This window comes from Mytilus californianus, unplaced genomic scaffold (genome assembly GCF_021869535.1).
Source record: "Mytilus californianus isolate M0D057914Y unplaced genomic scaffold, xbMytCali1.0.p SCAF_2, whole genome shotgun sequence".
Lineage (NCBI taxonomy): Eukaryota > Metazoa > Mollusca > Bivalvia > Mytilida > Mytilidae > Mytilus > Mytilus californianus.
Window position 1 is genome coordinate 114,707,759 of NW_026262668.1, and position 110,873 is coordinate 114,818,631.

At 31.8% G+C, this 110,873-nt stretch overlaps 1 protein-coding gene across 1 annotated transcript; it reads left to right on the forward strand.

Moving 5' to 3' along the window:
• The first annotated feature begins 18,482 nt into the window (after window positions 1–18,482).
• Window positions 18,483–96,325, forward strand: LOC127730795 (reversion-inducing cysteine-rich protein with Kazal motifs-like). Its single transcript, XM_052239372.1, has 23 exons — window positions 18,483–18,665; window positions 19,037–19,092; window positions 34,168–34,242; window positions 43,823–43,859; window positions 64,085–64,167; window positions 69,607–69,688; window positions 69,973–70,167; window positions 71,643–71,773; window positions 72,629–72,760; window positions 77,038–77,149; window positions 77,442–77,618; window positions 78,271–78,367; window positions 79,793–79,929; window positions 81,627–81,767; window positions 82,189–82,395; window positions 82,868–83,063; window positions 83,648–83,737; window positions 87,176–87,240; window positions 87,587–87,714; window positions 88,128–88,257; window positions 90,212–90,316; window positions 91,340–91,548; window positions 92,188–96,325. The coding sequence occupies exons 1-23, from the start codon at window positions 18,593–18,595 to the stop codon at window positions 92,416–92,418; spliced, it is 2,889 nt and encodes a 962-aa protein (XP_052095332.1). The 5' UTR covers window positions 18,483–18,592; the 3' UTR covers window positions 92,419–96,325.
• Window positions 96,326–110,873: the final 14,548 nt, after the last annotated feature.

Here is a 110,873-nt window from a genome sequence, read left to right on the forward strand (position 1 = left end):
TACCGTTTCGATCCCTAACATCACTGAAGAGACATTAATTGTCGAAATCCGGATATGGTGTACAAATTTTTGCACCTCATGTTTGCGGTATACCATCTTCTCCGCAAGTTTATTGTTTTCTGTTTGGTATTAAATTATAATTAAGATCCATGTTACATCTCGTGATCAATTTATTTGGCAATCGTCAATGGCAGTCAGCAAGGTTTAAGAACATCAGTTGTTCGACCTGTTAGTCAAATGCGATTTGTTAAAATATACTTTTCACTCTTTTTGGTCTTTTGGAAAATGTTGTTTGTGCTGTATCTAGACCCCTTTACCAAGAAATTTGTTTTACATGCACACGTATAAAAATTGCGGCTTTTATCCAACGCAATCATAGGTTTGAACAAACATATATATACAAGTCTAAATTGAAAACAACGTTCAAACCTATGATTGCGTTGGATAAAAACCGCAATTTTTATATAAGTCTAAAGATTTACACAACGGTACTAATATAAGATGGTAATATACGAAGATGATGTTATAAAATCGTGTTGACAAATATTTCGGCTTAACAAATAGCCTTCGTCAATGTCAATAGTTTTTATAATACTAATTGTGTGTGTAAAAAAAGCTCAGTAATACAGGTAAGTTTTGGTCTATTGATTTAATCCCAAATCTTGAACATCATGATTTACAACAAAACTCGATACTCAAATATACGTGACTGTCTATATGTATACCCAAAATGAGTGTAAAATAAAACTGTAAGTATTTCTTATTGATGCCGTTTGGATGTTGTACATTTAGTTCCTTTATCCTAAAGCTCTCCCGAACCTGAGAGCATGGTTAAATAGCTTCCTTGTGGACAGCAACCCTCTATCAAGGAAATTATGATAGGAAATACAAGCTCTGGAATATCGTATCAACTGAGAGATATGTACTCCGTATGCAGGCGTTGCTTGAATGTTGCTACATAAAAATGATCACGCTGGTACTAAAAAACAACAACTTCACCTTTAATGGAGATCATTATCTGCAAGTTAATGGAACTGCTATGGGTACTAAAATGGCTCCATCATATGCCAACATATTTATGGGGAAATTAGAAAAACAACTCATTGAATCTTCAATCGAAATACCGCTTTCCTGGTTTAGATTTATAGATGATGTGGATATGAAATGGAATAAAAGTGACGGGGATTTAGATACATTCATCACTCATGCCAACAACATACATCAAAGTATCAAATTTACTCATGAGAAATCTAAATTCAAAATCACCTTCCTCGATACTTCCAGCTCCCTCACAGATGGCATTATATCCACAGACCTATACTCTAAGCCAACTGATACTCATCAATACCTGTCCCCTAAGAGTTGCCATCCTGTCCATTGTACTAAGAGCATCCCGTACAGTCAGGCACTCAGAGTCAAGCGAATATGTTCCAACACAGAAACAACTAAAAAACAACTACGTCAACTCGAAACCCGCCTGAAGAGAAGGGGCTACAAACACAGAACGATTCAAAAAAGTTTTCAGAAAGCGGAAACTATCACAAGGAGTAAACTATTAGAATACAAAGATAAAAAGAAAAATAAAAGGACTCCATGTGTTCTTACCTACCACCCATCTCTCAAAAACAGCTTCGGTGTCATTCGTGAGCATTGGAAAACAGTTGAAAAGAATTCCAAACTATCTTAGATTTCCCCCGAACCTCCCATGATAGCTTTTAGGTAACCCAATAGTCTGCGGCACCTTTTGGTGCGGGCTGAGGTGTCTGATCATAGAAGTACTTCTGGAAAATGTCGTTCGTGTGATGAAAAGCGCTGCAAATGCTGCCCACAGATGCATCACTCATCAACTTTTCACGGTAAGGCAACCGAAAATAACTATAAGATATTTTGCAATGTTACCTGCAAAAGTATGAATGTTATCTACATTCTAGAATGTTCGGTTGGTGGCCTCCAATATGTTGGTGAGTCAAAGCAGCCTTTCCTCAAACGCCTCAATGGCCATAGGAGTGATATCTCTAAGAAGCCACTTCTCCCAGTTTCTCAGCATTTCAGACAGTCGGCTCATAAATTTGATGACTTTAACCGCATGAAAATCCTAGTGATTGAATAGAACATTCTCTGGACTGAGGCCCAGCGACAGGTTCGGGAGAGCTTTTGGATAAAGGAACTAAATGTACATCATCCAAACGGCATCAATAAGAAATACTACTAGTAACAGTTTTATTTTACACTCATTTTGGGGTATACATATAGACAGTCACGTATATTTGAGTATCGAGTTTTGTTGTAAATTATGATGTTCAAGATTTGGGATTAAATCAATAGACCAAAACTTACCTGTATTACTGAGCTATTTTTACACATACAATTAGTATTGTAAAAACGTTTGACACTGACGAAGGCTATTTGTTAAACCGAAATATTTGTCAACACGATTTTATAACATCATCTTCGTATATTACCATCTTATATTAGTACCGTTGTGGAAATCTTTGGACTTATATAATTTGTTCCTTATCTGCGCAGTATCGTCTATTCTAGACGATCCGGTACATATTAAATTTGCTGGTTGGTCCTTTTTATAGATTTCTATATGTCTGCCTATGTATAGTGACAACTGTAAATGATACCTTGTCCATCGGATTTCTTATGATTAAGAAATACCAGGCTTTAGAATATGTATAAAGTGCCTAGAAAATCAACCTAACCATGTTAGAAAGTGCCTAGAAAATCAACCTAACCATGTTAGAGTAGATTTGATTCTTTACTTCCTCCCCGGCCGGGGCTGGAACCTGTACTTTTCACTTCATACTTCTACGACAACACCGCCTTGCATTGCACAGACGCCTTATCCCCTCCTCTAACTATAGCTGATCCAAATCAGCTTTCGTTTCGGGAGGTGTTACCTTCTCGTCGGAATTAAACAAGGACATCTAGACGCAATACACAAAGTATTTTAAAGTGATATATATATAATTCGTCTCAAATTTAGCCCAACAATGTTAGATCTGTGATTTTGCGTTTGCAAATTTTTGTTCTTCCCTCAGCGGGATTCCCACCCGTGCTTCTGTGACATCGTCGCAACACCGCCTGCACTGTGTTCAGTGCCCTAGACCACTTGACCAACTAGGCTGTATAAAAATATAGCTTTAAATAGTCGAGTCGGCTTTATCTTTGATTGTAACACAGTACATGATGTATATCACTACTTCATAAGTGCTGAATATCTCCGTCTATATATCGATAATGCAGTATACATGCCGACGTCTTCATGCTACATATCATAATTTTGTCAAGTATCTTGTCTTAGGGAGGGATAAATCGTACTTTGTAAAAACACTCCGATTCAAATAAAAAATGCTCTGTAACTGACATTATGAAGATGCTTGATTTTTTGATTGACAACATATTTGTTACATTTGGAGGACGTGTTTTTCAACAAACAATCGACATTCTTATGGGAACCAACTTCTTCTTACCGACTTTTTCCTTTATCTATATGAGGCTGACTTCATACAGAAACTTCTTTAGAAGAAAGAAAAGAAGATATCAGTATCCTTTAACTTCACTTTCCGCTATATAGATGATGTTCTCTCACTATATAATTCAAAATTTGGTGACTATGTGGAACGAATCTATCCCATCGAACTTGAGGTAAAGGATACAACAGATATAGTTAAGTCTGCCTCATATATTGACTTACATCTAGAAATTGACAATGAGGGTCGTTTGAAAACAAAACTTTACGACAAAAGAGATGAATTCAGCTTCCCAATTGTGAACTTTCCATTTTTATGTAGCAACATTCCAGCAGCGCCTGCATACGGAGTATATATCTCTCAGTTGATACGATATGCCAGAGCTTGTATTTCCTATCATGATTTCTTTGACAGAGGGTTGCTGCTCACAAGGAAGCTATTAACCCAAGAGTTCCAAGGTGTGAAGTTGAAATCATCACTTCGTAATTATACGGACGCCATCACGAGTTGATTGACCGTTATGGAATATCTATTTCACAGATGACGACGGATATGTTCCAATTGTCGTAACTACAATCCCATCCCTTTTTCCCCGAATGTGACTTGTCACGGGTTTGTACTTGCCTGAGAAACACGACGGTTGCCACATGTGGGCAGGATCTGCTTACCATTCCGGGGCACTTCAGATCACCCCCAGTTTTTGGTGTGATTCGTGTTGATCAGTCTTTAGTTTTCTATGTTGTGTTTTGTGTACTGTTGTTTGTCTGTTAGTCTTTTTCTTTTTTAGCCATGGGGTTGTCCGTTTATTTTCGACTTAGTTTGAATGTACTCTTGTGTATCTTTCGCCTATCTTTTAAAATCAATTATGGTCATATTCCAGTATTTCATGCTAAATTTAAAACTAAATATTTAGCTTCAGATAGTTCTGCATGTGTAAATTTTTTCCCCCTGGAAAAACTTAAGATTATTCAAGAAAAAGTAGGATTCTGTTAACTCTTAACCATGGTCAATCGTGAAAGATCAGGCAACGTATTAGTTTGATCGTGAAAGACAATAAATATCTGATTCAGACTAAATTATCAGAAACAATTTTGCCAATCGATATACATGTAATTAGTTTAAGCGTGAGTAAAAGAGAGTAAATGATTGATTTTTTTAGGGCTTTCATCATTTTATTTATATATTTTACCACATCATTTTCTACCCGAGCTACCAAAACAGCTTCATGCAAAATATTTGTTATATATATCCTGTCGACTTTTTCGTCCGTTTATTAACTCAGGATACTTCTTGTTTAAAAGTTCATTTATCCTATAAAATGACTTGAAGTTATCTTGCCAAGTCGGCAAATTGTCAAACATCAGAACAAATCGATAATGACCATGTATACATGTGTTTACTAACATTCTTAGTTGTGAGTAAAATTCATAGTGTTATTCGTGGTTATTTTATTAATTAGTCATGCAACACTTCTTACCATATGATTAAAAAAACTCAAAATTTGTATCTTTAAACACTCTTTTTGATGACAGCTCGAAAGTTTATACCTAGAGGTTTAACGTTTCAACGTTCATCGTCTTAATTACCCGGATTATATGAGTATATACCCATATGGTCATGGCCATATGCGTATGGTCCAAATACTCGTATGGTCCGGAAATTATATAAATAGTACTTTATTGGTTTCAAACAAAGAAGAAAAAGAAACAGCATGCATATATGCAAATATAATGGCTTCTTTTGTGTGCCAAATTAAGATCTGTTTTCATTGAAAAGGCAACGAAAAACAAATATTCAAGACAGTTAGACCACCGTGTCCCATTCCTATCGTTACAGTTTTGACTGAGCCTGGATTTGGATGTTGGTTGATGAATCCATAACATTGCCCTGTCGACACACCCGGTATTACTTTGTTTAGAGATTATGATTTTTCTCTCTGGTAGTATTTTCAAAATATATATACTCGAAAAGTGATAGCTTAATGAATATGAGCAAAATTTTGCTAGCTGCGAGTCAGAATAATATGTATGGGTACACATGTATGTCTCCTACGAACTGTTGAACTTCTTGAAATCGAAGGTGGTTGTCTTGTATACAATTAAGGCTGTACTCCAATCTTATCGAATCATTCAATGTTTCCACGGCCGCTATGTAGACATTGGACATTGTGTGGCATTGAGACGTTTACCTACGACATCTTTGGTTTACTATAGATACCTGAAGTGAAAAGATTCCTAACATATTCGGTTATAATACTTCATTGTATATCATATACTATAGATTATTTGTTTAAAGGTAAAGTCATAAAGAAGAACAGAAACTACGCATGTATTCCTAATATTTGTTTATGTCTTATTTGTTATGTGAAATTGCTCATTTCCCCATGCATATCGTTGTCTGCTTGTATAAAATTATTTCAGATTCATATTTTATCTAGATATGATCTAGGGTTAGACAAATGTACATACATGTTATCAATTGGTTGTCGTTTTTGTATAAATCAGGCCGTTGTGTTTGTCTTTTGCCTTGTTTCAAACTTTGTTATAGCTTATAATATGGGTTTTGCTCATTATGAAGGCCTCGTGGAGACCTGTAGTTGTTTAAATCTTTGTTCTTTTGGACTGTATGGATAGTTGTCTTATTGTCTGGATCTTCCACCACTGTATTGGATACGTAAACTACACAAGTGTCCTTACAAACAACGTTATATTGCTGGGTCTTCCAAGTGTTCCACGAAACCTCTTTCTAAATTATTAACACCAATTTTATCAGCAATCAAAGCCGGACTTCAAAGTTATTGCGAAACTACGTATTCTAGAGGTGGCATGAATCAGATGTGGATACTAAAAAATTCCAAAGATCTTTTAGAGTACATACAATCTTGCAATAGTATTAAAACATTTGACTTTTCTAAACTTTACACAATTATTCCCAATTCCAAACTAAAAGACTACTTGAGAGAGTTGGTTCTGCTTTGTTTCATAAAACGAATGGCCAACGTAGATACACGTATCTTAGGGAGGGATAAATCTTACTTTGTAAATAATCACTCTGATTCTAACAAAACATTCTCTGAAACCGACATTATCAAGATACTTGATTTCTTGTTTGACAACATATTTGTTACGTTTGGAGGACGTGTTTTTCAACAAACAATCGGTATTCCCATGGAAACCAACTGTGCTCCTCTTCTTGCCGATTTGTTCCTTTACTCATATGAGACTGACTTCATACAGGAACTTCTTAGGAAGAAAGAAAAGACGTTAGTAGTATCCTTTAACTTTACTTACCGCTATATAGATGATAATCTCTCACTAAATAATTTAAAATTTGGTGACTATGTTGAACGCATCTATCCTATCGAACTTGAGATAAAGGATACAACAGATACAGTTAAATCTGCCTCATATCTTGACTTACATCTAGAAATTGACAACGAGGGTCGTTTGAAAACAAAACTTTACGACAAAGGAGATGATTTCAGTTTCCCAATTGTGAACTTTCCATTTTTATGTAGCAACATTCCAGCAGCGCCTGCATACGGAGTACATATCTGTCAGTTGATACGATATTCCAGAGCTTGTATTTTCTATCATGATTTCCTTGATAGAGGGTTGCTGTCCACAAGGAAGCTATTAACCCAAGAGTTCCAAGGTGTGAAGTTGAAATCATCACTTCGTAATTTTACGGACGCCATCACGATTTGATTTACCGTTATGAAATATCCGTTTCACAGATGGCAGTGGATATGTTCCAATTGTCGTTACTACAATCCTGTCCCCTTTCCACGAATATGACCTACCGAATAAGACTTATTACTGGGTTTGTACTAACAAGAGCAACACGACGGGTGCCAAATGTGGAGTAGGATCTACTTATCCTTCCGGAGCACCTGAGATCACCCCCAGGTTTTGGTGGGGATCGTGTTGATCAGTCTTTAGTTTTCTATGTTGTGTTTTGTGTACTGTTGTTTGTCTAATTGTCTTTTTCTTTTTTAGCCAGGGCGTTGTCCGTTTATTTTCGACTTTTTGTTCGAGTTTGAATGTCCCTACTGCAAAACAATTTCAGGTATCATGGCAAAACTAATTTAAAACGTCATTGTCCAGAGAAAACGTTTAAACTTAGACATATATTCCCCTCAGATACTGATCATCATGTTAAACCATTTTGACAGACATCTTTTTTTCGAATATTTTTTCCTATAACTCACGAAACTGGATTAAGTACCGACCTTGCATGTGTCTTCTCAATAACATTTTATTTACTATCCGGTACTAGATCTTTTACGATCCGGTAGCGATACTGAACCACCGTGATCTTTCACGATAAACCGAGTGAAGGCCGTGATCGAAGCCTCTTCATGTTCACACTTTATATTGATTGTGAAAGCACAAATTAAATTGAAACTGCAAATCAAGTTTATACGAAAGCCTATAAGGGTCACAAAAATTTTTTTTTTTATCTCGTAATTACGAGAAAACTATTGCGTAATTACGCGATAATTATATCGTAATTACGCGATAATTATCGCGTAATTACGAGATAATCATTGTTTTATCTCGTAATTACGAGATAAGATTTTTATCTCGTAATTACGACAAAACTATCGCGTAATTACGAGATTAGAAGTTTTTTATCTCGTTATTACGAGATAAAAATCTGATCTCGTAATTACGCGATAATTATCTCGTAATTACGAGATAAAACAATGATTATCTCGAAATTACGCGATAATTATCGCGTAATTACGCGATAATAATCGCGTAATTACGAGACAATTATCGCGTAATTACGCAATAGTTTTCTCGTAATTACGAGATAATTTATTTTTTTTTGTGACCCTAATAGGCTTTCGTATAAAATAATTATCGCGTAATTATGAGAGAAAACTATCGCGTTATCACGAGATAAGAAGTTTTTTATCTCGTAATTACGAGATAATTATCTCGTAATTACGAGATAACTATCGCGTAATTACGAGATAATTATCGTGTTATTACGAGAAAACTATCTCGTCATTACGAGATAAAAATTCATTTGGCCAAGTAGATTAAAAGGAGAAAGAATTTTGTAAAAGATTAAAAAAAATTACTTAATTGCAGAAATGACTTTAAATGGCAATAACTCCTTAAGTGGTCAATTGACAGTTTTGGTCATTTGACTTATTTGTAGATCTTGCTTGGCTAAACATTTTTGCTCCTACAGTTTATATCTTTCTATTATAATATTCAAGATAATAACCAAAAACTGAAAAATAATCATTAAAATTACAAATTCAGGGGCAGCATCCCAACACAGGAAGTCTGATTCGTCTGAAAATTTTTACCCTGTCATATTTGCTCTAAATGCTTTAGTTTCAGAGATATTAACCATAAATTACATTTTACCCCCCCCCCCGCCCCATGTTCGATTTTTAGCCATGGTGGCTATCTTGGTTGGTGAGCGGGGTCTTTGGATACATTTTTTTAAACTAGAAACCCTAAGGATGATTAAGGCCAAGTTTGGTTCAATTTGGCCTAGTGGTTTCAGAGGAGAAGATTTTTGTTAAAGTTAACGGACGATGACGGACGACGGACGCCATGAGTATATATATATATGTATGTAATTTTATCTCGTAATTACGAGATAGTTTTCTCGTAATTACGAGATAGTTTAATCGTAATTACGAGATATTTTTCTCGTAATTACGCGATAGTTATCTCGTAATTACGCGATAATTATCTCGTAATTACGCGATAGTTTTCTCGTAATTACGAGATATTTATCTCGTAATTACGAGATAATTTTATTTTTTTTGTGACCCTAATAGGCTTTCGTAAGTTTAAGTTATTGAATAAATGATAATCGGATAAATGTCCAGAAGAACAAGAAGATATACAAAATATATTGAAAAGGTGCAAATCTTAGAATAACGACCCAAGTATGAAGGATTCACAGAGATGGCGGTTGGAGTTCTAAACACCATTAATGCCCACCATGCTAAAATAAGCAGTTAAAAAATCAAACATTAAAATAACGAAGAAACAAATTTCTGCATAGATAAAAGGCAGATAGATATAAGGTCTCGGAAGAAAGTACTGATTATAATTGTAAGTCATTTGCTGTACTATCAAGACTAAAATCACATTATATGTCTTATTCTGACCCTTCAATAATAGAAAGAAAAAAAAGACAGTAGACTGATTTGATGACATCTCAAATGGTGATGTCTGTTTTATTGGACTAATGATTTGTGATCGCCTCCGTATGTTCTCTCTCTTTTTCTATACCAATATGTGCAGCATTGAATCATTATATCAATAACGATTCACTTTTTAAGAACATGCATTAAAATACTTAATTTGAAACGCATCCTACACTGAGATCAAAATATATTCTTTGTACTTAAGAAGCTTTAATTTCATCTTTAAAGCTTTTATAGTGTTGTAAGATGAAACAACTTTATAAAAAAATTTGAATAATAATTTTTAGTCTTGAGAAAAGATTTCTGCTGTCTATGTGATAAAAAAGGATCATAAAAGATCAAAGATAGACAAAAAACAGCATTACTATCGGATTTTCATGAAAAAAATGTTGGTTTGAATCTTTTGTTGTCACAGTCAGTTAAAAAATCATTATTGTTTTCAATACTTGATAATAATAAGCGATTTATTTTTAACAACTATTCTCACATTGCAAATGTATCATCAATAGACTTAAAAGAAAAGATTCACAAACTTCTTTATAAGGTCTTCACGAAAGACCCTCGTTACTTAACCAATTTATCCGTCAGGAATATTCTAAATGAAATTGAAGCTATAAAAAAACCCACACACTCAATAAGTCTTCTACCACAGAGATTTTCGAGATCCTTAAATGTATGCTATCAACACAACAAATGTTAAAATATTACTACAATCGCTGAAAAAGTTATTGGAATATGCATGTGTGGCTGGCGTCTGTCAAACTTTCAAAGCGACCGTATCAGTAGCTTCCTTTATAAGCAGGTTAAATTTGTTAAAAAAGCAAAGGCGCTGAAATATTGTGTCAACTTTGAGAACTATACTCCGTATGTAGTTACTGCCTGAATGTTGATTCATCAAAACAGAAAGTTGCCAATGGATAACTTTCATGCGAAATTACATAATACATTCTTAATTCCAATCTTTACTCAAAATGAAAAAAGGTGAGGGCAATAACTCTCATTAAGAGTCGACCTACAATTTCGGCTATGTTGACCAGTTTTGCTGCTTGCAGTTTTTCTGCTTGTAGTTTTTCTTTTTCAACCAAAGTGTTCACTAAAAATTTTAAAACTATGATCAAAATTATCAATAAAGGGCAAGAACTCATTTAAATATTTGACTGGAAATTTCGGTCATTTGACGTATTAGTAGATCTTTTCCTGCTGATCATTTTGCTTGTTTAAGTTTTATCGATCTATTAATGTTTTCATGATAATTGTAATTTAATGGACACAACTCCTCTGACGATTTTGGCCATTCGACTTATTTGTAGATCTTGTCTTACTGATAATGTTTTCTATCTATCTTTTATAGTTTTCAAGATTATATGCAAAAACGCACAGTTGGTAAAAAATGTCTGGAATAACTTCTATAAAGAGTCGAACAAACTTATTTGTAGATCTTGTATTGTGGATATTTTTTGGCTACTTAAAGTTTCTCTCTATCTACCATAGTTTCAAAATGGTATGCAATAGCACAAAGAATTATAAAAAATATCGTCATTCAAGGGCAATAACTCATATAAGGAGTCATCTGAAGATTTTGGTAATATTATCTTGTTTTGTTGATTATTTTTTTGTTAAAGTTTCTCTGTATCAAGATAATATCAAGATAATAGACAAAAATGTAAAAATAAATGGTAAAAATTGCCGATTAAGGGCAATAACTCCTATAAGAAGTCGTCTGACAGTTTTGATGAACTCCAATAATCAGTCATCTGACTGTTTTGATGAAAATAGACAGTAGGTGATTTCATCATTCTGAACATTTCTTATTCTGCTAGATTTTCTATATCCATATCGATTTTAAGACGATCGACAAAACTTGCATTTTAGTTCTATGTTCTATATTCAGCCATGTCGGCCATATTGGTTGGCAGGCGGGGTCATCGGACACATTTTTTTAAACTAGGAACCTCAATGATGATTGTGTCCAGATTTTGTCATGCGAGCTAAAAATTACAATAACAGAAATGAAGGATTACAAATCCAACATGAAACGGAAATAACTGCATCCATTATTTCTATTTTAATGGGATAAACAAGATCAACAAAACTCTGAAATAAAAATAATCATGAGGTGAACAGGTATCATTTATATATCGGAACGGACAATTAAAGGTAATTTAAGATACCTTCTTTTAATTCTTAATAAGCTTGTACGAGGTCTGCCTCCTAAATAAAGGAAAAATTCGAGGATAAGAGGAGCGCAGTTATTTCCCCTTGTCGACTATGTGTTTTCAAGTTAATTGTTATTTCCTATTTATTTTTCAAATGGTATACATGATGTGATTTACATGCCAAAATGTTATTGTTTTTGGGCCATGCCGGCAAGTAGATATCACGAGACAAAAAAAAAACAAACGGAAATACTTAGGAGGATTTCAAAATCTAAATGAGGATCGTAAAACGCTGTAAAACATTACATAAACCACTGCAAAATCTCCTTTATGTAAAAACCCACACACTTCGCAACGGGTTTTTGGTTTTGAAAAAATAAGTCCCCGTTGATGAAAACATGCAACAGTAGTTGATATATAGACAGACACTCACCACTGTAATTCAACTATAGATATGAACATTCACTTGGGTAGTAAAGGGATTTTAAAGATATACTAAAAACATTGAAAATAGGCATCGTGGAATCTGTTTATAAACCTCTACTGATTCTATTCAATAATTCACTTCAAGCTGGTAAGTTCCCAACACAATGGAAACTTGCTAGAGTTATGGCTTCTTTTAAAAAAGAGGATAAATCAAATCCTTCAAATTATAGACCAATATCTTTATTGAGTTCTATAGGAAAGGTAATGGAAAGAGTAGTGTATAAACATATTTATAATTATATATTAGAGCACTCATTGTTATATGCATACCAGTCAGGGTTTCTTAGAGGCCATTCGACTATTTACCAACTCTTGGAAATCTATCATAGGGTTTGTCAAATCCTAGACAAAAAGTTATCTACCATTATAGTATTTTGTGATATATCAAAAGCCTTTGATAGAGTCTGGTATGCAGGCCTTATTCATAAAACTACTTTCGTATGGAATATCTGGTAAACTATTAGACTGGGTTAAGGACTATATCAGCAACAGACAGCAAGTTATTTTTATAAACAATGAAACTTCAAATCAGGGCGAAATCAAGACAGGAGTTCCGCAGGGATCTGTATTGGGTCCTCTACTATTTTTTTTATATATTAATGACATTACAGATAATCTCCATACCTAGCCCGTTTATTTGCAGACGACACCTCTCTCTCATATTCTGGTAGCAACTTTCAAACAATTGAAAGTGATATTAATAAAGACCTTTTTAGTTTAAATGAATGGGCCAAAAAATGGTTGGTAGATTTTAATCCAAAGAAAACCAAAGCATTGGTGATTGCAAATGTTAAACCACCAGTAATGAATATTTTATTTAATGGTGAAAACGTTGAAACTGTTAAATGTCACAAGCATTTAGGTGTCACACTTTCATCAGTTGGAAACTGGACCAGCCATATAGATAATATTACAAAGTCTGCATTAAAACAAGTAAATGTACTAAGGAAACTAAAATTTACACTTTCCAAAAAAGCTTATTTAATATCTATGTCACTTTTATAAGACCACTATTGGAATATGGATGCGAAGTATGGGATGGGTGTTTTGAATATGAATCTAATAAACTAGAAAAAATACAATTGGAAGCTGCAAGGATAGTAACAGGGCTTACACAATTTTCAAGTTTAGAATCCTTATATTTTGAAACGGGCTGGGAAAGGCGTAGACAACGAAAATTAACAATTTTCTATCAAATGCATAATAAATTTTGTCCCCAATATTTAATCGACTGTCTATCTCCAGTTACATCTGATGTCAGTGGATACAACCTAAGAAATAATGATAATTATATACCCTCTAGATGTAGACTACTAATAACTGAAAAGTCATTCGTACCATCTACTGTCAGAATATGGAATAATTTAAATCCAACAATTAGAAACGCACCAACTATCCCACAATTTAAACGAAAAATAAAGGGTTAACTATTTAGACCTCCAACATATTATGGTGAAGGTCCTAGAAAATTTAATATACTGCATACAAGACTAAGGCACCAGTGCAGTTCATTAAATGCAGACTTAAATAAGATAAATGTAGTGAATGATTCTAAATGCTCCTGCGGTTCTCCTGTTGAAGATGCCATCCATTACTTTCTAGAATGTCAATTATATTACAACCAAAGAATATCTCTGATTAATGATCTTACAAATATGAACATACACATTGATATTGAAACGCTATTGTTTGGAAAAGATGCATATAATTACGAAACTAACTCTAAAATTTTGTATAAAGTTCGTTATTTCATTAAACAGTCAAAACGATTTTAACGTTCTAAGTCAGCAGCTTTCTTTTTTCTTTCTGTCCTATTTGCTTTTTTGTTGCCATGCAAATGTGTGACTCCTTCCATTATTTTCTATAACTGTCGCTATATTATGTATGTGTTTGCTGTCATCATATATGTGTATTGTATATGTAAGGAGAGGACTTACTATAAGTTGTTATAACTTGTGTCCAATCCTTTTGCTTGATAAATGCAATAAAATATTATTAGATAAAAAAAGGGATTTTAAACGACATTATGCCTCAACCTTCCCTTCTTTCCAAGAAAGCAAAACAAACTCATATTATAAAAATAAGTAGATGTAGTATGATTGCAAATAAGAAAACAGCGGCCCCGAGGAGCAAGAGCAAAGAATGGTTAGCACGGAGAAAGAATATCAAAATAGGATGATATATAGATATAAGAAGATGTGGTATGTCTTCTTGCAGACCTTGTGAACAAGCGGGTTAAAATCCATGTGTCGGTCTTTTACATTGTATGATTCACATTGATATTATATATATTCATAAACATATTCTCGTTCTGACGGATATGCCTGTATTGATTGCCACTCAGCTGGGCGTTACTCAGCCTTCATCCATCCATATTATAGCATAACCAATGATAGTACGGTAAAACGTCAAAAGTTTGCATCTTTCATTACTAATTTGGATATTTCTGTTCAAGTTTCTAATTCCGAAATGTATTGCTTCAACTGTTAAATCGTTAATTCCACGATGTGTCGATAGTTAATATACATTGCATAAAGAAATCAGCTCCATAAATTTGTTGCATGTTGGTAGGAAATCTTAGAAAGTATTAAATATTGATAAACTGTGCGCTTATAACAAATGGTAATAAAGAATGAACTTAAATAGGCTTTTATGGTATGGGTTTTGTTCATTGATGAAGGTCTTACGGTGACCTATAGTTATTTACATTCTCGTCCTTTATAGTTTCTGGTGGATACTTGTCTCATTGGCAAACATATTTATATGTGAAAAGATACATGTCAGAGTCTTCCCCGAATGAGCTTGACCGATTTTTTTCAACTTTTGAAGCAGTTACTTTGTATGCAAAAAGGTTTGATACATATTTGGAAAGTTTTCAAACTTCTCTTCAAGGCGAAAATATTATAAAACTTTGAGGGGAGGGGGGGGGGGGGGGTGATCATTGGAAGACCCTTTACAAACAATCGTCATTTTATGTTGATTGTGTGGCAAAGTTTACATGAATGGTTGCACGTTCCATTGAAAACCTACGGAAAGTCGTATGTTCATCAGGTCGTCTTATCTTAAACAACTTAGCCAATTAAAACCAAAACGTACATAGAAAAGTTTATAGAAGGTTATGGGACGACCATTTGATAGTCTTGGAGGGGGAAGGGGACAGGAGGATTTTTCCCCATATTGAATATTTATTTTCATCTATTGCTACGCATGCTTATTTTTATTCCGCTTTGATTTCACTTTTTTTCACACATTTGTATCCTGCATTTTGTGATGCAGATTATTAATTTTTAGCGTGCAAAGTTATTTATTTTCAGTTCTTACCAGGCCAGATTAATTACAAAATCCCCCTCCCCCCAAAAATCAAAGGGTCATCCCCTTATTTATACATTGATCCTTATTTTGTTTTGATATGAGATAATATTGATCCCAATGCTGATTGGCCAATTTTCAACAATCTTCTCCTTTGAAACTACGAGGCGAAATGTTTTGAAACTTTAATTGGTGGTTTTATTTGATATGAGAATTAATTTTACTATAACAATATGTGTGTTTGCTATTGGCATATACACATTTGTTTACAAAAAATGATTCTGCTTAAGTTTATCTTTACTAAATGCATTAGCGACATAGTTCTCGTTAAGACTATTGAAATTTGCATCTTCTTCTTAGAATATTTATGTCCATTTTAAACAAAACTATATAGGAATGATTATGGGGGTTCCTCTGCAAGGATCTCACTTGGTTCCAATCTGGAGTAATTAAGGGTTATAACTATAAAGTGACAGATTGAGGCTCATTGGAGCATCTAATTTGAAATAGTGATAATTAGTGTTTAGACGTCAAATACTTTTTTTTCAAACAGTCTATTGACCTGTTTCTGTATTGCTGAAAAAAATGAACTAAATCGAAATTTTGACAACTAAAACACAGAAAATGTTAAAGATTTTACTTTCAGTAATTTCAGATACCAGACACTTCAAGACGCCTCGCCCCGTATGACAAAAGTCCTTTGTGGTGACGTTAACATCGCAAACCCTGACCTGACTGTTTTTACATGTTTTTTTTTTTAATTTGGTAATACTGAATATGGACAACAGCCTAATTTCCCCAACAACCTTCCGCAAAATACATGTCCATATATGTACATGCGGGATTATGTCAGCATGTATTGCATTAACCATATGTGTTTCTTCATAGTAGGGCTAGTAGTCGCCAACTAAATTCTCCTTTGTGACACAACTGCAGGGGCTGATCCAGAATTTTAAAAGAAGGGGAAGGCTGAAACCCACCAAAACATTTTGTCCAAATGACTGAAATGTGAAAAATTAGAAAAATGTAATGAACACACTATTGTTCGGACATAAAGGGGTCCAGGCCACCTCAGAACTCTACCACCCCTCCTGGATCCGCACCTGTAACTGTATCTGTATTGTTACACAGTGCAGGAGCCGTTCGCAGTTTTCGTCGCACTGGAAGCAGAGCAGCGGGACTTAGTCCAACTGTTGGAGGGCGGCTCTAAAGCCCTCTACTGTCTTTATGCACGTCATGCTATCTTCCAGGTGGTTCCAATCAATTATGGTTCGTGCAAAGAACGAGTGTTTCTTTGTTTCGGTGTTGCACTGGATAGTTTGATAAACCTTTGAGTTTTTTGTTTCTAGTATTTCTACAATGTTTGAGTTGATGTAATCTCCAAATGTTTTTGCTTTGATCTGTCTTTTATTGCTCCTGACTGGTTTTACGTAATCGGTTGGTTGTACGGCTGTCACCTGTCCCTCAACCAGACTAGGCATTGTTGCTTCCTTCGATCTTATCGGGCTTGCAGTTTAAGTTCTGAAAGCCTGTTTGTGACGCATCCTGCTTCTAGAGATATGTAGTCATGTTTGATAGATCTGGCAGCACGTTTTTTAATTTCTTCTATTTTCTCGATATCTTTAGAAGCGTACGGATCCCAGATTTCAACTCCGTATTCCAAGACTGTTCTTAGCATGGATATAAATAGGCTAGATTTTTGCACTCTATGGGGCATTTGAACAAGTTTCTTCTGATGATACTTATATAGTCTTACCGGCTTTAGGTAAGCGGAAGCCAATTTTGCCAGTAAAAAACGATTTTGTTTACAAATGTGCAATTCAAAGAACTGACTATTATTCCAAAAGCAAATTTAATTCAAACATTTTTGAATTTGAAGCTATGTGATTAATTTAATTAGATTGTGTAATGTTTTATTAAGTTATATGCAATGAGATTTTTTAACCTTTATTCTTTTATAACATACAGTTAAAAGATTTGAGAATTTATTCTTATGTATACATGTAGTATTAGACTGTGACTGATTTTAGAAGTAATTTCAACTACTAGCACATGTTTTGATATGATTTCATTGCAAAAAATGGATGCTCAATATTTTTATTTTTATTTCTTTTTACAAATCTATTTTCACTTTGACTGATAATTGTTTTTAAACGATTATATGTATCTCAAATATTGTTACTGTAATCTATTCAACTATAAAATATTAGTAATAATTTTATTCTTTTATACTGACTATGCACATTTTCGTACTACTTTAAAAAAAAAAAGGAATTGAACCGGCATAATAACAAATTCACTATATTACTGGCGCTGTTAAAATAGCCATTACTATAGAAATATGCCAATTTGCCGGCTTTAACCAAGATATTTTAATCAGAGCCGGCAAAATAGCATATCATTCTATTTTGCCAGCGCCGGCAAAATAGCCACTGCCAAATAATATTGGTCAAAATACCGTGGCGTGTCGTGTGGGATAAGTGTACAATATTTTGGAACTTTGTTGTAACCTTTCTTTCCAATACGTGTCAGATGCATGCAACAAACAAAAATCACTAATTAAGCAATCACCGAATCAAAGCTTTTCTCATGGTGCCTAATATTTATTTATTAAATGTACTTTATTTGATAGCGAAGTATTTTCAAAATGCATTATGAGAAGATAAACTCCAGCAAGATCTACTTTGTAAACACAATTTTCATATGCCAATAGCAACCACAAATATTTTTTTCAATAATATATTTCTCACATCCAATAAATCCACTAATTAAGACTAAATTTGTCAGCGATAGAAAATTTTAATATTGTTGAGCGACCTGTGCTATTGATTTCTGTGCTATTTTTACGTTTGACCTTTGACGCGGGAGTTGAACAGAACAGCCCATTGTTGTAGATTTTAACGTCGTCGGTAAATGCACACAACGTGCAAGTGGATTTAAGATATTTTCAGTTTAATCATGAATTACGTTGGGGAAAGATGTTCGGATTTACCAACATGATTTGGTTTTGTGTTTTTATATTTTCAGTCGTTCACAATTCACAGTCTCTGGGTAAGTAGTGTTAAATATCTTATGTTATGAATACAATACTGAATACACATAATTCTGTTGGCTCTAGTGTATTTAATCGAACTTGTATGTTTATAAATACGTTTTGAATGGACCTTTTGTCGTCTGTTTGTCGTTTATGTATTAATAATTCAGTCTTTTGATTAAATAATCTAATAAATAAACTGCAAATTCATTAAACTAGATTATTAGATGAATTACACACATTCTTCTTTGAAGTTGACATTTTCACGTGCAATACACTTTCATCTCACGGCGGTGTGAATTACAGTAGCTGAGCCGTCTGGCAAAGCTTAGAAAGATAATTCAATAACAGAATATATAAATTATTTCAACTTTATCTTTGTTTTCAGCATTTTCATGCTGTGATACAGTGAAAGAGGAGGGATGCAAACGCGCATGCAAGCAGGTAAATGTTTTGATGGATTCAGTATATATATATATCAAGAGGAACTTTTGTTTTCATAGTAGGGCATTCACACAGCTTGTATTAACTTTTTTTGTTTTTATGAAAACAGAAATGAACATTTTATAAATATATGTCTATAAATGTGTGTTATTGCACTTTGAATGGGAAGCCTTTAAAATTTTGTCACATATTTGGTGATGTTATCAGTTGTGTCAGAATATAAGAAAGAATAAATTTACACATAAATTTTACACTTTTGTGCATTTTTATTGATGTTTATATGCATATGCTAGACAATTTAAAAATATATTTAAATGGAGCATTTAAAATTTATTGTTGTTTTAAGATTTGCCAATTATAAAGAGCTGTAGTAAATCAATTTAAAATTTACATATATTGTTCAAACAATGTAAAAAAAATCAGAGTAAATTGTATATATATATCTTATGATATATGTGGTTTCTTGGATGTAGATTAAAATAAGAATAAATATAAATATCAATATAAATTTATCCTTTTTTGAGATTTAATATTCATAGTTTCACTACCATATCAAGTATTTTTTATCCAGTCTCTGTTTTACTGGTAATATACTTCACTTCTCACAATTGACGTAAACTAGTAGAGGTCATTGTTGTCAGAATTAAAATTATTATTTTTTTCAAGGTATCATACATTTCTGACTCCAGGTTGGCTCCTTACTCAATTTTTTATTTAGACAATTGTTAAAGGAAAGCTGTGCATGACAATTTGAGATATAAGATGAAAAAGGTTTGACGACTTTTGTGTTTTTTCTACTGTAAATTGTATACATAATGTGAAAAGAAATGAATTTAAAAATAAAATTAAAAAGAATTTTCTTTCTTACAAGTTGATAAAAACTATAGATTATACTTGACACTAGTAAGGCAATAGGATAATAGCTTGGCATTTTCATAATCTTTTGCATATGCACCTAAGGCATAATGCATTTTGTAATAGACTTTATCAAATCTTTAATGTACAACAGCTTATCGAAGACAGTAAAATGGTATGTCATAATTTGCCGAAAGCTTAACATAATAAAAGTAAAAAATGGGAGATATAAAAGACCATTTTAGATTGTGAAATTGATTCATTGCCAGAAATTCTTATTGTTTTATTAAATATGAATATAGCTTTTTCCATTAGCATGAGTTCTGATTTAATAATTTGTTTCCTTATCTGTTGATATGACAGAAAGATGAATTACAATTGGTTTTCATCCATGTGTTAATCAGTTCTACAATCTCACTTTGAAAATATTTCTATTTTCTTGATGTTTATAGTAGCAATTTGAAGATCAAATGTGCATCTAATTACGTTTTATGCTTGAATTTTGGTCTGACTTCTAGTTAATATATAAAACATCAACAGCAATAATGACAAAACAATATATATATATATATATATATATTAAGACAACTCACAAACATAAAAATGGGGTGGGGATAGAATGTTGAAAGTTCTAGAACAAAGAAAAACATTCAGTCTTTTAAGAGTTTGTAGCCAGCAAAAAATACATAATATATATACAATTATGGAAGAGAATTTTTTTGGACAAATAAAGCAATTGTGTAGGGCAGAAGATTTGCAGATTGCAAGTTGTTTTGTTCAGTGAAAATCTAATCTAAATATTTTATTAGATAAATTATTATGTTGGACTCTCTAAAAGAAAATGAAAATAAATCTCAATTTTCTCTACATTAAAAAACACCCAAGTATCAAATTCAACTATTACATATTCAGATACCATAAAATTTCACTAAATTTCAAAATCTCATAAATAATTTGATTCTGTACAGATATGGTTTAAAGCAGTTCCTATCATTTACCTTTTCGGTGATTTAATTTGAAATTCTATTTTGTAAAATTGTTTTAAGCCATTTATTCGTACACTGCCTTTTTCAGCTTCGGTGAATACTTAAGGCTATCTAAGTCAGCCCATCTTTACCTTTAGAGTCGAAAAGCCATCAAAAACTGATTTGTTGGGTTGAAAGTTGTGTTACTATTTTGTAATAAACACGCCCCTGAAATACCTCGATGATTGCTCCTTGTAAGTCATTTGCTTCATTTCCATACCTTTAGTTGTAGTGTGAGATCAACAATGGAAAAATCTTTCAACTGAGTTTTTCTTTGTGAGATTAAATTATTGTGTACAAACTAGGAGCATTTGTTACAGTGTTAGTTGTAAAAATCCTTCAAGCTGTCAGATCTTAGAAGAAAAGAATAGAAAAATCTGTAGTTGATCTAAATGTAAAAATGAGGAAAATTTTCTAATCAATATATTTAATTTATTTCACTCCAAAAAACATTTTCTAGTTTTAAAAAGATCTTGACAAAGTTACTGAGTTAGTAAGATAATTGCGTTTGTCAGTCTTTGCTGGTTATTCTGTTCTCAAATCCCACAAATTTTGTGATGTTGCAATGATTTTTCTAATAAGCATGTTTACTGTACCACCGTGATTTCCTGTGAACATGGTGTCAGAATGGTCAATTCTTTATATCTGGTGAACTTGATGTAGCCAGAATCTTCTATAATCAGAATAAAAAAATCTGTTCAATGTTTCTTTTGCAAGGTTGCTTTGCATTACAATGTATACCGGTACATGTATATGTAGTTTAGAAATATAATCCCAGTTTTGAAATTTTATACATGGCAATAATCTGATACTTTTACATATAACATTCCTTTTGAGGTAGTAACAGGTTTAGTTTGTAATTAGTTTTCCATGGAGTATTAAGCACATCAATGCCATTGATACTAAAGAGCTTGAAATATTTTCTGCTACATTCATGTATGTAGCTAAATACTTGGATAAAAGACTCATCTTTTGTTAGTTGACCTGCAAAGTAGTTACGTTTGTAAATTATTTCTTTAAAATGTGTTCCTGTTTTTTTTTTCTTTGCCCTAAATGATGACGATATCATGCAGTTAAAGGAGTAATACCACCATTGCTTTTCCCCTACCAGTCTTTGTTAAATTGGGACTTTTCAAAAAAAATTGTGCTGAATTTATCTTTGGTTAAAAAAAAGAAATGCTTGGCATGAGTAAAGTTTTAACCTGTCCAGTACTACAGACTAAATTTCACATAACATTTCATTGCACCATCACCAGATTTTAACCAATCAATTTTCCCCCTTTTTTTCCTGTTTAAAAGCTGTAGTAACCATGTCACCTCAAGTTTCCAAAATATTTAATAGAAACACCAAATAAAAAAGAATGGTGCTTTGAGACACCCAAGATATATGTTTATGGCTCACAATTTCTTTTCTGCAATGAAATGTTAAAACTGTTTGGTAGTTATTTAAGTTGTGTTTCTTTAAAAGATTAAATCTTGAATCAATTATAGCCTGAGGAATCTTGAAGTTAATTTCCATGTAAATTTATCAAGTACATAAATATGAAAACTTTTTAAGGTAGCACAGTAAATAAAAGCCTTATGACATTTTGATGTAGGCATTTGACATTATTAATGAGGAACTTGACATCATAATGTTGAAAACATATAAATATAAACCTTTATCTGAATCTGATTTATTAATTGTACTACTTGCGGACATTTTTATTAGGTAGAAATTATAGCAGAAAAATAAAATTCCTGATTGGTATGTGATTACACTATTGAAGCCAACAGTACTATTGGAACAATGAATACAGTATTGTTACATTTAAACATGGGGACTCTAAGGCAAAAAATGTCAATCTTTTCAATGAATGGACAAGCTAAGTCTTTCCTTGAATTCTTCAGGTTAGTATTTTGCCAAACTTTCCAATCATAAGGGTTAGGAATAAAATATGTATGTGGGTTCAGTTTAAAAACAAATTCATTGTGTTTTGAGGTAAACAAAAGCTTCAGACAAGGGACTGTTGTTCTACAGCATGTTGATACCAGGATCATGCAAATATTTTTTTTTTTATCACCAATCTTTGTATTGGTCTAATTGATTCAAGTTGAAAATACACACACACTCTTGTACAGATGGTATTATAAGAAAAATTATTTGTTTTCCCAGGAAAATATATTTCATTTCAGGATATCATTAATCATTTTTTCCCAATAGTTATTAAAAAATCCAATTGGGCTGAGAATGTTTTGACTTCTCATGACATTTCACTATTGACAGACCTAAAATAAAGCCTAGGATTAAATTGTCATAGTATTATAGAAAAATATTGCAAATTTATCATCCTATAATTGGTATTTTGTATTGATATAATGATGGGGGTACATAATCTTATTGCTGACAGGAATTTAGCCCATAGAATATATTGCATAAGTCAAAATCAATTCTGGTGAATTTATTGTGTTATCTGTTTGTTTGCAGAACAGCACTGTTTCAAATGATACTGTAAATTCACAAATTTTTGCAGTGTTTTTATAATTGAAAAAATCTCGAATTGTTGTCAATTCTTCAAAAATCTCAATGATATTATTGCTCCCAAAAATTTCTACATTTCTTTTAATTTTGTCATCTTGTTTGTCTTTTTTTTGTGTAGAAAGGAAATTTCACAAGACAAAATAACAACTTGTAAAAAGACTGGAATACACTGATTATTATATGACTGTATTTGTACCTTTACTGATGATAGTCTGAATACACTGATTACTATATGACTGTATTTGTACTTGACTGATGATAGTCTGAATACACTGATTATTATATGACTGTATTTGAACCTTGACTGATGATAGTCTGAATACACTGATTATTATATGACTGTATTTGAACCTTGACTGATGATAGTCTGAATACACTGATTATTATATGACTGTATTTGAACCTTGACTGATGATAGTCTGAATACACTGAATATTATATGACTGTATTTGTACCTTGACTGATGATAGTCTGAATACACTGATTATTATATGACTGTTTTTGTACCTTGACTTAGGCCACACTTAAAAATATTTTGGTTTGCCCAAACCCTACTCGAAGGTAGAGACAGTGGGTAGGTAGGCAGGCATTTTCTTTTTTTTTTGGCAAAGAGAAATTGAAGTGTCAGTTGTTTATTATATCATGCCTATCTGATTAAAAAAAAAACTTTTTCGCATCAGGACAATAAAAGATTTTGAGTAGGCAGTTATTTTCTGGGTAGGTAGGGTTAGGGCAAACAAACATATTCTTTTTTATGGCCTGATGATAGTCTGAATACACTGATTATTATATGACTGTATTTGTACATTGACTGATGATTGTCTGTCAATCCAACAGAAAATTTTCATATTGTTACCTTATCTAGACTTGAAGGCGTACTTTGACTTATATTTGTTAACTTTTTATACATTGTGACTTGGATGGAGAGTTGTCTCATTGGCACTCATACCACATCTTCTTATTTATATTTAGTTCTGTGGTTCAGTGGTTGTCGTTGGTTCATGTCGGTCATATTTGTTTTTTGGAAATTGTTTTGTTATAAATTAGGCTATTAGTTTTCTCAATTGAATTGTTTCCTATTTTTCATGTCGGGGCCTTTGATAGCCAACTATACGGTATGGGTTTTTCTCATTGTTGAAGGCCATACGGTTGTCTATAATTGCTCACATCCTCCTCATTTTAACTTTAGTGGATAGTTGTGTCATTGGCAATCATACCACATCTCCTTATTTTTATATTTAACAATGAGTGTTGGTTAAGACCTAAACTTTTTGACAATAAAGATTATTTTAACTTCGCCACTGCCAACTTTTTAATTTTTAATTAGCAACATCCTGCAGAACCTCCTTTTGGATTATATATTTCTCAGTCAACATGATGTTCCTGGGATTGTATTTCCTCTCATGATTCCATTGATAGAGAGTCCCTGATTACATTAAGGAAGCTATTTAAGTATTATTGAAACAAGTGTTCTTAATCTTAAAGTTATTTCATTTCTTTTAAAATTTTATGGATGCCATCATGATTGAATGGACTGTTATGGAATATTTGTATCCCAGATGACCAATGATATGTACTATTTCTCATAGCCACCAATGCAACCAACCCCTTTTTCTATGGTTACAACTCTGTGCCACTTATCAAGTTGTTTATTTGTCAGGAGCAACCTGAAGTTTGCCAAGAGTAAAGCTGCAGAACTGCTTACCCTTCCAGAGAACCTGTTGTCATAGTGTTATTGGTCTTTTTTCCACTTGTGTTTTTATTGCCCCTTTATATTCTGCTTGCTTACAAATTTTAATGAATATTAGATCATTTTCATAATACAAAATACTGAATTAATTTCTTGCACAATTATTAGGTTCCTGAACATGACATTATCAGAATGCAGTTGTAATTAGGAATATTTATGTTTCATGTCTGTATTAAAACAGAGTCATGTTTTTCTTGTAAGACATACTTGTTATACTATACAGCCATGATAGTACATGTACAAGTGTTGCCTTGTAAGACACACTTGTTATACTATACAGCCATGACAGTACATTTACAAGTGTTTCCTTGTAAGACACACTTGTTATACTATACAGCCATGACAGTACATTTACAAGTGTTTTTCTTGTAAGACATACTTGTTATACTATACAGCCATGACAGTACATTTACAAGTGTTGCCTTGTAAGACACACTTGTTATACTATACAGCCATGACAGTACATTTACAAGTGTTTCCTTGTAAGACACACTTGTTATACTATACAGCCATGACAGTACATTTACAAGTGTTTTTCTTGTAAGACATACTTGTTATACTATACAGCCATGACAGTACATTTACAAATGTTTCCTTGTAAGACACACTTGTTATACTATACAGCCATGACAGTACATTTACAAGTGTTTTTCTTGTAAGACACACTTGTTATACTATACAGCCATGACAGTACATGTACAAGTGTTGCCTTGTAAGACACACTTGTTATACTATACAGCCATGACAGTACATTTACAAGTGTTTTTCTTGTAAGACATACTTGTTATACTATACAGCCATGACAGTACATTTACAAGTGTTTCCTTGTAAGACACACTTGTTATACTATACAGCCATGACAGTACATTTACAAGTGTTTTTCTTGTAAGACATACTTGTTATACTATACAGCCATGACAGTACATTTACAAATGTTTCCTTGTAAGACACACTTGTTATACTATACAGCCATGACAGTACATTTACAAGTGTTTTTCTTGTAAGACACACTTGTTATACTATACAGCCATGACAGTACATTTACAAGTGTTTCCTTGTAAGACACACTTGTTATACTATACAGCCATGACAGTACATTTACAAGTGTTTTTCTTGTAAGACATACTTGTTATACTATACAGCCATGACAGTACATTTACAAATGTTTCCTTGTAAGACACACTTGTTATACTATACAGCCATGACAGTACATTTACAAGTGTTTTTCTTGTAAGACACACTTGTTATACTATACAGCCATGACAGTACATGTACAAGTGTTGCCTTGTAAGACACACTTGTTATACTATACAGCCATGACAGTACATTTACAAGTGTTTTTCTTGTAAGACATACTTGTTATACTATACAGCCATGACAGTACATTTACAAATGTTTCCTTGTAAGACACACTTGTTATACTATACAGCCATGACAGTACATTTACAAGTGTTTTTCTTGTAAGACACACTTGTTATACTATACAGCCATGACAGTACATGTACAAGTGTTGCCTTGTAAGACACACTTGTTATACTATACAGCCATGACAGTACATTTACAAGTGTTTTTCTTGTAAGACATACTTGTTATACTATACAGCCATGACAGTACATCTACAAATGTTTCCTTGTAAGACACACTTGTTATACTATACAGCCATGACAGTACATTTACAAATGTTTCCTTGTAAGACATACTTGTTATACTATACAGCCATGACAGTACATCTACAAATGTTTCCTTGTAAGACACACTTGTTATACTATACAGCCATGACAGTACATCTACAAATGTTTCCTTGTAAGACACACTTGTTATACTATACAGCCATGACAGTACATCTACAAATGTTTCCTTGTAAGACACTGACTCTTGCTGTACAGATGCTGCAATATATGAGTTTGGATTTTTTTGTATTTATCATGTTTATTTAAATTTCAGATGAAATAGTTCAAGAAAAGCATCTTTGTCCAAAACAGAATTGTCAAACCAAAATTGATCAATCTTCATAGAATTTATTTATAAGACATATTTAGGTGTTTGTCAAATCATATGGTTTTTCAACTTTCAGTATCATGTGGAATGATCTGTCACCTGATAGGTCGGATGAATTTTCATGAGGGTTTCCCTGTTCATACTGTCACCTGATAGGTCAGTTAAATTTTCACGAGGGTTTCCATGTTCATTAACTGTCACCTGATAGGTTGGTTGAATTTTCATGAGGATTTCCCTGTTCATACTGTCACCTGATAGGTCTGTTAAATTTTCATGGGGTTTACCTGTTCATACTGTCATCTGATAGGTCTGTTAAATTTTCATGGGGTTTACCTGTTCATAACCGTCACCTGATAGGTCAGTTAAATTTTCATTGGGGTTTACCTGTTCATAACCGTCACCTGATAGGTCAGTTAAATTTTCATGAGAGTTTCCCTGTTCATACTGTCGCCTGATAGGTCCGTTAAATTTTCATGAGGGTTTCCCTGTTCATACTGTCGCCTGATAGGTCAGTTAAATTTTTATGAGGGTTTTCCCTGTTTATACTGTCACCTGATAGGTCGGTTAAATTTTCATGAGGGTTTGCCTGTTAATACTGTCACCTGATAGATTGGTTTCTTTCCAATACTTGCACAGAAGAGAATTTAATGATGAGCACTTCTTTAAATTATCATTTCTTGTGAGCATATGAACCATTAGGGTGATATGGGAGGCAGTGAAACACCAATCCGAACAACAAAACAAAGACCAAGATCTTATGGATTTGAGCCTCTTTATTGTTATTTGTAGCTTGGTGCTGAGTGTTGTTTAATTGTCTCATTGAAAATTTCCCCATTTTCCTCTTCTTTCAGACAATAGACATATTGTTCGGAATTTTCTTATTACATTTTTGTCGAGCCTGCGACTTTTGTCGCAGAAAGCTCGACATAGGGATAGCGATCCGGCGGCGGCGGCGGCGTTAGCTAACTTCTTAAAAGCTTTATATTTTAGAAGGTGGAAGACCTGGATGCTTCATACTTTGTATATGGATGCCTCATGTTACGAAGTTTCCGTCAGTCACATGTCCAATTTCCTTGACCTCATTTTCATGGTTCAGTGACTACTTGAAAAAAAAAGTTCAGATTATTTGTAATGTTAAATTCTCTCTTATTATAAGTAATAGGATAACTATATTTAGTATGTGCGTACCTTGCAAGGTCCTCATGCCTGTCAGACAGTTTTCACTTGACCTCGACCTCATTTCATGGATCAGTGAACAAGGTTAAGTTTTGGTGGTCAAGTCCATATCTCAGATACTATAAGCAATAGGTCTAGTATATTTGGTGTATGGAAGGACTGTAAGGTGTACATGTCCAACTGGCAGGTGTCATCTGACCTTGACCTCATTTTCATGGTTCAGTGGTTATAGTTAAGTTTTTGTGTTTTGGTCTGTTTTTCTTATACTGTATGCAATAGGTCTATTATATTTGGTGTATGGAATGATTGTAAGGTGTACATGTCCAACTGGCAGGTGTCATCTGACCTTGACCTCATTTTCATGGTTCAGTGGTTATAGTTAAGTTTTTGTGTTTTGGTCTGTTTTTCTTATACTGTATGCAATAGGTCTATTATATTTGGTGTATGGAATGATTGTAAGGTGTACATGTCCAACTGGCAGGTTTCATCTGACCTTGACCTCATTTTCATGGTTCAGTGGTTATAGTTAAGTTTTTGTGTTTTGGTCCGTTTTTCTTATACTGTATGCAATAGGTCTATTATATTTGGTGTATGGAATGATTGTAAGGTGTACATGTCCAACTGGCAGGTGTCATCTGACCTTGACCTCATTTTCATGGTTCAGTGGTTATAGTTAAGTTTTTGTGTTTTGGTCCGTTTTTCTTATACTTTATCCAATAGGTCTACTATATTTGGTGTATGGAATGATTGTAAGGTGTACATGTCCAACTGCCAGGTGTCATCTGACTTTGACCTCATTTTCATGGTTCAGTGGTCAAAGTTAAGTTTTTGAGTTTTGGTCTTTTTTCTTATACTATTATGCAATAAGTCAACTATATTTGGTGTATGGAAATATTCTATGATGTACATGTCAGTCTCGCAGGTTTTATTTGACCTTGACCTCATTTTCACAGTTCATTGCTCAGTGTTAAGTTTATGTGTTTCAGTCTGTTTTTCTTAAACTATAAGCAATAGGTCAGCTATATTTGTTGTATGGAAGGATTGTAAGCTGTTCATGTCTGCCTGGCATGGTTCATCTGACTTTGACCTCATTTTCACGATTCATTGGTCAATGTTTAGTTTTCTTGGTTAAGTCTGTTTCTTAGAAACTATAAGCAATAGGTCAACTATATTTAGTGTATTGAATGATTGTAAGGTGTACATGTATTTCTTGTTTGGTTTATATGACCTTGACTTCATTTTCTTGGATCATGTTAAGTTTATGTAATAGTTGTAGTAAAGCTTTCATTTAGGACTATCAACATAATATCAATGGTTAGTAAAGAAGGCGAGACATTTCAGCGTGTCCACTCTTGTTATTTATAGTGATCTTGTAATACACATAAAGAACAAATTAACACTAGTGTTTTGGCATGTGTATAATATATATATATGTATATATATATATGTATATATATCTCAGAAACATTACCAGTAAAATTGGACATTCATTTGTTAATTACTGGGGAAATGTAAAAGCACTATTAAGAGATATATATTTTTGTTCTTTGGTATAATAAATTTAACTCAGCAAGCAGAAAGTTACCACTTCATGATAACATGTAATTTGACCACAGTAGATTATTAGGAGTATATATGCAGTGTAGGCTTTCATTCTGATAGGTCACAGATGGTTGGGAGAATATAGACTTGATAGCACCTGGATCATACTTACTACATAACCCAGGTGTTGCTTTAATACTGTAAAAATCAGTTGTGTCAGTTTGAGTGTGTGCCATATGGCCTGCCAGAAATCTGATGTTTATGTTGAAATGAATGATTGTCAGTTCAGTTATTTAATACTTTATATACAGTGAAATGTAGAATTTTGCGATTGGAGTGTCACAAATACTGCAGTATCTGTGAAAGAGGGAAGTTAGAAAGGAATAGACATAGAACAGGAAAATATGTTGTATAACGACAAAATTATTAACTAAGAAAAACCATATAATGTAACATATGTTAAAGAAGATTATGAAATATTTCAAACAATACATTTGAGATGATAAGCAATTTTCTTGAGAAAAATAACTCCCTACCACCTCATTAATAATGAGTATGGTATCAGGTGTGAATTTTCTGAAGTTAATATTTCAATAAATTGACAGTGTGTTCTGATATTACATCCCCTGAGTATTCAATAGTCTTAGACAGGACATCATATTTCAACATTATTGCCATAATCATTTTAGATAATATCGTAAATTCATAAGGTATACTTTCTATTTTGAAAATATGAAAAAAAATGTGTTGCAGAATTATTAGCATAGAAAATTTATGTTAAATGATTATGGATTAAATTACGATATTAATAAAATTTGCATTGAACCTAACTTTTGTGAGGTATGACTTCAGCTTCTTTTAGATTGTTTTGTTGGAGTTATCACATTACTTGATTTATGTTTTGAATTGGTTTATGGGGATGTGATCTTGCTTTTATGTCCCAGGTGTGAAAAATGGGTGTTTAGTAACAAAGGGACACACATGATATGTCTTACTAATCTGGTTTCCTAGGAGATAGAAACAAGGGACATAATTTACATAGCTGTTGTCTTAAGTATGGTCTATTAGTTGTTTTCACCACCAATCTGACTGTGGTCAAGAAGTGTATTGCTAATTTTTTTTATACTGTAAATTCAGAAATTATTGCGAGGTTTTTATTAATGCGAATAATGGGACTTCTTGAGTATCGCAATAATAAGAACTGGCATTCTGATATCAAATAAATACATTTGTATGTAGCTTTTCCTAAAATCGCAATAATTAAACTCGAATTTTTGTTAATTCTTTGAAAATCGCAATGATAAATGCACGCAATAATTTCTGAATTTAGAGTACATAAATGTATAGTACATAAATCAGGAATTTGGCTCTTAAATTACATTTTGATATAATTGCAAGATGCACTCTTTCTGAATAAATATTGCTGATACACTGCAATGCTGAGCTACTTTGAAATGCTGAACATGGCTATTTATTGTAGCAACCAGTGCCACTTGTTTTTGTACCATTTTCAAAGTCAAAAGTCAAAGATTTTATCGATATAAAATCCAAAATATGGATTACCTGGTTCTGTAACTTAATCTTAAAAATTTACAAAAATGCCTTTGGGAAAATAAGATTTCTTAATATAAAAAAATCAAATTAAGCCTTAGCATCAGCTTATGGCTGATCGATCAACCTATGAAGATGGCTTTTTACTAAGAAAACAGAATTTCTGTCCCCTGCAGACTCTGTAGAAATGAATAAGTTGAAGATAATGTGATCTTTTGATTACAATCTACCAATACAATTATTATCCTAGAAATAACTTTCATGATTTATATAATTGTTAAAAAAACAGCAGCTGAATAGCAAACTAAAAGATTGCAGTGCATTCATATTGTTTTTGTTAGATAATCTTGAATTTGGAAGATAAAATACATACATGTTGTTCATTATTTTGTATCATAATAAATCACTAAACTTCATTTTTGTAAGAATTTGACTTGAAAATAAAATTCCATGTTTTCCCCCCATATTTTATAATTTAAAAATGTTCTATTAAGTTATCTGCAGGCAGTTGTCTTTTAAAATGCACAACAGATGTACATTTTTATTTCTGTCTGCAGGGTCTTGAATAAACTTTAGAATTTTGAATTAATAGACTGCAGTTCAGTCATGTACTGGATACATTTTAAATGTGTCTGCTTAACTTTTTTTTTCATGAACTTTGAGTAATAAAAAATTAAAATTTTGTATGACAAACAGCCAACTAATATATGCTTATTATATGACATATGCAGGGGATTTGACGTTTTGTGTCATGAATGATCTTTCTCTTTAACAGTTCCTTAATAAATTTGTCAACAGAAACATTAACCAAATCAAACTAGGTATCCAACAGATAGTGTTTTTATTTGAGGACATCAGTAATGAGTGATTTGGTCAGTTTCCCATAGCCAAATATTGGTAATTCCATAGTTTGTTTCATAATGTATGAGTCTGCATAATCTTTTTATCATCTTTTCAAAACCTACATTAAAAAGTAATGGAAGTTTCCATGGGGACGTTCAAAACTCATAAGTCGAAGAGAAACGGACATTTAATGTCATGGCAGAAATGGGAAGGACAAACAATTCCAAAAACACTACGTAGAAAACTTTAGCAACGCAAACCCCACTAAAAACATAACATTTATTTAATTGTTCATTATCATTGGTAGGTTTCTCATAACCACTTTGTGGCTTTTGTATGAGGCAACATATCTTATCCTCAACCTTAATGTATAATTTTCACAAATTATAAGGATTAGGAGTAGAAGTAGTTCATTTTCTATTTAGTTTTGTTATCAAGTTATATTCCTTGCACAGAGGTGTTCCATTAAGAAATTCACTGTGGCAGGTGAAAATGTCATTTTGTAAAGACTTCTCATTTCTTAGTGAAGTATTTTGAATAAAACGTACCATAGAACTTGAAAAGAGGATTTAGCACTTCAATTCAGTTTTGTTTCACATATTTGGACATATTAAAAAAACATTTGCCGATGTCACCCTCTGACATCCAAATTTTGGGATGTGTGTTTTATGTTGCTAGTTTGCAATTTTCAACCATTACTGGTATTTGTTTAATGAATAAATTATGCCTTGACAGTAATCTGATTTATGTAAAGTTGACAATATCCCAAACAATGCCTATGAATGCCATGATTAAACTTAGAAAAATGGCATGTAATCGCGCAAAACATTACAAATGATTATGGTAGTTATGTATTAGATATTTTCACTCAGATTAATTCAAAATGTCAGTGTGAAGTAGGTTTAATACATGCAAGATCAAATGTGGTGGGATATGACAGGGGTATTCAGGGGTTATAAAAACATGCTGACCTAAACTATTATTCATGAATTATCACCTTCTTTGATCTCTGGAAAAATGATTCACCTTCTTTCAGTCATTGTTTCTTTATCTTATGTTATTCTTTGATTTTCCTGTCAGACCATTTGTCTGCTAAAATTTTTCTAAAACTCTCTTCAAAATATTGTAGTTAACAGAATAAAAATTTGATTTTAGAGTATTTTGAAGAAGTATTAAAATAAATTATGCAAACTGACATGACATATTAAATCTTTTTGATTTTCTCATGGTAGGATCTCTCTGTATTGAATATATATGGTTGGATTGCATGTGAAAAATATACAGAAACTTTCATTTTTTCTCTGAGAAAGTTTAGAACCTGCAACATTTTTTTACTAAAAAGATGTGTTGGTCAGATATTATAAGAATTATAGTTTTTATGTCTTTATACACTTGGATTACACATTATATTATATGTGCTTTTAACCAATGAAATATTTGAATTTGAAAGAAAAAAATATTTGAATTTATACAGTTTCGAAAAAAAACATTCTAGATAGAATGAAAATTTATTACTGAAAGCAATACATAAGTTTACCATACAAGTCATCTCTAGAAAAGTTCATTCACATGGACTTTGTTAAGATGACCACATGGTCCTCTTTTGTCTAGGGTTACATTAATTATTTTTTATATCATACCTGTCGTGGGCTACAATAGTCTAATTGTTTTAATATTCAGTATGTCTTAAATGTATTGTAATAATCTTATTTACCTACCACATATATATAACCAATTATGAGGTAAATACATAGTCTTTTACATGCTGTACATAGAGACATATTATTGACCAGTTGTTATAATTTCTATTTCAGATGGTAATAACAGGCAACCAGATTGAACAGATAGAGCAGATTATTAAGACATCTAAACAGTGTAGGTCAGATCAGGTAAGATATAGTATAGTCCTACTAGTCTAGCTTTATACTAACATGTATCATCTACATTATTGAAATCTTGTCCTTTTGGCCAGAACATTTTCAGTCTAAACAAAAACACAGGCACTGACAAATGAAAGATTCAAACTCAAGAATAGATTTGCCTGATGATATCAGAAGTATATATACACACACACCTTTAAGCATTCTGTCTTCCAAGTGCATGAAATTTATAGAATACACATTGGTTCAGGTCAGGTGGTTCAGGTCAGGCGGAACAATTTATTAAAAAAAGCACCAAATTGATATCTGTCACTCACTTGTATTTCCTCATTAAAGTAATTATATAAATCTTTTCCAAAAGCTTGTAGCTTGACTGAAGAATTATGATTTATCATTTTGATATGAGTTATTTCCCTTTTATGGGGAGTTGGTATGATTGGTTGCAGTCAACAATGAAGACTTATAACCTTTCTCAGAGACAGTTTTCTGACACCAATCCAACTAGTCTTAGCTTTGGCTTTAAAAATCTTTGGATTGACCCAGTCTGTGATTGCACCAACAACTTGCTGCACTAAGGGCTATCAAGCTACCACAAAACCACCAAGACAATTTGTTGCAGTAAGGAACAACTTTACTTGTATTGTTATTTTTGGTTATTATCTTTTTGTCTTATCCCCGATATCCTCTTTTATTCATATTTATATATTTACTTTTTATAATTGCTGTTCATTGCAGTAAACCAGATTTATTTGATGAGAGAAAAATACTGAATATATCAAATAATAACTTAAAATTTAGACTCACAGAAATCACTTTCTAGATAAGTTGAACATGGATAAGGTTCTGAGAACACAAAGGGTTCACCAAATACAATGTCTATTAAATCTGAATTTTGGTGATATGCAGTTAGTCAGATAAATCAAATAGAGTTAAGAGGACAAAACAGGAGAAGAACAGTAAATCTTAGGTTGACAGTTGTTTGCCATTGAAGAGAATTATTCTTTGCTATTTCAGAATAGCCACATATGGTGAAAGAATTTCTAGAAGATTAATTCTGTAGTGGTTGTTTGAATATGATAATAAACAATACATGCACTTATTTCATATAGTTACCTCTAATCTTGTAAAAAAAATCAGTAATTATTAAATCAATGATATTAGCATAAAATGTCAGAGAAAAATACAGGTCATATTTGTAACAACAATGTAAAGTTTCATTATGATTTAAACCAACTCTATTTCAAATTCATTCCTATTGACAAAGCCAAATGAGGCATTCTGCACTTAAAGGTACAACAAATTGAATTCAAGTGATTTGCAACCAAACTACCACAGCCTGGCTAATCAACAGATTATGTAAATGCACTGAGGTATTTGAAAGGGAGTTTCTTTTGTATGGGGTTCACTGCCGGGGACTTAAAAAGTAAAACGAGGTATTTAATACATGGAGATGAATTAATTTTATAGTACATTAATATAAATTTAAATTTAGGATGAGAGCAATTTACATTTTTGTAAATGCAACAATTCCATTTAAGAATGTAATTGAAAGCAATAGAAATAAAAAGATCCTTCTATAAGAACAACATAATTCATGAGTATAGAAAACTAAACTTTGGAGCCAACCATCATAAATCAGTCGACTCCTTATTAGAGTTATTGCCCTCTGATGACGATTTTTACCAATTTTTTTGCATTTTTGCCTTATAAACTTAAAAATTGTAATAGATAAATAGAAACTTAAATAAGCAAAAAAAATTTCTACAATTAAGACTATGTGGAGGAAATCATCCGACAACTACTTGTTGGAGTTATTGCCCTTTAATGATGATTTTCACCACTTTTTTTGCGTTTTGCCTCATATGTCAATATGATAAAAAATTATAAAATAGATAAATAGACACTTTTAATCACAAAAATGATCTGCAAGTCATGATCTTCTAACAAATCAAATTTTGCCGATATAGTAATAGACTGTCACTCTTTATAGGAGTGATTGCCCTTAAATGAGGATTTTTTTACCCTCTTTTGTGTTTTGAGCAAAGACTAAAGAAAATAGAGAGAAACTAAACAGACTAAATGATCAGCCAAACAAGATCAACAAAACAGAGATTTTTGTCATGAATTCTATTCTCGTCTACAATGTTGGAGAGTGTCCTTTGTTGAATATGCACATAGACCAAGGTGAGCGACACAGGCTCTTTATAGTCTCTAATTATATTTACACCAAGGTGAGCGACACAGGCTCTTTAGAGTCTCTAGTTATATTTACACCAAGGTGAGCGACACAGGCTCTTTAGAGTCTCTAGTTATATTTACACCAAGGTGTCGATAAATGAAGTTGGATACCCTGCATTTATTATGCTTTTCAATAACATGGTCAAATCGCTGAAATACACCCTCCTAAATTATTTAAAAACAATCATTCTGCATTGACAATAATATCTTGGTGTAAATTACATACACCCATTTGGTCTAATGCCCTCAAGGTGTATCTTATACTGGTAAAACACATTTGAAGTTGTACCAGAAATCATTCATGTGATAGCCAATTTCCTTCCAAATGGTGTGTTCTATTTAAATTTCATAGAGAGCTGTTTATTACTACTTGTTATGATCAAAACTATGGGTACCATTAGTGGATCAGGAATTTCAAACCTGGCTGTAATGCCTGACGTTTTATCAGGATTTCATTTGGGTTTGTTTTCTTTGTTATGTTATATGTGGATTATTTTTTGTCATCTAAATTTAAATCCTACTACTGCATTTCATTGGTGAAGACCCTCAAAATTAATATTTTCAGTGAACACATTATATTGTATTGTAATGGATCATAATTCTATAGTCTTAATGCACATTTAGGGTGACAAAAATGCAATTTCATGACAGTCTGTCACTGTTCAAGTGTATTCTGGGTATTATTTGCTCCTAAAAGTTGTATGAAATTGTATACAGATGTAAGTTACATTAAGAAATGAAGTAGTAATTACATAAAGTTATAATGAATACAATAAAACTATTATAATGTTATCTCATGTCAATTAAATGTTCAGCTGTTCATGAGAGGATTTTGGCAAACTTTTGTACATTTTGAAAATTGATAATTTTCTCCTGGATTTCTGATTCATTCATCATTTTTCTTAATTTTTTTTTCCTTTTTGAGAGTGAATCTGAGCTAAACTACATTTTTATACGCCCGTTTACGGGACATATTATGGTATACCGTTGTCTGTCTGTCCGTCCGTCCATCGTCAACATGTCGGACAATAACTCAAAAACACTTGAACCAATTCGCATGAAACTTTGGTGAATTGTTTATATCTATTGACGTGAGCTCCCTTTCGTTTTTTATAAATTTAAGATTTTAAGTTTCCGAGTGTTGGGTTTTTTTATCATTAAAAAAGGGGGATTTTCTAGTTTTCAGACAATAACTCAAAAACACTAACACCAATTTGCAAGAAACTTTGGTGAATTGTTTATATCTATTGCCATGAGCTCCCTTTGGATTTTTATAAATTTAAGGTTTTACGTTTCGGAGTTATGGGGTTTTATTCATTATAAAAAGGGGGGTTTTCCAGTTTTCAGACAATAACTCAAAAATGCTTTCAGCAGTTTTCATGAAACTTTGGTGAATTGTTTATATCTATTGACGTAAGCTCCATTTCGATTTTTTAAAATTTTAGATTTTACGTTTCGGAGTTATGTGATTGTATTCATAAAAAAAGGGGTATTTTCAGTTTTCGATCAATGCTTTGAGCAGTTATCATGAAACTTTGGTGACTGGTTTATATCTATTAAGATAACCTCCCTTTAGATTTTTTCATGAATTTCTGATATGACATTGAGAAGTTAATGAACTTTATTCTTTGAAAAAGTGACGGGTGTATCATGCGCTCATGGCGCAGCTGTTTATTTTATCTGTGAGGGACAGAAGGATCTTTTTCGGGATGTTAGTATCGAGTCATTTAATTCGCAGGAATTCTGGAATAGCCAGTTATATCATCGGGAATTCGGGATTGAATTATATCATGATGCGGGAATTGACACATTTAATTTCAGTGGGAATTCAGGATTTTTTTTCACTCTATTACCACTTAAAGCAAAAATTACCTACAAATAAACTCAGCATAGATACCAGGATTGAAATTTTGTATTTGCGCTAAATGCGAGTTTCATCTGCAAAAGACTCATCAGTGACGCTCAAATCAAAAAAAGTTTAAAAGGCCAAATAAAGTACAAAGTTGAAGAGCATTGAGGACCAAAAATTCCTAAAAGTTTTGCAAAATACAGCTAAGGTAATCTATTCCTGAGGTAGAAAAGCCTTAGTATTTCAAAAATGAAAAGTTTTGTAAACAAAACGGCAATACTGTCGAGATATCGGTACAATCTTCAGAGAAAGTGTAACAAAATTACATCATGGGCAACATATATATCATTATACTTCAGAGCCATCTTATTATACTGTCCCTGTGTGTAGTCTACGTTTAGACATGGTCCCTTCTTTTCCAAAGCCAAAGGGGTTATCTGTTGGGAAGGAAGACATTATGACCTTGATATAAGTGGGCGAACACGTTTGGAAAATGTGTTCATTAGCGTTCTGTTCGCCAGGAAATGCAGCATATAAGTATAGTACACTTCCACTTAATATGTACCAAGACACTGTTTGCAAAGCCTTCAAAGTGATATTTTGGTCAGAATCTGCAGTGTGTAGATCGAGGGTGTAGACACTGTGAACTCTTTTTTTTCTCCAAATATAAGATTTAGACGTTTGTTTTTACAAAAGGAAAAGATCACAAGAAGGTATATTACATTGAGTTTGCACAGGTACATAGAAAACAAAGTGAAAACTGGAACCATATTGACCCTTATTCTATTTCCACGGCTATTTTTGAATGTCTGTTGTTATGTATGGCGATTTAAGATAACATCCACTTTTAATTCCACTGGAATTCGGGATTGATTATTATTTTTACTGAAATTCAGGATTTGGCTTTTATTTTCTCGGGAATTTGGGATGAGACCCCTCCTACCCCCCTCATCTGTGATACAGGTTTCATAAGAAAAAGTGACATGCACCTCATTGTTAACTTAGTACTCAGTATAACAGTGTAATAACACTGTATTCAGAACTCTAATAACCATGTGTATACTTGATGTAGCATTTGGTTTCTTCTACTATTGAAAAACACTCATTCAGCCAGGCCTTTTATACAGGGCCTTTTATAGCTGACTATGATATATGGATTTTGCTCTTAGTTTAAGGCAGTACATTTGAAATGAATATCGTGACAAGGATTATGTATTTGTATGTCCATTAAAGATCAGTTTATACCTAGCTTTATCCATACTCCTGATTATGACAAATTTTCCTCAATAGAATTTGCTGCTGTCAGAACTTAAGATTCCATCAGGTTTATTAAGGGTAATCATTTTATTGTCTGTTAATATCCTGTCACGTAAAAATATTCATCAATTTCCATGGAAACAAAAAGCCTAACAAAATGATGGAACCATATTTGCAGAAAAAACTGAATGATGTCATACTAGAGAAGTTAAATCTTAGAATGGGTCCTCTGCAATATGTTATAAAATCAACAAATTGAGCCCTTGTAATGTTCAAAGTTTTATAATAGTTGTATGGTAGGAAAATTGCATCTCCCCTGTGCCAACAATTATCAACCACTGCATGCAGTTAATTAATGTTACTTCAATTAATTCATTAATTATAAATGTGGAAAAAATAAATAATTGAATAAGCCCCCCCCCCCCCCCCCCCCCCCCCGTTTAAAAGTTTCTTGGTACATGTATTAATATTTTTATTATGAACTGAATGCAGAATTACTCTAATTGTTAATATTAAGCATATGCATGTAGTTTATCTGTAGTGTTGTGTCATGTACTACCTGCTGAAATATATTGTATTTAATTAACCTTTGTGACTGTACCTCTGGCTAATGTTATACTGATATCTAGGAGTCTTTTTAACAGTAAGATTATTTCATGACATAAGATTTCCGGCATGTCTTTTTAATTGGAATAGAATAATATTGATTTGTAAACGAACTCACAATTGATAGCAAATTGATAAGATTTGTAAACTAACACACCTTTAAAAAAACAGGGTAAGAGCTTTTGGGCTCCTGATGTTCATTTTAATCAAAACATACTACCCTAGGTTTTTCAAATATTTTATTGGGAATTAGGATCAAAACTGACAGACTTTTTGATCTTTGAATGACAAATTATATTTCTGAGTAGGTTGAAAATTTGATTTGACAAAATCTTAAGTAAAGACGAAATATTTTTGAAGATATTGAGGGTTCTTTTAAATGACAAAAGAGATTAAGGAAAGATTGATACTAAATTAATGATATTTTGGTATGAGATTTTAAGGAAATAAAGAGGTTTTGTGTATGTATTACATGTCTAAGCATTTTCATTATTTTTGTAAAATTCTTCAAGTTGGTCCAACCGTTCATTACATATTGATTAAAAGTCCAGTTTGATATTGGGTAAATGTCAGTAAGACAGCAACCCAACAATTAAAGCCCTCAAAAATGAGCATGCCAGAGGTCATCATATGCCCTCAATGAAAATGCAGCCATTATATTATTGTTGTATATAATTATATGTGTAAAGAAGAATACAAGCCAAAGGACATTTTTCGGATAAAATGTTGAGAAAAAAGGAAAAAAAATTAAGATTTCTTGTAACCTGAATGGTTTCGTGGTGTCAAGTTTTCAGGGTCTCAACTAATAAAATTACCAATTTATCACAATTTAAACAAAATTTATAAAATTAGTTAGGTTATAGAAATGTACTGCCAACAACACTATTTTGTTGATAAATGGTTCACAAAGCTTTCAAGTTTTTATCTTTTCACCTGATTTACACAAGAGAAAAGAAAAAGTAAGATTGATTCTGATAATACAGTAATAGAAAATAGAACATTGAAAATTACCATTCTTCAAGGAGATACACACTTTTTCTGTTAATTTTCTTTTACAAATTAAAAAAAGAAAAATAGATGATTTTTGACATGTGAAATAATCAAGGCTTAGATTGCAGTTAACCCTGAAAACATTGAGCACTATCAAGACTTCCTGTTCTGCGATAGATTACCAGGGGAGATACAAGCCTTGTTAGAGGCTAGTTTTTTTGTTCCTATCTTGATAAATGAAGAAGTACATACATTTTCTTTGTTTTGATTAGATTTACATGTTATTTGTAGAAATTCTGTGAGGGAATCAAAGGAGTGGCTTTTAACATGAACATTTTAAAATCTCCAAATCAGGTTTAAACTGAATTTGCACATTTAAAAAAGCAAACTTATAGAAAATCCAAAAAATAATGAAAAACATGTATCTGGTTAAAGTGTGTAATATAATATTATGCCAGATCAGGAATGAGGGAAATTTCACTAGAGCGATCATTTATCTGTTTAGTTATATTTATGTCTGACAGTTTTAATTTTGAATTTGGATCATATTGTCATTTTGCTGAAAATCACAGAATTTCATCTAATAACTCTTGACTTTAATTATATATCTGGTTTGTCCCAGCAGTTCTACATTTTCTGATATAAGTGTCACAATACCCTACCAATGGATGTGTCATGTTCATTGGAGAAGGCACTCTCAATAATACATAGAAAGGAAAAAATATCAAACCGTACAAAATTCAAGACATTTTTTAATAACCACAGTGTGGATATATATATATATTGTTAATTTGACTTCTTGTATATTATATAATACAATTTGTATGATTTTATTTTCCAATGTCTGTTTCAATGATGGCTTTAAATAAGTTCCCAGTTATTGGTGCCCCAGATGATCAGAAATCAGACTTGTAGCTGAACAATTGAATTACTAGTATATATTAGTCATCTGCAATTTGACCAAAGCTAGAAATATAATGGAAACATGTCTTCCTAAATCATGTACAGTTGATACTGATAGCATCTAATATGGCACCAAAGACACAAAATACAAGGCAAATTGTTATTGTTTAAAGGATGCTTTTGAGGTTCCATAAGGGTAAATGATTGATTATACTGAGTTCTTATATTGGGAAATTCCAAATCTCTGGTATTTTACTGGTTGAAGAGATGAAAGGATTGAAGGAATGAACCATAACTAGAATTAAAGCCAGCTTAATGGTGATTACAAGATAACCTGAAAAATAAAGTTTGATTAGTGAAGTAATGTGTTAATGAATCCTACCAGATTTATACACAAAACTTAGGCTGCCTTTTTTCAATTTTCAAATTTGTCTTGCCATAGTTATTGGATTTAAATCATTTACACCTCATTTGCAATATTTTGATATTTCCAGATTTGATGTTCTTGAGTTATAGGAAGTGCATTGTTTAGATAAGTCAGACTGTTTTAAATGGGGTCACGCATTCATGTATCATGAAGTAGATGTTTGTCATTACTTCTTATATTCTTATTATGCAGTTATCAACTTCCTTTTGAATTACCTCACATAAACAACATACACACACAAATATATACACACTAACTAGATAAATTACACCTGTCAGTTCGGTATGCTCAAGGTACTTCAAAACATAACAAAAATTATTTTTAATTAAATCTGCATGTTGGTTGACAGGAAGATGAATTAGCTGAAGAGATATATGTACAGCAAGATTGTCTTGATGGCTTTTGTTTTAGGATCTGGAAGTAGAGTAATTCCTCATTAAGCTTAGCCGATCTGTTAATAATTTCTTATTCAGTCTGCTGTTGTGAGACATAGTCAAACTATTGTATCTTCATACATTGTATAGTTCACATTTTTCTTCAACTTTACCGACTGTCTACATTCTGCATGTACATACATAAAAGTATAAATTTCACCAAGTTATAGAGCCAGTCATTTGTCTTGGAGACAACATAAACAAAGACATGTAAACAGATAAATTGTCATTATGGCCATTAATCACTTAATGATTACAATTTGAAATGTTCAATTCCTTTTTTGCAAAAAAGAAAAAAAAGAAAAGAAAAATCACAATAAACAACTATTTTCACATAACTCATACTTTAACACTCAAGTTATCTGTTGGTGGCCAATCAATAAAGTATCATAAAGAATTCTTTAAAAATGCAAGTAAAAGGGAAAAGTTAAATTTTAATAAGTAATCCTGGACCCTTAATAAATTCATTATAACTTAGTGTAAAGGCCTTTTTATCTAATTTGTAAGAAGCTTATCACCGAACACAGTCAACCTAGGTTGAAACTATTCATTGAGACTTTATGCAATTTGACAACATGTCGGGTTTAATTTTTAAAATTGATTGTGGAAAGGATCAAATAGAGGCCATAGTTATAAAATTTTTGCTTCAAGGCCATGCTGAACAAAATTAGAAAAAAAACAAACAAAGCATCACTGATATTATCAGGTAGGAGACAGCAATGTACCCACCACCCCATACTTTTGGATAATATTCACTTGTTGTGAACAGTTGAATATAAACAAAACTTGTATCGCAATGCAGTGGGGAAAATGGTGTACTTTGCAAATTGCTGGATTGGTATTTGAAAGATCTTGTCCTAAAGTTTCTCAATTTTTCTGTTGCAGATTGAGTTTTGGCGTTGTGTGAATACATCTGTTCCAGGTAAGTCTGACAAGCTTTCAATATTAATTTATTTCACTTATGTAAAATAAAAGACATCTTTGTTCGAAAGTAGCTATCGCAGAAAAAAACATAGATCTCAGAGTAAACTAATAGACCTAGTCCTCTTACTGCAATTTCAAATTCAGATATTTATATTTCCAACATTGGCAAATATTAATATTGCTCCACATAAATTATAAAAAAACCACAAAAAAACTGTCACTGAAATTAGTAATTGAAATATTATATATCAGGAACTATGCAAGTTCACCTTTAAGTGCTTGTAGTATTTGAGAAAACATGACAGTTTATGGGAATTGAAAGGATGTATCTTCTAAGTGTCAAACAAATCCATCAACTAAAAAAACACAACTGAATTTCAGAGACTGGTTGGATATTCCCTGAAGGATATCAGAGAGTGTTTAATATTTACAAGGAAATTACTATATCACATTAACTTAATTTAATTAGCCCTCAAATGTCTTACATTTTAATAAATTAACTATAAAAAGTGATTTAATTAAACTAAAGAATGCATGAGTCATGTTTCTGATTAACTGTCCATAACTAAACAACAAAAATGACCTTTGTTGGTGTCTGTAGTTTTGACATAATTGGTGTCTGAAGGAAAGTCTGCTGTACTGTTTTGAAAGTCATCCTCCATATATGTAGAGATGATTAATTACTATTCAAATTTTAATCTTTATGATATATGATGATTATAATTACACTACCTTCTTACTAATTTGAACACCAATTTGCTATTTAGGATTTGTAAAAATCAGATAGACTGAAGTTTTTGTCTGGAGTATGATTTTTTGCATGTTCATGTACATAGAAAGAGATTTTTTGTTGAAAAAGTAAGGACAATGGCTGTGTTTGGACAGACATAGCCATCAGGGAAATGTCATTTTGATGTAGATGTTCAGTCATGTAAATTTTAAACATGCCCTATCTTTTCATCTGAAATGCTGAATTTTATATTTATTTTTTTATACACATTATATATATAAACAATTTGACAATAAGATGATTAAAAGAGGTATACCCCTTGGAAATATTAATATGTAGGACTCAAATCTATGGTGGGTTCCAGATCTATGGCAGATTCCTAATATATGGTAAATATGATGTCATGCCATCCCAAATCTATGGCAGATTTGTTAAAATCCTAATCTATGGCAAGTTTTGTAATTTCCTAATCTATGGCGGATTTTTGTTGTTTCCAAATCTATGGCAAATTTTGTGCAAATGTAGAGCAAGGCAGTACATATACAATCACTGACTTGTCTTAAATAAGTTGAAATGTACGACAACGGGAGCATGTCTATAAACATTTGTGAAATAAAAATCCATAATGGTCAACCAAATCGTGATGTCAACCATAAAAAAGTGTAGAAGTAATATACCATAATACAGAAATCGGGATTAAAATTATCTTCCCCGGAAAAATAAGTATTTCCTAATCTGTGCATGGTACCTGTTTAATCCATTAATTAAAACAACTAGAAAAATGGAAGTCCCTTAAACAAGAAAGCAGTTTTTTTATAAAAAACAATTTAAACAGTTTGACTTTTCACATGATATTTATTTCAGCGTTAATCAATCTTTTTTCAACTGGTGACGATTTAAGTCGAGGTGGTATCCTGTAATTTCATTTTCTCACTTTAAATACTTTGCCAGCCGTAGACGCTAAAATATTTACTATAACTCCATTCCCAAAATATCCACTACTAAAAACAGCTGTTCCTTTCTTGATTGCGGGATTCGGACGGTACAATAATGAGTGTCCCTCCTATGGATAAAAGATCACATCTTTATTTAAACCGTCGGCAAATTGTTCTAGAGGGAAAGCGGAAAGTGTTTTCCTGAGTATTTTAAACACAGGACTTCAGGAAAGTTTTGAGAGCCAACAACTTTACTGTCGGTGACGACTTATATGGAGTTATTTTATTGTGACGTTATATGTTACTCTTTTTCTCGGAAAATTACGTAATTCCTAAATCTGCCATAGATTTGATTTGTTTGGCGTTTGTAACGTCATATTTGCCATAGATTAGGAATCTGCCATAGATTGGGACCCGCCATAGATTTGAGTCCTACATATATATGAAAAATTACCTTTTGAAATATATGACACAGCACAGTATTTGGACTGAAGTGTGCACATATTTCTTATCAAACCATATGAAACTAATTTTCTTGCCAGTGTTACAGTTAATGCTTATAGTAGAAATATAAAAGGATTAATTTTTACAGAATTCTGTGAATGAGTGAGGTTTATTATTAAGTGATGAGCAAACATCATCAATTATTTACATTCAGTTTCCTGTAAATTGACATTGCATGGCATTTAGTCAGGAGTTATGACTCTTAATATAGCCTCTTATGACATGAATTATAGCATTATTTGCATCAATTTTCCATCACTAAGTATTTGTCTTGGTTGAAGACATATGTGTACTTCCTACAGGGAGGGAGGAATTATGGTTTATTTTTTGCAATGTCTTCAGCAGCATTAATTATTTACTGACATAAACAGGAAAAGATTATAATTGCTGAACAACAAAGAGACAAAAACACAAAAATGAGAGTAAAATTAAATGAACTCCACAAACATCTAAACCTGTTGAGAAACATTGGCTTTATAAAATCAAGGTATGTTGTGAAATCTTCTCATTACAAGTATACAGTAGGACAAAACCATTGGCAGTTATTTACATTTTTTATACAACCACAAAATTTTGTCGCCTGCATCGTCGTCGTCCGAAGACACATTTGGTTTCCGGACAATAACTTAGTTTAAGGGAATGGATCTCTATGAAATTTAACAAAAAGGTTCAATACCACAAAAGGAAGGTTGGGATTGATTTTGGGGGTTATGGTACCAACAATTTAGGAATTAGGGGCCAAAAAGAAGCATTTTTGTAGTTTACAGACAATAACTTGTGTGTAAGTGTATGGATCTCTCTGACATTGTACCACAAGGTTCCATATCACAAAGGGAAGGTTGGGATTGAGTTTGGGGGTAATTACACCAAACATGCAGAAATTAGGGGCAAAAAAGGGGCCAAAAACAAACATTTTTCTAGTTTTCAGACAATAACTTGTGTTTAAGTGTATGGAACTCTCTGAAATTGTACTACAAGGTACCATACTTCAAAGGGAAGGCTAAGATGGAGTTTGGGGGTAATTGCCCCAAAAGGGGGGGGGGGGGGGGCTTTCAAAAAGTTTGGGGGGGGATTTTTTTTCCAATTTTTTTTTAGGGGTTCATATTTTTTTTTTCAAAATTTTTCAAATTTCAAATTTTTGAAAAGTTTCAAGAAGAAATCTTCAATTGCACAGTATTGCGCAATAGATTTTTAAGATCTTTGACCACATTTATTTTGTGTCGGAAAACTATATTATGTAAAAAATTTGATCACAATCCAAATTCAGACAGTATCAAGCTTGAATATTGTGTCCAAATTTGCTCCAAATGTTCAGGGTTCGACCTCTGTGGTCGTATCAGGCTGTGCTCAGCGAAGCATTTTATCTCGATATGCATTATTATTATGGGTCTAATTGTACTTGTAATATCATATATAACATTAAAGTTAATTCATACAATGAGAATGGCTTGTACATGTTTTAAGTAACTCTTAGTCAAATTCTATTTCTGCAAAAATTACCAAGGAGGCCTAATTAGCAATGGGAATAATTCAACAATTATCTACTTGAAACTGACAAGTGACGCCTTTTATAATACATATTTTTGTCAATCTCTGTGTCAAACCAATAATGAAAGGCCTAATTGTGTTCAATTTAATTCCCTAAAAGCTCAAGAAGTATGTTGACTTTTCAGCAAATGAGAAGTGAAAGTTTGTCAATGGGCTTGAACAAACAGCCCAAGGAAGAGACATTGTACCAAACAAATGTTTAATACAGTAGCTAGATAGCTGTTTTAAATGGACGATTATTGTAACTTTGAAAAGATGGCAGTGAAAGCAAATAGTGTGTCCACTAATGTCAACAATGGTTACCTGGTCAGCTTTATTAAGCTACTTTAATTTAGCTGTGGAATGTATTTATTCAGTTTGTTAATACACTTTAGATTCATATTTGTTTTGCAAGTTTTGATGTTAAGCAGGTTTATTTTTTCATGTGATTAGAGGATGAACCTTTTTCAAAGATCTTTTGTTGGTTTATACTATTTATTCTTTTTTATTGAAAGTTTTCATCTGAGATTTAAAGAGTTAATTGTAGTCTTTAATCAGAGGTCAAGGTGTTTGCGTGTTGTTAACACATTATGTTTGAATGGAAGTGGTCAGTAACTCTCAACTACTTTTAAATTCTTTAGAGGGACGTTTGTGGTCTTCCTCAATATTTAGTTAAGAATTTGAGTAAAGTGCAGGCAAATTAAGTTCAATTCAAGTTGGAAGTTTGAAGGTTCATATTGCAAAAAGTTTGACAATTTTTATGCCTCCGCTGTAGCAGAGGGGCATTAAGTTTTACCCTTGTCCGTCTACGTCCCAAAGTTGGTTTCTGTTCTCTAACTTTAGTTTGCTTCAACCAAATGTTATTAAACTTATACAAAATGCTTATTACCACAAAACACAGATCAAGTTTGCATGTTGGTGGCATCAGGCCTAAATTAATATATTGTTTGTTTCCCCAATCCCGACCCTGCCAAGCCAGGTGTGGGTAGGTAGGTAGGGAAAGATATTATTTTTCCAAAAAGCTTGAACATTATCGGACGATCTGGCAAGCCTGAAAATCCAAAATGATTAAAATAATATTTGACTTAGTTTTGACAATAAAATTTTACGAGTTGCACCATTTTTGCAGGGTCGGTCGGGATTGGGGAAACAAACAATATTTTATTTTAGGCCTCACTTTAACCGTTCTAGAGTTATACCCTTTACAAATGGAAAAATTGCTGAATTTTTCGTTTCCTTTCTCTAACTTTAGTTTGCCTCAACCAAATGTTATGAAACTTATACACAATGCTTATTACCACAAAACACAGATAAGTTTTGAATTTTGGTGGTGTCACTTTAACCGTTCTAGAGTTATGCCCGTTTACAAATGGAACAATTGCTTAATTTTTCGTTTTCGTTCTCTAACTTAAGATAGCTTCTACCAAATATTATGAAACTTATACACAATGCTTATTACCACAAAATATAGATCAAGATTGAATTTTGGTGGTATCACTTTTACTGTTCTAGAGTTATGCCCTTTGCAAATGGAAAAATTGCTGAATTTATTGTTTCTGTTCTCTAACTTAAGTTGGCCTCAACCAAATATTATGAAACTTATACACAACACTTATTACCACAAAACTCAGATCAAGTACAAATTTGGGTAGCGTCACTTTTAATGTTCTTCAGTTATGTCCCTTTATAACTTTATATGCATCATCTGTGTCCCTTGAACACATTCCCCATTTATTCATTTTGTTTTCAACCATGCTATAAAAATCTATACAAAAATTAAAACATTTGGTTGGGTTTCATGATGTAAGATAGTTTTTTTCTAGTGTCTTTCAATGTAACAATATTAGAAATGTTTGTTGATTTTTTCTAGTGTCTTTCAAAGTTACAATATTAGAAATGTTTGTTGACACCAGCCTCATCCGTGGTTGTGGTCATAAGAGCAACAGGTGACATTTTGAAAATGACAAATGTCAGATTTCAGATTCTTTAATTGGTACCAGGGCAGATGTTACTTCTTGAACTTTGTATGACTTTCAAATTTAAACTCGGATAATTTGAATCATAATAGTTGTATTGAACCAATATTTCTGCAAAAATCAGATATGCATTGGTGTAGAACTGGGAAAAAATGTCTGAGCTTTGATTGTTTAGAATCTGAACTTTGGATACATTTTATTTTTTACTGTTATTTTTTATGGCCAAAAATAATTCAGTCCAAGTTCTAACAGTTTCAATTAAGGAGTGACTCACACATTTACACTATGATGTCATGCAATTTGAGATTCTGCATCTTTTGTGTTTTATCCTAAAATAAGGTCACATTAATGAAAGAACTCCCCCTTTTTCCTTCTTAATCATTAAAAGATTTTTGTGCCCCCGCTGTAGCAGAGGGGCATTAAGTTTTACCCTTGTCTGTCTGTACGTCCGTCTGTCCATCCGTCCGTACGTCCCAAAGTTGGTTTCCGTTCTCTAACTTTAGTTTGCCTCAACCAAATGTTATGAAACTTATGCACAATGCTTATTACCACAAAACACAGATCAAGTTTGAATTTTGGTGGCGTCACTTTAATCGTTCTAGAGTTATGTCCTTTTACAAATGGAAAAATTGCTGTATTTTTCGTTTCCATTCTCTAACTTTAGTTTGCCTCAACCAAATGTTATGAAACTTATACACAATACTTATTACTACAAAAGTCAGATAAACTACAAATTTGGGTAGCGTCACTTTTACCATTCTTCAGTTATGTCCCTTTATAAGTTTGTATGATATGTAAGCAGAGGCATCATCTGTGTCCCATGGACACATTCCCCATTTATTTCATTTTGCATTAACCAGAATGTCATACCATAGTTTTAATTAGATATACCCCATTGGGCTAAATGGCTTAGTAGATTTCATATTTAATACTAAAATTTCTTTTTAAAAAAAAATAAAGTCTAAACTATATTAGCCATTTCTCAAATTTTAGTTTAATTAAATTCCTGGAATCAGAACTATTTATACACAAATATAGCATGTTTTCTTATTACAGCATATTTGCTACTATGACTAACTGAATGCAATTTATTGTAATAAATATTTACAATTTGACACTGAGCTGTTTTTTTACATGACACTTTTTCAATTTAATAATTTTCATAGGTTTTGTATGAACATGTCCAATGTGACACTATTGTTCTTTAAATTAAATGTCCTGACAGAAATGATTCAATATTTAAGCAGGGGATCACATTTTTCTCATTACTGCAACAAATATTGAAGTTCTGTTTTAGTAACACCAATCTATTGAAAAAGCTGGTAGATTTAATAAGATAAACAGGCTAAAAATATTAGAAAATAGATTATTTAATTGGCAGGAAAGATAAATAACTCTAAAACTTGTATATTTACTGTTGAAATTAACCATATGGTTGAAATTAATAAAAAATATTTCATAGAGGGTTTAAAAGAGAGTGTTTTAAATGTTTTATTTGAAAGGTAATGTGGTACAAAGGGTAGCCACAGTACAAAAGGCTTGTCTTCATGAAATTTAGGAACCATACTTTTAATTTTTTTTGGTTGGAACATTCCTGATGAAGGTAAATCTAGAAAAGTCCTTTAGACACACAATATATATAACGTCACAGTACCCAAATTGCACCTAGTACCCAAATTGTACCTATTCAACAAAAAAGCAACGGAAATCTTACAAGTTTTCTTTGAGACGAAACAATTTGTATTTTTATGATTTGACATAATACACGTCTTTCAACATAGGTAAATATATTTAAATATATACAAAACGTTCACAGTATATATCCACAGATGAAGCATTTACTGGAAAAAGTAAAATCTACGGAAACGTCATCGCCATGCGACGTTCACAAAAAGTCATCTTTTAAAAATGAGCAAATAAAATATTTGACAAGCATCCATTTCTTAGGAAATGAATAGTAAGCATGGACTAATGTCAAATTGTTCTAAATATTTGAAGAAATAAAACAAAACATCTGTTATACGATTTTTAAGGATTTGAATTTAAGCGTGGATGCAGTTTGGGTACTCCTCATGACAGAATCATGGATTGTTTGGAGGTCAGTTCTAACCCATTTTTCTATGATTCAAAATTAAATTGGTGTAACTGTATAGTACATAAGGATACGCCTACAAAATAAACACAGAATGGAAACTTTTGTCTGGATCATAAAAAAATACGCAAGTAAAAAAACTGTCAAAATAGATGCAATTTGGGTACCCTCACGTTAGTGCTATTTTCATTTGATTGATGGAAACATTTTACCTATCTATTTGAAATCTGAAGAGGAAGCTTAGTTTATACCCTGTTTTGTTTTAAACTATGGCATCAAGGGCAAGGGTTTTAAAACTATAGAGTACCTGCTTAACTTTTAGGAAAGGCATCTTAGTATGATCTGAAATTTATTTTCATCATAGTTCTCAATCATTGTTGAATGTATATATTACTGAAAAAGCTTGGATTCCAGATAAATTTTAAGATTTTGAAAGCCCCTGAGCATCAACTATAGTATGCTGAGGTACTACCATCTTTATTGGTCTAAAATTGAAGCAAGAGCATCCTTTAGTTGTTTTTTTGTACTGTGGGATATTTTATCTTGTAAATGCTTCATGGTAGTCAAAAGTTAATACTGTGTGATGAAATAAACCTTAAATTTGAATGAAATAGGAATCAGATGTTGGCTAATTCTTACTACTGTTTTGTATGACACATAGTGGTATATATATATATATAGATCCATCCTGTACCAGGAGAAACCTGTACAGAACTTTAGTCATTCCTATAATAGTTGCTTTAGGTATCCCTTTAAGTCAGATACCCTAGATCAGAGTACTAGGTTTAATTGTGAAAGACAGTCACATTCTAAAAAAAAAACTGCTGTAAAAAAACAAACTAAACACAAACCCCAAGCAGGTTAATGGAATTTGCATGCTTACAATTAATTGTTTTTTTTTCCTTCCCTGTGCATACCTTTTTATATTCTTCAGATCTACTCCACATCTGGCCTTGTGTTTTCCTGAGTAAAACATGATCTAATTAGCTGTAATTAATTAACAAGATAAGATTATATGTTTATGACATCAATAAACAGTATAAAGAGACATACTGAGCCTATAGCTGATCTCTTTGAACCTTGAAGTCTTGAAGATGTAGCTATCAACATGTTCTATGAATGTTCTATGAATGCTATCCCTCCCACCACTTGATATCCTTTGCTACAGAGGTATTGAAAGGGATTGAGTCTATATAGTCTGCAGGTGATTGATTTAGTAGATACATATGATAATAGGACAAGTACTTGGGTTTTTACTTAACAGTCCCACCCAAATACAGTGGAGACATAGATATTAGATGATAGGTTTTGATATATCATAGAAGATTTAAAGCTTTTGACATGTCAAAACCCTAGGATGCAGTGCTTTGTTAAAGGTAGGCAATTGCTGTTAGGAAATTATTAAGTCCATGTATTCAAATTTGCACAAAAGAAGCTATAATGGACAAAAATAGGTACAAACCCTCCCTGCAATTCCTAAATACAAACCTCAATAACATTTTTATTTATGAATAAAATGGAAAATATCAGGAATAGCTCAATATAAAGTTGGATTTAATCAGAGATCTCAAAATCTTTTTTTCCCAGGTGGTCCTTGAAGAAAATCTGCTGGTCCCCTCTATTATTTCTATTGCAAAATGCAAAAATTCTGTTAGTCCTTTGCAAAATTTGGTGGTCAAAGGTCAAAACCTTCGGGCCACCATTTTTCAAGAACTCTGCCGGATTTGAATAAGTTAGTAAACTTCTTGTATATTGTTTGTATGAAACTAATTATACATGTAATTTACATGTGTTGCCTTTATTGATATTTATACATTATATCTAGACTGAGTTGGGATTTCTTTCCACACACACTTCAAGTACCCAAATTCGTCTAAATGATAATAGTTGTAAACAAGTCTACTAATATTGTTATGATAGGTTGTACTAGTGAAGTAAATTTAAGAAATACTCCAAAAACAATTTATAGTTGAAGGCTTACATGATTTAATAGTGTTTTCCAAAATTACTTTTCCAGGTGTTCATCATAAGCTGGTACAAAATGTTTCTTGTAAATTTTAATAACTCACTTCCAGTGAAGTTGCTTTAGGTTAACACTTCCAGTGAAGTTGCTGTAGGTTAACACTTCCAGTGAAGTTGCTGTAGGTTCACAGTTGAGTTGCGGTTAGTTGCTGTAGGTTAGCAGTGAAGTTGCTATAGGTTAGCAGTGAAGTTGCTGTAGGTTAACAGTGAAGTTGCTGTAGGTTAACACTTTCAGTGAAGTTGCTGTAACACTTCCAGTGAAGTTGCTGTAGGTTGATACTTCCAGTGAAGTTGCTGTAGGTTAACACTTCCAGTGAAGTTGCTGTAGGTTAACACTTCCAGTGAAGTTGCTGTAGGTTAACACTTTCAGTGAAGTTGCTGTAGGTTAACAGTGAAGTTGCTGTAGATTAACACTTCCAGTGAAGTTGCTGTAGGTTAATACTTCCATTGAAGTTGCTGTAGGTTAACACTTTCAGTGAAGTTGCTGTAGGTTAACACTTTCAGTGAAGTTGCTGTAGGTTAACACTTCCAGTAAAGTTGCTGTAGGTTAACACTTTCAGTGTAGTTGCTGTAGGTTAACAGTGAAGTAGCTGTAGATTAACACTTCCAGTGAAGTTGTTGTAGGTTAATACTTCCATTGAAGTTGCTGTAGGTTAACACTTCCAGTGAAGTTGCTGTAGGTTAACACTTCCAGTGAAGTTGCTGTAGGTTAACACTTTTAGTGAAGTTGCTGTAGGTTAACACTTCCAGTGAAGTTGCTGTAGGTCAACACTTTCAGTGAAGTTGCTGTAGGTAAACAGTGAAGTTGCTGTAGGTTAACACTTTCAGTGTAGTTGCTGTAGGTTAACACTTTCAGTGAAGTTGCTGTAGATTAACACTTCCAGTGAAGTTGCTTTAGGTTAGCAGTGAAGTTACTGTAGGTTGACACTTCCAGTGAAGTTGCTTTAGGTTGACACTTCCATTGAAGTTGCTTTAGGTTGTTGTAAATTTTAATTTCTCACTTCTTAAGTATCAGATGTTGCTTTTCAGTACCTCAGATTTACATGTAGTATTGAAATTGTGGTAAACACATTTTGTTTCTTGACAAGTTTCAGTTTTGTACTGCTGGAAGAATAACCTTGTAACAATCTTTAAAGTACACCCAATACACAAAATTCTTCACTAATTCTTGGAAATATAAAAAAATCACAGTCTACCAAAAAGTTCCGCTTTTTAGCTCACCTGACCCGAAGGGTCAAGTGAGCTTTTCTCATCACTTGGCGTCCGTCGTCGTCGTAAGCTTTTTACAAAAATCTTCTCCTCTGAAACCACTGGGCCAAATTTAACCAAACTTGGCCACAATCATCATTAGGGTATCTTGTTTAAAAAATGTGTCCGATGACCCCGCCAACCAACCAAGATGGCCGCCATGGCTAAAATAGAACATAGGGGTAAAATGTAGATTTTGGCTTATATCTCTGAAACCAAAGCATTTAGAGCAAATCTGACAATGGGTAAAATTGTTTTTCATGTCAAGATCTATCTGCCCTGAAATTTTCAGATGAATCGGACAACTCGTTGTTGGGTTGCTGCCCCTGAATTGGTAATTTTAAGGAAATTTTGCAGTTTTTATACGACCGCAAAAAAATTTTTGTGGTCGTATATTGGTATGACGTTGGCGTCGTCGTCGTCCGGCGTCGTCCGAAGACACATTGGTTTTCGCACTCTAACTTTAGTTAAAGTGAATGGATCTTTATGAAATTTTACCACAAGGTTCAATACCACAAAAGGAAGGTTGGGATTGATTTTGGGGGTTATGGTAATAACAGTAAAGGAATTAGGGGCCAAAAAGGGGCCAAAAATAAGCATTTTTGTAACTTCCAGACATAACTTGTGTGTTAGTGTATGGATCTCTCTGACATTGTACCACAAGGTTCCATATCACTAAAGGAATGCTGGGATTGATTTTGGGGGTAATTGCCTCCAAATTTTAGGAATTAGGGGCCAAAAAAGGGGCAAAAAACAAGCATTTTTCTAGTTTCATGACAATAACTTGTGTGTAAATGTATGGATCTTTCTGAAATTGTACTACAAGGTTCCATATCACAAAGGGAAAGCTGGGTTTGAGTTTGGGGGTAATTGCCCTAAACGTTTAGGAATTTGGGGCCAAAAAGGGGCCAAAAAACACATTTTTTTCTAGTTTCCAGACAATAACTTGTGTTCAAGTGTATGGATCTCTCTGAAATTGTACTGCAAGGTACCATACCACAAAGGGAAGGCTGGGATTGAGTTTGGGGGTGATGAATCATAATGGGGGTTCAAAAAATTTTGGGGGGGGATTTATTTTTTTTTCCTTTTTTTTCTTTTTTTCCTTTTTTGTTTCTTTTAAAATTTTCCATTTTAAGTTGGTTATTTCTGATTTATATTTAAAATCAAATAATAATGATATGGTAGGAGATACACACCAAACAGGATGTGTAAATTATTATATAATAAGTATTGTGCAATAGCAAGAAATTTTCAATTGCACAGTATTGCACAATAGCAAGAAATCTTCAATTGCACAGTATTGCGCAATAGCAAGAAATCTTCAATTGCACAGTATTGCGCAATAGCAAGAAATATCCAATAGCACAATATTGCGCAATAGCAAGAAATTGTCAATTGTACAGTATTGCGCAATAGCAAGAAATATTTAATAGCACAGGATTGTGCAAAAGAAGATACTTCCTATAAATTGCTTATTTCTTGACCAATTTCAATGGGGTTTTATTCTTGATTTCATGGGGTTCTTTAATATGCTGAATCTAACCGTGTATTTAGTTTTTGGATTTTGGGCCCCGTTTTTAAATTGGTCCACATTGAGGTCCAAAGGGTCCAAAATTAAACTTTGTTTGATTTCATCAAAAATTGAATTATTGGGGTTCTTTGATATGCCGAATCTAACTGTGTATTTAGATTCTTAAATTTTGGTTCCGTTTTCAAATTGGTCTACATTAAGGTCCAAAGGGTCCAAAATAAAACTTAGTTTGATTTTAACAAAAATTGAATTCTTAGGGTTCTTTGATATGCTGAATCTAAACATGTATTTAGATTTTTGATTATGGGCCCAGTTTTCAAGTTGGTCCAAATCGGGGTCCAAAATTAAACTTTGTTTGATTTCAACAAAAATTGAATATATGGGGTTCTTTGATATGCTGAATCTAACCATGTATTTAGATTTTTGATTTTTGGGCCCTGTTATCAACTTTGTCCACATTGAGGTCAAAAGGGTCCAAAATTAAACTTTGTTTGATTTCATCAAAAATTGAATTATTGGGGTTCTTTGATATGCCGAATCTAACCGTGTATTTAGATTCTTAATTTTTGGTTCCGTTTTCAAATTGGTCTACATTAAGGTCCAAAGGGTCCAAAATTAAACTAAGTCTGATTTTAACAAAAATTGAATTCTTAGGGTTCTTTGATATGCTGAATCTAAACATGTATTTAGATTTTTGATTATGGGCCCAGTTTTCAAGTGGGTCCAAATCGGGGTCCAAAATTAAACTTTGTTTGATTTCAACAAAAATTGAATATATGGGGTTCTTTGATATGCTGAATCTAACCATGTATTTTGATTTTTGATTTTTTGGGCCCCGTTATCAACTTTGTCCACATTGAGGTCAAAAGGGTCCAAAATTAAACTTTGTTTGATTTCATCAAAAATTGAATTCTTGGGGTTCTTTGATATGCTGAATCTAACCATGTATTAAGATTTTGGATATTGGACCATAATAGGTGAATGTCCAATTTAAAATTTTTAAGTTCTTAGACCACATTCAATCTGTGTTAGAAACCTATGCTGTGTCAAATATTTAATCACAATCCAAATCCAAAGCTGTATCAAGCTTGAATGTTATGTCCATACTTCCCCCAACTGTTCAGGGTTCGACCTCTGCGGTCGTATCAAGCTGCGCCCTGCGGAGAATTTTATTGGTTATTATCTTGAATATTATTATAGATAGAGATAAACTGTAAACAGCAATAATGTTCAGCAAAGTAAGATCTACAAATAAGTTGTCATGAACAAAATTGTCAGTCGACCCCTTTAGGAGTTATTGCCCTTAATAGTCAATTTTTAACAATTTTTCGTAAATTTTTGTAATCTTTTACAAAAATCTTCTTCTCTGAAACTACTGATACAAATGTAACCATACTTGGCCATAATCATTATTAGGGTATCTAGTTTAAAAAATTTGTCCGATGACCCCACCTTCCAACCATCATGGCCAACTTAGTTAAAAATAGAACATAGGGGTAAAATGCAGTTTTTGGTTTATATCTCTGAAACTAAAGCATTTAGAGCAAATCTGACAGGTGGCAAAAATGTTCATCAGATTTAGATTTATCTGCCCTGAAATTTTCAAACAAATCCGACGACCCTTGTTGGGTTGCTGCCCCTGAGTTAGTTATTTTACAAAAATTTTGCAGTTTTTTGTTATTATCTTAGATACCATTATAATATCTAATATCTAATACTATTAATTATGATTTTAACCTTTAATATTTTACATGATTTCCAAAGCATCAGTAAATACAGGTGAGCGACACAGGCTCTTGAGAGCCTCTAGTTTAATCTGTCCACTGAGTAACACATGGTACAACTCCAATAAGAAAAAATGCACCAACAGTTGTTAAAATTAAACTAGCATTTTAATTATGCTGTTGTTGATGCTTCCATTAAATCTTGGAAATAAAAAGTTTGACTGTGAAATATGTTTCTCTATTGTACACTTTTTTGACATTTAAGTTTTAAAAGACTCTTTTTCACCTCGGTCATAAACTCAATTTTAATATTAATAAAAAAGTATCATGATAGTCCCAAAAAATATTGTCTCAGTAACAATTTGAATGAAAGAAGAAGTAGTGTAGATGAATATAACAAAACTGTAAGGAGGTTACCCGCAAGGACTGTCAGTCAAAAGTATATCAGATACTAATGATCTGTTCCTGTGGTGTTTGGTGGTATTGTATTAAGCTGTGCCCTGAAGTCTACTAATACATCTTTGTCATATCACCAGAAAAAAATAATTCATTTAAGAGAAATAAATGTTTCAATTATCATATGTTAGTATGACAGCAAAACTTTTACAAGCAGATAAAGATATTAGAGGAATTTTCTCCTAAATAACAAAACTGAAAGCACTATCTGATACAAGTAAAGGAAAAAGGCTTAACATGGTGTATTGTCAGTTTTTCCAGAGAATATTAAACACTTTAATCTACAAATCTTTTATTTAACTATGAAAACCATGCAATAAATTTAGGATTTTTACAGCAGTTTTGTAAAAACAGAGTATTTGTTTTGTTAAGGGGGAGTGGAGACCACCTTTATAGGCTTATACACAAGCTTATACAGAATTCAGCCTTTACAATTTACCTGCATTGCAAGGGAAATAATAGAATAATTTATAAAGATTTACAACTATGGTATTGAAATTTTTGTCAAATTTTCATGGCTCAGTGGAGGACCATCAAAAACTAATATTGTATTTTCCTTCATGACACCTGTCAGTTACAACAAAGGTGGATTTTGTTAAAATATTGAGGTCACCAAGGGGAAGAAAGTTCTCAAAATAGAAACATCCTGAAGTGTTTTCTAGTCAGAAATAATTTTTGTCACATAAATTAGGATAATGTATTTGATTAAACACTCCAGCTAAACAGATTAAAGAAGAAAAATTGTTTTTATTGTATAAACTTTGCATTTTCCTTGAGGGCCATTCTACATCAGAGAAAGTGGATTGTCTTTTGGGTTAAAGGTGAATTTGTGTCATATAAACTTTCAAGTTATAGCATTGTTAAAACTTGTGAATTGGGAAAGATTTATGTTAAAATAATTGAAATATTGCATGAAAAATTAAATCTAAACTATTCCAAATTCACATCATGTGGTTTAACAATATTTGTTGAGTTAGGGTCTATACTACAAGAGACATGTATATGTCTCTGATGTACAGGCTAGATTAAGATTTTCTAGCTAATGTAGCTCACCTTTCCAATCTTCTCTTTCACTGGACATTTCGGTATTGATTTATTGAAACAAATATAAGAAAAAGAGATGGGGTATGATTGGAAATAAGAAAACTATCTACCAGAGTTCAAATTACGAGGATATAAGCAATTGCAGGTCACTGTGCGGCCTTCAACAATAAGAAATCAAAGTACTGAAGTACTGAACATCGGATGACCGCAAGTTTTGGTGGATAGTCACAGGCTCTTGTCTCAGAAAAAATAAAATATCTCTGTACCTGAAAATAAGGTTAAGGTACATAGATTTTTTTTTTCTGAGACAAGTTCCTGTGTGGACAATGAATAAATGACAGAATTCAATCTCACCATAATAATTATTATATTGTAGTGATATAATCATGGGACAATCATTTGTTATCAGTATAATCTGGTTTGTTGTTATATACTATATTAATATTTGTACAACAGTTACATATATAGCAGATCATCTTAATAACTCTACCGGCAAATTTTTATCTATTTATACCATCATTCTATTCTACTATTCTAATGATAGTGCAGTGCAAGTGCATGGTCGACACTCTTCTGTAATCATTCGTTTTTCTAATAGGTTTGATTTGAGTAGGCATTCATATTTCTCCCGCTAATGAATATGTATTGATGAAATAAATATATATAACAAGCGATAAGAGATATTCATCCGCAAACACAATTTTTCAGTACGTGTGCATAGATATTAATGATTTTTACTTATATATATATATTTCTCACAACAAAACATTTTCATATTATTTATTTATGGTCTTAAAAAATATTTTCATGAGTATTCATTAAAGAAATGGAATTTATAACAAGCGATATGGAATGTTATTTTGCACTCGATAATATCTGCGTATTTATACCAAATACATTCAGTTATCAGTCAAAAACACAAGTCACGTGGGTAGAAATGTCTGCGGCAACATAACACCGGCAACATAACACCGGAATGCCCTCAAGGTCATCTGCTGTAAAAAATCATACTGTATAGTCAGCTATAAAAGGACCTGACATGAAAAATGTGTAATGATTCAAAACAAAACTAAAAGCCAAATTTATAACAATAAAATTTACTTGAAATAAATATGACTGACATGAACCAACGACAAGACTGCGTAGTTACCTTTGCACATTTTAAACATTATTATGCTGAAGCGTATTTGCATTTTCCCCATTCGTTTTCTGGAATATGTTATTCTATCTCAGGTATCCTATTAACTTAAACAAAAAAGAAAGAAAAAGGTGAAAATCTGTACTTGGATCAACTAGTTTTAATTGTTTATATTACTTGACTTGAAGCAGGGTTTCAAATTTGAAAAGAATTGACCAAAAAAGTATAAATGTTTTCTTTTTAAAAACACAAATAAAATGAAAAGTTTGGTATTTATGTCAGTGATACAGCAACTCAACAACACAATAAAAAGCAGAAAACATCCATAGGTCAACATATGTGCTTAAACAGTAGACAAGGGTTTACACACTATAATGATCATCCTGAGTGTAAACAAAGTTTTAATGAATTAAAGGAGACTTCCAAACATCTGCATTCTGCACCAAATTTTTTAAAGGACATAAAACTATGATAAGAACAAATAAACTCACTGGTTGTGCTCCTGACAGATAGGCACATTGAAATATTAATGGTTTACCATGAAACAAACCATTCATAACCTTCCAAACAGATTGTCTTTATAGGAATGTAAACTTTTCTTGATGATATGGTCAGAAAAAACCAGTAATTCAATATCAAGGAAAAGGTTTCAGAATCTCAGGTGTTAAACCAGATACTGCCCTAGAATGTCGTTCAAAACTTCAAATACTTCAACCAATTTTTGGCAAGAGATACTTCATTATTTTATTTACCATTATACAATGATAAAACTTGGAGTTTCTCAAATGAACTGTTTGTGTGTGTTTCGTTGTTATGTATATCGGGTCACATGACATCTTTTAGTATTTATATTTTCAACATATTTAGATTTTGAGTAAAATTTTGCAGTTGGTATAAATTTTGATAACATTATGAATTTATTGGTTAACTCTTTCCTTTGAGAAACCTTTTCTATATAGTTGACTTTAACAAGTATTTTACTAATTTTCTACTGAATGCATGTATTGATTGGTACATTAGACGTAAATCATTATCACTTCAGTAAAAACTATTTTGTATTAATACAAGTATTAAAGAATTTACATTTAACACATAATAAATACACTATAAAACCATTATTGAGGAACTGACATCCCACTTTAATTTAGCTAAAGATTGGAGTCTAAAGAATATAAAATCAATGAGCCTCGAAAAAGTTAAAAATTTACTGTTAAATAATTTGTTTGCTTACTGCCACTATTAAATAAATTTTTTTTTTGCTTTGACATTCCATTTAAATTTTTGATTGACACATTTTATTGTCTAACTTTTTATTTTGTAAATTTAGATTTTTGATAAATATGGTTGGTACATTGTTCAATGTAATTATGTTTTGACAATTTCATGCATGGATGCAGTGAAGTAAATTCAACAGTGTGGTTTAAAATGATTAGGTGGTTTAAGCTGATAAACGATTTGGGGAGGAGTAGTGAACAGTCTTCTATTATTCTGCTACAACAAATAGGTAATAACAGCAATTCACTTTTGCTTCAATGTGGCGTTGGATAAGCATCAAAACTCTACAACGCTAATACAATATTCTTTGTAAGACTCTCAATGACTTACTCTTTTTAAACCGTTATCGTAAAATCTTGTCCTCTGGCTAAATATAGATTATGTCTAATATTTGATTGGCAGCGGAAATAAAAAGTTTATTGTTTGGCTATCTCAACATATCTAAGGAATACACAAACAAAAACAAGTTAGACTGCATACAAATTTCAAATTGAGGAAAAAATGCAATTTAATTTTTATTTGTTAAAAGGATTTTAAAGCTCTATAAGAGCTATTGACATGCTTTCAAAATCAATTTTCATGTATCATTTAAAAGAGTTAAAAATCAAATTTTTTAAGTGCATTTTATAAAATGCTAATGTATATGTTTATTGAATGTGAAAGGTTTGGCGTAAATGCCAAGTACAAATGATGTGTTTTTTGGTAGTAATAACCCTTGTGATTTGTTCAAAGAGGAAAATAAAAATGGTTGTAAATAATGTGTTGTGTAAAGATTAATGACCATGGACCCTTTTCTTTGGTTTGGTAGACAATTTGGAAAGAACTTCTAGGAACTGTTTAAGTTCAAAAAGTGATGAAAAATTGTTGATACTTGACAGTATTTATTGTGATTATAGTGATCCAAACCCATATTGAATCACAAGGTCACTAAGAATAGTTGATATCATTCACATGGTAGTCATAAAGTTACATAGCATGTGAAAAAATTCTTGTTTGCTGCAGAACTTTAGCTTTAAAGGCCACTCCAAGTATGTCAGTGTCATATATACTGGTATTATAGATGATTTCAATCAGGCTTTGGTTTCTCTCAAGATTGTTTAACTCCTAGATATGTTCCATTTATCTTAAAACAATTGAAATAAAATGCATTTTCTTCAGATATCATCTTTACAAACGGTTTGTTTATCTGTTTGACGATGAGATAGTAAGACATTTCCTATTTAAGGTATTGTTGAGCAGTTGTTCATTTAACTATTCTTGTTAAAAATTACAGCTCTTAACATTTTTTAAATGGATCCGACATGTCATAAATATTAAGTTTAATGATCTGTTGACGAAATTAACATATAGAAGGAGGAGAAATGGATATTTTTGTAAGGCCACCCGACACGACCTTTGTTTTAAATGGGAGAAATGATAAGATACACCAGATTTAAGTTTATGATATGCGACAATGGTGGTATCAGTTTAAAACACTGGGTATCAGTTGTCTTATTGTTGTGTAATTGTTATGGTTAAGGCAGACTGTTAAATCATTGAAGGTAAAGTTGTAGCAGGTAGTATAGGTTTTTTAAAACAACATTTTTTCTGACACAAAAGAAAGTTATCTGTCTCATTAGCTACATGATTTAAGACTGCAGTCTTCTGTAGTCAATGTCTTAAATCTAGTCCATTCCAATGCAGTGTTTGAAGAATGTCTTTGGTGTACATACTGTAAATTCACAATTTTTCCTTGCATTTATTGTTGAAATTTTTGAACAATTTAAAAAAAATTCAGATCAATTATTGTGTTTTCAAGAATGCAGCATTTTTATAATTCAATTAAAATGTAGAAATGGGATTTTCTGTCTCTTTTCAAAACATATACCATCACAATTTTTCACAATAATAAAAACTTCACAAAAATTTCTGAATTTACAGTATCTTTAAAAGAGGAATTTTTTAAGTCAGTGTTATATTATAGGTTAATTAATACTTTAAAACATACCATATTTAAACCTAGTTCTGATTTATCTTTGCAGTTGCCCATAGTATATCCCAGTGGAATGGGAGAGCTTGTTGTGATCTTGCTGTAAAAAGACAATGTAAAGAGGCATGCCAACAGGTAAATAATACAATATTGGAATACCTTCCTCTTGGGGTGAGGGGGGGGGGGGGAACTCAGCAAAAAAATAGGATTTTGATGAGTAACATTAAGTATCCCTTTCTATATTTTATCAAATATTTTACGATGAAATGGAAATCAGCATTTTTATCTGAGAGAAAAACTTAAAATGGATGGTAAAATCCAACAGTTACAAAATTGTAATTTTTTAAGTCTTAGAATGTCAAATATGAATACAACTAGAAATAAGTACTTGATAACCAATATAAAACTGAAGCATAAACAGTGCAGACTTGCATGTAACAAGGAGGCACAGTGCACCACAATTTATGTGCAGTTCTCTGATAAGACAAATTTTTAAAGTAATTTATCAAAGATGTTGAGACATTTAACAGTATTGACTGATATGATTAATCACCTAAACCAAGAATCCTTGTATTCATCTATATTAACTGTTTTTTCAAGCAAAATGTTTCCTAAACTTTTATCGACAATCTGATGTAGGACTTGACAGTGATGCATGTATCTATACAGACCTGACATTGTAGGACCTTTAACCTTTAGAAATCAGTCAAAAACAAAGGTACCAGTGTTCATCACTTATCTTATCAAGTTTTTAAACATCCTTGGCTTTCAAATCTTTTAGTTTGAGCATTCCTGATGAAGGAAAGTCATTTACCCTCAGTTAATTAAAACACATTGATTTTGAAGGCCCTGTTTCACAGTGGTGAATGTTGACCATCAGACACTGCTATTAAGTACTACATGCTGCTGTTAACCTAGAAACTTTGTTTATTTCATTTTTCCAAATTCAATATCACTTGATTCCATTTATTCATGGAAGTTGTAATTTATCTGTATTTTTTCCTTACCTTTGATAGAAGGAGGCCAAAGGTTGACTGTCTATGAGACAGTGTATGTTCATCCTCGCATCGTCCGTCCGTATCAGGTTGAATTTTTGGTATAAGGTAGTTTATCATGGAGTTGCAACCTAGCTCACACGATCTCTTAAAATTATATGCCTTAGAAGGGTTCTGACCCAGATTTAACAGTTTACTGAACATGGAAATGTAATAGTAGAGTACAGGGCTTAATGTCCAATTGTTACATATTTTTGTCTAAAAGTGTTGTTGTAAGTTTAGTATATGGGGACATGACACTCTCAGACAATGCAATATCTGAGTGTGCTTAACACAAGCAACACACTTTCATTCTGCTGTACAGGTTAGTTCATTGTGTTTATTTTGTTGACATAAATTATTGATTCATTTAAGAGAAATAAGCATTTAATATAACAGAAAGAATGACAATGTGCTTGATTCATTTGACAACTACTTTTTGTTCTTGCTACAAAAATAATGAAATGGGACTTTCAATATAAAAATAAGAAATGTGGTATGATTGCCAATGAGACAACTATCCTCCAAAGTTCAAATGAAGTGTATGTAAGCAATTAATTTCAAGTTTGTATTTAGTGAAAATTTAGTAGACAGATTCAAAAAATGACATTACTGATTCAAAAATATTACTTCACAATTGTAACACTAGTATGACTGTTTTTAAAGTATATTTCCAAACAAACTTATGCCAGACAGAATGGAGAAGATAAAGTTTTTTTTACCCCTTATGATATTGTCTTGACTTAAAAATACCTCCCTACTCTGTCAGTGGTTTCCAGAATAAAGTGAGGAATATTTAATTATTGTTAATCTTAATAATTCTCAAGGCAAAAGTGCTATCAGGAAAGTAAACATGTCATTTTTTTGACATGTGTTCTAAACAAATTAATCATGGAGAAGCATTTGGCAGATCAGACTCATCTGGCTCAGTTAAATGTTTTGATAAAACAGTGCTGGAATGGGTGGTCTGTTGTGGTCTGGTTGGACAAAAGTTTACACTTTTTCGCTGTTTCTCATTTACAGAACAACTTATTTTAACAAGTAAATTATTTCATGTGTAAATATTTAAGGCTCTGGTTACTCTGTTTTTGTTTCTTGGTAATGGTTGTATTTAAGTGAAATGCATGTTTAAATTGAGGCCAGTATACATCAGGCCTCAGTTTGATTTAGATTTTATTTGAAATTATTGACAGTCGAAGAAGGTTAAACTTGAACTATGAAGTAATTCTGACAGGGATTTGTAACTTTGTTTGCAAAATATCAAAAACTTTTCTGTAAGATGTTGGGATTTTCAAACTTATTTTAAGCGCTTGCTTATCCCAAGGGTTTTGGTACTGGTTAATTCGTGTAACATGCTGTTATATATATTTCAGGCTTTTTCAATCTTTTAAATGAAATAAGAACTGCATTGTTTAGTTGTTATAGGTCGCTGAAATACATACTCACTTTAAATCTTTCAGGACATAAAACATTCTATGGCATTTTTATGTGTTGTTTATTCAACATTAATTTTTCCTATATTGTGAATATGAATACTTGATATATATTGTGTTCAACATCATCCATTAAGGAAAACAACAGTTCCCCATTTTCCAAGCTAGTAAATAATTAAAATCATTTCTGTGTTTTAACCCAATCTTAATTTGTATTACATAACTTTATGATAATAATGAAAACCCGTTAATAAACTGTTTACTAGTTTAAAAGCGATACTTAAAATTATACCAGAAATGATTTATTTTAATGGTTTCTGTGTTATAAAACAGAGAACCTTGGGTAATTAGTTAAAATAGTCTGGGAGGGTCTTGCACCAATTTTATACAATAGAATGACTCACATTGAAGTGGAAATTTATTTCAGTATTATGAAAAGATAAGTTATTAAAGATAAAATAAAAAACTGAAAGATTGATATAAGAAAGGTTCATGGACCCTATATCATGCAGGTTCAAAATAATGTTTATTGATGATAATAGAGAAGAATAGAAAGGAATTTATACCTAAAAGATTTTAGATTTAGTCTCTCTTCATCTCAGAGGCCATGCATTAACAATTGTATGGAACGATTACAATATGCATATTCTGATTCATTATTAGATTTTATCAAACATTCTGTCGTGAAAACACATATTTAACATGCAGTGGTGCAATAATGCGGTTTTCATGTCTAATGACATAATAAAAAAAAAAAAGAATCAACTGCATGTGGAAGATTATAGGAAAATGTAGAAAGCTTATCTTAAATCTTTTAACGTATGCCGACTTGATGCCTGTTTAATTATGGTAATAGGTGGGTTACCAAATGATATAAATTGTCCTTTTGATATTTTGGAGTCACCTTACATATGTTGGAATAAGATTAAATACCAGAAAATTTAGAATAGTCGGGAAAATGGAATAAAGAAATTATTGAATTTAGAATACACATAATGCATTTTTATGCCCCGCCATATACAGTGGGGGTATCAAGTATAACTCTTGACCTTCTGTCTTTCTGTCTTACTGTCCGTTCTTTTGTCCATCCCATTTTTGTTTCTGCACTATTAACTTAAGTTTTCCTTGTTCAAATTTCATGAAACTCATACGCAATGCTGAGAACAACAACTCGAAGACAGAGTTCGAATTTGAGCAATATGTCATTTATTTTTCTAGAGTTATGCCCCTTAATAAATTGGAAAATTGCAAATATTTTCATTTCCTCACTTTTAACTTACCGGTAAGTTTGATTCATCCAAATATTGTGAAACTCATACACAATGCTGAGAACCACAACACAGTACAGGGTACATCAAGAGAAGCTTGGAATCTTTATGGTTTTTTGTAACAAGCAAGATTTGATGAATAAAAATATAATGTTGTTAAGAAAAAAAATAGAACCACAACACACGAAGGAGTTCGAATTTTGGAAGTGAATCATATACGATCAATGATGAAATATTGGTTTAGAATAAAAAATATGAAAGATGGTTTACTGTACGATACCTATATGTGTAACAAAAACATTTTTACTAATGATATTGAATGCTGGTATTCATCCATACATTACATTTTTAAAAAGCTGAATATTCATAATTTGGAGGTAAAGCTTAACTATTTTATCAAGCCAGTTAAGCAAAAACTTTGTAATAGTTTTGTAAAATTTTGGAACACAAAAAGAACAGATACAAAGAGTAGTAAATTAGATAACTTATTTCAAACTAAAAACTTGTTTTTCTAAAGAAATTTATCTATCTTTAAATAATTTTCAATTGAGAAGTGCCTTATGTAAAATCAGAATCAGTGCCCATGATCTCAAAATAGAAAGAGACAGGTATAAAACTTTATATATAGAAAGAGACCAAAGGCTTTGTAAGAAATGTACTCTAAATATGGTTGAAGATGAACAACATTTTATTACTAGTTGTCCAGCATACAAAGATGATAGGGAGATATTTTTTCAAGGAGATAAACAGTATTTGTCCTAATTTTTCATATCTCTCAAATGAGGCAAAATTTGTTTGGTTATTTACTAATGAAAATTTGTCTGTACTTAAATATTTAGGGAACTTATTGTTATTACATGTCTAGATGTTAGACGAAATGTAAATTAATGTATGTAATAACAATGATAATTGTAATGATTTTATGGTTCTGGTCCTGCCTGGAATTAAATGTATGTGACTTATATAGAATGGAGATAATAACATGTCTGAACTTTTTAATGTTTCATTTCAATGTATAAAAAAAAGTGTTTTTCTGTTACAAATCATGATGTATTGTTTTATGTGAACATGTCATGCTGCCCATCAATGGCCCTTGATCAGAATAATAAATATTCTTATTCTTATTCTTCTTATACCGTGCTAGAGTTATGCCCTTTTTAACTGGGGCATTCGTGTCCTCAGACACATTCTTCTATTATTTTTATGATCATTAGTTAAAGTAGAAGTGGCATTAACAACAGTAAGACAACTATCCAATAACACACAATCATTGCTGAAAAAGTGAGTATACAGTTATGAGAAGAACACTTTTAAACTATTTTATAAGGTGTCCTTGTCAAATATGTCTTCATGTTGTGGGTCTGTTAGTTTTGTCTTTGTATAACATTTAAGCATAAACAGTATACCGCAATGCTGACGTCACAATACCATAGAAATACAATAGATACATTCATTGAGGACAAGTTGTTTACTCAAAGTCTAAGTAATTTAATGTTCATGTTTTATTTTTATAACAATAAGAAAATTTCGCAAGCTTCTGTATTATAGAATCACTATTTGCCATGTTTCAGTCATTAATTTGTAAGAACCTTTAATTCTGGTAGACTACATTAAATAAAATTGTAAAAAAATCAAGTTATGGCGTCCATGGAACAGTAGGATTTCTTTCTCAGATGTTCTTTAAATTGTTTAAACTTTATTGTGTTAAGCAGCTAATTAGAACTAATATGTACCATGCTTTTTCTTTTACATATATTGAGAGGATTCCAACGGTGCAATTTAAATGTGTATACAATTTAAAACTTTTAAAATGCATAATAAATTGTTTTTGTTTTTCAGTCAACATCAATAGAAGAAGTGGAAGAAAAATGTAGTAAAAGTACAGAACATCGATTATTTAGCTGTCTGGACAAAGAGGAGGGTAAGATTTTAAACAAAAACATTTTACTCAGACTAAGTATTTGGGTCAATTTAAGATATAGGAATGAAAAACTTAAAATATTAATTCAAATCCTCAACATTACTTTACTATAGGTTGCGGTTTTGAAAAAATTTATGAAAGTTATATTTACTTTCTTTTGTACCTATTGGTCTAAATATAAAACTAAGGAAATGTTGTATGGACTTATCTACACATAAGTAGTTTCAAAACCAATATGCCAAATAACCTTGGATTATTACAAATTCCTCTATTATTACTTGTAGATGGTGCTAGATGTTGCAGATCTTCAAGCGATTATAGTTGTCAACTGGTCTGTCAAGGGATGTTTGCTATGGAGAGTATGACACGACAGGAACAAAGACAAACATTACGTGGACAGTGTCATAGTACAAGCAGGACTATTATGCAGTGTTTACAACATAAAGTCAAATCACCAAGAGATAGTAATCCTATAGATAGTAAGTCTTCACCAGTCATTTACAATCACCTAAATGTTGAATAAAAGACTTTGACAATGTCTCCAAAGAAGGAATAAAGTATAGCGCCAGAAAGATTAAGTTAAGATCACAATGTAAATATCCCTGAACACAAAGAAACCATTCTCTCAACATGTGGCAGCAAAGACATCCTTATCCTAGACTTCTATTTACATATTCATTTGTGCAATATTGTGACCATTTCTGTTTGAAAAATGTCCTCCATGTAATTTGTATCTTTAGAGTATATTCAATAAGCCTAATAAACAGTTATTTGTTTCTAAACTTCAATTCTCCTACTTTTCTGTTTATCTATTTAAAGTGTCTTTTCTTTATACTCACAGAAATTGATGAGTTTATGGTATGTTCTGTTTCAAAAACTAAACAAAAACTTGCTTTGGCATATGTAATCTTCATCTGTAGTTACTTCTCATGCACAATATGGAGATCAGGTTTCTGGTTTTTGTCCTGTTAAAAAAAAATTTGGCTCAGATACTAATGGAAAGAAACATATATCTGCATCGAATAAAGCTCTATCAGAAAAGTTTTTGTATTTTTACCCTAAAACATTTGTTTAAAAAACTTTCATGGCAAATTGCATCAATTCAGCACCTCTGCATGTGAGCGTTGTTGGAGAATTTGCCATAACAATATCAAAACAGTTCCGCTATTTACTTTTTTAGACATTCATTAGCTGCTAGTTACATTGTAACCTGTCGGTGTCAGTCAGAGCTAATTAGTACAGCAACTGCTGGAGATTTCCTCAAGCATGACCAATCATGGGTTGTTTGGTTCAACATATGGAAAATACTCTTAGTTTTTAATTTCAAAATGATAATTTAAGTGCAGTTTTGTCAGATTTTTATATTTTTATGAAACGATTAAAAAGATTGATGAGGATTTACAATTAAAGGGAAAACAAGGGATGATACAGACCGTATTAACCCTGATTTTGTGGAAAAGATGAGAAACAATCAGCTATAGAAGGACAAAAAATAAATTGTTTTTTGTATTAGATTTTGTAGACAGACATGATACCATGCCCAGCTTTTCAAAATGGAAAAATTGCAAAATAAAACATATAAGGAATAAAAGAATTTGAAGTTCAGAAATTTGTACTTTTTTTTTAGCAGAAATTGAGTATTCCAGTTTCTCTATTTAGTTTTTTTAAAATCTTCAAAGTCGAACTGTTACAGGTTGCATATTGAAATTTAATTGTTTAACATGAAATGAATAATTTCACAGGGGTCAGTGTTGGATGTTGGGGACATCAAAGATTAAATTAACTTGAATCAATTCACTATATAAGAAGACGAAGTAAGTCTTAAATCTGTAATATAGAGGTTATCCATTCAGTAATTTAAAAGTAGATATCTGTTAACTGTTAACACTACTAGCCACTGAGAATTGAACTTTGCCCTTTCAGCTGTAATCATGTTGACGTTTATTTTTTTCAGGTTTACCATGTTGTTCAGTGGCTTCTGATGAAGAATGTAGAAAGACGTGTGTAAAAACACTAATGACAATGAAAAATAATGAACAGATTGTAGCTGAACTAATTAAAACATGTGGACCTGCTTTACCTTATGTAAGTTAATGTAGAAACATTGAAAGAATAATTGAAAATACAACTCCCTTAGTGACATCACAAACTGACTCTTAACTCCCTTAGTGACATCACAAACTGACTCTTAACTCCCTTAGTGACATCACAAACTGACTCTTAACTCCCTTAGTGACATCACAAACTGACTCTTAACCCCCTTAGTGACATCACAAACTGACTCAACCCCCTTAGTGACATCACAAACTGACTCTCAACTCCTTTAGTGACATCACAAACTGACTCTCAACTCCTTTAGTGACATCACAAACTGACTCTCAACTCCCTTAGTGACATCACAAACTGACTCTCAACTCCCTTAGTGACATCACAAACTGACTCTCAACTCCCTTAGTGACATCACAAACTGACTCTGTGGATTCTCTATATTTCGTAGGGTACTAAATTTTCAATGATTGTGTGGGTTAATGTGAACCATAAATTTAAGTATTTAACAAACTACAAATTTCCTATAGGCTTCAAAACAGAACTGGTAAAAATGATAAATTTCAAGTATTCATGAAAAAACATGTTTTTCCTCAATCAACGAATTTAAATGAATCCACAGTACTACAAGCGTGGTGTATAAAAGTATTGAAGTTTTATTAAATGTTCAAAGATGATTTGTGGAAGGAAGTTCTTATTACCCATAACAAATGAGTGTAATTATTAGTAACTTTGTGATAGGGTGTTAGTAAAAAAAAAAATTATGTTTTAAGTTTAATAGTGCACAGAGAGATTGTGTTACATGATATAATAAACATAGGATCATGGAGTCCTGAAATAAATCAAATTGAGAGATGAGTGGAGACAAAATATGAATAATGTCATTTGTTACAGGTGCCTATCTGGGGATGTTTTCTATCTAACAACAGCCCTGACCCCCCAGTAGAACCTAAGATAATGGATGGATCTAGATTACATTGTTGCTCTAAAGCAGCTACAGAGAGATGTATGAACCTGTGTTCTAAGGTAACTATAGTTTGTCATCATTTATAGGGGCTTTTGGGGGAAATATATATAGTTGTTCATGTTAAGGATGTTTGCTACTTTGTTTCAAAATATCAAGCTTTTTAAAAGACTGTTATGAGTTGATAGTATTTAGATAAAGGAACTAAAAAAGCAGAAAAAAATGAAGATTCTGTGTGGTTGTTTTCGAAATAAAAGCCATTGAAAAATGGGCGGGAAATGATTCTCTCTAGATTTTTCATACATTTCACATTGACACCTTTTTTCTTTTAAAAACTATGAAAAAATAACAAGGATTTCATAGGATTTTCAAATGTGGCTTTTTCAACTAAATGTAATAAAATTATAAAAAGGAAAACGGGGGTTAGCGGGGAAAATTTGTAATGGTACTTCATGGATAAAACCAGAGGATTCTGAATATCTGGCAAAAATTCAAAAACAAGAGGAGCGAACATCCTTAATTAGAAATCAAAATAAACGAATTGCATCACAACAGAGTGCAAAAAATTGCAAGGTGTCTAGAACCTAAATGACAAGAGCATTTAAAAAATGTGTCAGAAAAATGAGCATTTTGGCACCTATCAGAACTGCATATTTTCTGAAAAAAATCATGGCAGAAATAAATTATAGTATTATTTGTATAGACCTACAAGCTATATATGCTGCCATTGAATAGATAAATCAACAAAAAGATGAGGTGCAGGTTAAATTAAAGGCTGAAGTAAATTTTCTAAAAGACCTAAATTGTGTTAGGTTTTAAATAAAAGATGTGAAGTAAATAAGACAACACACGAAAAAAGAAAAACGAGCATCTTAGATAACCTGTATGACAATAATGGCAATGAAATATTTACAATACCATCAGCCTTGTGAACTCAGTCATATAAAGACTGATCACATTTACCTTGTCAAATAAAGTCAGACTTATTGATATTATATCTCAGCTTCAAAGATTCCTATACATATTATACTACCATAAATAAACATACATAAATATTTTTCAGTAGTGAATTGTTTCTATGTATGGAATTATCTGATTACATAATGCATACTTATTGTACTAGTATGGATACAATAAAACTAGTGTTGAGGGTTAATGTTTAATAAAACTTCTACGCTATTGTAATAAATGTAGAGATTTTGTAAAATTAAATGTTTTATTACATCATCTGGGTGATAAGTTTAAAATTGAATTCATATTTCAATGTTTACACATACAAGCTAAGTTTGAGGGTCTACATGGACTTTAATTATTCAGATTTCTAATTAAAGCCAATGGGGATTTTTTTTCGTACAAAGCATGGATATGTGTAAGGGGGTTGGGAAAGCACACCAACTGAGCATTTAGAATATTGAATAAGTATGTGTAAAACTTTTCTACATAACCTAAGGTTAAGAACCACAAAGCAATTTCCCCCCTTGCTCTATTTTGCCAAACTATTTGAAAGTGAACTGCCCCTCCATCTTGAAAAGTTGAATAAATTCCATCAAGGACAACATCAACAGCAAAAAAAAAAGAAATTATAGAATAGAATGAAATCAATATGGAATAGAAAAATATCATAAACGTCATTACCAAAAAAAGTAAAATTGATTCAATAATGATAGAGAGGCTTGCTGATAAAATCTGTAATCACAGACAATATAGACAAAAATAGCCTGAATCATGGTAATGATGTAATATTTCATTAAATGTCAACTTGATTAGGTCATCCCAACTTAATGAAACATATTCGTATAAGATAGTTGGAAAGTAAAAGATAATCATTATAGATAAAAACAAAATGCTTCCAGGTTTAATGAGGATATACATATTTTTGTACTTATTGCAAGATGTTTAAGTATGAGAGATGTATTTTTTTGTGATGGAGAAATGGATATTGGAGTAAATGTGATGTAGTTCAATAATTGTCATTGTTATACTAACACATGTGGTATGTGGTGTAACAATCTTAATTGGTTGTATAATCAGTAGAAATGGAATGCACAGTATGTGGACAGTTGTGGGAAATTGTAAAACTTGTTTTACATTGTGTCAGGTTCAGTTATAACTTCTTGTCTAATTGGAGGTTTCAGTCTTTCTTCATTTACAAGCTATCTAAAGTCATTTTAGATTTGTCAATCTCATGTCAGTCTGCATTAAGAAGTAGCTGAACTTGCAAATTCAAGTAATTTCAGGCAAGTCAGTACCATAGTATAATCAAATTTATGTATGTATGATTGCACAATAGAGGGGAAGGGAGGTAAGCAGATGTAGAATGTGGGATTGAAGATATGGCAGGTATATAATGATTAGGGGAAGGTAGGCTATTTTTGCGACCAATTCCCTTTAAGGATGCACACCTCTTAGGAGCCAAAAATTTCTAGAATTAAACTTTTTTTCTTAACCTGATATTTGGGTTTATATGACTGTAAGAAAGTAATTGATGAAGAAAAAATCATATGGTGGTGAACTTCCTTTTTTGCTACGGCCATTTGAAAGTACCCCATTTTTAATGATTTTCCCATTTTGGGGCTATTTTCATGAAAAAAATTACGGTTTCACAATTAAACTTTTTTTCATACTTTCACTAAAGATGAAGTGGACCAATCTGAAAACATTTAACTAAAAAAAACTATAGGTTGGTTTTAATATTAGAAAGTTTTATAAAATTTTCTTGCTTTTTTGTGTCAAATTGACCATGCTGTCAATTTTGTGAATTTTGGATTTTTCTCTCTGTTTTTTTAACAGAAAGCATATTATTTCAACTCCATTGTTCTAAATGATTGAAAAAATACATATCTAAACATTTTGAAAAGAAAAAATTGATATGGAATGTACATATTTTGGTAAAATCATTTCTTTGTACCCCTCACCCATTTTCTCAATATTTTGGCTGATGACAGTGACCGGATTGGTTATAAAATTTGAAAATTTTATTTCTCAAAAATTACTCATTGTAAGTACACAATTTTTTCACAGAGTTTAGTTTGATTATAATTTTTTTTAAATTCATTAATATCTTCAACTTGTATCACATGTTTTAGAAATAATTCCAGAACGAGATTTCAACAAGACTGAAACATCAGAGGAATACATCCTTAATTTTTTTTTAAAAAGTATTATAACGTTAAAAATGTGCTAAATTCCATCACAAAAGTTTTAAACTAAGTCCCCTGCCCAAGTCTGGTAGCCCTTAGGTATATACTTTTGTCTGAAGACCAACTATTTAGTCTGGTAGCCCTTAGTAATATAATCATGTGCATTCATTGCACTGGAATTATTTTGCCTGAAGACCAACTATCTAATCTCTGTTGTAATCACCTGTATCCCTTGTTCTTTTCAAAACTTATCAAAATTGATTCTGAGGAAATACAAGTATATTGCTACATATTAACTTAAAGAACTCTCCTTTTTCTGGTCTTAGGAAATTGATTCTGGATTGTTATTAATATTTCAGTTATTGATAAACCAGTCTCAAATATAACTTATAGAAAGATGCAGATAGAGGATTATAACAGCCTCCTGTCAAAGGATGAGCACTCCAACCCAAATTAAATTATTATTTTATTTAAGTTTTTTAGTTCTACTCTCAGAATCTCTAGATTCAAACAACTTATTGTTAGTGTGCATCTACATGTAACAGAGCATTAAAGCTTCCAACCATTGATACTGCTTGTCTTATGGTAGTTTACTCATCAAATTAATGTGTCATGATCCTTTTGCCTTGTTAAAATTGGCTTGTAATAGTTGTTGCTTCATATTGAACATTAGTCCATTCATCTAATTGTTTACTAGAGTTTAGTTTTATGACTTAGTTCAGTTCTCTGAAGAAAAATAACACATTGTCATGATCAGAACAAGGAAACTAACTGACCTTCACTCAGTTCAATTACTGTATTGATGCATCCACACCACCATTAAAGTTCACTCTGGTCTACATTTATTGCTTTATTGACTTTGGGTTGAACTTAACATAATCTTAGAGTTTTGACCTTCAGCTCTGTGGAACCAAGTATGTAGATGCAATTTTTGGTTGATGATAGCTTCAATCCAATCAGCTATAGTCCATTCCTGTCCTTTAAGTATAAACTGATAGTGTTACATCCATATAAAGTTATATGACCATATAAGGTAGTGTTACATCCATATAAAGTTATATATGACCATATAAGGTATATAAAGTCTATAGTGAGAATAGAGAAAAGAATAATCATGGTTAAGTTTTTGTGGCTTGTGTATTATTGTTTATTTTTGTTATTTTTGATACTAGTTCCTAATTCTTTCCTTTATCATACAGACTTTTAACACAGAGTGGTACAGCACTTGGAGAGATTTTAACTCCAGATGCCAAGACTTGTCTCTACCAGTATCTATGACTGAAGCAGCCATGCTAAACTGTCTAGATGAAGGTAAGTTATAAGCTGTTTTTCACAGAATTAAAGACCATGAAAATTTAATAAAAATTATTATTGTCCTTATATTTTTTGGTTGTGGATCTAAATTGAAATAGTTGTACATTGGATAATTGCTGATGGAGATTGCATATTAATTATTATTTTGGTTGATTGTTTTATTGAGGACTCTCTTTGACTACAGTTTCTTAGTAAAATTCTGTAATGTAAGAAATAAAACTGATGATTTAACTCAATGGTTTACAAATTTCTTTTTATTTTATTTAAATTATCATCATTATTTTTTCAGTGGAAGAACCATGTAAGCTTGGTTGTAGCGGCCTTAAATTTTGTAAAAGTTTCAACTTCCGTCCAACCCAACCTTTCAGGAGTTGTAATGCCCAGGCTGACTCTGCAGCTGAGAAAGAAATCATAGAATGGGAAAAAGGCAATTTGAGACTTCCACAAATGATCATTCCAGTGAAAGGTACAAGAGTTCATAATGTGATACTTGTAGTTTTAAAGGAGCTTTGTATTAAGTTTTAGGACCATCATTTGAAGAACTAAATTGAAAATTGGGAAATAAACCACAGAATTTTCTTATGCCTACAATTTGAGATTTAATACTCTTAAACTGTGGGTTGCTAATGAAGCATACTGTGGGTTTATTTTATTACTAGCATTACTGTTTTTTATAATCTTTTGAGCAAGATTTTTTCTGTCTGAACCATAATACGATGCATGATTCCTTGGTTACCACTGTATCTGGAAACTTTTCTCTGAAGATGTGTTAGATATGTAAAATAATGTATTCTCAGAAAATGTATCAGCACCTTTATTGTAATTCAAACTAGGTTGACTGTATGATGGGGTTTGATATCTTTCTATATGTTTGTTATGGCAATTACTTTTTCTAATGAAGGCAACTTTGATGATATACCCTCTGTGAAAGGATGCTGGCCCAATGAAATACTGAGATGATAGACATCCATCATTATTGGAATTTAATATTTTCTTTAAATCTAACATTTCCTTTAGTAATACACATTATCATCAGATGTATACAACAAATGTTTTATATTTATCTCTGCCATAAGATGGTTTTTGTGATTTTAAACATAATTCTAATTATTTTTCAGACATTCGAGAATGTGAGCCAGAGATTTGGAAAGCTATAGCTTGTGCCCTCCATACTAAACCCTGTCACAAAAAGCCTTCACATCTTCCTCTATGCAGGTTCGTTCATTACAATGTTTGCTACAAGTCAGAGTCAGTTTGCAGAATAGTAATGAAAATAAATTGTCAAACTCTTATATGAACATACCAACAAAGTTAGAATATCACAAAAAATAAATTATGGCAAAGTCAGCTGAAGGGGATAAACATGAAACTATTCCCTGAAGCTGTAGGGGATAAACATGAAAACTCTTCCCTGAAGCTAATTTGGTATGTGTACAGTGTCTGGATAAATTAAAATTTTGAAATATGACAAATGAGAAAAGAGTGATTCATAACATTAAATTGGAATGGTTAATACCACCATCGTTTTTCCCTATTAGTCTTTGTTAAATTGCCATTTTTTTTTAAATTGTGCAAAATTTATCCTAGTTTCAAATGAATGAATATTTGGCATGAATAAAGTTTTATCCTGTCCAGTACTACAGTCAAAATTTCATTGCATATAAGAAAATAACCATCACCAGAAGTAAACCAAGCAACTTTTCACCCTTTTTTCCCTGTGTACAAGCTTAAGTAACCAAGCTTTAGTAACCAGTTATTTTATTGGAACACCAAGTAGAAAAAAGAAAAGTGCTTTGAATCGCCCAAGATATTTGTTAATGACTCCGAATTTCTTTTTCTGCAATTAAATGCAGGGTTAATTTCCTGAATCTGTCAAATTAAAGGAATATTTTTGTTTCTATCCTTTTTTAACAAGAGACCAGATGTTACATACTATGTTTTGGTGGTATTACACCTATACAGTAAATGGACATTTTAGTTTAAATATGACTCTATATACAAATATACATTTATAGTCTACATTTCCTGTAGAAATAAACATTTCAGGAGACAGCCTTCCATGGGATCACAATATTGGACAGCAACTGGAAATAAAAATCAGAACTATCATTATATTTTTTTAATTATACCAAATAGTTATACAAGATTATTAGCTAAGATTAATTTTATTTTATCTATGCTTTTCACACAGTTTCCAAGTAGACACATGTAAATGCTCATTTAAATAAAAAATACTTTGTTAATTATTTTTTTAACATTCAGAAAAAATGCTATAAAATCCTATTGAATTGGGTCTAAATAAATTTTATTTTAAATGCATATTTAAACCCTGGAGGGTTGGTTGGTTGTATATTATACTTCAACAAACAAAAATACAAAACAAATTAATTGAGATATGCAAATATTAGAACTATGTTAATTAAATATGGTGTTTTAACCTTTAAAGTTAACCAGTATGCATAAAACATGTGTTTGTTATCATCTACCTAAAACTGATATTCTAGGGAGAACACATGGGTTATTTCCCTTGTGATAAGTTTAAAGAGGGTAACACTAGGGTTTCCCTCAAAGTATATTGTAGAATAATGAAAGTCAATTCACTAAGAAAGTATACCGAAATATGATATATTATATTTGTAGAAATGAATGTATGTATATATTAAACAAATGTGTAGACCATAGCAGATTACAGAAAGGACAGACTGTCCAACATCTGTGTAACAAACTATCAGCTGATGAAACACCTGGATCATGTATATCACTCATGCCATATATAAGTAAGTTCATATTCAATAGATTTGTCTACACAGCGGCAAAATTGTGCAGTCCTTTATTGATAGGTTGCTGTTGTTAAACATAAATACTAAGTTACTTTGCAGCAATTTTGGAACTTTTACAGATCACAGAAAGACTTTGACACATTTTTTAACTATTAAAATGACATTTGTTTTTGAAGAATGGGATTGTAGACCCGTCAGCTGGTTTTTTTGCCCCACCTAGGATCATTATGTTTTTCGGTCTGTGCATCTGTTCGTTCGTCCGTCCATTCGTCCGTCTGTCCCTCTTCAGGTTAAAGTTTTTGGTCAAGGTAGTTTTTGATAAAGTTGAAGTCTGATCAACTTGAAACTTAGTACACATGTTCCCTTAGATATGATCTTTCTAATGTTAATGCCAAATTAGAGTTTTGACCCCAATTTCACGGTCCACTGAACATAGAAAATGATAGTGCGAGTGGGGCATCCATGTACTATGGACACATTCTTGTTTAATAGACAAATTAGAGACAGAGTTTTAAAAAATCACTATATGCAAGAATAGATCTGATCCAGCATTTTGTTCATAGCTAAACAGAAATTGCTTTGTTCAGTTCTTTGTGGTTGTTATTTGAGTTGAAATTTATCTTGGTTTCATTTATTTCATCATTTAAGTCAAGTATACCACCCAAAGAAGTGCATACATTTTGGTCTGTCATATTCCTGTGAATGTAGAATTTATGAAATTGTAATACACAAAAATGAATCAAGATATTTTGATAGAAAAAGATACAAAGGGGGCAATCTAAAACCATAAGTTAAAGAAAAAACAGACAACACCTTGGCAAAAAAAAAGAACAATTAGACAAATAACAGTCTACTAAACACTACAATGAGACTTAAAGATTTAGTGGTACTGACCAAACTAAACACTACAGTGAGACTTAAAGATTTAGTGGTACTGACCAAACAAAACACTACAGTGAGACTTAAAGATTTAGTGGTACTGACCAAACAAAACACTACAGTGAGACTTAAAGATTTAGTGGTACTGACCAAGCAAAAAAACCTAGACTAGTTGCATTAGAGAATTAAATTTAGCTTGAGTAAACAGATCTATCCTCACAGGCTTTTAATGCATAACTTTGTAACTTTGTCTGTACCATGCCATACTCATAGCTCTTTATTTAAACACATACTCTTTAATTTAATGCATTCTATTTTATTATGTTTTCGTGTATTAATTGTAGTTTCATGGATAATTTTCAAGTAAATTACAAAATTACAAAATGACTAGATACCCATGATAGATTTTATAACAAAGGTATTTAAAAAATATAAATTATTAGAAAAGGCTTATTGTAATGTGAATTCTAGTGAAACACTGATAGCAATCATTAAAATTATATTGAATTATTTTGCTATAAAATATTGTGGTAGGCAGATCATTTTGTATTATTAATATCTAATCAATACAATATGATTTGTAAAATTATGGTGATGAAATATTTATAAAATGGTGAATTTATAAAATTGAGAATGGAAATGGGGAATGTGTCAAAGAGACAACAACCCGACCGAAGAGCAGAAAACAGCCGAAGGCCACCAATGGGTCTTTCATAGCAATACATATTTGCTGTATTAAGCAGAATAAATGTAAAATTGAATGCAATATAGATATATGCAGACAAAATTAATGTCTAATATTATTTTGATTGTAGCAGATCCTGCTCCAAAGATTAATCTACAGGAAGTAACAACCCCGTGTAACCCTAACCCTTGTCCTGAAGAAGAAACCTGTTGGGTGAATAGGAGGAAATGTCGACATCCAGAAAGTTGTTCACCTTACGTCTGTCATAAAGGTCTGTGGTATAAATAGAAATTGTCTCACTATCAAATTTACAGAAGTAAAACTATCAAGTTAAATTGATTTTTTTTAATGCAGTTCAAAAATAGTCAACATGTTTATTTCTTAAATAAATATCACAACTATAGTATAGTATAAAATAAGATACAACCGTTTGAATATGAACATTAAATAAATAAATTGTGACAATTAGAATGACATATGTATATTTGACAACTGAAACAAAATTCTAGATTTAAAAAAAAATTTTTGTTGCTATTATATGCAGATGTATGAGAAAACTAAGCATAGCCCAGTTCAAAACAAATCTTGAGAAAAGTTATGGGGAGTCGCTGTATTTAAAAAATAATTAAAAACTGGAATATAAGAACTGCATATGACTTATACTATAAATGAATACTTGATTGCTATTTCAGCTTGTAGAATGGGAGATATATCAAGTGTACTGGTACCTCGTCATTCCTATGTCAGAATACCATTGTATGTTGAGGGACAGGCAAATGTTAGATGTTTTGAACATCAAGTTTGTGTTTGTGGTCAACAGAACTACCTACATAGATGTAAAACTATACCATGCTTCAGAAGAGAGAGCTGTGTCCTTGGTCAGACTTCTGTTATAAAAGGTAAGTTTCAGTGATACTTTGATAAACCCAGGATCTACATTGTTTGTCATTTACACAGGTATAAACCCAGGATCTACATTGTTTGTCATTTACACAGGTATAAACCCAGGATCTACATTGTTTGTCATTTACACAGGTATAAACCCAGGATCTACATTGTTTGTCATTTACACCGGTATAATTACAAATAATGAATGAATATTTAAAGAGAAAACTTTTCATATGATACAGATTTAAATCATTATAAGCAAATTATACATTTTTTCAGTACACATGACACCTGTTTCTGGAATAAACCATTAGATACATTCAAGACCAAAAGTTTGACAAACTCAACACATAAATCATTTAAGATGATGAAATACATTCCTAATCAAAACAGCCAAAACTAAAAATGTCTTAATCAACAATTCAAGAAAATGGACATTTAATACATATTTTGTTACATAGATATAAAATATTTATATTTCAGAGCATGGTTCACAATTTAAGCTTGATTGTAACCATTGTATTTGTAACGAAGGGGAGGTAATATGTACCAAGCATAAATGTCCATCCTCAGAAACAAATGTTCGATGGAGGGATCTGCCTTGTGAATGTTCTAGAGATTATCAACCTAGATGTGGACATAATGGCAAGACCTATCCTAATCCTTGTCTGGCTGAAAGGTGAATAAATGAAAAAAAAATCTTTTCAAAGAAGGACACCATAAATATCAATTTATATTTCCTGATTAATACATGATCTTCCAACTGGTGCTTTTTCCTGTAAAAAAGTTGTTATCACACAGCAGATACTTTTACGTCACAATGTCCTTTTATGCATTTTCCCTGAATTACCCCAGGTCAACTGAGGTAGTTCATTCATAAAATCGAAATTGAAGTCTGCTTACTGATGTTATAATTGTTTAAACTTATTTACAGATACAATGTTTATCTACAAACAGCAACATTCAGCTGCATCAATAACACATTCAAGTTACAAATCAAAAATCTCTAATTTTCTTAAATTTTGTTTATAATGAAAATATGATGCAAGTATTATTATTAATTTAGATTATAAAACTTTTTATACTGTATTCTGGCTTTCTTATAAATACACAAGTGAAAAAGAAAGTAAATTATAAAAAGCATTTATAAATGGAATGAATGTAGAGAGAAGAAAAGAAAAGAAATTTAAGTCACATGATTTTAGCTAATGAAAAATTGCTGTTTCTATTTATTAATTGTTCACATAACTATTTATTGACTAGATGTGGAAGATTGAAAAAGAATGAGTTAAGAGAAGGTTCTTGTTATTCCTTTGATGATTGTCAAGATAATCCATGTGGTGACAATTACAGGTAAGAGGAAAACAGATTTCATACTTTCAAATTCCCCTACAGGTATGAGTAAGACCAAATGATTTCATGGTTCCCCGGCCTGCCCATTAAATAAAGGAAGATTATGACTAAAAAAAGGAATTGGTATTGATAAAACTTTGTAAATTTATAAAGAATATCAACATTGGTATATGTGCTCCTGACTAAAATTGTATTTCCTATATTATATAAGCAATTTTTTGTTCTGTTTTATCATAAATATTGTACATAAATGTCTTCTCTTTACCTATGACAAGGGTCCTGACTTTTTTTAGTGCAATTTCGGTAATTATTTGGGGGGACTAGAAATCTTTTGATTTCAAACTGTTAAATTTCGTATCTTGTTTTTATACGACCGCAAAAAAATTTTGTGGTCGTATATTGGTATGACGTTGGCGTCGTCGTCGTCCGGCGTCGTCGTCCGAATACATATTGGTTTTCGCACTCTAACTTTAGTTTAAGTGAATGGATCTTTTTGAAATTTGACCATAAGGTTAAATACCACAAAAGGAAGGTTGGGATTGATTTTGGGGGTTATGGTACCAACAGTTAAGGAATTAGGGGCCAAAAAGGGGCCAAAAATGAGCATTTTCTAGTTTCCAGACAATAACTGTGGAACGGTGTATGGATCTCTCTGAAATTATACTACAAGTTTCCATACCACAAAGGGATGGTTAGGATTTGCTTTGGGGGGTTATGGCTCAAACTGTTTAGGAATTAGGGGCAAAAAAGGGGGAAAAACAAGGTTGTCCTGGTTAATGGACAAATACTTTAGTACAAAACATAATTTAAAGCAGTGTAAGGGAGATAAATCAAATACATCATTGAAATTATCTCCCTTACACTGCTTTTAAATTATGTATAAAGTAATGGTTAATGAACAATAAAGATAATCTAAAACAGTGTAAGGGAGGTAATCCAAATACAATGTTTTGGTTACTTCCCTTACACTGCTTTTAAATTATGTTTAAAGAAATGCATATTTATAAAGGAAGACCAGTAAAAATATCTGCAAATGTTTTCATCTTTTTTTTTTACAAAAAAATCCATATGAAAGATTTGACACTATATTTTTATTAATTCTATTATAAAATAGATTAAGTTAGCACTATGGTAAATTTAAATGGGTAATTATGGTTGCCAACTCCATTGGAAATTTGAATTGAGATTATGACCATTTCTTGAGGGAAAGAATTTTTTTGGGGGAAAAAGGGGGGGGGGATAAAAAGAAATTGTTGGGGGCCAATTTTTTCTCATTTCAGATTTCAGAAATTAAAAAGAATTATTCTTCAAATATTATTTTTTTTTCAAATTTCAAATATTGAAAAATTTCAAGAAGTAATCTTTGATTGCACAGTATGGCGCATTAGATTTGTAAAATCTTTGATCACATTTATTTATTTGTTATGCCGAATCTAACAGTGTATTTAGATTTTTAATTTTGGGTCCAGTTTTCAAATTGGTCTACATTAATGTCCAAAGGGTCCAAAATTAAACTTTGTTTGATTTTAGCAAAAATTGAATATCTTTGATATGCTGAATCTAAACATGTATTTAGATTTTTGATTTTTGGCCCAGTTTTCAAGTTGGTCCAAATTGGGGTCCAAAATTAAACTTTGTTTGATTTCAACAAAAATTGAATATATGGGGTTCTTTGATATGCTGAATCTAACCATGTATTTAGATTTTTTATTTGTGGACCCCGTTATCTAATTGGTTCATATTGAGGTCAAAAGGGTCCAAAATTAAACTTTGTTTGATTTCATCTAAAATTGAATTATTGGGGTTCTTTGATATTCCAAATCTAACCGTGTATTTAGGTTTTTAATTTTGGGTCCTGTTTTTTAAATTGGTCTACATTGAGGTCCAAAGGGTCCAAAATTAAACTTAGTTTGATTTTGACAAAAATTGAATTCTTGGGGTTCTTTGATTTGCTGAATCTAAACATGTGTTTAGATTTTTGATTATGGGCCCAGTTTTCAAGTTGGTCCAAGATAGGGTCCAGTATTTAAACTTTGTTTGATTTCAACAAAAATTGAATATATGGGGTTCTTTGATATGCTGAATCTAAACATGTATTTAGATTTTTGATTATGGACCCAGTTTTCAAGTTGGTCCAAATTGGGGTCCAAAATTAAACTTTGTTTGATTTCAACAAAAATTGAATATATGAGGTTCTTTGATATGCTGAATCTAACCATGTATTTAGATTTTTTATTTGTAGGCCCCGCTATCAAATTGGTTCATATTGAGGTCAAAAGGGTCCAAAATTAAACTTTGTTTGATTTCATCGAAAATTGAATTATTGGGGTTCTTTGATATGCCAAATCTAACCGTGTTTTTAGATTTTTAATTTGGGTCCCGTTTTTTAAATTGGTCTTCATTGAGGTCAAAAGGGTCCAAAATTAAACTTAGTTTGATTTTAACAAAAATTGAATTCTTGGGGTTCTTTGATATGCTGAATCTAAACATGTGTTTAGATTTTTGATTATGGGCCCAGTTTTCAAGTTGGTCCAAGTTGGGGTCCAAAATTAAACTTTTTTTGATTTCAACAAAAATTGAATATATGGTGTTCTTTGATATGCTGAATCTAACCATGAATTTAGATTTTTTATTTGTGGGCCCTGCTATCAAATTGGTTCATATTGAGGTCAAAAGGGTCCAAAATTAAACTTTGTTTGATTTCATCAAAAATTGAATTATTGGGGTTCTTTGATATTCCAAATCTAACCGTGTATTTAGATTTTTAAGTCCCGTTTTTTTAAATTGGTCTACATTAAGGTCCAAAGGGTCCAAAATTAAACTTAGTTTGATTTTAGCAAAAATTGAATTCTTGGGGTTCTTTGATATGCTGAATCTAAACATGTGTTTAGATTTTTGATTATGGACCCAGTTTTCAAGTTTGTCCAAGTTGGGGTCCAAAATTAAACTTTGTTTGATTTTAACAAAAATTGAATATATGGGGTTCTTTGATATGCTGAATCTAACCATGTATTTTGATTTTGGACATTGGACCATAATAGGTAAATTAAAAAAATTCAAGTTCTTAGACCACATTCTTTCTGTGTCAGAAACCTATGCTGTGTCAAATATTTAATAACAATCCAAATTCAGAGCTGTATCAAGCTTGAATGTTGTGTCCATACTTGCCCCAACTGTTCAGGGTTCGACCTCTGCGGTCGTATCAAGCTGCGCCCCAGCGAAGCATTTTATTGTAAAAGTGTTCAAGAATAATATGTGGAATGCAAGTTTGATACTGCAATGATTTTAATGACTTAAAGCTGCAAATTTCGTAGGAATTAAATATGCTAATTTCATTTTTGAGAAATAGAAAGTTTTCAATCTGATTATAAATTACAAATGAAATGGAATTTACGATACCGATTTTTGTGATTAACACTAGTTTACTGCTTTTTATAGGTGCTTACCCAAGAGACAAGTTTGTCTTAGTATTAATTATGAAAGCTGCCCCCAGTATGAATGTGGTAAGTTTATTTAAAAAGTACAAATTATACTGAGCATCAACAGAAGTACACACTAATTCTTCAAAGTTAAAGTTAAGATGCCAGAAATTTTAAAGTTGTGAACGAATTAGTAATTTTAACAGTGTTTTGACATCAAGAACACTAAAGTCTGTCAAATTGAACAGTGTTGCTTACAAAAATAGAAGAAAACAAGTTTTGTACTCTTAAAAAAAAATAAAATTGAAACATAAAGTTTTGGTTAGCTGTTCTAAACAGTAGAAGAGGGATCGGTTTTTCTCCCAGCTTCTTTTCTACACATTGTTACAATAAATATTCCTAATAATTTATATAAATGTTTTAATTACAGTTCCATTACATGAGAAATGTGACCATCATTACCATGACCCAGTATGTGATATTACAGGACAAGAATATACCAACCCTTGTCTACTGTTACAACATAAACGAACCCTCCATTACAGGGGACATTGTCAGGTAGTAATAACAGCAAAGTATTTTAGTTACAGTAAAGTTTTCAGTATATATGTAGTACAGGTATTTGTAGTTATTCAGATATCAACAAATACCATCTGAAAGTTAACCTAGTGACCTTTGACAATGAACATAAACATCCCAAGGAAAATCATTTATAATTATTACAATTGTATCAGTATGTTCAAGTTAGTTTATTTTTATATACCAAAGTTAAAAAAATATTTTATGGATTTTCCTGTATTTGCAAGCACTTATGCATTTGGTGAAATGTCAGATCTAAGCAGGTTTAAAATTAACTATAGTGAGTATGTCAGAACAATGTTGTATATTATAGTGGCTACTTCAGTGTTGGAAGTATCTAATATGGTTAAAACCTGATATCATAATCTGATTACCATTGACTGCTATTGTAGAGTGACTGTTCTACCTCAGAACCAGTATGTGGACACAACGGAGAAACTTACCCACATGAATGTGCAGCATTAGCCGCCAGAACTACTATTGATTATTATGGTGAATGTAGAGTCATTGGTCAATATATGGGTAAGTACTAATGCATAGTTGTAGGACATTGGAAACATTTTTATGCCCCAGCTGCCAGGCAAAGGGGGCATTAAGTGTTACCCTTGTCCGTCCATACGTCCTAAAATTGGTTTCTGTTCTATTAACTTTAGTTTGACTCAACCAAATGTTATGAAACTTGTACACAATGCTTATTACCATAAAAAACAGATCAAACTCGAATTTGGATGGTGTCTCTTTTTAACATTATATGCAAGTGGGGGCATCATCTGTGTCCCATGGACACATTCTCCATTTATTTTTAAAGCTTTAGAAATGAAATTAGTTTTACTCCATAGAATAAAAATATTGGATTCCAAATGTCCATTCCTGGATCTGTCTGTCATTTACAACAATTTTTGTTTCATTTATCTCAGTAAATACAAGGCATAACCTTGTGATATATAGTAATAAGCTTCATCTGGTTTTGCCATACAATGTGACATTTTTATGCCCCCGCTGTAGCGGAGGGGGCATTAAGTTTTACCCTTGTCCGTCTGTACGTACATACGTACGTACGTAGGTACGTCCCAAAATTGGTTTCTGTTCTCTAACTTTAGTTTGCCTCAACCAAATGTTATGAAACTTATACACAATGCTTATTACCACAAAACACAGATCAAGTTTGAATTTTGGTGGTGTCACTTTTACTGTTCTAGAGTTATGCCCCTTTACAAATGGAAAATTGCTGAATTTATCGTTTCCGTTCTCTAACTTTAGTTTGCCTCAACCAAATGTTATGAAACTTATACACAATGCTTATTACCACAAAACACAGATCAAGTTTGAATTTTGATGGCGTCACTTTTACTGTTCTAGAGTTATGCTCCTTTAAAAATGGAAAATTGCTGAATTTATTGTTTCCGTTCTCTAACTTTAGTTTGCCTCAACCAAATGTTATGAAACTTATACACAATGCTTATTACCACAAAACACAGATCAAGTTTGAATTTTGGTGGCATCACTTTAACCGTTCTAGAGTTATGCCCCTTTACAAATGGAAAAATTGCTGAATTTTTTGTTTCCGTTCTCGAATTTTATAGTTGAATCAACTACAATCAATGCTTTATACAATGCAATGTTTAATTTTGACTTCCACTGATAAAACACAGATCAAGTTGAATTTGGGTAGTGTCACTTTAATCATTATTGAGTTATGCCCCTTTATAAATTGAAAGATTGCCAAATTTTTAGTTTCCATTCTGTAACTTAAGTTTGCCCCAACCAAACATTATGAAACCTATACACAATATATATTCATTACCACAAAACTAAGATCAAGTACAAATTTTTTGTTTCCGTTTTCTAACTTTAGTTTGCCTCAACCAAATGTTATGAAACTTACAATGTATACACAATGCTTATTACTACATAATACAGATTAAGTACGAAATTTGGTGGCAACACTTTTACCATTCTTGAGTTAGTTCAGTTCCTTTTACATTCTTGTGTTTGATTTTAAAAACAAATATTCTGAAAAATATTTTGCACATATATGAGATTTGAATCACATTTTTCTACAACACAACATTCTTAATATATACATGGGTATAACATAGAAGAAATAGATCACAGTACATCATGGTTTACTTACATTGAATGTTTTATATGTATATGAGCCAAGGCTTTACCAGTTTCAAAGATGTTTTAGGGGTAATCAATTTTTTGATAAGGCCTTGGCTCAGGTCTAATTTTATTTAAAAAACAATGATTAAAATCCAAATTTAAGGTCAAATGTGACATATTTATGTCATCACAAGTGACTTTCTGCAATCCATTAACATAGTTTTGAAAGGCTTAAAGAAATTAGCAAAATTTATAATTCAGGAATCAAATTATGGTTCTTATCATACCTCCTACATTTATGATCGATATACAATTACATATTTCACAGTGTAAAGAAGAACAATGACAAGAGTATCATTTCTAATTAAAGGTAATGTTTCCAAGACAACAGATTGTTCAGATGTCAAGTGTGTACCTGTAAAACCAGCTAATTGTCGGCCAATAATCCCACCAGGGGGCTGTTGTTCTGTATGTGGTAAGTGTAATATAACTGATGTTATGGTTTCTCACAGGCAAAACACACACTTATCCTTACACACATATACCTATAAAACCTCAAACTGTTAGGTCCTTAATGGACTACTGCGGATTCATTTAATTTCGTGGTTTTGTCGGAAGTCTGCATACAAGCTTATATAAAATATGTCATTCGTTGAACTTTTAATTTCGTGGTTTTGTCGGAAGTCTGCATACAAGCTTATATAATATATATCATTCGTTGAACTTTTAATTTCGTGGTTTTGTCGGAAGTCTGCGTACAAGCTTATATAAAATATGTCATTCGTTGAACTTTTAATTTCGTGGTTTTGTCGGAAGTCTGCGTACAAGCTTATATAAGATATGTCATTCGTTGAACTTTTAATTTCGTGGTTTTGTCGGAAGTCTGCGTACAAGCTTATATAAGATATGTCATTCGTTGAACTTTTAATTTCGTGGTTTTGTCGGAAGTCTGCGTACAAGCTTATATAAAATATGTCATTCGTTGAACTTTTAATTTCGTGGTTTTGTCGGAAGTCTGCGTACAAGCTTATATAAAATATGTCATTCGTTGAACTTTTAATTTCGTGGTTTGTCGGAAGTCTGCGTACAAGCTTATATAAAATATGTCATTCGTTGAACTTTTAATTTCGTGGTTTTGTCGGAAGTCTGAGTACAAGCTTATATAAAATATGTCATTCGTTGAACATTTAATTTTGTGGTTTTGTCGGAAGTCTGAGTACAAGCATATATAAAATATGTCATTCATTGAACATTTAATTTAGTGGTTCACTTGTATTCACGTAATCCACGAAAATTGGTATTCAAGGAATAATAATGAATCCACAGTATTGTATTGTTTTTTTTTTGGTTACATGAGCATTATGAAATTATTGCATTTACAGAAGTATTCTAATTTTTATGCAAATAAAAAGAGTATTTACTAATTAGTTAAATTTACATTCTAAAATAAAATAAGAAAGTGAAGGAAAATGATAGATCTTGTATCCTTTCTTTGTAGCTGCTGAATTACGCATGTTGTACAGTGTAAATATGGTTGATGTTATGACAACATCAAGGCCCTCTGGACCAATCACCGTCAGCAGCATTTTAGACGTTCTCTCACAGCAGCTAATGGTGAGGGAATGTGATGTCTTTGGCTACCTCAATGTAGAAACAGACCTAGTGGTCTTAGTTAAACCTGTAACTGCCTCACCTACTCTATTACAGGTATAGTCTTACATTCTTTATTATTTTAACATTTGATAATTGTTGTATGCTTAATGTCCAGTGTCATATATTTTATGAGAAGTGCAGACACAATTTAGAAAATATTTAAATGACATTAAGATAACAGTTTATGTTATTAGCATCAGGATATTGATATACAAAGGATGACCTTTGATAATTTATAAATGTTTTTTACATCTTCAATACACATCTATCTGTCTTTGGTAAACAGACTATCATAGAATCATAGCGAACACTTTCTGCATATTTATTCAAATTAACTTATTTTATACTGTATTTGTCAATATTGAGTTAAAGTTACTAAATGTACCTTTTTAACTTTATTATTGATATGTTTGAGATTGTCTGTATACTGTGGATTCATTGTTTTTCATGGAGTACTTATTTTCATGAATTTTAATGGGAATGTATGTGTACAACAAAAAACAAATTCCCTATAGGCTTGTATGCAGAATTAACAAAAGCCATAAAAACAAGTATCCACATTTTCCGAAATCCATGAATGTTATTACCCACAAAAATTAAATAAATCCACATTATTTATTTACTTTAGTATTTTGAATCAGTGTTGTTTGATATTGTTTTATTAATTTTCTTAATATCTTCAATTATTTTCAGCTTGAAGCTTGCATTAAAGAGACAGAAAGAATAGAATACCTCATTCAAAATGACAGTCCATTGTTAAAATCACATGTAACAATGACACCATTGCTATTAGCAACACTACGAACTCCTGGAACAGCCCTTTCTAGGGCAGGTGCTCTGTCAGGAGGAGCTGGTGCTCCATATCAATCTGTTTTACTAACAGCATTACTTGTGATAGCATTAGTCAGACTGACGTTTTTGTGATAAATACTTAATTATAAGCATTAAAATTACAAAGAATCTCATATGAGGCTTGTGGTAGCCATAATGAAGTTACAAAAGTTATAAATAGTTGTGACTTGTTTCAGAAGATTTAAGAGATTGGAATAACGTACCATTTTTAAAGGACTGAATGACTAGACCATAATTTTCAGTAATTTTAGCCATCGCTTTCAAAATTTGTACAAAAATAAAAGTCAACTGGTCAGCATTGCTTTATACCAACTGAAGATCCTGCCACCTTATTGGTATGTGTTTTGGAACCAGTTTGAAGCTACTGTTTTTATCACTGCTTTATGGCTGAATTTTAGTTATTTTATGTTGTTGTTGGTTCGAAGAAGCTGGTATTTCTATTTAAGATTTTATGAAGTATTGTTGTTACGTAAAGTTTCTACAATTTTCTGTTTTTTTTTTGCTTTTATTTTGTTAAATATTGTTATTATTAAACATATACTTAAAGTCAGGTGCTACAATGATAACGGTTACAATTCTATAAACTATGACTGATACATTGATATACAAAATAAATATACTTATGTAATGAAAATATGCATTGATTTTGCAAGTTAGTCCTTTGAAATTAAATTAAGGCACCTAAAGTTAGATTAAAATATGAAGACCTCTATACTGACAAGCATTCAAACAGTATTTATATTGAAAGTCATAGATTTCAGGGAAATTGTCAAAATAGAAGTTAAAGCTGTTCTGAGTGGGGAAAACTTTCTGGTTCAAGTACATGCACTTAGTCAATATTTGGTAAATTTGAGACAAACTTGCATTCACTGTAAAACTATATTACTTTGTTATTTACTCCATGTATCATATATTGAAATTGTCATAAAAGTGTGTCATAAGCATCTACTCTATGTCTCGTTTAAATAGAAATATCGGAATTTATAAGGATATTAAATCTGTTAGATAGGTTGTTTCATATTAGTCCTACAAATCAAATAGAATCCTATTTATTAATGTAAAACATCTTTTCTAAAAATAAAACAATTTAACTTCACAAGTTTTCCATGATATAGATATCTTTTTTGTTTGATACTACTAGACTTCATTGCTAACACATGTTAAATCATATTTTTCTGTCATATTTTTTTCAAATACGTATTTTCTACTGGTGCTAATCAATCCTGTTGAAATTGTAAGTCGTGTTATATATGAAAACCTATTAAAGTACCAGCTCCTTGATTGTCAAAATTGAAGATTAAGGACTTTTTAACAAGTTTGTTATTTATTATTTTAGAGCCATCAGTATATTTTTATTTGAAATGTTGCCCTTATAGTTATTCTTTTCTTTGGTCAACACATTGGATGCTAATTGAATAGGTGGGCTTATTTTTATGGATAACAAATCTAGATTGTAGTTGTTGACATATACATGTGATTTTATAATACTCCTCAGAAAATGTGAAAGTTCATACTGTCTTTAGTTTGATAAACTCTATTAATTCATTTATCGCCAAAACTGGTAATTATTTGAAGAGATTTACATATGCCATTGCAAAATTGACATGGGAATTTAATTTATTTGTTTGAATTTCTAATTAGTTTAATTTGAGTGCCACTGAAGTTTTAAAACTTGCTTCTTGTGTACTATTAAAATTATTATTCTTGTGTCTGGGTTTTTTTAATATATTTTTAAATGGCATAATCTATAAATTGCTTTTTACCTCTGGTATAATTTACCACAGAGGGGTAGCAATCAATAAATCCTAAGGAAAGACATACAGCTCAATGGCAAAAGGAAAATGGTAAATACACAAAACTAGTGACATAACTCCAAAATCTTATTGAAACTAATTGTAAAAATTGAATTGAAATTTGACACTATACATAATGTTTTCATTTTTTAAAATGCTGATAGAAAACTTTGTCTATTTTCTGTCTCTTAACATAGCAATTTTTCACTTACTACACTGTTCTTTTGCTGTATGAAACATTATGATAGCAAAATACCTGCTTCTGTTTTTACAGAGGGATATCTTTACCCACCAGAATCAACTTATGTACTACCATTTAATCTCATTAGCATGTCGGTTTAGTGTATCTTGTTATGTTTATTTATTATGTTTTATTGTCATTTATCTGAAATAAACAGCATTTTAAAAGATGGTTACCAAATATTTATATGTAAATATATTTAATATGATTAATGCATTATAAATGCAAGTAAAGTATATTTGTGTTTATATAATGAATTGTAAAATGGCATTTTATTGTATGTTTATATGTTCTACTTGGTAAATGATTTTACTTTTAATAACAATACAGAAACATTGTTCAGATACAATTAAACGTCTGCATCTCCTAGCTAACAGTTTTTGTCTCATACAATTTGTGTGTCTGCAAATATGGGTTAACTAAGAATTATTTTTAAGTCAATGCTGTGTTTGTACAGTTCTATGATAATCAAACCTTCAAAGGGTTATGTCATCTAACCATCTTAATATATAATTTAAAAACATAGAATTAAGATAAGTTCATTCCATTAATAATGCAGACCATTTCTGTGATGATAGAATCTGAAATTATCAGTAGTAGCAACATTGAATGACAGGTTGCAAAAATTTGAGAATTATGGGTAATGTGTATAAAATATTTTGCAGCTTACTAGAATACAAAAGTTATGTTTTCTCCAAGAATATTTGTGAAATCTATTTTTGGGCATGAGTGTACATTGTAGAACTGTTTGTGCCATAGTGTTAATTGTTATTGCTGTGATATTTAAATGTTTCTAATTAATTTTGTTCTACTTACTGTAGAAAGTGCTAAATCATTCAGCGTGGATTTTTTTTATTAGTGCTGGAAATATTCTACAAATTTTATAATTGATTTTAATTTTTTATTAAGGACAGTGATTTGTAAGACACAAAACATAATTTTATACATGCCTGATGTTTAAATATGCTGCTTGAAAAAAATGTTTAATACTTTTTTCAAAATTACATCTCATATATTTTTTATTTCTTTCTGACTATAAAACATTAAATTTGACTGTTGCAGATTTGCATCATTGAGAGTTCTTAATCTGGAAAATTTTGATTTGATCAGATGAAAAAATATAAAGTAATTCATCCCGTTTTATCAATTAAGTTCAGAATTACAGAATTAAAGTCTAAATATTATGATAATGAAAGTGTTGAAATATCCATACAAACTTTGTTATTTTCACGGACTTGTAAGATAGGTGAAATCTTTTTGTACATAGACACAATTTTTATATTATTTTATTTATAACTGTGTACATTTTTAATCTGTATAAGGTTATATAAACGAACCAAAGAACTTGTAAGCATTGTATGATTATTTGCACAATATTTGAAAGGTTTGTGCCTGACTGCATGTAATTTTTTGTGTGCTTGCTATGAACTTGAGATGAATGTTGGGTTGAGTGTTTTAAAAGTGAAATGACTGTGACAAGATGACAAAAAATTAGAATAATTACAAAATATTTATAAAACTGAATGGCTTTCATAAACCCTTGCAATCTTATTGGTTCAGAATAATGACACAACTTTCAAGTTAATTGATTTTAAACACAAAACTTTGAGACCGTTGAATAGTCATGATGATTTAACAATAGCCAATTGCATAAGAGTAATCAAAGTTATTATGGTTTTAAAACTAAAATGGGAGTGTGATTTTTTTTCGTTAAATATCTGTATATATGGAAAAAGACATGCAAGGTGTTTATTTTTAAGTATGACCGAACAAGTGCTGTATTTTTGTACATCAGTATGAATGTTGTGCACATTCTACGTTGCATCTAGTCATAAAATATCATAGTGGACTATGCAATGTGTCATTGCTTTGTATATATATCATTCTGTTATCATATCTATTGTTACAATGAAGGAGAAAAAATAAAGTTATTTTGTTGTGTAAATGTGTAGTTTTTGAGATTTTATAAAACTGATAATTGGCTACTGTGCTGAAAAAGAGAGGCGAAAGATACCAAAGGGACATTCAAACTCATATTTTCAAGTCGAAAATAAACTGACAATGCCATGGCAAAAAAAAAAAAGACCAAAAGAGAAACAAAAGTACAAAAACACAACATAGAAAACTTAAGACTGAGCAACACAACCTCACCAAAACCGGGGATGATTTCAGGTGCTACAGAAGTGTAAGCAGATCCTGCTCCACATGTGACACCCGTCGTGTTGCTCTCACAAGTACAAACCCGTTGATGAGTCTAATTTGGTAGGTCACATTCAGGAAAAAGACTTGTGTAATGGTGGTAAACAACATTTAAATTTCCTGTATCATTTAAAGGGGCACTAGCTACGAGATATATAAAAAATCTGAAATCTGATTTTTGTCGAGCCTTCGACTTGAGTCGAAAAAGCGAGACATAGCGATCCTACATTCCGTCGTCGGCGGCGTCCACAAATATTCACTCTGTGGTTAAAGTTTTTGAAATTTTAATAACTTTCTTAAACTATCCTGGATTTCTACCAAACTTGGACAGAAGCTTGTTTATGATCATAAGATAGTATCCAGAATTAAATTTTGTAAAAATAAAATTCCATTTTTTCCGTATTTTACTTATAAATGGACTTAGTTTTTCTGCCGGGAAATATTACATTCACTCTGTGGTTAAAGTTTTTAAAATTTTAATAACTTTCTTAAACTATCCTTTGTTTGTACCAAACTTGGACAGAAGCTTGTTTATGATCATAAGATAGTATCTGGAAGTAAATTTTGTAAAAAAATAAATCCATTTTTCCTAATTTTCCTTTTAAATGGACTTAGATTTTCTGCCAGGAAACAACACATTCACTCTGTGGTTAAAAGTTTTTAAAATTTTAATAACTTTCTTATACTATTTTGGATTTGTACCAAACTTGGACAGAAGCTTGTTTGTGATCAAATGCTAGTATCTAGAAGGAAATTTTGTTTTCTTCCAGTTAACATTACATTCAGTCTGCAGTTAAAGTTTTTAAGCATTTATTAGATTCATAAACTATCCTGGATTTATACCAAACTTGGACAGAAGCTTCTTACAATCAAAAGATAGTATCAAAAGGAATATTTTTATTGATTTACTTCCTCAATTTTGTTTAGCCTGTGATTAACAGAAAAAGTAGGCCTGACACTGAGTTCCACGGAACCCTTACAAATTTTTTTTGTTCAATCATTAATGAAAGTAGAATAGTGAAATAATAATTTGCTTTTAGCAGCCAGTATGGTTCAATTTTGTCAAAATAAGCTAAAAAACATTGATGATGAATTATTCACTTGCAAGTGAATAATTTGACCCCATTGAATCCGTATTCATGTGAAATTCAATTTAACCCCTTGGCTAGAAATAAATAATGCATGCATTGTGTGTGTTGAGTTATTTAAAGGAAAAGAATGTCAACATTGAAAGTGAAACAAAGGTAAATTATTTGATTGACTGATTCGATCCACAAAAATCATTCTTATACAGGTTAAAAAGATGATTAACATTTATTTTTAATCTATAATATGAAATTAAACAGACCTAGAAAAATCCAATTGCACGAGTTTCCATATCTATTTATATCCATATTTATGTTTATATTGCTTATATGGCCATCGGATGTGTTCGGAGGTCAACTCGATAGTTAATTAGATGGCTAGGCTGCTAAAAACTAAAATACACACGAAACGAAGCTACATATTCTCGAGCCCATGCCCTGTAAATTGTTTATTTTAGACTTTTTATACGACCGCAAAAAATTTTTGTGGTCGTATATTGGTATGACATTGGTTTTCGCACAATAACTTTAGTTTAAGTGAATGGATCTCTATGAAATTTTACCATAAGGTTCAATACCACAAAAGGAAGGTTGGGATTGATTTTGGGGGTTATGGTACCAACGGTTTAGGAATTGGGGGCCAAAAAGGGGCCAAAAATAAGCATTTTTGTAACTTCCAGACAATAACTTGTGTGTAAGCGTATGGATCTCTCTGACATTGTTCCACAAGGTTCCATATCACAAAGGGAATGCTGGGATTGATTTTGGGGGTAATTGCCTCAAAATTTTTGGAAAAAGGGGCAAAAAACAAGCATTTTTCTAGTTTCATGACAATAACATGTGTGTAAGTGTATGGATCTTTCTGAAATTGTACTACAAGGTTCCATTTCACAAAGGGAAAGCTGGAATTGAGTTTGGGGGTAATTGTCCAAAACGTTTAGGAATAAAGGACCAAAAAGGGGCCAAAAATAAGCATTTTTCTAGTTTCCAGACAATAACTTGTGTTCAAGTGTATGGAACTCTCTGAAATTGTACTGCAAGGTACCATACCACAAAGGGAAGGCTGGGATTAATTTTGGGGGTAATTGCCTCAAAATTTTAGGAATTAAGGGCAAAAAAGGGGCAAAAAAAAGCATTTTTCTAGTTTCAGGACAATAACTTGTGTGTAAGTGTATGGATCTTTATGAAATTGTACTACAAGGTCCCATATCACAAAGGGATGGTTTGGATTGGCTTTGGGGGTTATGGCTCAAACCGTTTAGGAATTAGGGGAAAAACAAGGGTTTCCTGGTTAATGGACAAATTAAAAGCAGTGTAAGCGAGGTAATCCAAAAACAAAATTGTACAATGTTGGATTACCTCCCTTACACTGCTTTTAAATTATCTATTTAAGGCTTTTATGATGCAATTAATTTGGTAATTATGGTTGCAAACTCCATTGGAAATTTGAATTGAGATTATGACCATATTTTGAGGGAAAGAAATTTTTTTTGGGGAAAACGGGGAGGGTAGGGGGGTAAAAAAGAAATTGTGGGGGGCATTTTTTTTTTTTTCATTTCAGATTTCAGAAATTAAAAAGAAAATTTCTTCAAATATTTTTTTTTTGCAAAAGAAAGGGGGGGGGGGATAAACAATTTTTTTTGGGGGGGGGGGGGGTCAATACGCAACAGCATAGTGTATTGCACAAAAGCAAAAAATTGAATATAAATTCAAATCATATATTCGATTCTAAGTTCCTTTACTACAGTTATTCGGTGTCAGAAACCTATTATGTGTCAAATATTTAATTACAATCCATATTCAGACCTGTATCAAGCGCGAATATTGTGTCCATTTTGGCCCCATGTTCAGGGTTGGACCTCTGCTGTCGTATCCAGGCAGCTGTGCTCAGCGAAGCATTTTATTATAATTTGGATAAATATTTTACATTGTTATCAATCAAATATGAGAATTTGAGTCAAATCGGTGAACATGAATTTGACAGCTAGTGCCCCTTTAATCATTGATTAGGCTATACATTAAGAAGATAACACATTTCTATGTAACGAGTAAGAATTAATCTTGAAATTCACTGAAGATTGAAGGAATCCAGTTTGTTAAAAACCTTGTAAAATATTTACAACTGCAATACTGCAATTGGTTTTTATATCATTAGTTAGGAGGCAAAACATAATTAAGAAAAAAACAAAAGAAAAATGAATGAATGGATAAGGCAAGTCCACCTGAGAATAGAAACCAAATCCAATGTAGGATACATTAGGAATATTGGAAATCGTCATATTTCTTCACAACTTTGAGTTTAAATTTGATTATAAAGAAAAAGTTAACTGATTATACTTTTAAACTCAACTGAGCATAATAAATGAAAATAGCGCGTTAAAAATTCTGTCTTTAACACTGTAACAGTCAACTGTATAAGTGTGTAGGAGTCATGGAATTCTTAAAATGTATAATTTCATTTATCACTAGCCCCGTAGCCAGTGCTTAAGTACTTGCATGAAAATACGGATATTGTTTGATTGAAATTTGCTGTATTGAAATTTGGAAATCATTTTTATATTCCCGTTTACGAGACTATTATGGTATAACGTCCGTCCGTCCGTCCGTCCGTCGTCAACATGTCTGACAATAACTCAAAAACACTTTAACCAATTTGCATGAAACTATGGTGAATTGTTTCTATCTATTTACGTGAGCTCCCTTTCGATTTTTATAAATTTTTGATTTTACGTTTCCGAGTTGTGGGGTTTTATTCATTAAAAAAGGGGGATTTTCCAGTTTTCGGACAATAACTCAAAAATGCTTTGAGCAGTTTTCATAAAACTTTGGTGAATTGTTTATATCTATTGATGTGAGCTCCCTTTCGATTTTTATAAATTTTAGATTTTACTTTTCCGAGGTATGGGGTTTTATTCATTAAAAAGGGGGATTTTCCAGTTTTCGTACAATAACTTGGGAATGCTTAGAACAGTTTTCATGAAACTTTGGTGAATAGTTTATGTCTATTGATATGAGCTCCCTTTCGATTTTAATAAATGTTAGATTTTACGTGTCCGAGTTATGGGATTTTATTCATTAAAAAAGGGGGATTTTCCAGTTTCAGGTTCCTGACTTAGGACAGGTGCAAACAAAAGCAGCGGGTTTAAAAGTTTTAATAGGCGCCAATCTTCACCCTACCTGAAACAATAGTGTTACATCACAACATAGAAAGACACACTATAAGATATCAATTGAAATGGCTTAACTCAATCAAAAGACATATAAACAAAACAAGTGAACATACACTGAACGAATAAATTTGATCTATGACACAATGTAAATACAAAATTAATAAAACGAAGGGGTTAGATGTTTAATAATATCAGAAAGACAACCATAACCTTGGACAAAATGCCGCCAAATAAAATAACGTACACAGGTATATAAAAATAATTTTGTTGTAAGGTATACATGGAGTACGGAAATAATTTTAAAAAAATAAATAATTTTGTTGTTCCTAGAACGAGAACAAAAGTGAAAATTTATCGTCATACTAAACACTTATCAAAGGTGGTATATATTAAAAATAGTGAGACTAGATATGGTATAACACTGAATAAGTAAACATTAAATAACACAAATACATTACAAATTGTATCAATAGGTCAAATTAACACGAAAGTACGATTTGAGAGTACTTGCAGTTACTGAAAGCTAGTTAAACGCCAAAAACAATTAATAATAAAAAATCATGCATCAGAGACTAAAATCAACTAAAACACATCCCAGAGATTTAGTGTTTTAACGTCATGGACAGTCAAAGAAGACATAACTTGTGCAATGCCAAAATAAACGTATCGACAGGCAGTAGGATAGTTAGGAGTTAACCTGTTAATAAATATGTATAATGTAATATATAGATAGAGTAATCTCTATATAGAAAATGAACGTGGATGTGTATTTATTATGTCAACTTAAATGCATTATAGGCATTGGGAGTACAATAAACACAGTTAATCCTTTTAAAACACAACAGTCAACACAGAAGCATAGAAAAGCATAAAATTTAATATTGTTTCCTTCCTCATTATTAGTTGCATTGTAAATGATAGTAAAGCCCTTTCAACAATCAAAACACATCTAAAGAAAGAAATGGGACATGCTTACTGGAAATATATTGATATCTCATAATTGGTTTTGAGATACAAGAACCGGATTCAATAAATATCAAAAGAGCTCTTACATACATACATCAAAAGTCAAAACAACGGCATCACTGGTACATGTATTATACCTCGTAGATGATGAGATCCATTAGAAAAGCTTACCCTAAATGAAAAATTGAAATCTGCATCCTCATCCAATATATATACAGTGATCCCTGACAAAGGTATATCACCACATCCAAGAATGGAAGACATAACCATAAGCAGAGAAGGCATCCTTATATTAATAAAAACTAGAAATTCCTAAAAGGCCATATACCTCATAAGATAACTGGCATAGTGCTAAAGGAGAAAATAACACATGTGCATACCTAATAATTACAAATGCACAAAATAAATACAATAAATGGAAGTTAGTATGCATGAGTGGAACCACGCAGACGTCACACCTGTCATTAAAAAATGGACCAAACATCACCATGGGAACTAGAGTAATCCCACTAAAATATATTTCCTGAAAATAATTACAGACATATTTGCAAGCAACAGTATCAGATACCTTGAATCAAATAACATACTAAGCTGTCAACGTATATTTGTTCCGCCTAACAGAAGTTCCACTGAAAACTTTGTTATGAACTGTTGGAACAAATATTCTATAACCTTTGTTCCGTAGAAAACAAATACTGTAATATTTGTTCCAGTGTAAATAATATTACAGAATATTTTTTCCACTTTGAACTTATGTCATGAAGGAACTTCTATTTCGTGACAGCACGGATTCATAGCAAACAGATCAGGCGAATCAGAGATCATTTTTTCAGTACATCGACTGGCACACAACAACAACAAAATGTTCCTTAACTGCTATCAAAGAACTTATCATTAACTTTTGTAATAAAATATATGAAAATAGTGGAATTAACTACTTGTGGTGTCACGTAAACAATTCTTTGAATGTTTTAGATAAATTACGTGCTTTTGATGGTCCTTTTGATTCTGTTGACAGTTTTGACTTTTTAACTCTTTACACTACACTTCCACACAATCTTATCAAACAAAAGTCTTCCTATTTAATTAAATGGTCCATTGGTTATTATGAATGCAAATAAATTTGCTGCAACTCATTTAAAGCCTTCTTCTCCAATGAGAAAGGTAAATATGCTACATGTAGATATACTTACTGGGGGTGTGATGAGATGATTGCAGCTGTCAATTTTCTCCTTGATGATATTTATGTACGTTTCGGCAATAAAGTTTATATACAGGTTGTATGTATTCTTATGGGCACCAATTTCTCCCCTTTGATAGCAGACTTGTTCTTGTACTGTTATGAATCACAGTTTATGACCAAACTCAGTAAAGACCAGTCTAAATTGCATTTAATTGATAAATTCAACAACACTTACCGTTATCTTGATGATATTTTTTCGTTAAAAAGTCAAGAATTTTCTAAATTTACTGCCGAAATTTACCCAAGGGAACTTACTTTAAATAAATCAAATATAAACGGTAATAACTGTCCTTTCCTATATTTCTATATTTCAGTTTTACACGGGAAACTCTACACTAAAATTTATGACAAAAGAGACGATTTTTCGTTCCCTATTGTTAATTTTCCTTTTTTGGATGGTGATGTTTCTTTTGCACCATCTTACGGTGTTTATATATCATAACTCGTGTCTGTTGTGAAGTTTTTGGATTTCAATGAACGTCATCTATGTATTACTGGTAAATTATTAAGTCAGGGATTTCATTACCACAAGTTATTTAAAACCTTTACTAAATTCTTCCATAGATATAAAGATTTAGTTTTGATGTTTTGTTGTACCTGTAGAAAACTTATTTCAAACGGGATAGCACATCCTCATTTGTACGGAGATGTTGTTTACCGAGCCCGGAAATTTATAAACGATCCTGGTAAACTTATCGATCCTTTAAATAAACTTATGCTAAAAGGTTACCAATTCAACATTGTAATTAAATCTTTGAAAATTGTTTTATTGGTATTGATATTGATTTTGTTATCAGTAAATTAAAATCAAACTAAATATTTTTTTTTTTATACATATACACATTCATGGCTCTACAATCTGTCTGTATCTTGGCATTGCAGAAGGTCATGTTTTTCTCCGACTGTTTATGACGCTTTTGAAACTCACCGTGTTTAACCGGACATAAATCGTTCTAAAGCTATATGATGACATCCTCTCAATAATCCACATATTTTGCATCAGTTCTTTTGTATCTACCTTTTATAGTTTGAAAAATTTTAGAACATGACCTTGACCTAATTTTCTTTTTGTTGGACCTAGGACCTCAAATAAAGATACCTTCGCTCTCTATCTGTTACGGTAAATGAGTTACATTTATATATACTTATGTGAAATACAAAAGGGGAAATAACTCTGATGTGGAGTCACAGTATCGCTTCGGTTAAAATTGACCGATGCATCCTGAGGAATTATTATATATAAACAAGCAATTTGGAAAAATAAATTTGTTGATTTCTTTTACGGTTGCGAAGAAAAACAGTGTTAGGAGAAATAACTCTGACAATAAAAAGTGTCCGTTTAAACACGGTGAGTTTCAAAAGCGCAATAACTGTTCAATATCATATGCAAAAAATCTAAACGACATCTTCCGAAACCTCTTTATACCGCCAGTAAAGGGCTTGGCGGAAGAAGAAAAAATAAATAACAGAAAAGTGGAAAGACCTAAAAATGTGAAATTGTACTTATACACAACGTTTTGAATAATATAAACCTTAAATTTCTAAAATTCTAAAATAGATAACTTGTAACTTGTAAACACTGCACGACATACACCAAAAAGTAACCAAACAATTTGATGTGTTTCCGTATACAAAGAGAAGAACATATCAAAAGTGACGGTCAATCAATAAATTAGAGTTGTCTCCAAAAGCGCATTTAAACAAACAGAAAAAAAAATTCATACAGTCATTTGTTAAAAATTGGTGAGTAGCTTCTTTTCTCAAAAAAAAATAAATTGTATGGATGAACAGGTGTGAATGAAAGGAAGTACAGTTGATATTGATAGGGAAAGCATGTTCACCAAACGAAAAATTTATGTTGTCACTGAAAAAACAAGAATTCTGACGATGTTGAGTTTAAGAAAACTTTTTGTTTGAATCTTCGTTTTTTTTTACACAATATCTACTTAAACTCTTTTAACCTATCTAGGAGAGATGTTTTTTTTGTACTTACAGATCTTTGTCGTTTTTAAGCATCCACACCTGATCCACACATTTTATTCCTAGTTAGTTTCACAGTAAGTCTAACTAACGGCTGACAAAATATTAGTTATTTAACAACTGCTAGATTTTTTTTCTAGAATAAAAATTTCTTAAATCGGTTGCTGAAATACAGTCACCAAATTATTATCAATTGTTTAATTTGCACGCTTAATTTCATAAGGTTTAAATTGACTAGTTGACTAATTTCTTTTCACACATAGTATTAGTTTGAAAACTTACTTCTGATTTGTTTGCATGTTATTTTGCACTTTGCAATTTTCATTTCCGTCACAGGGAATCGAAATCGTCCTCGAAGTTTGTAATGTTTAAATGATATCAAACAAATCGACGAAACCTCTCGGTGGCCAAATGGTTGAAATAAAAATAAATGTCTATACTAAGCATACCCGTATACTAATACGACAAGTGTTCAATTTTTATATGAGGGAATATTTGGTTTCTATTTTATACTATGAATCATTAATTTATAAATGTACTGATAAAATATATATAAGAAGATGTGGTATGATTGCCAATGAGGCAACTCACCACCAGAGACCAAATGACGTATAAGTTAACAACTGTAAGTCACATTACGGCTTTCGACAATGAGCAAAACTTATACCGCATAGTAAGCTATAAAATGCCCCGAAATGACAAATGTAAAACAAGTCAAACGAGAAAACGTATGGTCTGATTAATGTACACAACAATAAACGAAAAAAAATATGATATACAGCAACAAACGACACACACTGAATTACAGGCTCCTGACTTGAGACAGGCACATAAAGAATGTGGCGGGATTAAACATGTTTGCTGGCGCCAAACCCTCCCCCTAAACTGGGACAGTGATGTAATAGTACAACATAACAAACTATTAAAAGCAGTTGAAAATGGATTAACTGATAGTAGGGTGCCCAATGTCCAAAAAGTCCTCTAGTTAACGAGTTTAAGTTAACGGATAACACACGGCTGATTTTTTTGCACATTATAGGAAAATCATTATATTTTACAATCATGATTGTCGTCGTAAGTTCCCGTGGTCACGATTTTCTAAATTTCGTGTTTTTATAGGGTACACCCAGATACCGTATTGTACGGGGAATCTTTAACATGAAAGATAAAATATTGCGTACTTTGTTGGTAGTTAAAACAGTACCTATAATATAGTTTATATATAAATATATCATATAACGAAATCGAAAAGTATTTAAGTGATTTTGATATAAGTATTTCAGCATTTTAGTAAGAGTAAAATTTTACCCGAAATTTACCCTATTTTCTTAGAAAGCAAAATTATTACGTGTATCATCCCAATATTTACTCTGATCTAAGCAATAAGACACAGTGCATGTGTGTGCCAAATTGCATGCGTGAAATAAAAATCGTTTTGAAGAAATTAGCAATTAAAAACACAAATTAAGTCAACATTTTGGTATTGATTAAACACGGATTATCTCGTGTCATTAATCATTTTGTTGCTTACACTATTAGGTCATTAACAAGGACAGAGGTCACTCAAAACATTACTCTTTTTTGCTTGTTGTGTGGTTGATTTATTTGTTGTGAATAGCCAGCTAACTTTGTAGATTGTCACTTTGTTCGGCGAAATCTGTTTTGTGTCTTGTTTTTCAAAACTTTAAACTTTTTATTGAATAAATATTATGTTATAATTGTAGTATAAGAATCAAATCGGTCGGTTTTGTTTCACACCCGGAATATGGCACATCAAAAGTCTTGTATGATGTTTTCGACATAAATCCCTCCGAGGCTCGGTGGGAACGAAAATATACCACCGTTCGTGCAACAAAATAAAAACAGGTACAACAGACAGCAACCAACGACAACCGTTGAATTGTAGGCTCCATATTTTGAACATGTGCAGACACATACAGAATTTAGAGGGGTTAAACATGTTTGTGATCCTTCAACCCTCCCCTGACCTGGACAATGGTATAACAACACAGCATAAGAAAAATCTGCTGAAAACAGTTTGAAATGGCTTGACTTATCAAATCGGCATGAATCACAAAAACAACTAACATGAAGACAAAAAAACACTAAGTACCGATATAATAGTACTCGCCGTTAGGGTAGAACATTTTATATTCTGAAGAAAGGGATGGGGCTGGCGGCGCGAAAATTATTTTCACTTTTGTACACATTCATATCCTCAACTATCCTGCATTTCATGTTGAAGAGTGTTCATTCTCATGCTTTCTTGTGCAAAGTCAATTATTTCAGTTCATATCAGGCCAAGTAATTCATTTTCAAAATCCTCATTCCCTCCCTGTTTTCGAAATCAAATGGGTGTTCCCTTACTGAAAACTAATGAAAGGACGTCATCAATAGTCCGAGAACCCGACCGTGCGAGGGCTGTATAGCCAGTCAAGGTCGTTAAAAACTTCCATAATCATAGTCTGAGAAATGTATGATCATAAACATCATTACCGTAAAAACTAGCTTTTGTTATAAATCAGGCCGTTAGTTTTTTTTTCAAATGAATTCTTTCATTTTTTTCATAACTGGCCTTTTTATAGCCGACCATACGGTATGAGTTCTTCGCATTGTCGAAGGCCGTACGGTTGCCTATAATTGCTTGCGTCCACATCTCCTAATTTTTATATTATACAACAAGTTTTACATAAAAGTAACACTATCTATGTTCCATGTAAATGAGGTAAGGTCAGATGAACTCTGCTACAAAATAATGTATACCTTGTTGCCATTCCATACACCAAATATATTTAACCCACTACTATCTGAGACTGTACGGACTTGACCGTGAAATTAGGTCGATGTCAGGTGAATCATGTCTGACGGTTATGACTTGACCACTGAAACTTAACCTTGTTCTGATCCGTGAAATTATTTCGAGGTCAGGTGAATCATGTCTGATGGTCATGTAGACCTTGCAAGGATACCATATATTAGTAACCAAATATAGTTATCCTAGAACTCATGATAATTGAGACCTTCACATGACGAAAAAAGCTATACAGTTTTTTAGCAGTCACTTAACCATGAATATGAGGTCAAGGATATGACGGGAACTTCGTAACACAATGGATCTATATACTAAGTATGAATCATCCAGTTCCTCTGCCCTCTGAAATATAAAGCTATACAAACAGTTTACGGTGTTTGCCGCCACCATTATCAGATTGTATTTTGTATTCCTCGCATTCTGCTACTTGCGTCGAATGCGATTTAAAAGAAAAAGAACATCTGAAATTAGCTCTCTTACCTAAAGCTAGTCGTTGGGCTTTCAACTTAACAGTAGACAATGAAACGTAATAGCTACTACTAGCTCGGCAATTTTTCTATGTTGTTTCGCTCTTATTAAAATTCTGATCTTTATTAACTAGCATGCTCTTATATATAAGCTCAAATGAGGATAACGAAATCAGAGATCTATATTTTAATTAGATTGATGTTGTTTACAAGTGTTTGTAAAATACATCGATGCTGTACAAAACTTTCTTTTTGTAGATAATCTTTAACTTCATGTCAATTGTAGGCCAATTTATGTTTTCGATAAGTCATGTACATTACAATTGATATAAGTGTGTACGATGGAGTGATTAGCCTGCTGTTTCTAATTCCCATTTTGTTTTCATAACTTGTAACAGAAACCCTCCCCCTTTTTCACCGTTTGCAGTTTGTTTTTTTTTATTTCTGTAAAGGAAATATATACTCAGACCTGCTAATTCAATCAATTCTGCGTTAATATTCATCAGTTTTGGAACTAAGTACTATTTGATGTGCTTCCACGTTCACCAAAAGAAAATTGGATATTTACCCAGAAAATCATGACGAACACCTTCTATCAAAAGACGGAAAAAATAACATTTTGGGGGGTAACTTATAAATGTTAATATCTAAAAAAACATCTCTAAAGATCACTTATATCGAATCTTATGTAAAAATTCCGATTTTGGAACTTTTAAAAGGTCAAGGTCACTATTATTTAGCAGCTCAATGAAAATTGTAAATGTGCACCTTTAAGTACAAATGTCAATCTCGAACCATATTTGGCAATAAAATTATCAAATTATTCCTGAATATAGAAACTATAGTTATAATCCATTGAATTATTTGAATTTATTTTGTTATAAACGCAAATATGTAGGGGTGGCTAGCTGTCTAAACGTGACTCTACGTTTTCCTTGAAATTTTAGATTTGACCTTTGACCCAAATTTAAGAAAATCGTGACCACTGTAGACAACGACGACATCAATTTTTCGACGAGGCTTGTTCACCTCTTTCCAATGATATAAAATATAGCCGTGTGTTATTCCGTTAACCCAAATCGATTAAATTTGTTGACTGGGCACCCTACTATGATCAGATCGATACAAAGCAACGAAAAAAAAAACCTTACAAAAACACAAAATACAGATCTGAGAGTGCTCGCAGTTACTAAAAGCTAGTTCAAAGCCAATAACAAATAAGAAAAAAATCATGTATCTTAGACTTAAGTCAGCCAACAGATTGTTTTTTATGATAAACACCTGTACAAAAGAAAACATATGACTTCTGCCTTTATGTATGTAAAGGCGACTCTTTGTATACTCAATACGTTGGTATTAGTAATGTTTACACGAAGTGTAGTTAATGTTGGAAGTAAATTGATTGCAATTTTAAGTTCGGTTCTACGTTTTACCTTTTCGCTTTTCATTCCTTTTTCTTATTCCGATATTACTGTTAATAACTTTGCAATGAGCACGACTTTTCATGATTCATTTGTTTATAATTTGTCTGTTTATATATTTAAAAAAAAGATTGCATCCAATTTCTCCTTATTTCATTGATTATTTCATCAGGTTTAGTACATATCTTTATAAATGCACATTCGCACATTACTATGCGCCTCAGTGTTATTTGAAATGTGGTTTGAGTCAGCCATAGACTGGTATGAACCATTTGAAAAAAATATAATTATCATAATTACTACCCTTGAATTAGGAATCTAAGGGTTACACTAAAGACCTGAAAGTGGACCTGAAAAGACCTGAATAGACCTGAAGATATACGACTCAAATTATTCAAATTGCAATAACTTTTTTATTATTCAATGGAATTTCCTCAAGTTAGAATTTTATTAAATGTTAATATCCATATTTCATTAAAAATTGTCGGGGAAATAAAAGGCCTGAAAGGACAAGACCTGAATTGATCATACGGGTAGATGTATTCAAACTGATACAACATTATTTTTCTATTTGCGCGCGTCTTTAAATTACATACGGTTTATTGGCAAACAATACTATTATTTTCAATGTATAAATAAAACAGTTTAAGACATGTTTATATTAATACAGTTTAAGCAAGTTGAATTAGTTTGAATAATTTCAACGGGCAATCTTCTTTTTTTCTCTTAAGGTCCAGGTTTCATCATCAACAAGGTATTTGGTATTCGAATATGTTCCTGTATAAATATAAAGTCATTCGTTCTTTTCAATATAATTTTATTTAAAATAAAAACAAATAGAAAAATAATGTTGTATCAGTTTGAATACATCTACCCGTATGATCAATTCAGGTCTTGTCCTTTCAGGCCTTTTATTTCCCCGACAAGGTCCGATTTTTGTAACTCAACCATTATTTTTTCGATAAAATTTTTTATCATTTCAATGATATATTATACCTTTCCTATAACAAAATTCATATTTCAAGGAGATTGATTGAAAACAGTTAAAGAACTTGAATAAATCTGACCACAGATTTTCAGGTCAATTCAGGTTATTTAATTTTCCGTTCAGGTCCGAGTTTTGACACCCCAACGATATTTTTCATATATA

Excerpts from the sequence above, each read along its gene's own strand:
- LOC127730795 (XM_052239372.1), top strand. The coding sequence starts at position 18,593 with ATGTTCGGATTTACCAACATGATTTGGTTTTGTGTTTTTATATTTTCA. Across the intron at positions 77,619-78,270 it reads AATGATCATTCCAGTGAAAG|ACATTCGAGAATGTGAGCCA; the intron begins GTACAAGAGTTC and ends ATTATTTTTCAG. Across the intron at positions 88,258-90,211 it reads AGTCATTGGTCAATATATGG|GTAATGTTTCCAAGACAACA; the intron begins GTAAGTACTAAT and ends TTCTAATTAAAG.